The sequence below is a fragment of the Xiphias gladius genome, chromosome 6 (assembly GCF_016859285.1).
Source record: "Xiphias gladius isolate SHS-SW01 ecotype Sanya breed wild chromosome 6, ASM1685928v1, whole genome shotgun sequence".
Classification (NCBI taxonomy): Eukaryota; Metazoa; Chordata; class Actinopteri; order Istiophoriformes; family Xiphiidae; genus Xiphias; species Xiphias gladius.
Window position 1 is genome coordinate 23,714,352 of NC_053405.1, and position 126,357 is coordinate 23,840,708.

Below are 126,357 nucleotides of genomic sequence, written 5' to 3' on the forward strand. Positions count from 1 at the left end.
TGATGGTGAATGAGAGCTAATCTCTCTGTTCTCTTCTTGGATCCCTGTTTTTGAAAGTGTCCCATTAAAAGTAAATGGGGTATATCCAGTATGTTCAAAACAGAAGAAACATGAAGATCACCAAGAATCTAACTCCATTAAGGAAAACAATATAAAAATACGTTATGCCACACTTTCACTCACTGATATTTAAATAACGTCACACGAAGACCTTCAGATGAGCAGCTCTTGTCACAGCAGAACCTCCTGACACAGCTTACTCATCTCGAGCTGTTGTCTCCACCTCAGTCTGAGACAAAAGAAAAACTTCCATTCTCTGGTTTCTATGGAAACTACACACAGGAGCACTTTTTGGCTATTTATGGGTCTCTTGACAGTGCAGCGAATCTTATGAAAGAGAGTCATTCAGAATCCAGCCAGTGTCCAGTTCTGGGAGAGGGTGCGGTGATGAGGCTCAGGGCAGTGATGAAGTTAATGGACTATCACCTCCAAGAAATAGTTCAACATTCCCTTTTTTTTGCCAAAAGTTAGAGGACAAGATTAATGGCACTCTCTTGTCTGTGCACTAAATACAAGACTATAGCCAGTAGCCAGTTAACTTACTTTATCATATAGACTCTTATAAGGGGGAAGCAACTAGTCTGGCTTTGTCCAAAGGTAACAAAATCCACCTGTAAAGCAACTATACATCTCAGTAATCATTAAAAACTATTTCACGCAAAAGAAGAAGTCCTTCTTACATAACAGAACCTTTACTGTAGCATGGTATCGAATGCACCATTTTTGATGTCCCCAAGCAAAGCCATAATGTCAGAGAATCAGCTATGGCTAAAGTGTCGAATTCAACTAAAAACAAGTGTCAACCAGCAAACATTCAACTTGTGCATTATGTACCGAAGAAGCCTTTCAAATAATTATCTGGTTATATTTAAATCACTTTGGGTAATTTTGAGTCTAATGAGTCTATTATGTTATGGATTTACAGGATTTGTGTATTAGTATGATAAATTAATTTAATTTGTTAGGTACTAATTTCACTGACTAAAAGAGGCACTCCCATTTTGTTACATGTTGAACCAGAATGAATTTTTGCCTGACCACTTTCTGCATTGTTGTCAGGTACAGTTGGACCACTCTCCACTGAGCCAGCACCTGAATTCAATAAACAGAATCAAGTCGCTGGATTCAGAATCCATAAAATCTAAGTTATTCGCAGCCCCAGTGTCGTAAGCATCGTTTATCTATTCGACTGCGTCTTGTAAGGAAGGAGAGAGGCAATAAACCATTCAAGACCTTTACTCTATGACAACTCACTGTGCTCATTTGTTTCCCTGACTATATACCAAATGAGGTCCCACACATTAGTCTACAGGCACGAAAACACTCAGAGCAGTCTGGAGGCCAGATGGAAGCTTGGATCACATGTGAGAAGAACAGGAAGTTTTCAAAAGCCCTCTAAACCATCTTCCTGTTTCTCCTCGTGTTCTTCCATGTTCCTAGGTCAGAGAAGGCATCTCTCAGTTAGCCTAATACTTATGAGAGACTAATTTACTATGAGAGACAATGGGCCTTTCTCAAGCCAGACCCTCCCCACTCCCTCTCCGTGCAACTCTGTTTGTAGTCACACTCACAGCTGAATGAAGCACCCTTCATTAAAGATGTAGGGTATAAATACAGCAGCAAGCTTCGTGATGAACTTCCCTCCGGAACTGTTCTAAGTTTTCATAACCATGGTTACGAAAGTAACAGTAGGGAAGAAAATGTTTTTGTCAGAGACATCTTCTCTTACACATAGCGATAACAATGGGCTACATAAGTAACAGTGTGGGCAGTGAGGTGTCAGGCTCAATACATTCACTCTCCAGTTAGCCTCATATGGAGAAAAATAAAATATACTCCCAAGCTTCTTTGGTGGCATTTTTTCAAACATCTTCTCATTTTTAACCCTGATGTTTATAAGCTGCTTGGTTTTTCACACACTTTCAACAATCAAACAAACACGTCTACCGTTTTCTAGACTAGAGATGGGTTTATTTAATCCTAAACACAAAGTAAGCTTAAATTGTTAACCTCAGTATGACAATATTAAATTTCTATCTTAGTTGGAGCTGTTTACGAGTAAATGTTTGTACAGGTAGTCACACGGAACTAACATTTGTACAGAGCGTGTTCCATGACAAACAACACAGGCGTCGCACGTAGCCAGTAAGTCAGCATCAATGTAGACTCGATGTAGACTCAGGTTTTATAACCCACTTCCACTCCCCGCTAATTGGTTTGGGATGGCACTTAATGTGGCAGACCCTCCATGTGAACGTGCAAACAGAGTGGAAGTGGGTAGACAGAGGGTTCAGGGAGTGGTTTGAAAAAGGGCTAATCCCCTGAGAGCCAGTTACAAAACACATCTCAGGAGTAACCACTCACTGACCCCAGCAATGTACAGTTTTACTGCCAGTTCCTGACCTTGAGCTGTAGCCTGGGGACTCATGAGAATCTGGGTGCTAAACTATAATCAAAACCATCCTTCTTGGAGTTGTGGTACAGGCCCCCTAAGACTGCCATGTGCAAAACCAGGGACTGTATTGACATTTCTGTCTTAAAGGTGGTGGTGATGGTGGTGGGGTCTATAAAAACACATGGACATACAATGAGGACATTTCTGAGCTGAGTGCACTTAGTAAGCTATAGATTAGTCATCAGAAAGAAGTCATTTTAGCAGGAAGGGAGTATGGATTTGTGGGAGAGCAAATGCACACACTGTAGAGCTCTCACATACGGTTTTCATGAAGCTCTCATGTGTTTTGGGTGTATGGGTAGGCTCTACTGTGAAAATGCAATTAAACGAAACTGCTTACACATGAACTGGCACATCTTTTAGTCAAGCTTTTGTGTATGGGCTGGTTTTCCTTACCTGGCTCTTCTCAGATGAGGGCTGGTGCTGGGTGGCCCTGGGATCACCCAGTTTGCTTGTCTGACTAAAAACTGAAAGAACAGAACTCTTTAACTCTGTGCCAGTTCATACACTGGGCTTAACAATAGCTCTCACAGGAACCCACTCACATTTCAGGGCAGAGAGAGAGCAAGGATGCTAGATGCAAGTCAGAGAGAGAAGGGCAGAAAAAACAGTGTGAGATCAAAAGACCGAAAAGAAAATGAGGCCAGGAGAGGAAGCAAGGCTTGCCATCCTGAACCTACAATATGATTCTGTGACACAGACACACTGATAATGGGTTAGTAGCACTAGCTAATCTAGTAACGCAAGGACAACTGGGACAGGCAAATACTGACTGGCCACTGAATTAAATCAGACGATAAATCATTCAAAATTTTGTTTAGGTGTCTATTTAAAATGTTTAACAGATCAGGTCAAGGAATTAGTCAAACCAGTGTTTCCCCCTATATGAACCTAACAGCGGCATTACCACTGCTGAAATATGACCATCGCTGCTAAAAAAAAAATTTTAATTAGAAGAGAGGGAAGAGGAGAGCATAGAAGAACAGAGCAGAGGAGAGCAGAGGAGAGGAGGAGAGGGCAGTGTATTATCTCTTTAGAAACTAATCTTATATTATTTTGCGCTATGGACGCATCATATCCAGATTGATTCTCACACCTGCGAGTAAAGCATATAAACGAGAACTTTGCGCTTATCTGACAAATGACAGCAGAACAATTATAACAACAAGCACCAGGTAGATGTTAACAATGAAGAAAGCAATACTGATCATGTTTCAGGGTTATTGTTTTCCAAACGGAAAACAGTCCGGCAACTTCACGTGAGCATTGCACAGCAGCATTACATTAAACAAGGAAAAACTCATGGAAACATATCAGTGAAGTAAACAACATTTGGAAGATCCATCTTTATACAAAGATAGTAGGTATTCCACATGCACCGATTGTTTTCTTCTTCCTGGAGGCAGGCCTTGCTATGCGCTAGGGCCACCGTGACACGCGAAAGCTGTCAACCTCAAAAACAACTGACAGATTCTCTCACAGAGATATTAAGATTACATATTATTTGGATAGGAATCCCTTGTCAAATTTTCCTTGTCAAGAAACATTGTAAATCTATGTTATTTTATCACTGAAAATATCATTACATTTAAGTAAATTTAAACAGTTTGATAATACAACAGTGTGGTGATGATAGGACAGTTAAGAATGAATAATTGGACAGCTAGCTAGCTGCTAGCCAACACCCAGTGGGTGATATGCGTCAAACATAAGCTAATAGCTTGTTTGTCAAATCACGTTTGAACTTTCAGATAAGTTTAAAAGACTGGCTGATCGAAAGAACAAAGAGGAGCGATGCGAGTGGTGATGAGGAGGTATTTACTTTGGTACAGTCAGGGGGGAAGGGAGGTGGCAAAAATGTTTTGAAAGGGGAGCAAATGGATGCACACTGTATGTACTTAGTCCTCAAGAGCCCTTCTGGTGCCAGCAGATACATAGAAACCTCCCGGTGGGGCGTGCTTCGCGAGTGCACAAAAAAGTTTTTGCTTCACCTTTGCTTCTACAACTCCCTCGTAGGAGAAACACTGCAAAAAAAATGTCAAAATTCATGAGCATGTTGTCCATCGGGTATTTACTTATTCATTTATTTTATCTGTAACACTCTTTGAATTACACAACCTTTGATCATACTAACAAACTATTTAAATAAACTGGACTGGAGGTGAGTTAATAATGCCTCCTGCATTTGCCCTGAAAAAGTTTACATGTACTGCTAGTGAATAGCTAAGTAAGCACCTCAATAATCTATAGAATATTTAGGTTAAAAGGTTTATTTCAATCTGCAATGATATTGTAAAACCAGAGGCATATTTATTTGGCAGGTATTTAATAACCTGGATTAGCACCAAGAGAGGTGTTGCACAGAGGAGCTTAGCTTGTATCTAAGATACAGAGGGTTTCGTTCACAAATGTCACAGTATCTGTGTACTGAGTAACAGTCAATATGAGCTGAATACTAAGCATTTCCTAACATTACTCTCCACTGTGCTGGTGAAAGCGTGCAGTGTCTGTGGCCTTTTGTTTTTCCTAGTCATTCAGGGTGAGCCACCTGCTCTGCTCAGGCTGACTTCGATTTATAAAGGGTGCTGCAAGTTGAGGAGAAATTTGACAAGGAACTGGATGACTACCTACTCTGTAGGTTGCAGAATCTTAAATAAAACCTGCTAAAGCAACTGCTATGTTGTCCGTCAGTTATCTTTGTTAAGTGTCTGTCTGTTTCTCATGTGCTTATGCTTTTCTTTCAATTGTCCACTGTTGCATGTCAGACTGGTGGGCAAATGAAGAACATTTGCTTGTATTGGCTGGTATTTGTACGCCTCAACAGTGGACAAACAAAGCCAGGATATTGACACAGACCTGGAAAAGGTCCAAGGCACAAACATGGCATCTGTTCTCTGACTCAAGAAGCAGCACGGCAATGGCAATTTTTCACTTTCTTAAGAAAAGTGTGTGAGTGTGTTTGTCCATTCCAACCTCGACTAAACCCAGATGTAACATGTAGCTGCTAGCTTTCCTTTATCTCCACTCAATGCTAAGTCAGGCATCATGTACTGGAGCGACAGGGTCAAGGAGAAAATCTGAGGAACTCTGAGTTTGGGGCCCTCACTAGTTACTAGGTCTTCTGCAAAGGTATGCTGTGTGATTAGCTCTTAACAGAACTGTGCTACATTATTACAGCATTTACTCCATCAAACTAGTTTGTGCCTGTCCTGTTCTGGTGGAGGCTTCAGGCTTCTGCTTTGCAAGAGTTTATTTCAGCTTGTACTACAGTAAGAAATGTTAAGCATCAAAAACATGCCATATTATATTGTCAACACTGCGAGTCTAAAAGAAATGAGTATTTGTAGGGAATCTATGCTTTTCATACCAATCTTGGTATTGGGTGGTCATGGCCACATTGGCCATTAAAAAGAAACACATGGGCAGGGCTCTTAAGTCCAGAGACATTTGACAAGCAGATAATTTTGCTGGCACAGACTTACATTACAAAATCCCAGGCTGCTGTGGTTACTCGGCCCACAGTAATACCTTTATGCACTGGGGAGAAAGGAGACACAGATACTAGTGCCTCTAAATCTAAACAGGATCTCCACATACATGAAAGCTAATGGGCCTCTCCTTGACATGATCAACATGAATATCCCACTTTTCTACCATGGAAAATACAAATACTAGCTGATTGGTTCAAACCTACGCTGACATTTCAACACAGTGCTGTCACAGGTCTGTTTGTGTACTGACTACACACCTGTGTCTTTGTGGGTGAGTACAGAATAATGTGCCCTCATGGATATAAAATCAGTTACTGACTCATTTAAACAAACACTGTCCTGGATTCATCAGGCCAAACTCACGGAGGCCTGGGTGCGTGTTCATGCAAACAACCTTGCTCAAAGTACATTTTTCTCTAATCAAAACAGTTATGATTTAGATATAAGTGTGAATGTAATTCTCTAGTAAGTGCTAGTGGTGGGATGTGAGCGTAGAAAGCATATTATGGCAGACACCCCCCCAACCAACCAAACCCATGTCATTGTCAGGGCTCTCTCCTATTCAAGTCCACTGCAATAATTAATCACATACTGTCAGCAGAAGAGACCCCACAAATGTGGAGTAACTGAGAAAACTGGCTTTCCGTAGCTGTGGTCTTCAAGATCTTTTTGCACTTTTTTGCAAAATAAAATACAGATTATTCCTTTTCTAACCACTGGAAAAAAGACTGTATTGGAAAAGAAACATCTCGTTAGAGCTGAAAGGATTTATCAATTAATCTATCAAGAGATGATTAATCTGCAACTATTTTGTTAATCAAACAATCCATTAAGTCATTTTTTCCATTTTCCCTCAAATGTAAAGATATTCTACTTGTCTGTGATTTCTGATATTGTAAACTCAATAGCTTTGGATTTCTGACAGATGGTCTGACAAAAAACCCAACACAGAAAAACGTTTGAACACATCAACTGGGGTTTTAAAAAATTGTGACAGGTCGTGGTTTTTTCTTTTTAACTTTTTCCTGTCATTTTATAGACTGAATGACTGATCAATTGATTAAAAAAAATTATGGGCAGAGGGATCAAATAAAAATGAAGATATTTCTTAGCTGCAGCCCTACATCTCTTGCAGGGTCTGAATGATAAAAAAATTTGACACATCAAGATATTAGGACTAGATAAGATGTGGCTGGACAGTAACATTCATACCTTCCGTATTACAGCAGGTATACAAAAAAAATACACATTTGCTTCGAATTAAAGTGTGCAACACTTCATCCTCTGGACTCCATACCGGTTACCCAGTGTCTTTTCACAGCTTTGACAAAGATGCCATTCAGGGGACAAATGCAGATTAACTGCACATCTGGGCCTCAAAGAAAAACAGGAAACTTTTCAGCACATAGCAGAACAACAAATACATGCGGCTTACAGAAGAAAGGCCCAAGAGCTGAAGAAAATGTTCAAAATATTTGATAGAAACAGTTTTTTCAACATCTCAGGAGGAGGTCTGGGACCACACATCTCTCATGTAGCAGCAAGGTGAGCCAGAGTCAGCCATTGGTGCTTGAAGATGTATGAAGAGCCAATAATAGCTCTTGGGTCAGAGGTCAAACAACTGAAAAGGAAACCCCTGGCACATCATGATTCTGCCTTAGGGATGGGAACTGAACACTTAACATGCCAACAGTCAAACAGCCCAAGGATGACCAACCCTGTCCCACCAATCACAACATAGGGTGAGAGGTCAAACTCTTCTGTTAAGGTCAGGCAGGTATTAGGGGAACCTTGGGAATAGGGGAGAGACAAAATGGGACACATGTTAACAAACAGCTGACAAAACAGTCAAAAGAACAAATTCCACTGAAAAGACTTAAAACAATGTGGTGTAAACACATAACACCCAAGCCAGGAGACTAGTTGACATAAATTATTTTGTAATACTTGTATAAATTGCATGATTATATAAGGACAAGCATGCTCAAAGTGGTCTGTAAAACAAATGGCTGATAAGAGTTGGTCCACAAAACATTTTTCCCAAGGAACTTGGCCACTGGACCACACACATAAAACAAGCACTATAGAGAGCCTGTCACTTGCTCCCACAGGTGTGATAGCACTGTGGTAAAGAAGGTCATGGCAGCTTCCTTTACTATTGTCATGCTGACAGACTCAGCAGGAGATGAGTTATGGACGGAAGAGTTTGGGCATTTTTGATTGGTGGACCACCCAGAATATAGTGGTAAAACAACTGGAAATAACAAACGTTAACACACCTTCATTAACAAAACTTATACAACGAGGTTAAATGTAAATCACCAGTTCACATAAATATCTAGACAGTCCAAACTGTCCAGGAAATTATGGCCAGAGGTCTAACACTTTGTATGAACATAAAAAGATGTCTTGCAACAAGATACAACTGCTACAGCTGAGTCCGCCCTGGGGCTTTTAAATGCAAGGCACGTCACTACATGCATGAATATCAACAAAAGAACAGACCTTATTTATATATATGAAAGACACAGACCTCTACTGTCCTTTAAAATCAACACATTTACCTATGAGTCAACGAACAACAATGAACGTCTAACTGTAAAGAACAGACAGTAAGTAAACATAAATACGTGTTGATACTTTAAGTAGGTTTAGTGGAGAGGATGAACGTGAGCTGGCAAGTGGGACGAGACTAGACAAGCCCAGTGTTTTGAAAAGAAACAGTGACCTGAAACTACTCACACACACACAAACACAAAACACCCTACTCTGTCCAGAGAAAAGAGGTTAAAAAGAGACTAAACAAAAAAAAAAGACAAGGCTTTCCTCCATGTTCCTGGAAAATCTTGAAAGCCCAAATCTTGAACGGTTGCTTGGGAATTATGCAGACTCGTAATTGGAGGACAGTCATTTCCTACAGTATCACAGACCACCTGCTCAATCGCTGTATGTTTTCCAAAACATGGTAAGAACAGTCAGGAATGTGAGAATTGCAAATAGGTGTGAAAGCGACGATGAATGCATTTGTCTATGCAAGCTAGCAGTGCAATAGATTGCAAACCCATCCAGCTACCCCTCCTTGCCCAGTGCATGATGGGAAAGGCTCCACTCCACTGTGAGCTTGTAGAGGATTGGCGGTATAAGAAATAAACTGATGTATGGACTTCCAACCTTCTGGGTTCCACAGTTTTATGTTCTATTTACCAGTTGGTAGTGTGAAAATCCCTTTTTATCTGCGTGCTTTCTCAATACTTTAGTTAACAAAACAGTGAGGAGCCATGCATTTAAAAATATCATTTACAATCTGACACTAAAAAACTGCACTTGTCAACAAGAAACAAACTGACTTAAGGTATATTAGATAAGTGTGTAAAAATACATAGTGGCAACCAGAGACATAGACACAGGTTGCTGCATGAAATAAAAAGTGTTCTATTTCCACAGAATGAGAGTCAGCAGTGAGAGGAGAAGGGGGAGCAGTGCCGACTCATCGTCTAATAAACTCTAATCTCATTAGACCTTTAACAGGCTCCAGCCTGGATTTAAACTGCGAGGAGGGAGGAGGCACATGGCAGAAATATGGGGAAAAAATACAGCTTGTGTCAGTGTCTCATATGAGAAAATTACAGGTGGCTCCAAAATCCCTGACACGCACTGTCCAGAAGGTCAAGACTACTTGTAAACATCCGTGGGAAATACAGAGGAGGCAAGAGAAAAGTGTGAGCATGTTGAGAGAGCAGGAATGAGCAGACCAAAGCCCTCTTGAAAAAAATTCCCAGTGGAAAGCAGTTAGTATGAGTTTGCCAATATGTGGGCAGTGTGAGGGTGTAATGATGGGGTTCCGTTGCGCAGGCAGAGGTCAGCCAGCCGGCCAAGAGGAAAGGCTTCAACAACAATATGATGTCATCAAAGAGGGCCAGTGTGACTCATCGACCTCAGACAAGGGAGGTGCACAGGAATTTTAATGAGATACCTCTACATAAGGAACCCATACACAACATTCTTTTTCTACATCAACTACAAATGACAGGACAAAACACAGCAATTTTATTTTAAAAATATCTGAGGAACAAAAAACCTTGCAATGTCTTGTGGTTAACAAGACATGAGACAGCTTCCCTCAATCAGTAGCAACTAATACCAGATTGAAAGGATGTTTTTTCTTCCTCTTTGTTTAGAATCAATTCAGTGGATTCGAAGCTACTGAGAAATAACAGGAGGAGGATGTGGCTATCAAACACGAGAGGCCTTATAAAAGGTATTTATAAAAAATCAAAAAAAACTTTCCTTGTAAAAAATGCTCATTACCAAAGATGAGACGATGACCTAATTACATCCCCAAGAGCTTAGGAAAAGATAGTGACTCATTTCCCAACAACTAAATACACAAAGACTAACACACATACACATACCAACATGCTCACATCCAACAGGTAGTGGAGTGAAATTATTGTTAATTAAAACCTTATCTTACCTTAGTATTATTGTACATGTTAGAGCTCTAAATGTAACCTAAACTCTAAACTGTGGCTAATGTAAGACACTATTAATATGACCATTAAAGATTTTGTGACAAATGCAGAAATTATCATAAAAGAAGATCTATTTTAATACTGTGGGACAAAAGGCTCAACTCTCCAGGGGACCATCATGATAACTGAAGACATCCACAGAAATCTCTCTCTAATACCTCTTTCCTCTCCCTCGTTGGCTCCGACCCCTGACTGACATGACTCCTGAACCCTGACCTTTGACTTCCAGACAGCTCCAATGGCTTTACTCGCTCTCACGAGAAAATACCACTGAGCTATCTGTTCTCAATCTGTGTGAACAAAATACTGTGTTATATGAGTCAACAAGGGCGAGAGGAAGACAAAACATCAGCGTAACGGAGCACCATGGAGGTGAGTCATCAACCTGACTGTGAAGGGCCAGACAACCACAGTGCTGCATTCAAGACAAGCCTTTTCATTTGCCTCATCAAAGAAATGCCAGGGCAGAGTGTCAAACAACTGCTGCAACCCTGGAGATGGTAAGAGGAGGGGCAGAAAGCTGACTGTGCAAGGTTACTCACTAAACATTTGACCCTTTTGGTCCTGACGCCTTCACTTAACACTCATCAGCTTCTGTTACTGGTGGCCTTCCATACACACACAATCTCTCTTGGCCACTCTACAAGTGTCGGTCAGTCAGTAAGATCAGAGGGGACCCGAGACAAAACCCTGTTGTGCATCTGTCAGGCAGTCCTTGCTGCTCTCCCCTCCCAGCCATTCTCTGGCCATATAAGAACTGAAGGCGGAACTCAGCTTGAACAAGGGCACAGCACTGGAGGAGCTGCTTCAAGCCTTGATATACCACAAAAATCAGGGGACAGACAACCGACAATAAAGAAGTGGGCCTGAGTGTGTCACCCAGGGGCAGTGAAGCGCTCAGTCCCCATGGAGCACTGGCCAGAGATCTGGCTGGGCAATCACCAAGAGCTTTGATCTCTGCCTTTTATCTTCTGAAAATGTTACACCTGCACAACCATGTCTGTTCTTGTTCTCTGTCATCAGCAGAATGCATTAGGATGGCAGAACAGACTCGAGAGATGCTATTAGTCAGTAACATGACATCCTACAAAATAGCTGGAATTGCAAGGAAAATAGGAAACAGCCTTTGAATGCAATTCACGGTTAAACACACTGTCAAACAACACTTTGAGATCATGTGTGCATGTCGGAGCATTGTACCCTCCATGCCTACACCAAGGAATTGTAATCAACTGTCAATCTTAAAAACAGAGCGCTGAAATAATTTGGTAGTTTCAAGCATCCACCTTTTTATCACCAACAAGCAGGCTTTTCAGAATCGAGGGAAATTCCACAATGCACCCACAGCTTTGAAACGAGCATGAATCCTCTGCAGTGATACAACGGCAAATGAGGCGGGTCCCCCAGCAGCGATTTACAGCAAGGTCTCTGATCTTCGTACCTGCACAGCTACGCAGATACATTATCTGTGCTTTGACATTCCAGTGATTCTACACGGGACCTTGACCTTTTCATCTACCCTATCCTCCCTACGTGGAGACTAGAAATGATCAATGAGTCCGGTTTTTAAACGTCATTAATGTTAAAGCAATACCATCAAAAATACTATCCTAAGTCTGATTTGAGTATATTTACAGCAAGAAATGTTAAAAATCTTGACAATTTTAGTGTAAAGATAATATTATTTACTGGATTTTCCCCCTAATGTTAACGTTATTTTTCTCTAGTGTGTGCCGTATTATATTTCCATACGAAATAGTCTGGGCAGCTCAGAGAAAATAGTACATTCACACACATATGTGACTTTGAGTTTTATAACCAATACATAAAGTAGAAGCAATAATATACTGAGCACTGATTTTCCCATGGATTAAGGTAAATAATACAGAAAAATATCACTTTTGTTAAAGATAACGGTTCAATAAATTAGATTAAAATAGCATTAAAACATGCCATGAAATCTGTTGGCTTCAGCCTCTGCTTTTATCTTGAAAGTGTTTCAACATAACCATGAAGGACAAACATATTGATGTATTGATATCAACATGTTTCCTTGGACTTACAGAAGCTTACAGAAAAAGTCATCTAAGGTCCCTATTTCCCTGTGCTTAAATGCTCATTTCTCTCTCATCTGTATGCGTAATACTGATGAAAAAGAGGCTCCTAGTATTTCACAATCTTCTCCTGCTTCTCTAACTATACTTTATAACTCCTCTCAGTAGTGCAGATACAACAACCACTCTTTAGTCCCACCCTACATTTCTCACGCACATTCACAAGCAACACCAAAGCAGGATCTCAAGTGTAAGACAGACTTTGGCATATGGCACTGTCAGCAGCTAGGAAAAAACTGCAAGCCCTTCTTACGGGAAAAAGCCCAGCTGCAGTCGGCGCACAGAACAGAATAATTTGTCGGCTCAACTATTAACTTCTCTCAATCACTGCAATTAGTAATGTTGGGCTGCTAGTCAACTGGCTGGCCTTCGGATCACCATGATAACAGTTAATCCACAGCAAAGATTAGAGAGCCAGTAATGCAACATGCTGCTTTTAATCCACACAGATTTTCCCTGTTTTGTTTCAGTTTGACCCTAACAATGGGAAACAAAGATTCATGCTCACTGATCCATGTTTAGTCACTGTGAGTATACTAACCCGGACAAGGGTGCTCTTAGCCTGAGCTCGCTGGGGTTGTGCTCCTGGGGTGCCCTGGTCCCTGCTGCCCTGGTCCCTGCTGTGTGCTCTGGCCACGGCTCCAGACGTACCATTTGTGCAGACTCCAGCCCCAGGAACAGCCCTTCGAGGCCTCTGTTTGATGCCATCTAACAGGCGCACAAGGAGGATGTTGCTGGGGAGTTCATCCACGGTACACTCCACCAACGTCCGGCACTCTGGGCAGCGCAGCTCTCCACGTGAGCCTAGGATGCCTTGGAGGCATCGGCGGCAGAAGGTGTGCTGACAGGGAAGAACCTTTGCCGAGGCATCCAGCCGCTCCAGGCAAACAGGGCACTCAAGCAAATCCAACAATACTGACTCATCCATTCTCTGTGTGTTCCGCCTTGACTTCAGCAGAAATACATGATGTGGATAAGGTTTCTGTTTGGAAGCAGGACCAGTACTCTCACGTCACTCCCATACCTCGGCTATGGCCATGGCATCTGCATCAGCTACAAAAGAGGGTCAAGACATGCATATTAATCAACTTTACACACAAGAAATAGGTCATGGTATGCATCCAACAGACATCACATATGGGTGAAACTTAGTAGTGTTGCTTTATTTGTTGAGCGTCACACAGAAAAACTGACACAATCACTTCACATTTACTTATATTATTCATATTTCATACTGTAGTTAAGTGATGAGCCGACAGCACCTGCAAAACTACTGCCCCATTGCCTGCCATTAGATTAACGAATGAGGGATTAGAGGCGCAGTCTAATCTAATATACTCCAAAGTGGATAACTACACCTGGTAACTCTGATCTTAGATCCGTCGACCATGGCAACTTTCGCACGCTCAACACACCATAGGCGCGACCAAAAAAAAAAAAAAAAAAAAAGAGAAACCCACAGCAATAGTACAGGAGTGAGAGACTCTGATTTCTCCTTCAAGAGGCAGTCACACACACTTGGTGAATAATAAAAAAAATAAATAAATGAAAAAAAACCCCACTGTGACATAATCGGCTCGATGTAGCCCATCTTGTAACTGCTGAGATCACAGCACAAGACATTTAAATGATAAAATCCAAATGTTTCGAGCTTGTGCGGCAGTAGTGTAACGTTACTCCGGAAAAAATGTCAATATTACGTAACACTTAACAGCGCAAATAAAGTGTACTGATGCTTTTGTGACTTTTTACGACATTGGTACTCTGCGCAGTAGTGTTTTCCCAGACACACGTGAAATTAAAACTACCAATGTGCATATTAAAGTAAGTTTACTAGCAATGATCACCCGCTAGCGAGGGAGCTACTTTAATGTTGTAACCTTATAAGAAAATAACAATCAGAAGTTTTTACAGCATTCGTATTCGAAAAAAATGATTGTACAACTTATCGGACAGAAAGCAATTTATTTGTAACACTTGAAAGTAATTTGCCCACTAAATGCAATTCAGCTTACCTCTTCCAAAACAGGACTCCTCCTCTTGTTGTCCCGTATCTCCCAATTTTTGCCTCCTTGCTAACGTTACTAGTTAGCAAGCTACCTGGAATCTACTAGCCACTTATCTGGAGTATTCAACGGACAGATTCTATTGTTTGTCTTTAGGGGCGTACAGCGTATAATATGAACGTACCTCTGTCAGATACGTAAGTAAAACCTAACATGAAAACGACACGGGTGAGACAAGGGAACTCCGACTACACCGAGCGCCATGCTAGTACGCTACTTCTGTTCTGCTGGACTGTGTTGCTGGAAACAAGCAGAGGGAGGGAGGGGGTATGTGGACTTCCAGTGCGGTCGGGAAAGTGGTAAATTATAGGGAATAAGTACACATGAACGAGACAACAAATTACCTGAGCTGTAACAATTGGAAATACAAAGTTGCTTTGATTACAAACATTTCTTTGTAACTGAAGGTAACACATACTACGAAACAATTACTTTATGTCAGTATGCCAATATTTGTATCATCTTTCCAACCAAAAATACTTGAAAGCCAAATCGTACTGAGTACAGAGGACTACCACTGTGGAAAGCTGATATTTCCCAGGCGCACCAAAAGGCGGCGTCCAAAGGGCGTGAACTGAATCGTCTAATGATATGTAATGAATGATGTGTCAAAAAGCGGCATCTTTTCCCAGAGTGGAAAATAACTTGTTGTTCATCTCATGTTTTGGCCACTCCTATGGACATGCCATCCAGCTGACTGAAAGCCAGCACACCTGGGGCTCTACATAAATGGCATAGCAGCTCAAATTAAGAACAAAATGTATTTTTTTTTTCTTTCTGTTGTATTTCGGCAGCATTCACTGTTCACTTACGATTTCCTTTCCCTCAGATACAACAAAGACACTAGCGGACGTACTGTTCTGTTGTGTGGACATGATAGATACCGATAAGTGGTCTTCTTACTGTCTGATTTTGACTTTTACTCTTATTTTTTTTGCAACATACTATAGCTAAATGGGTACCGAAGAGTGAATAGGGACCTCTGGTGGTCACATTTTCCTTTATTTTTTCTTGAAAGCAAGCAGATTTCCCATACCTTTCACTTCTACTTCTACTTAGTTCTTCAACAATGTGCAGCTACTTCTTAAGCCTTGGCCAGAAAACTAATGCTAAGTCACACATAAAGGATGCTGATGCCATAGTAGTTCCAGTCCTGCTTGATGAAATGTCATGGTATTGTGGCAGCTATAAATAAACTGTTTTAAGAAAATTGTAGATGGCTTTGTCTGTTTAATTGGATCTTTGCACAGCAAAAACTTTATTATTCTAGTATAAATTGCAACAAACAAGTACCCTTCTTTCTAGTATAACATCCTGTATCTATTCCTTGCGCAAAAGCAAACGGATGGACCTGTCATTGGCTAATATATAATAGAGAACAAGCCCACAGGGCGAGTGAGAGCACTTTTCCAAAGGCACTGCTTTTATTACAAAAAATACATTTGGAGTGGACCTTTGACACCTAATAACCTTCACAGCAAAGGCACAAGCAAAAATGTACTTGAGGGAGAGGAGAGCAAGTGAGATACAGCCTGACAATAAACATGGTGATTTATCTTTATCTCATTCAGAGGACGCTGCATATTGAGCAAGGGGAAGAGATGAAGGAAAGGAAGAAAAGAGCAATAAAGAAGGAGATTTATATGGAGGTGGCTCTCTTCTGTCACATGTGATCCCATGGGAGCTGGCAGGAGCCCTCAGGTCATATTTCCTCACTATGAAGAGGGAGCGCTCCGCCCCTCCACCTCGACTGAGACAATGGCCCCTGCCCTCTTTTTTCTGTTTGACCCCTATGTATTAACACACACTCAGATTCTGCACATATTTAGTGCTGTTTTGTGAAGAGGCATCAGCAGAGATTGTTTAATGTTATTCAGAAAAGCAACAGGAATGATTTGTAGACTTGGAAAGGCAATCGCTTTTTTCATAATGACTGCACCTGAGGGCAAAAACAACATCACTGCTCAAACACACACACACACATACACATAAACATACACACTCAGAAACACACACACCCTCATATGATGTAGGTGACAGCTGTGTTACTGCCTATAAATGGGGACGAGGAAAGCAGGAAAGCACATGACAAGACATATGTCCCAATTTCCACGAAGGGATGAACCTTGACAGATATACTGTTCTTGCTTGTACAGCACATCGCTATAAATAGATGTTCAGGACAAAGTATTGAAATGCAGCAAATACCAAAATGAAAGACCATTTTTAAAAAGCAAAGTGCAGATAACAGAACTATCATTTATAGTGTTGTTCACAAGTTGACAATGCTAAACAATTCACCTTTTAAAACAATTAGGTCTTAATTTGAAATCATTCCAAAATCCCACAGGCTCAATATGCTATTAAGATCAGGACACTTACATCCAGTAATCTACATTTGTATTACTTTGATAAGGCTTTCAAACTTACTAACTCAGCCTGAGGCATCTGGCTTTTAAATTAGATTAGGGACCATAGCTGAATGTCAATGAATGCTGCCTGATAACGCCAGCTGTGTATATATTTCTCTATGGAGTGATTTTTTCCCTTTGAGAGCTGGGATCAAGCCAAACACAGGCCTTATGGAAAATTCAAACCAAGAATTGAATTAATTTCATGCCAAGTACAATGTCAAACAGACAAATCGTGTGGGATTGTATAAGGCTGTAGTCTAGGTCATATTCGGATCTGTCTTTTTGTTTTCCTCAGAGCCCAGTCTAATTTTAGTACATTTATCATGTTTAACATAATTCATGAACAAAGAACTGAGAAGATCTGTCACATTCTGTTAAATATAAAGATGAAATTAAGCTTATCTCTACTAGGTCTCTCTTATGGATGTGACTAGTAAATCGCTGTAGGCCTGAGAACCAAGTAGATATATTTTGGTAATTCAAAAACTAATCTCTCTGTCAGCCAGTTTAAAAGTGAATAAACTGATCTTCTGATTAAACAGATATTAACAAAACCAACTTTGGTGCTATACCATCACTCCAAACTGAGCCAATACAGCACTTTCCTTATTAAATACTTGAAAGAAAGCCATAAGCATTTTGTCAAAACCTCTCATGCTCTTATCATGGTATTTGTAGTTCAGACAGTTGCCTGCCTACATGCAGTGTATACGCAGTTTAACAAGTAAAATGCAAATCAACACTGAGATAAAACCCACACCCATGCATAATAAAAGTCGCACAGCAGGACATAAAACAGAATTACTAAGTCCAAAATGGAACAACAAACAAACACAGCGCAACCATGCAGCATAAATACTGAACGAACTGTATTGTTGTGTACAGCATGTAACAGCCTCAAACCTTTGACTAATAGCCTGTATAAAGTCAGAGTGGATAGTATGGAAGGCCAGATCTGGCTAGAACCCATTTATGTTTATTAGTTTATGAACGTATCCAAATTCTAATTAATTTCTGCAACTGAACATGTCAAATTTAAATAAAAATGTTGTTATAAATATTAAGTTATAATTATGTTTTGACATGCAAATGAAATTGAAGTGTGAAATTGACATTCCATTTGTATATTCAATTTGGGACATAATGTGCAACTTCAACTTGAGATGTATGAATTATGGAAGGACTTTAGCAGAGATAGCAAAATGCATTTGCATTCATTTAAATAATGGCAGTTTCATGCCAGGCTTGGTGTCTGAAATCAGTCAATGTCATCCATTAGCACAGTGCCAGGATCTCAATTGGTCGTTTGTCATTGGGAGAATAGCAGCACAGGGACCTCAAAAATCTTATCCCTTTTTCCAATCTAATATACCTCCTCTAACTATACCCTATGCTCCTCATTACCTCCTACTCCAGCATCACTAAATCTAAAAGTTGTAATTAATATGATTTCCACCGTTTTTTAGTAATTGCTTTCTAAGGAAGGGGCCGACAGATTCACATATGATGTATGTGATTGTTTAACAAAAAAAAACAAATGTGAGAATAAAAACAAAATTTGGATGATGAAATTAGCATTTTGTCATACACCATGACTATACATATGGGAAATGAATTACAAACTGACCAAATGATTTCAATTGAGTAATGGCGGTTCTTTTGTAGAATAGAGGGTTACAATTACATCTGTTTAATGTACTACAACATTGAAATCATGAAAGGCTACAAAGTTCCATCGTCAAATTGGTTTGTTTGTTCTTACTGGGAGGATGCTACAGACGGTTACTTGGTTATGCTCCAGCTCAGAGGATACGCACCCCCGTCTGCTGTCACACTAAATTAGACGTGGTGTGGTGTTAGAACACCGGGGGCTTGCGTGACATTATTCCACAGGGATTGCATCTACAAATAAATCTTGCTAGCTGACATAGGATGAGGGGTCTGTTGAAGGGCTGTGGATGAAAATAGTCTTGTGTAGTCACCAGTCTGATGACCTGTGAAAAGCAGAGTGATTTTCTTTTAAACCTTTAGAATCATTTTCAATATAGGAATTTTAATAAAACATCTTTTACAATGTAAGACAGCTAATTTGCAAACATTGGTGTGTCCATGCTTAACCCTACCTTTTACTCTACAGGCAGTGAGGCAGAAAGAAATGGAAAATGTCAGTCCTCAGGTTCTCAAAAAAGTTTTTATTACTTCATATAAAGATTTACAATATTTAATGTGGAATCACAGAATAATTATTGTCAGTATCTGTACCATTGTTTACATCATCAGTACAACTCTCCTCACTGAACATAAATCTGATCTGGCTCACTACATAACAGCCAGCACTTCAACGCCACAGTCTTGCTTCAGTACCTTGGCAACGTACAACAGTCTCACAATAATCTTTTAATTAAGTTGGGTTAACTGAAACGGTAAGAAATGTGGAAAAAAAACGTATTAGATAATATTCAACTTCTTGTTTGGTGAAAAGAGTTTTAAGAAAAGGAGGTTCAACTGGTTCTGAGTAAATCATGGTACATTTGCTTTGAGGGTGACATGGTTTACGTCTTGAAGCTATGGTTGAGCATGTGACAATTAGAAAGAGAGAGCACCTGAGAGGACCAGATTTTCGCCCACCAAAATAAAATGCCGCGATGCCCGCAGAAATAAAATGCCACAATGGCAACAACAAAGTGACACATAAAAGTGTTTAGACTATTGATGAGTGTGACAATACATGTGTGTCATTCATTCACAGACATACACTTTAATAAACATCTGACAGAACCTTGAAGTGAACTTTGGTTGTTAAGAACACGTATCTGATAATGCACTTTTGAATGAACACTGGTTAGAAAGTAGTGTCAGGTGCTGATAGTCAAAGTATGAAATACAGCCTTGAGTGTACTAGTTATTCCTCATGCAGGTGTTCCTGAAACACTGTTGGATGCATGGCTGTGACACTTCATGCATAGATCCTTCTTCCCATGACGTGCGTCATCGGAAGACATCAGATAGCTAGCAGATTGTCAAAGCTGCCAGCAGCTCCATTGCAGAAAACATTATTCATCATTATCTACAAGAGAGAGAGAGAGAGGAGAAAGAGAATCAAGCTGAGAAAGATCGCTCATTAGAGAGGCAAAGGTCACTGGTTAGGCTAGCTCAACTAAAGGTTTGGCAAATCAATGACGCAACCAGACATTTAATGGGGCATCAGGCATCAGAATTTGAGCGAAAACCTAGAGCCGCGTCCTCTGAAACGTAGGGCTTGGATGTGATTGATAATTTTGACCGTAACCAATATCCCAAATTACTACAGTACATTGGTTTGTTCTCTGATAGCTGCCTCAATTATATGTCAAAATATACGCATTGTTATTGCTGTATGAATTTGAGACGTAAGATACATCTTTCATAGATCTTGAGATAGATCCTCGAGGGAGATGTTTGACGTTTGCATCCTCCATCCACTTCTTCTACTGAAGACAGTAAAAGCAGAAAACAAAAGAACTGTCAAATAGAGATGTTTAGTGAGAAAATGTATCTGAAGGTGCTCCCATCCTGAGGGCAACTTGTCAAACTCAAAACTTTAAGTCTGACAACTGTCTTGGCACAGAGCCAGACAAAGCAGACAGACAGCATTAAGGGCGTTTTTTTCCCTTCACAACTTGGTGAAGCTGCAGTGCGGTAGGAAAAGAGGATGGGATTTTAGAGATGATATTAAACACTTGCTGTACTCTGACACAGCTCTTTGCTGTGGGAAAACTACTGAGGACAATTCAACACGGCTTCTGACGAGGACAACTGAACACAGTCGCCGACCAGAATGATGAAAAGAGATGAACGTGTACTTTAGCGGTTTACACAAGTGACGTAGAAACTCAGGAGGAAAGAGTGTTGTGGAAAATGGGGATGAAAAGAATAAAAGGAGGAGTAAAAATAACCAAACAGGAAAAAAAAAACCAAAACTAACCAGTTGTTGTGGTTAGATTCAAATTAAATAGAAAAATAGAAAATCTCCTTTTCAAAGACCCAATGGAAATGGTAGAAAAGATAAAAGTATATACAATCATCTACTACTACTGACCTTCTTGGTATGCACCATCTGCCATCACTAGATGCAGGATGTTAGAATACAGATGCTGGTGCTCAGTTCCCAAAATGCTGAGGACCAAACTGGAGCCCAGGTCAATATTCTCATCTTCATCTTCATGTATAGCCTTGAGCACCAAGACAACCAAACATCTGTTCAATCAGTCTTATGCTCTAAAACTAAACCATGAGCTTGCACAGATGACCTCAAAATTTAGAGAGAAATAATAAATATTTCATACCTTAATCTTATTATAGGCCTCAATGAACTTCTCAAAGCCCATCTGCTGCTCCAGGTTGAAGCGAAGCTCTTCCAGCCGACTGAAGATGCTGTCATGATGCTCAGCCTCCCCGCCCTGGTCCTCCCCACTGCCGTCTATAGTGCAGCGGGATTTATCAGTTCTCATAATACTGTTACACTTTCATCACTCTGGAGATGCTTTGATGGCAAATGGACCTATCTTTTACATGATAACTTATTAAAAGGAATCAATCATCTGACATAAAATATTAATTCAAGATGATTTTCTTACAAGCCCCTACCTGAATGCCACTCTTCATTGAGATGGCTCTTGTTACTGTGGTTCTCTTCTCCCACGCCATTGGTAAGCAACTCCCCTGCCTCCTCATCACCAGGACTCCCATTGGAGCATTCCTCGTCCTCATCCTCATCCTCATCCTCATCCTCCTCCTCCTCCTCCTCCTCCTCCTCGGCTTCTTCCTCCTCATCCTCTTCTTCATCATCCTCGTCGTCGTCGTCATCTACAGCCATCTGATTGTTGTCCTGATCGATCTCAGCTGCTATCCTATTAAAAAACTCCTGGTCTTCGCTCTCTGGAGGGTTTCCATTAAAGTCGCCCGCTCCAACCTCTGGAGAGCTCCTCATTAAGTCACCCTCTTCTTGCAGCAGTCTCTCCATGGAGGCCCTGATGTCCCGCAGGTCTTCATCCTCATATGCACTAGGGAAGAGAGCATATTCTTATCACACACAGTATGCCATTACCTTGCTGTATTGATAGAGTTTCTTTGCAAAAAAGAGACCCAAACCATTTTACGATGTTGTCTCTCCCACTTTGAAAATGATTGACAGAATGAGAGTAAGCCGAGATACCCATCACTATTAAATTACCTGCGACCTTAAGAGTGCACTAACATATTTAGAAGTAACTAATTTTACAGTGAAACCCTGCATTTACCAACAAAAGCACCCATTCCGTGCAAAATAGAACATATAGCCTCCTCTGTGTAAGTACTGTATTTATGGTTTGACAAAAATCACAGAATAGGGCCTGAGAATGTCTTTGTTTTTGAGATTTCATTTGTTCCTGTTTGTCTTACTCTTCAGTCTCTGACTGGTCATCATCTTTGGCTCCCTCATCCAGGTCCTCGATTTCCAGGTTGTTGTCTGGGGCAACATTAGCATCACTAGCCACCGCAGAGTCCTGTTGAGCACTGAAGAGACGACTGAGATCTGGAAGAGAGCAGGTCCGCAGCATCTGACAGCACAAAGCAAACACAGCGATAAATTTAGATGGGCTTACAACTGAAAATTAGGTAACGGGTAATGGTGAAGGGTGGTGGGATCTGGTATTGTGACGCAATTCCTAATAGTAAGTAATAGTAGAAATAAAGAACAAACAAAACTTAAAAGCGTACACCGACAAAACCTGCCACATTATTATTCTGTGTAGCTCTTTATGTGGATATAAAAAAAGGTTGAGCTAGGTTCTGCAGATCTCAATGTCCCTGATGAAGGTTATGAAAGATATAGGTTGATGGATGCTCTTTCTGTCCTATCAGACCCACTGCAGGTTCAGACTATGTGATTAACGGCGCTGGCTCCACTCCAGAGCACCTCATTAATAAAGAAGACTGAAATCCTACCTAAAAATACCACACAAGCCTCGACATCACACCAGGAACGAGGCCGCGATCCCATACTGTCACATGGTACTTAGATAATTACCATTATTCCTTTCATCACTAACAAAGTAATTGCCAGGCAGAAATCAAAAGTGTAATGTTCAGCCACCTTGGGGTTGTTTGCGTCAAACATGCCCGTAGAGAGACCAATGAGGAGGGAGTTGTGGTGTTTGGAGCGCAGAGGTGAGACGGAGCGTGAGCGAGAGGCCATAGAGGAGGATGAATCATCCATAGAGGACTGGGCTGAGAGGATTGCAAGGGCAGCAGTGCGTCGGTGGGCCGGGGAGCATAACTTCATAAACAGAGGCTCCTCGCACTGTGCTAAACCTGGGAAGGGGGAGGAAGGGGGCAGATTTAATTAAGATAATAATCACTCTGAAATATAGAACTGCTTTGATTCACTAAGCATTAAATCTCACCAGAAGATTCTGCTCGTTTGTCTGTGCTTTTCTCACTCTCCTTGGTGCCTGTTGGTCTTTTAATGCCCTCTGGTGGCCTGTAAGTGAAATATACTTTATCTCCACAAACGTGTGTGCTATCTTTAAATGTATTTAAGAAATTGTTCACTGCAAAATAAAACATTTTATGAGATGTAACACACTGGCCACATCCAGTTTTAACACATACTGGGGTGAGTAAACAATGACTGAATTTTCAATTTGGTGTGAAAGGACAAAGTTCTCTGTTAATTCTTTGTTAATATAAATAATAATAATAATAAAGATGAACAGTTACAATGGCTGTTGGGCTTCCTTCTCCCATGCTTGCTGCACACCAGCTTGGAGATGTGAGGCCTGTTTAGGTGTCTCTTCCAAAACCACAGACTCCAAGTCTGCTGGATCTGAAAGAATTCAGGACAGATAAGGACTGCTTGTATTGAAAATATGCTATGAAATGAGGAATATTTGATCATTATCAGACTGAGTGACATACACACCCTGAGTTTCAGTAAGGTTGGGTGGCAGTGTCATTCTTTCTGCTGTGCCGGCCACATCCTGATGTGAGGCCTCTGTTGGAGCTGCACACTCTCTCTGAAACTCAGGGCTCTGAAGCACAGCAGATGGTGTTGGCTTAGAGGTCAACGCTTCTTTAGGTGTCCTGAAAATGTCAGGTACTGCGGCCTGGTTTGGCTTATCTGTGGAAAACAAAGCATCATCAGGGAGGGAAAATACTCCTGGTACATCAGAACTTTTAATGCATTCTCTGAAACAGCACACTAAAAGTAAAAAATTGTCCTTTGTTTCCACATAATGATATAAAATATTTTATAACGTTAAGACTGCAGAGTACCTAAACTCTTTTCGAGCAACATCCTGCTGCGCACATAGTTACTGTATACACAGTAACTGTTTAGCTTCATACATACATACATACACATACTTACTACAAACAGTACATTAATTTGCCATTTGCAGCTGAAATCAAGAGGCTTTCAAGAGGTATCAGACTCAAAACCACCAGCGTTTTCTATGTGAAACCAGCACATTTCAATGCAGTTAAAATTTTCTACTAAATGAAGCGGAAAACTGCTCCTGTGTAGAGCTTGGTTGAGCTGCTAGAGCTTGACCAATAAGGCACAATGACTGAGTTTATACATGAATTTTATTCCAAAGTGCTTTTGATCTCTAAAAACTTCTTATGTTTATGAAATATCATTATTACTGGTTTTTTCCCAAAAAAATTGAATAATTTTTTATATATAATTTTCTCTGTAAGGTCTCAGGATAGTCAATGTGACCAAATGATGAGCTAAGTTGGGCTACACAAAACAGCTGGCATATTTTTTATTCAATCTTGGCTTTGACCGACAGAATTTGCATCAAAGGGAAACAGTCTCTTCCGAGGGTGATCAAACAGTGACAAAACTCTCAACACATATAATCATAAATTCAAAAACAGTAAAAAATAATGCCCAGGTTGAAAATACTCGAATCATGCTTTAAGGCTCACACTGCTTGTATTTTTGAGTTGATTAAAAAAAAAAAAAAAAAAAAAAAAGAATTAGCCTCATTTGGATGGTAAGAGGATAAAGAGGAAATGAAGACTAACCGGGACTGGGAACCTCTTTCCCACAGATGGTGACATTCTCCAGCTGCTGGGTGAGAGGCTGAAGCTCTGCCTCCTGAAGGACTCTCAAAACCTGAGAGTCTGGATTCACTCCCCACACCTTCCTAGGATTTTCTTCCTGTAGCAAACCCATCTGTATAACCTCACCCGCTGTTTGCTCTGAGAGATTACACATACATACACAGAAAGAAAGACTCATATTTTATATGTCCCCACTGTTTTAATTTTCAGGAGATGTGCATGTCACTTAGGGGGAAGACAACTCACCAATGGTTGCGATGCCCGTCTCCTCTAGAGTTTGTTGGGCTACAGAGAGGACAAGAGGAATTCCTGCCTCCCACTTCTTCCTATCTCCAGCAGAAGACGGTCTGTCTTCCGGTGGAGACACTGAGGTGGCTGGTGAGAGAATGTCGGGGGTTGGAAAACTGAGCAAAACTGCTTGCAAAACCTTTTCAGATGCACTAATATGTATGAATTCCATCTTGAATTTGGAAAGTGGCTGTTAAAAATTTAATTTCCACAAACACTAAAAAAAGACTACAACTTAAATTCACCAGGATAGCAACTTTGTCAGCATATAGCACAAGAATAATCTTGTTTCTGTTAATGCATGGGGCATAAGAGGTTTGCATGCAAAGGTTCAACTCACTAGTTGTCGTGGCACAGGTTTCCCCTAGTGTTTGCTGAACCACAGGAAGTACAGGCAGTTCTGCTGCATCCCACTTCTTTCGGTCTCCGTTCAAAGAGTGATGATTCTCTGTGTCAGGCTGGTTCTGCTGGGGAGCAGGACTCTGTTCTGCAGGGGGTGGAAGCGACACCTCAGCCTCCTCCACTGGACTCTGGACTTTTAGGTTCTGGTTAAGTCTGCGCAGTATCTGCTTTTTCTCACTCTGTTAAATGAAAAGCATTAAGTAAAATTAGCTTTCTAAATATTGAAGCACGGAAGATTCAGAATCAGGGCAATTTTAGCTCACTGTTACCTTAAAAAGTGATTACTGACAGCTCAAACACTCACTTGGGTGACTGTAGCAGTCTCTGGCTCAGGCAATTTTTCTTTTAGTGGAGTAATCTGACAAGCACAAAATGCAAAATTGATAACACCAATCAATACACACTAACAAATACATGATGTAGGACATGAAAGCCTTTAGTAAATGTATACTGACTGCTCCAACATTCTTCAGGGCAGCAGTCATGGATATAGCTGGGGTGGAGGGTTTGGATGCAGGCAGGGCAGGAGCTTTGGCAGCTGGTTCTGGCTGAGAAGGACTGGGCTGTGGAAGAGGACTTTCAGAGGTAGTTGATACTGCTACTGCTACCACCGCCGCCGCCGCTGCCACGTTTCCTGATTCCATTCCAGCCTTTACCCCCCGTGCTGCCAGCTTCCAAAATACACAATACCCACGATTAGACTATACTTAAACTAAATACACCAGTAAGGCCAAGTAATAGTACTGACAAAGGAATGTTGGGGTGAAACAAGGAATGAAAGAGCTTACATGGTCCTCCCAGGCTCTCTTTTCTCTCTCATATGCTTCTCTCCTCTTCTTCTCTAGTTGCTCTTTCAGTACGGCAGCACGGGCATTTGCTTGGGCCTGGCAGGTACAAATACACATATAGATGAAGAACAATGAAGCTTTGGCCAAATCGGTTTTGATGATCAAAGCTAGAATTACGGCCTTGCGGTCAACCAGTCAAGTTGCAGTTTACATCCATGTCTGTCCAGACTCATGATATATGTCGTGAAGACTTTGAAGGAATATAATAAAAGATATGAAGTGTATTATCATAATCATAATTAGCATATTAATTCTTGAGTTATGGCAAAAAACATGTTTTGTGAGGTCACAAATCTCTGACCACCAAATTCTAATCAGTTAACCCTTGAGTCCAATTTACATTTGTGCCAGATGTAGACATTCCCTCCGGGTGTTCCTGATGTATCGTATTCACAAGACTGGTACGGATGGATGGACATACAGACAGACAACCCGAAAACACAATGCCTCTGGCCACGGCTCTCGCTGGCGTGGAGCCATAAGAAGAGTTTTCCAGTCCTGTTTCCTCCAGTTGAAAATGCCATCCACCCAGCTACTGTTTTATCTCAAAGATTACAGGCTGTTTTTACTCCCATTCTCGATTACAATTCACACAATGACCTGCAGTTAGAGGTGAATGAAGCAGCACGACGTGGAACTCTTAGAGGTTGGACAATAACAGCCTTGTATTATTTTATCTACACTGACTGCCAGGTAGTTGTAGCATTGATTCTAGGATTGTACTGCTCACCTACAGAGCTCATGTTGGTCGAGCGTCTAGCTCCATCTCTGACATTCTAATCCCCATTAAAACAACCAAGGAAACGACTCAAAGGCTGAGGTAGTCAGGAAGGGTGCAGCTTAGACTGACTGAAATCATCATACATTTGAAACATGTTTTGAGAAGAACTGTATAAATGTAATTGTGAATTAAAAGTTGCATATTGGAAAATGTAAATACTTTATGTTCCTTGCAGACTCACTTTTAAAGCCTCTATCTTCTTCCTCCTGAGCTCTGCCTCCTCATTAGACTCCTGGCTGTCTGAACCATCACTGTCATACTGAAACAAACACCAACAACAGCCACGAGACAAAATAGCAAAGACAACTGAAACCTCTTTCATGAAAGTTACTCCCAGAATCTAAGAGCGGAGGATTGTACCTTCTCTCCTCTGAGTCGGGCTTTGATCTGCTGGCGCTCATTGAAGTTCAGCAAGCGGATCTGCCTCAGTTTCTTCAAGTACTCCTGAGAACAAATAGAGAAAGGTTGCGTGCTGTATGGTAGACACAGCTACACAGATACACAGACACAGACACAGACACACACACAGAGCAAGATGCAGCATTGATATCTGAAGTCACATTCAAACAAAAAAACATGGCATACACAGGTAGCACTTGAAGCAAACGCTTCATTCAAAACATAATATAATGTTAGCATCTGCAAATTAAAACATCATCCATCCAGCCAGAATAATATAACATATTTTGCAGTTAACAGTGCAATAAAGATGTATACATTTATGTATTCCATTCAAAGCAAAAAAGCTGTAATACACACTGCAAAACTGAGGAGGTGAAGTTATTCAAAATGGGACAATACACACAATACACAAACAAAAACAATGGTATTTATTATCGGGAATAGTAACAGCCATTATTGAGATACATAATAGTGAAACAGCTCACATTTGACAATGGAACACCAGACATTATGCAAGGAGTAGGCAGGGGTTTGAGCTGCTGGGTTGAATTATGGGTGTGTCAAAGGGAGTTTTGTGCAGACATATGAGACGTGCCAAGCCAGACGTGCCATGAGTGAGGGGGAGTGTGAGGCTGGGCATTTGAGCCTGGGCTCCTACCTCCTCCTCTTTGTTGGCTCTGGATCTCCTGCACTGAACCGAACCAGCCCGGCTTCCATAGACTGCAGCAAGGTTTTGTCGAGTGCCCTGTTTACCATTCAATTTGACCACATTTTAGAAGGACGCAGGCCTCACATCTAACTGTCACAACAGTCATGAGTGGGGGCCAGGAGATATTTAAAGCTGCGTTAATCATTATTTTTTATAATAATACTGAATCAAATGACCACATGTAACAGGTACATGTAGGGCCACTCATAGTCGTGAAGCCAAAGAATAATCTCTAATGCTTTTTAGCCTATTTAGCTCATTGTTTTGATTTTACAGCCAACAAATTTGCTGTTTGGTTCAGTTTCAACATTTTCATCAACACTGTTTTTCAGCAGCAGCTGTTTTCAAGAAAACAAACTGATAAACACCTGCCAAGCACCCAACAGCAGAAAATACAAAATAACTGGTGAAGAGGGTTGACCACTTAACAAGCTAAAAACCCAGAAATATTCCTCAGGGATTGGTTGAGACCAAATTAGGCCAGTAAATATTGGACTTACATTCATCAGGTGACCAGAGACACAACTTAGAGAATGCCGCTTTGAGCCTACTGGATGTTCAAGTAAGCAAATGTCAACTAACACGTTGACTATTAACAGCTTTACAAAATGATAATAAGTCAGGCAGGTGTGTCAGAGTTTTTCTGCCCCATATTGGCTGCAAACAGATTAATGCAATGTTAAAATCAGTTTTATTAAAAGGCCTTGCACACCCTCAGGTTGAGTTTTCACATTGAAGGTGAGCAAAACTGTGATCTGGTATACAGTATGTGCGGTCATCAGATTCACTGAACTAACTAGTTATACGGTATATTTAAACTTTCTTTACCAGCCACGCCTTTATATTGGCTCATTGCCATTATGTACTAGGCAGGTGGCTTACAATAGGCTTGCGTGAGCTCGAGCTGATAGTGGACTTCATGGCTTTAAATGGGGTTTGTAGTGAGACCCGTTGGGTCTCAACCAGCAAATCAAAACATGAGATGAAAGTGGCTGAAAGCTTGCTGATTCTCAGTGGGTTTGGAAGTACTAGCAACAATTTAACAATGCATAGCATTGTTTGATTCAGTGTCTTAATATCAGAATTTTTGCTTAATGGAGCTCTAACATTCCTAATATTTGAAAGAGATACATCAGTGTCTGGTTTCAAGACCACAACCAATGTGAAAGGTCATAATCACTATGATGGAAAAGGTTTGGTATTTCAGTAACAGGGCTAAATACTCAATAAGGTTATCCTTAAAATTCCAGGATATGTCACACTACATACCAGTTGCCCCTCAGCACGGACTTTGTTGAGCATAGCTTCTCTCTTACGTTGTAAAAACTCCTCAACCTGATCAGCCCGGTCAGCAGCCATGTGACCACGCTGCCTGAAAACAGAATTGGACACTGAATACAACTCATGGCTCTGCTGTGAAAAGAGATGTGTAATGTCATTTACTGATTAGAGCCAGGCAGCTTGACTGACCTAGTGATACGAGCTTGCATAGAAACGAGTTGCAGCCTCTGAAGTTCTCTCTTGATTGTATCCCGGTTTAGTAGTTGGGCGGGACCATTGGGCAGCACTGGACCAGCAGCAGCCTGTACACTTCTTACACACAGAGACAATGCCGTCAAAACAATTATTTAACACACCTAACCTGCCTAAAACAGAAGACATCTGAACTTACCGAATGGGACTGCCTGGTCCTGCTGAGGATCCCTTCCTGCTGATGTCCTTAGGGTGTGGTTGAGACATTTGGTCCAGAGCAGGGACAGGGGCTGGAGTAGGCCCCTGAACAAAGCCTGGGACAGAGGGGCCAAAACCTGAAGCCCTATTTCGACCACCTACAAAACACTGAGATTACAGGACAAAAGTTTGATGTGAGACAGAGGGAGGAGCTGTATGTATGCTGGATTTAAATGTAAAAGACGGCTTGAGTAGCTCTTTGTATCATAAAAAGGAAATGGGCAACCAGTACCTTCCTCTCTGGGCTGCTACCTCCACTAGAACTCAAGACATGCTTCCAGCCTTGTTCTCTGGCTTGGTTTATACGATTGATCTGTTTAAAAAAAAAAAAAAAAAAAAAAAAAAAAAATCACAGGTTAATGGATTTTTTTCAGTTTTAGATAGAGCCATATAGTACATTGACCCTTTCAAAGGCTTTAACCAACTTATTACAGTAATGACCCGATACGTAAAAGAAAAAAAAATAATTATCTCCACTTGGCACATATTTACCACTGACCTTTTCCTTTTCATATCTCTTCATTTGCTCTGCTTTCAACAGGAACATCTGAGGACAACACAGATAAGGAAATGACTAAAAGTGTCAAAACAATAAGAAACTTTACATAAGGACTTACTATGCTCACCTGCTCTCTCTGTTTCCTTTCTTTCTCAATCAGCTCCATCCTTTTCTTTCTGATGCCATTCTGCAGCACGAGGCAAAAGCATGTCAATCAAACAAGCATCTTAAACAAACCCGCTTTAAGGCAAGAGGCAGCAGGACTGCTCTGCCACTGGGCAGGCAAGAGAGGAGGGAAAGGTTGGTTGAAAGAGAAATCAGGCAGAACACTCCAAATAGAGCCTGGAGCGGAAAAACGAGTGGAGATAGGGATCAAGTGTAATGAGAGGGAGAAAAACTAAAAATGCTGGTAGGAAAACACACACCTTCATGTGTGTGTAAAAAAAAGAAAAGGGAGGGGAATCCAATAGTGAATACAAGTTATGTGGGGCTCTCAGCTGTACCTCATGTTTTTTCCTCTCTTCCTCGTCCTCTCTTCTCTGGGGTGCTGGGAGAGGGGCCTGAGCAACATATGACACTGGGGTTCAGAGTTTGCCAACACACTATGAGGTAAAAACAGATACTCACACACACAGATGGGAGAGGCCTCCAACATGCTAGGAGCTAAACATCAAACAGAGCGTTTTTTTACACTCAGGAAAAAAAAAAAATCATGAGTGAAGCTCAAAAAAAAAAAAAATCAGAGCATCTTGTCATCAACTTCAACAGCCTACTAACCGGTTTATGTTTTACAGCGGGTTTCCTCTCTGCAGGCTTTTTGGCAACATCTGACACCTTCCTCACAGATAAAGGCACTCCGTATTTGGTAGCTGGTTTGGTTATCTTCTGGGCAGGGGCAAGTGGTATGGAGCCAGGGGCAGGACGCTTGGCTAGTCACACAAGTAAAAAACAGTGAAAGCGTCTGGTGACTACGCAGGCCAACATTAATGAGTTGGATCAATACTGCAAATAATTACACAAAACATGAAAATTACTGTAAATGGTCAAATAGGTCTATTCACTGGTCCCCAAAACCCAACGGCATTTTAGTTCCCCTTAATTTTATCCACGCTATAGGTGAAATGCTTCTAACTTCATTAAATTAGGAGCACTGGTTGAAGCAAATGAGGCAATTTATTTATCTCTCAGTATTTAGGATTTAGCAACAGTAACACTACCTAAAAATGTTAATCATCTATGTCACCTGCGTTGGTCACCCTGGTACCTAAGGTTAAGGCACTGATCATGAACCGCAAATCCCTGGTTCAAGTCTGCGTGGCTCACATATTCCATTTTACTCAGAAATAAGCCACACTGTCAAAGCTAACTGTCATTTTACTGTGACTTCAAAGCTCCTATGTGTAAGATTTAAAAAAAGTCTTATGTTGTGATCTGTAGTGGCAGTATCTAAAAAGACAACACACACACTTTTTCTTTCCGAAACAAAATTTAATGCCATAAGAATCATTTGAAATATGTTATAATCACATAAAAATTGTATTGCTGCTTTAAGTTTAAATGGTGAATGGGATGCACTTATACAGCACTTTCCTAGTCTTATCGACCACTCAAAGCTCTTTACACTACTGCCACATTTGTTCAGTATATTGCCCACGGACACTTCGACAAGTGGACTGGAGGACCCGGGGATCGAACCACCTATCTTCCAGTTAGTGGAAGACCCGCTCTACGTCCTCAGCCACAGCTGCCCTAAAAGGTACTCTCACATTTTAAATTCACCAGCAGTGTTTGCTTACCTGGTGGCCCCTGCAAGACACCCACTTTAGGCTGCTTGTGAAGAAAAGTATGGCGGAATTCCTGAGCGATGAGCTGGAATCAGTAGAGAATATATATATTTTTCTTGTCCATATACAGTGTGGATTAGGTAAATTTAGGCTGTATCAAAGACTTCTTATTGTACCTGCGGTGTGAGGAACCTCTCTATCCTACAGGACAGGAAAGGTTTGTCCAGAATGCTGCTAACTGAGGGCCTTTCCCGGGGGTTGCGTTTAAACAGCAGTGCCAGGAGAGAGCGGAGTTCTTGAGAGTAGTGAACAGACACAGGAGGGTAAGAGCCACGAATGATCTTCAGAACTAGGTTCTTCATGTTGCCAGCCTCAAACTGAGAAGAAACACATGCAGTACACGATTATAACCAGGGCAGAGAAATGACTGAGGGAAATCATATATGATCATGGTCAATAACGGCGTGATTGGTTAGGTTTGATAATGACGCACTCAAGAATAATGACCCTTTCTTTGAAACTTAGCTTGACAACCGCTTTACATACAGAAGTCTTAGGGAAGAAATCAAAACCAGTATGTGAGAAACCACTGCAATGCTGCATAAGATGTATTAACTTGACATTAGTAAACCGCTCACACACTGAATACTTACTGCATGCTTAAGAGTGCACATTTCATACAGGACACACCCTAGGGCCCAAATATCACTGCAGAAGGAGGGAAATTAGGGAAAGTGAGAGGAGAGAGCATACAAATGGATTGGCAAGGATAAGTTCTGGGGAAGGTTTACACTCATTCAATAATGTATCAACAGCCATTTCCAATGCTTTTCCCTTTTTTGTATTTTAAACAGGAGGAAAAAAAGGAATTCACTGCTGAGTGAACTCCAGATTGAACATTGAGATACTGCTTAACTTACTTCATTGGTTGTAACTTAAATGGATTAGATTACATGCATTTGTAAAATAGTCCAAAAGATAATCAATACTGGCTTCCTGATGTGGATAAACACAAGCAGGCTCACTCAATAAAGAGGAGACATTATACCTTTACATCATCCGGAAGCCACCGACTAATCCTGCATGACTCACAGTTCAATGGGGGAAAGTGCTTGTCCCTTGGATTACAATTAAATATTCATCTACAACACAAATGAGACAAACACAACAGGGTGTACCAGAGCATAATGTTATTACCTTTTGTTGTTGTATGGTTTATTTTCGCAGATTTCTGGTGATAGGTAATATGGTGTTCCTATACACGTTCTCGCCAGTTCTACAGTGCTGAAAATCACAAGAGAATGGAAAGCAAATTGTATTATGCTTTACTATTCCCAAATCATAGCTTTATAGAGATCTGCAGATCTACTCAGATGACATTGTATGTACCTGTTCAGCACCCTTGCAATTCCAAAGTCCCCAAGTTGCACAGTCCCATCTTTTGTCAAAAATATGTTCTGTGCAGGCATTATGAAAAACATTTTTTCACAATAATGACAAATAAGCAACTTATAATCACTGAGGAAAGATCATGTGGTGACTGAGGAAGACATCAAACCTGGGATTTGATGTCCCTGTGGAGAATTTTCCTATCATGTACATGCTTCAGTGCCAAGCAAATCTGCACAAACCAAGCCAGGATCTAGGCAAGGGAGAAGATGGTAAACTCATATTATACTGTACCAGCTTCCACTATCTACATATGAGTCTAATGACTGAACAACCCAAGGAGAAATACAGAAAGATTTAAACCATCTAAATACATATCAAAGACGAATACAAAGATATGGAATAGCACCAGTCAATATGTGGTATCAATGCGGCCTAAAGATTGAACACTGTTCCAGTCTGTCAACAAGTATATCTTGAATAGTCATGATTGTCTCAAAGTCAGTGGCTTACTTGCTCTTCTGAGAACAGTATTCCTTTCTGAGAGTTGATCTTCTTGAAGAGGTCTCCACCCTCACAGTAGTCCATCACAATATACAGACAGCCCCCCTCTGAAAAGAAGTTGTGACATATTCAGACTCATGTTATGCACGTTACATTGTGTGCATCAGGATATAATTGCAGTAGATTATGTGGTTCTTTTTGATTATTGCTAAGATATTTATGTCATGCGAATACCTTCAAAAGACTCCTTATACTGGACAATGTTGGGATGACTCATTTTGGCAAGAACAGCAACTTCTTTTCGAGATTCCTGCCTCTCTCTACTTGACATCTGTCAAAGTAAAAGGGAAAGACAATGTGAAAAAGCCAGGTAGTAAAAGGAAGCTCACATATATTGTGTCATGTGAAGCTTGTGGAATATTAGCTTACTCCAGATATGCCAATCTCCTTGATGACATACTGGCGTCCATCCTCTTTTGATTTGACAAGGATGGCCTTTCCAAATGAGCCTTCCCCAATTTTCTTCACCTTTTCGTACTTGTCCATGTTAATGGAATGACTGGCTCCTCATGCTGGGTCTGCAAAGGGATCAAGGAAAATGCTGCAAGGCTTTGCTCGAATTGATTAAGCTATATCATAAAGCTGCGGGTTTCATCCATTATTGTTAACTTCCGTGTGTCATCCTGTAAATATACAGTAATGTTAGCTGCATCAAGCTGTGCTGTCGGACAGAAAATTAATTTTTGCCTCAAACAGGGTGTGATGCTGAGACAACACACAATACACTTGGTAGCAAGATTGCTAAAGATACCGTTATATAGCAGCTAGAAGAAGACTGAAGACCAACTTACATAAAATATACATATACCCCGTGAACACACGTAACACATAGTAATATGATTAACGTAGCTCACTGTGTAGCGGTGTGCAAACGAAATTAGGTGGCTAGTACTTACCATTAGTCATTTTTGCTGCCGTCTCACATAGGTTGGGTCCTGCTACTGCTCCTAGCGCTCTCTATCTAACTACAGCTCTCTTTTGCTGGATTTTCATTGGCCACCTTCATATTTCTCCAACGCGAATTGGTTCATAAAGCTGTCAGTCATCTTCCATGGTGATTGGTGGACACAGTCTCCACCCCCAATGAGACAGTTGCGGTGGAAGTTTTTCTTTCCATAGCAACCACAAACTGACCGTGGACGTGTAGTGACGGTGTAATTGGCCTTCCGAAATACTTCATTCGCAATATGGGTAGAGCGGTTTGGACTTTCTTCTGCCGAAGTGTTGTTATTAAATTTGCCGTGAAACACGGAACCTTCCTTTACTTGAATGAGTGTCAAACCAATGGCTAATAACAGGCAAAGAGGATCTTGTGAAAACATATTCAGTGTTAAGCTTCTCTTGAAATTTAATTCACAGGACAACCAACTATTTTATCTGCAAGTTTTATACAAGAAAACAAATAAGAAACAAACTAAAATTGAACTGTATTTTAATACAAAAAAGAGATCAATAGAGTATAGTAGAAATTTAAATAACAGGTTATATCTATAAAAAGTTTAATAGGGTTAAAGTACGCATGAAAAGTGTGAGACAATGACTAGCCTTTAAGAAACACCATAAATGTAGTTGTGCAAAAATATGAAATAAACAGAGAAAAAGTAAAAAGCATTGCAATATCATTATACTGTGTGTATAGTAAACGACAAACGTGTAAAAATTAATTCACGTCATGCGTGCAGTGCTTCTACAGCTGGCCCAGTAGCTATACACAATTGCCGTATCAGTATTCAAGTACACAACTGCCGTACAAATCCAGGTGTACATTTCGCATCACTCGCTTCTCACCTAGTATTAAGTTAAAATACAAAGATCTATGTAACTTATGTAACTATAGAAAATCTAACTATGTCAATTGGTGTGTTTTATAAAGCGTTTCAAAACATGTTTGCTCAGGTGGGAGCGTATGTCCCCTCCAGTTACGGTGAAATTTCGATCATTTTTATTCCAACACTTATCCCAGATTAGTGCTTGTTCTGTTGGCCCTTGGATAAACAAGCCCCTTATTTATAACGTGTGGTCACATGAGTCGCTCGCACACGCCTCGCCGTCTGAGTGTGTCGCAGACTGTGTTCAGATGACGCACTGAGGCTCTGTGTGAAGATGGCTCCCTTTCCGGACGAGGTGGACGTTTTCACTGGCCCGCACTGGCGAATGAAGCAGCTCGTGGGCTTATACTGCGAGAAGGTGTGTACAAATAATTTGCGGTTGTTCATTTGGAGTTTTACGAATGAAATATATTACGGGGTATGGCCAACGGACGAGTGAACGCCAGCTAACACACGAGCTAGCTTGTGTCTGTAGCATTCAGGATTGAGTCAGCCGGAGCAGATACAACTATTGGATGATTGTCTCACGACTACATTCGGGCCGTTTGGTAGCTCCATGGTTAGACTTATGAACGTGAAGTTAGCGTTACATAGAGGTGTTTACTCAGCCAGCACTTTCGGGCATGTATTGGGTTGTTAAACTTTAAATAACCCATCCTCTACCCAGCCAAAGCTTGCTAAGTGCTTTAGCTAGCTTAAATAACTTACAGGATAGCTTGTTATGCAATATGCTTTAAGTATCACAACGCAGGTTCTAATCTACCCACAAGCGGTGTTACAGCTAAAATATTGAGAATTTCCAGGCTGCCTGTAAAAATGATGGTCTTTAGGCTTAAAGTTGCATGCCAGATAACCCCATTTAGCTACACCAGATAATGCACGCACTGCTGTATTGTTAGTTTACGTTCCCTGCTATAAAGTTACGGCAGCTGTCGTTTATGGGTTTACTCAGGAACTACCATTTATTGTGATCTAACGCCACCAGCAGAAGTGTTAATGATTATATTTATCACCCGAACCTTGATATAAACACAAATGACATAACAATTTGTTATAAATGGCTGACAGTTTGTTTGTTTTTTCACAGCTGTCGAAAACCAACTTCTCCAACAACAATGATTTTCGCTCATTTCTTCAGTCCCTGTGCGCCACCTTTAAGGAGTTCAAGATGCATGAACAAATTGAGAACGAGTACATTATCGGCCTGTTGCAACAGCGCTGCTGCACTGTGTACAATGTGCACTCTGACAACAAACTTTCCGAGATGTTGTCCCTCTTTGAGAAAGGACTGCACAGCGTTAAGGTAGATATGCATTTTTATTTTTAAAAAATAGTGTATTGCCATGGCCCTAGATTGCACCTGTTGCACCTTCTGAAATAAATGGCTCAGCAGAAAAACTACTAGGCTTTACTTAAGGTGAAATCATATGAGTTCTGCGGAGCTCAGCTGATACTAGTTGCTAAATGGTGGGGTAACACACAGTCATTAGAAGAACTGTTACGTTAGTCACACAAAGATTGCAGTAACAACAATGTCATCAGAAGTGTTATTTTTCATGTATACATCATAATTTTAAGACAGTAAATTATACTGTCTCTGTAAAATTTAATTTTTATCAAAGGTATTTGAAAAATTGTAGCATCCAATTACATAAAATTAGATAAAACAAAGTTTTTGTCACAGTTCTATGGGGTTACAATTTGAGATTTTATTTAGTAAGAAAGTGGCCAAATGTGGAAAGAAGTAGGCTGAACTGTATAATAGAGGGAGGGTGGTTTTTGTGATCTGCGTAATAGGAGACAAGAGTTATTGTTCTCTCTCAAGCGACGGACAAACCAAAAAATGGGCACTCCAGAATGATGCAATTGTATAAATCTCAACTTCCGCTCTGCCCCAGTCAGTTTATCAGACAGAAAGGAGCATTCTTCTGCTTTGGACTGGGATCTTGCATTCTGTCTAAAGGAAAATATATTTCTCCTAATAAATAATACTGTGCTGAAATTATTTTAATAACTGGGTGACTTTATATTGAATTTTTCCTTAGTTGTTAAAGAGACAGTTAAGAATATTAGGTCTGAAAAGGTTATACAACATAATTTCCATGTTTAATAATCCAGCTACTGCAAAATGTGGGTGAGCACACATTTGGTAATTAAGTTGCGAAAAGAGTGAAATACTAGATTTTGTAAAAGGGATTTTAAAAAAGTCTGCACCGCCCTGTTCTGTAAGGGATTGCATATGTCAATAATTGTTATGTGTTTTTAGAGTGAATATGAGCAGCTTAACTATGCCCAGCAGCTGAAGGAGAGACTAGATGCTTTCACACAGGACTTTCTGCCCCACATGAAGGAAGAAGAAGAGGTATAAGATGTTCAAATTTCTTTAAGTTTTTTAATATAAACATCTTTTATTTAACTAATTTCTCAATGAATGGGTAAGACTAAATTGTTTACATAAACAACAAAGGTAAAAACAGAAAATACATGTATGGAAACTTATTTTAAAAGTTTTCTTCCATACCCAGAAAAAATGCACTGTTTCAGGCTGGTTGTAAACTAAGAAGATTCTTTGCAGGTGTTTCAGCCTATGCTTATGAAGTACTTCACCTATGAGGAGCTCAAGGACATCAAGAAACAGGTGATAGCACAACACTGCAGCCAGCAGCAATGGGACTGTGCCGCGGAGGTGCTGAAGGGCTTCACTTTGTGGAGCCAGGCAGAGGAGCTGCAAAAAGCCTTTAAATATGCTGATCACGAGAAGACAGATTATGGTTAGTGATTATATTCTCAAATGTTAACATTTTTTTGTCAAACTGGTAGTCATCAGGATCATGAAGAAATGCTTAAAAATTACTCATACCTGATTTGAGGTTCTTGCATATACAATCCTTAAGTGGAGCACTATCTCCAGTTGTCAGTATCATCAGTGTTCATTGCCATTGCTGTGTCAAGTTTAGTTCAAGTATTCCATGCACTGGTCTCAGCTGGTAAATGAATGACTCGTTCTCCCAGTTTGTCTGTGTATAGATGGCCCCGAAGAGGAAAGCCACAAGTCTGTACATTTTTCAAATGTAGGTACATAGAAAAGTTTGTCTAACCAATGCAAACAGTTTTGTGGCATGGACAATTAATGACATTTTTGACGCTCAATCAATATTTTATCAAGTAAAAATACCAAAAGTGCTGCTTTTCAAAATGGGAAGATCTGTTGTCTTTTTTTTCTTAATCCCTTGGAGTTTTTTTATTGGAGTTAGTCTAAATTTGAAGATATCACTTTGGGCTCTTGTTATTTGTGATGGGCATTTGTAATATTTTGGTCATTTTAAAAAAATAGCCCAACTTATTAAAAATGGCTCTTTATAAAAATGAAAATGAAAGCAGTCCACCAGTATCGTCTAGAACATGCAGTGAAATAATCTCTTTCCCAGTATACATTGTAAACTTTGCGTAAAAACACAGGTCTTACTAATGACATTAACCATGATTCGTTCTATTCAAGTATCCAGTAGGCCATGACAGTGAGCCAGCATGCATAGTACTAAGAACCTGAAACTGAGGCCGCTCAATGGAATTTAGTCACTTCATTTTTATTATTTATTCCTGTGCTTTTCATACTGTAAAATGTATTCCTTGAAAAAGTCCTATGTGTAAGCAGTAAAATATTGAACTATTTTATGTCATTAGACTCATGAAAGGATAAATTGTCTTGAAAGTGGATTACATTTGTAAAAGGTGCATTTCATAATTGTGGTATTTTAGTTACAAGCCGAAGACCTTTTTGCTCTTCCTCAGAACTGGAAAAGAAAAAGGATTCTTCAACCCACATCTCCCAGCTCCCTACAGAAATTATGCTGAGGCTGTTCCATTATTTGGGCCCTGAAGATCTGTGTCGCTGTAGCCAAGTGTGCAGCTCTTGGTCAGAGCTAGCTAAGACCGGCTCTTTGTGGAGGCACCTCTACCCTGTGCACTGGGCCAGAGGTAGGCTGCTGAAAGATGGTGAATACCGAAAGGACCAAAGTATTGTTTAATTAACTTAATTTTCCCTGCAATTTAGAATCTCATTTGTTTGGCAATTGCCTTACATGAGCAAATACTTAATTGCATTCATTGAAGTATCAATGAATGGTGATGATGGTGCACTGCTAATAAATGTTTGTGTTTCTCTAATGTAGGTGATTATTACAGCGGCCCTCCTGGGGATCTTGACCAGGAACCAGATGACGAGTGGGTGAAGAGTCGACAGAATGAGGGTCGGGCCTATCAGGAATGGGATGAGGATGCTGATGTTGATGAGTCTGGTGAGGTTTTGTCTTCAGACCTCTGTTAATGGCTAAAACAGTATTTTAAAATATGTTGTACAACTAGTTTTAATGTAGCACTTGCAGTATATAATGACCTTTTCAGACAGAAGCTGCCAAAAAGGTGTAATTTGGGATGTGCTATTGATAGTTTCGAACCCATTTATCTTGCCTTTGGCAAACTATTAAATGATCAGTGTGTGCCATTTTAAAAACACAGAGCACTGTTTTTAATACTCTGCAATATAACACAGTTAAGTATTTGTTTACACTGGTAACTGTAAAAGAGGTCAGTGTTACAAAATCTAATGCAGAGTGGGAGTCTAAAATAGTCTGCGAAGTCTTCCTCTGGTTTTGACATTTCTAGTTCAAAAAGAGTGCACAATAGTTCTGATTGGCTATCCTATTGATACAGGGTAATAAAACCATAGCTTAATAAAATCTAAATGTGTTTGCCCAAGATCCTCAAACAAGGCATTCCATATATGCCCACATGCTCTTCCAGGCTCTTTATTTGTCATTTATGAGTTTGCACTAAAGTCACAAAGGTGCTGCCCCTATCCCATAAAGACCGGACGCAACACATGCGTGTATATCTGTGTATGTATAGCTTCTCCCTTGAGAGCTGGATGCACCATAAGCGTGTTTTTTTTTTGTTTTGTTTTGTTTTTTGTTTTTTAAATGTTGATGAACATTAGGGCAAAAGTAATAATTTAGAATTTACAAGTTTTAAGCCCTCAAATGTTTTTATTTCATGTTTCTATCTGCTTCAGAGGCTGAGAAATAAAGGTTTTAGTAAACATCGACAATTCTGTCGAGTTTCTTAGAAAACCCTCAGGTTGTAGGAGGTTGTTTTCAAACATTGCTTTGGTTTAAGAATGCTTTTTTAGGGGGCGCCTCAGGTTGCATGTCCATGTAGTCATCCATGTTATTGTTCATTGTCTTGTCAGATGTGTCGGGCCATACAGTGGGCTTCCTGGCAATTAGCACTGCTCAGCGAGAAAAGAGGCTTCTGAATGGGATTATCCAGAACCTTCTGCCAGCTGTGGGTCCATCTGTCAAGTCAATTGTTCTGGCATACAGTTCTACAGTCTCGAGTAAAATGGTACGTAGTGCAAAATCTTTATTTTTACGATGTAATTGGCCAGCACCAAATTATGAAGCTTGTTAGACAGATTTATCTTGTGAAAATTAATGTTGACTATATTTTTGTCCTTTTCCAGGTCCGTCAAATCCTCAGTCTCTGCCCCAATATTACTCATCTGGATCTGACCCAGACTAATGTTACAGATTTTGCATTTGACAGGTAAATATTAAAAAACAATTACAGAAGTAACATTACAGATTTCTGATTATGCACAATGGCTACCATTGAAAAGATTAAGTTGCTTAGTTTAAAATTTGCGTAGGGGCTAGTCCTGGTCAAAAAAAATTTTTTTACGAACTCAGTATTCACCACCATATTCCTTCTATCCTCCCTCTCACAGCTGGTCATCTCTTGGAGCTTGTCTCTCTCTAGAGCACCTGGATTTGTCGGGGTGTGAGAAGATCACTGATCACACCCTGAAGAAACTGTCTGTTGGGCTCGGCGACCTCATGTCCTCCACCTGCTTCGACAAGCGTTTAGACCGGCGAGCCAAACTTCTTAAAAGCTCCCCAGTACCCATCACAATCATGGATGAGAGAAACCTACATCCAGTGGGACGGAAGCGGCAGGCCATCATTTTCAAGCAGGGGACTGGCCATTGGGGCGCTGCCTGCACGCCCACACAAGTGTGGGTACTGGACTCCTCAGACCTTGCTGATATTGAAGATGCTGCAGAGTGGAGCCGTCATGGTGGGATGTCTCTTCCTGATGGGGAAAGCTTTGTTGAGACACAGCTTGCGGGAGGCTCGTGTTGCTGCAGGAGGCGCAGGAGGCGCGGGCACAGGACTGGCTCAAATGCCTCCTATTTACATCAGCAGTTTGCCATGTCTGGCGACATGTTCTGTGGTCACTCCACCTGCTGCAATAGTGACATGGCCCTCAGGACTTTTGGTGGGCCCCAGTGCAAGTCAGGCACCACCAGAAACCTCACTGCAGAATTTCGGACTAAATGCTCCTCATTTGGGGGCCTGCAGTGTCTGGAGCCTGAAAACAGGACTTACAAGTCAGAGGCAAAACGCTCACTGAGATTTCTCAGTCTCTCTGGATGTTATCAAGTCACTGATTTGGGCTTGAGGTAAAGATCATGCGATGCTGTTTTTCAATCAAGCTAAAGAACATACTCCCTTTATACTTGAAATGGCATGATTTCCTGAACTAATGTGGGTGTACATTAGCTTATTTGGAGGTTACTATCTTCAGAAACAGATGTGTTGCAGTGAGATAAATGAGTCATATGTGATCAGCTGTAAAATTTGACATGGTCAGCCAGCACTGATGCAGTTTGAAAGCACCATTTTAGTGGCAAGTGTAGTTAATGTCAGTGCCAGCCGAAAACAGAAGATGGTGTAATAACTTGTGTGAGTGTTGTCATTTGCGCAAGCACCATTCTCACTAACAGTTTGATCGAGATCCAGTGTGACTGTCATTCAAAAGGCTACATAAAAAGGAGAAGTATAAATGCTCATCAAGTTATGTTTACATCAGTTATTACCTTAATTCAGATTATTAGGGAGAGAGGCTTTGTACATTAGATTAGGTATAGTCAACAGTACTGCCCTCCTTCATCTAGTTGTTCCCACTGTTGGTATGCACGTTGTTGTACCTGTAATGAGGTTGCATTGCACTGCGTTTGTTTCAGGGCTCTGTCTCAGCGTGGAGGGCTTCCTGTCCTGGAGCATCTCAACTTGTCTGGCTGCCTCTTCATCACTGAGGTGGGGCTGCAGGAGTTGGTGTCAGCCTGTCCTTCCCTCAATGATGAACACTTCTATTACTGCGACAACATCAACGGTAACACAAGTGAAATTGTCAGGGGTCTTTTTTTCGTCCGAAACACAAAATCGTACATGCTCATGATCTAGTAAGGGGTTTAGACAAAGGCCTGTGTTGATTTTTAACTGTATATGAAAATGTCGTAGTGAATAGAAATTATTTGTGAGTAGACCTGTTACACTATGTGGCAACTGTAACAAATATTACTAACCCCACTCGCATAGCATGTGTCCTAGTGTAAGTAACCGAAGCTGCTGAGGTGGAAGGTAAGTAGGCATTACAGTAGCCAGTATGAAGCCTTCAGTTTTCACTGTCAAAACTTTATGCAACCAGCTGTGTAGCGTACAGTCTATTTATTTAATATATGATCATTTAAAATTAATTTGAATGTTGTAGATGAGGGTGTGGAAAGGCTTTTTCACTTGTGCTATGGCATGCAGTTCAGTAGATGACCACCAACTGTGTGGTTTGTCTCTCCAGGTCCTCACGCAGACACGGCCAGCGGCTGCCAGAACCTGCAGTGTGGCTTCAGAGCCTGCTGTCGCTCTGGAGAGTGACCCTGCCAAGCAACACTCTCCTAAAATGTCACGTCTCCTTTTTATTGCACTTTATCCTGGGAATACCATTTGCTGTATTTTGTGTCACTTAAAAATGTTTCTGGATGAAACTGTAACCTTGCTCCTTTTATTTCCATTTCCATCTGTAATAAATGGAAACAATCCTTTAGAAAAAGAAAACATTAAGGGGTGATAAAAGATTTGAAGCATCTGCAAATGTACATCCTGGTTCATTTTTTGCTTTTGAAACAGTAAAAACTAGAGAAACAAACACCAAGAACTTAGTGTTTTCTGTAGTTAAAGTATTTTACTTTTTTTCACTAAAACTATACTGATTTATGTGAGTCTGCTTCTCCTTGTTTAATTACAATCAGCATAGTGTTAACTGGCCAACTGTAGCGTCAAAGTGTTTTAATCTTGTTTTTACCTTAAACAAGCTTTGTCATTCAATGGAAAGGGTGATGTGGAAAATTAAACGGGAGTGAACAAATCACTGCCTCGTCTTAGATGGATGCTGACTTTTGTGAACAGGTGTCATGTTGATCTACATATACACCCATGAGCCAAAACATGAAGCAATCAGCACTGATTATCTTGTAACAACAGCGTACGTGGGATAATTATCTAGGATAATTAACACATTTACCATGTTAAGAGGCTGACGTTTTACTGTGTTAAAGAAAAACAGGTTTCTACAAAAGGTTTTCCACCAAGCATTTCGGGAGTTTATGGGCCTTTGTCTCGAACAGTCTTTGCCAGTATTGTCATAAACACATCGTCATACTTTGATAAGATGTCTGGCATTCAATGTAATGGTAACGCTCTGGATTGCTGCATAATTTCTAACAGAGGAATTAAGCCAGGTCAATGGTTGCCATCGATGAGTATTACTGTAATAATTCTACATAGTTTTTTATTTTTTTTTTCAACAGATTGGAATTTAAAGCCCTGGCACCATTTGTCTTAGTCCTTTGCATTCACGAGCAAACCATGTTTCACAGGCTGCCTGTCTCTTGGTATAGTGCATTCAGAAAGTATGACTCCATCACGTTTTAAAAAAAAAAATACATATCAGTCTTATGCTAAAATTTTTCAAATTAATTTTCCCTCATCAATCTACACTCAATACCCCATACTGACAAAGTGAAAGCAGAATTTTAGAATTTTTTGCAAATTTATTAAAGACAAATTGAAATATCACACGCACCCTTTGCTCAGTACTTATTTGAAGCACCTTTGGGAGCGATTACAGCCTTGAGTCTTCTTGGGTATGATGCGACAAGCTTTGCACACCTGGGGATCTGGGGATTTTCTGCCATTCTTCTCTGCAGATCCTATCAAGCTCTGTCAGGTTGGATGGGGACCGTCGGTGGAGAGTCGTTTTCAGGTCTCTCCAGAGATGTTCGTTTGGGTTCAAATCAGAACTCTGACTGGGCCACTCTGGGACATTCACAGAGTTGTCCCTAAGACGCTCCTGCTTTGTCTTGGCTGTGTGCTTAGCTCATGCACTTTTGCATGTGCTTGTAAGTGCTTTGCCCTTTGTCGGGGCCACGGTAACAAGCAGCCAGTCAGAGGCAACACAATAGAGAAGACGTGGGCAAGGCAGAAAAGTCACTGTTCCCTGACCTCTACTTGTTAAGTGTCCACGCTGTGTCATTGCCGACTGCACTTAACCTCACAGAGCCAGTCCAACCTGTTGCACTGCACAGGACCAGCTCAGCGGAAAGGATCATTTGAAGTCCCATCTGCAGATACATATTTGTCAGTCTCGGTCACTTCTTGAAGTTCTTTTACTTCTGCTCAATGTTTTTGTGTCCTTGATAAACGACCACACAAAAAGACAGGGAAATGGTTTAAACAGGAGGCAGGATTAGATGGCACTCAGCAATATTACATCAATGCCAATACTAGGTGGCAGCAAACACGCCATTTTCAGCCTGACTTTCATCCCCCATTTCATAAGGGATGCCATTAAACTATTCTCGGTGGGTAAAGCTGTTAACTTCAAACACACCTACATGACACATCAATAAAAACTGTCTGAGGTACACAATCGACAAAAACAACAGACTTCATTATTGTGATTTGTAAATATGCTGCTCACAATTTTTATATCTTAGATTGTTACTGTAAAATTTGGGTAAAGAAAGGAATCAATGGCGGTAGGGTTTCTTAAACTGCAGATATTGAAAACGTTTCAGTTAATGTATAAGTCAATGATTATTGATGTTGATGTTATGGTGCAGTGGACCTGCAGTGGTTTTTATTGATACAGCACAGTGTTGTCACACACCGAGACTGCAAAAAAGGTTTTCTCTTCACTCAGTTGACCGTCTGTGATGTTGGGAAATAGATGTGATCCACTGCATCGGCCACTCGATGAACACTCTGGGGTCTTCAAAATACACACTTAACCTCCAAGATCAGTCGCTGGTATTAACAAGCATTCGGGTCAGTAGTGCAGCCACGATGTTCAACACCGGTTAGAATTCAGTCATAATCTGGACACTGTTACCTAAACTTAGCCTCATTTAACTATACCAGTTGAAACATTCTGCTTTACTGGTTTTTCTAAGGTTTTTTGAGATTTAAGTTAGTTTTTGCCCCTAAAAAAATTATTGAAAACTATTCGATGGACTGCTATGAAATGTTGTACAAACAATCATGGTCCCCAGAGGATTCATTATAATCATTCTGGTGATCCTGACCTTTCATCCAGCGCCATCATCAGGTCAAAATTAGAATTTGTCCTATACTTTGGTTTATAACCAAATACCTGGCCATTCCCATCAGCCTCAGCTGTTCTTTGTGTTTAGTGCTAATGAGCAAATGTCAGAATGCTAAGAGGCTCGCTAACATGACTCTTTGTTTGGTTTATGATACCTTGTGGTCAGAGTTTTCCCAGACACCCTCCTCCTCTTTGTCAGTCAGCCCAATCCAAACTCTTTTGGTGAATTCAATAACAAACTGCAATTTAAAAGAAAAATGACGATAAATGAGATATGATAATCAAGTGTAATATGTGTCACTGATGCCATCTGTGCTGCTCTAACACAGGAAAAAAAAACACTAGGTGTGCTTTTCTCAGGGATGAGTATGTGTTATTGATCGTCTATACGCCATTGATAAGAACAACTTTTGAATTGCCAGGTTGTGGAACATTTTCCTCCAGCGTGACGCTTAAGTATTTAATTCATCAGGAAGACTCCTCCAACCGACTATCTACGACTTACCTTCTGGAGAGGAGCTGCAGAACATCTGTATCACAATCCATTTATAAACAACTTATTAACATTTACAACGGTAAAATTAATGGATTACTATAAGAATCTGTGATTAATGATTTTAACAGTTATGATTGCAGTTGATGAATTTTTGCTGATGGATTATTAGAAATTACTGATTTACTGACATTTATATCTGCAGACTTGATGGTTTACTAGAAAGTGAGAAGGTTGTGTTAATAATGACTTACTAACATTTCTAACTGCAAACATAATGACTTATCAGAAATTGAGAGGAAATTTGTATTTCTAATCCATTAAATAATGCCTATAAACCCTTTATAAAGGGTGACCTATTACAAAGTTGTACCGGACTATAAAGTAAAGACATCTGCTGGCAAACCGAAATAAAAAGGACAAAAGATTAGAAGAGTAGTATTCAAAATGACACAAATCCACCAAGATCTTAGATATTAAGATACCTATTTTATGTTAATTCCTGTGGATTATAATGATTGATCTGATGTAGCAGCGATTGATGGACTTTATTCAACAGTGCAAAGGTACTACAGGCTCAGGTGGAGCATCTCTGGATCTTTCAGACCTCCTTCAGTCTGCTTGGGCAGAAACTGGTGGAACTGAGATGGACGGACGTCTTTTGTCTTCCAGAGACTCCCAGAAAGCTTGTTGATTGGTTCATAACCACCCTCACAGTTGTAATATGCACAATCAAGAGAGCAGACATCATTCAATCACTTCAGTTATTTCCATAAAAAGTGTGATTCCCTTGGGGCATAACAGACAGGGCACAGTTAAAGGCTGGGCTTGCTGGCATGGGCTTCTTCTCAGATAGGGTTTAGGTGTGAGGACAGGAACATGAAGAAGCCTCCAGTATTAAGGAAATGAGGGTAAACTTTCTGAACTGTTGTCACGGTTGATCATCTCTTGATAGATTTTGATCTCAGTGAAGTCCAGTAGGGTCTTACAAATCCGCAAAGAAAGTGTGTTGTAATAAAATATCATAAATTAAAAATTAAAAAAAAAAAAACCTTACTGCACCCAGGGTCAGTTGAAGGGTTATTTACATTCAAAATGGTTCCAGACTTTCTGACATATGAGGTCTGTCCTTTCCTTAAAAGAGTTTCCATCATTTCCATCGTCAGACATCATTCTAAAATGTTCTGTTACATGGATGTATAACATTCCTGTCTTCAAGTGATGACTTCTACTGGCTTGATCATTTATAACATGCATAAGACACCTCAGATCAACTGAAAATGCTTGTCTAGACACTGAGACACCTTTCACGTCCTGCTTTACATCAGCCGGATCCATGCTACCTGGAGTGCAAAGCCTGGTGGGAGGAAGAAGAGTAAGATGGTAGATGAGGCTCAGCATCACAGTTCAGTTTTCCCAGTGATGTAGGTTCATGTTGAAGGCTTTGCGCTCTTCCTTCACGCAACATACAGAAATGCCTGTGAGAAGAATAAGACGTTGCACATTTTAAACAGTAAGGTAGCTTGCATGTTATCTGAAAGGTTATATTCACCATGCTGAGTGTATCCCTGAGCCGTGCTCTTCAACCTACGTTTTCACATGGCATCAAGATCTGCCTGAAGTGATGCGAAACATAACAAGTTAAAGACTGTAACTGTGTTATTATTCCTCTCACATGTAGTTTAGTTCCTTTTCAGTATTTCTTAAGTTCTGTACCACTTCAATCCAACTCCAATCGAAGCAAAGATAAGTAAAACAAGACAAGGTCAAAATCTAGTATATGGCTGTTTGCTTCTATCGTACTCTCTGTTCTCACATATACAGTAATTTATAACAGCCAAATTTCCAATAAAGCTGTTCTCATTTACATGTCTTTCTGTTTCTGTTGTCAGACAATGGAACAAGAATGAGATAGTGACTGAAAGTTAACCAGCAGTCACTTCCAAGCCCTTTCCAAGCTCTGGACTGCTCAAATCCTGATCTTATAACAACGTCTGATAAAAATCACCATACACATCAGTTAATGACAATGGCAGTCCCGTGATTTCAGCTGTATTTACTTGTAAAATGATCACTCAGAGAAAGTTAGAAGCTCATTCACATCTGTGTCAGCTGCTGTGCGGTCTACTGAATAAGACACATAGAGGTTTGCCTGCGGAGGGAAAGCCTGACCTCACATTCGCAGGGCAATACTGGCGACTCTCTTCTACAGAAAGTAGCTAAGGTTTGTCCAGAAAGTCGCTAGTTTTGTCACTAGGAGCTTTTGTGAAGAAAAGTCACTAAAAGGGTCTGAAAAGTCGGTGAATCTAGCAACAATGGCTCTAAATTGGCAACTCTGCCCTTTAAATGCCCCCCAGATGATACAATAGAAAATGCTTGCGCAAATTAATTTTGAAAGAGCAACGGCCAATGGGGAAACTCCAAGACTTGGCTGGCCGACCAATGGTGTGATGTAAGAACTCAGTCACACTGCATTCGGCTGTCCAATGGTGTAACTTTATCATCCAATCACTCACCCAGTCAGTAAGTCATTGACATTCATGTTTCAAGTGCTGGCCCCGTTGTTGGCGCCCAGCCAAAAAGGGTTCTATCCTTCTGGCTGACAGGGAAAAAGTCATTTGTACATGAATCTCAGTCTTACCACCAATCTTCTTCCCTGGCACACAGCTGAAAACACTCTCATTCCGCTGGAGGTAATCCGTCGGTGAGCACTGGGTTGTAGATGGTGTCTTTTACAAAACACGACGCTGATCCTCTCATTTTTGAATGTGAACGCCAACGAGGAGATTACCTGAGAAAGACGAGTCACATCACAATACACCGAGTGAAAATCTTTATTTAGAAGTAGGTGAAAGGATGTTGCCCAAAAGAACAAGGTGACCTGAAGTTAAAAAAACAACAGGGGTAAAGTGTGAGAAAAGTAAAGCTACCTGGTGCTGGTCTTCGTTGAATATTGCACCACGAGGTTGGATGCCAAAGACCGGAGTGGCATCTGGTTGCCATCTGTTTGAAGTCTACAGGAACACTGGCATATCGTGGCTACCGAAGGCTTTAGATGGAGGATGAGTCTGCATCTGACTGTCAGAGGAAGATGGAGGGTGGGGCTGCAGGTGCCAGCTTTTGCAGGTAGAGCCTGGGGATGGGCTAGGACCACAGAATCTGCAGGTGGAGGCGGCAGCTACAGGTTGCTAGCAGAGGCTGTAGATGGAGGTTTTTCAGACGTTACAAATGGAAAAAGGTTGTTTTCGGACTTTGAAGCAATAGCGCCGGTGGAATTTGGCTGGAAGAGGCTGTAGGTGGGGCATGTGTGTGCAGCAGTCTGCAGGTGGAGGCTAGGGCAGCAAATGGTTGCTGTAGCATGGAGGCAGAGTTTACATTTGAAGGCGACTGTAAAAAGCGCCTTCAAATGGAGGATCGAGCAAGGCGCTGAAACTGTGCCGCAGGAGGGTCCGGCTTCAGCTCACTGCCAGAATCTGCAAGTGGAGGCGGCACACGATGGTTGCTGGCAGAGGCTGTAGGTGGAGGTTATGGTTCCTGTAGTACAGAGACAAAGTTTAAATCTGAAGAAGCCACTGGTGTAGGATGGCTCTTTGGAGGCTGTCGGTGGAGACGTGTGAAGATGTCTTCCAGTATCTGCGGGTGGAGCATGGGGCAGCAGTGACTCCTTGAGATGAATTGCCATCGTCGAGGGAAACTTGAGAAAAACTTTTCTTAAGCGTTTGAGGTTTTGTTCGTGTTTAAATGATGATATGAAAATTATGCACCGGGAGACAAACATAGCAACCATGGACTCATTGACCTCCATCTTGTGCACATCTGTTTTTATAGTCACGTCTCACCTCTGTGATCTAATGTTTTATCCAGTCAGCCTGCAAAAGTACTGAGATCAAACCCACGTTTCACTATGAAGAAATGTCCCCATCTGACAGACTCCGCAGTCACACTTGTCTGCTATAACTATGGTTTTAGTCCTAATATTATGAGGCTATCTGGAATAATTTATTAAAGGTGTTCTTCTTTAATGTGTCTGCAATAATTATGTAGAATATAAACTTAAATGTCTGTTTATTTAAATGTGTCTGAAAAATTATCTAGAAAAATAATTTGCCACTATAATAATATGCCTACATTCCTGGCCAGACCAGCCAGAACACTCCTCTATACGAATGATGTGTGCAGGATGTGGGAGCTGTTGGTTCGGAGTACCGAGATCTTTTTTATTCGAGTTCAACCATCACTGTAGTTAATAACATCGCAAAGATACAGTGGGACCGCCGAGCGTTTTAAAAAATATGAGCTAAAACAACAAAGTAGAGTAATTTACTGTATGTCCCTTAGCACATAATTTACTGGATGCCTGTTTCAAGTCCCTCAGCACTATATGAATTCAAGTGGGAGGGAGCTAGTAACCTTAATTCTTTAATTATCTACAAATTGAGTTATACAATTGTACTTGAAATCATTACAATTCAGCTGTGTATTGCTAATCAAAGGTTTAAAGTATTATAGTATTATTTTGTTGTGCAGGCCAGGCTGGATTACCAAGTGGGAAAAACAGCCAGTTGCTCCTCCTGAGCCATCCCCCTGAGTGGGCCCTGCATTTATACCTAATGCTGTGGCCTTTATTGTCTTTAACAGAAGCCCTGTGCCAAAGTCTAGTTTTAATATCTTTATTATTTTAGTTTGTGTAGGGATACTTAGTGCATACATAATAAATAAATAAAGTCGTGTTTGATCAATTTATCACAGTCAAACTAACACACAGGAAACCTGGAGCCTGACAGTGTTGGTCCAGTATCGGAGCACTGTTTGGTTTGAGTGTGAGGGAGAAGAACGACCTGCTATGTGTAGTCTGCTGCATGCTCTGTTCTTGATGAGAACTTGGAGGCACCAGGTATGTGAACATGCACAGAGGGCAGGGTGTGGACAGGATGTTGGGGTGATCAGTTTGGGTCCATCAGTAAACCTTGGGCCTTGGGGCCCCCAAAAGGTTAATATATACCATGACATGCTTTATACAGATCTCATGACAAGGACAAAATGTATCTGTAAATTGTCCTATTTCTTACAGATGTGGAGCAAAGTGGATATTCAGCCCAAATCTTTTCTCAATTTAACAACAGTTAAATTCAAATTCACTTTCCCTTAAACAATTCTGGCCCGTATTTGGAGGCTCTACTCCCTCAGGATGTCGTAGCAGTCCTCCACCACCTGATGCCGCTGTAGGACAAAACATTTCAGTAGAGTAAAAACTTGGGATAATTATGGACTTCCATGAGAGCAGACGCATACCTAACTTGATGAATAACTATAGCGGAAGAACGCTTAAATGACTTTTATAGCTGCACACCAGTAGGTTCATTGTAAATTGAGAGACTTGTGACCTTTTTAATGAGCCACTTCCTTCCTGATTTGTCATAGTAGGAAAAGCACAGGTATTACTGATGACATTAACAATGGCTGTGTTGTATTCAAGTGTCCCAGTAAGGTGTCCTCAGATTGGGAGAAGCCTACTGTGTACTTGGCCAACTGCAGTACAGCATCTTTCTGATCGTTCCGCAGCAGGATTTACTGGCTTGTTCAAAAGACTGTTCTATTGGAAATGTTTAGTTCATTAACACAACAATAAGACAACCATAACAATATAACTCTGCAGTTAGCCATTTTAATTCCTGTGTAAACACAAATTGTAAAGTTTGCAAATGTGACATAATTCAAGAGCCCAGCATATTGAGTTATTAGTTAATTACATATTTCCAATGCAACAGCTCTGCAATATTTTCTGAAAAGGTTGCAGTCCTGTTTGTGTTGAGATGGTCAGTGGAAACTATATGGTAAGTTTTTGAGGCTGCTTTTAGCAGTGGTGTTGGACTAAACTGTAAGGTGTTCCCATATATTTGTATTATTCTTTTCCTCCATGTATGTTAAATGTTTGAAACATAAGAAACAGCTCTTGGACAAGGTGACTGGATTGGATTTGATGTATAGATATCAAACTCATTACTAAATATTGTCAAGTTTTACCTGATATACATTTTATACATATGATATACTGTACAACAGTGTGCAAACATAATGGGAGTAATGTAATCATCTTTATCAAGGTGAAAGTTCATTTACCTACAAAAGCAGCAAAGCACAGTGATACACAGTGAGATGAGTGTCTCTTGTATCATGTGCGGACGAGTGAGGCCAGGTACACCCACACAGACAGGACGTTATTAGGGTAGGGGTGCACGTATACAGCCAGGGCAAACTCCACATTTGATGCCTGAACATTGTGAACTCCAGTGCTGTACACTGCCTCTATGATGGGCCGAATCTCGGAGAACGGCAGATGCAGGGGGAATCCTGAAATCTAAAGAGGAACACACATCTGTTGTAGTAATTTAGGATATGAATTTGTCCAAGTTTGATCATATGCTTTCCACCAGCTCTACAGCTCTACATAGATTGATGACTGATCATATCGTACGGTGACTCAGCATAGTAGCTGTTTTGGAGTCACACCCATTCCAGACTTACCCTGTTGTCTCCCAGCAGGCTTTGCAACTCGTGGCGGTGCCCCTCAGCCACGTCCTGCCCCCCGCTCAGCTCCAGTTTGGGCAGGAACTGTTTCAGGGTGGTGGTGCAGTAGCGGTTCCAGCGGGTTGGGTGACGAGGGCGCCACTCCATGATCTTCTCCTTCAGGATCTTCTCAATTCTGTGGGGAGTGATATGCGTTTTGTCTCATGTGTAACTGTAGTCAAAAAAATCAACGCGACACAGTGTTAGAAGTAACTACGTCTACTGCCATAACTTGCCTGTCCTGAAGCTCTGCTGCAGCTGCTTTGTCTACGCGTCGATACACCAACTCCTCTGGCTAAAGAGAATTACATTCAGTAGAAACATGGATGACATTGCTAGAAAACCTACTATGAGACTATACAGTGTTGAGCACTCACCTGTACACTAGACAGCCCAGGGTGGGAGAATGATCGGGAGAAAAAGGGCTTCCACAAATTGCCTTTTGTATTGTCAAAACTCATCCTCATTGGTGAAGTGTACTCTTGAATGTTTAACCACACCTAAATACAGTCAGTCACAGCACATGAAGTTATTTGCCGCAAACAATTGAAAATTATTAAAGAAGAAGAGTGAAACGTCACATTCTCAACAGTTAATTATGTATCTCTGCGCACTCCTCACTCACATTGTCAGCATTGACCAGGCAACCGACTGCCTGCAGTGGGCAGAAAGTGTCATACTGGCCATAGTACTGACCACTGCTAGGATTCCAGATCAGGTAGCGGCTCTGCTCAAGGGTCAGGACATATGCTGTGGGTCCCTAAGAAAGAAAAATATCAGAAAGCTTAGTGTTGCTACTGAAGACCTCAAAGCTCCTCGTTTTTTTTATATACATGTCCATACCAGAGAAACACCTTTGATCTCATTCATTTATTAAAAAGGTGAAAAAGATTTTTAAAGCTCTAAAATGACAAATTAAAGTTACCCACCTCCGGTATAGCAGTGCCAATTATAAGCCAGGCTTTCTTGCCCATAGACAGAAAGTAGTTGCACAACAGTACAGCATGTTCCTCTTCATCTCCTGCTAGGAGGGTGAGGAATTGCTATAAAGAAGAAGAGGAAACACAAGGTACTATAAGATGGGTATTTCCCTCCTCTTACAATCACAATATCTGAAAAAGAGATCACTCACATCACAGGTGCTCCACAGGTCACAAACACCAGAAAAAGAAACTCTGTCTGGCAGAGAAGGGATGAGCGAGACAAATCGGGCAACCAGGGCCTGTGTAGGGAAAAGAGTAAGTGAATCCGAATAAATGAGAAATGTGGGCTGACTGAGCAGCCTCTTTCTATATTCAGTTCAATCCCACTGACCGTGGCTTCCTGGGGGTTATTAGGGAATGCATCCAGTAACTCTTGTGGAGGGTTGAGGGGTCGAATATAACGTGTGATGAAGACCGTCTTCCCGTTGAGGTCTATGACGGTGGTAAAGCAGGGTCGGTCCGGATATGCCTGTGCTGCTTCTCTCTCAAATGTCTCTGAAGCCTGCAGTAAACGCTCATCCTCCTGGCTGTCAAACTGCACAAGAAGGTCAAAACTTAACTGCAGCTGAATACAGGTCAGCACTATGTAAATGAAGGAATATGCCCTTAGGATGATGTAGTCATGAATGGGTGAATTAGACGAATAAAAGAGGATGAGTGTTCTAATGGACTTTTACCTTCACTTCCTTCATCTAGTACATGCAGCAAGCCAAATCAAGTAAGTGACACAAAAGGATGATGAACATAAGAGAAAATGAATACACTGATGTAAAAACCTATCTGGTCAGATATATGCACTTATATGAAAGTAACTGGATGTGAACATATATATTAAAAGATGAAAAAACAGACACATATGGGACATGACTGACCTTCTCCCTAATAGACTCCCCAGGCACCAGCTGAGGTTCGATGGTAATGAACAATGTGATAAATGCTCCCTCGCTCAGGCTCCGCAAAGTATCATAACCACCATTATTGCCATGGCTCCGCTCCTTACTGTACCCCAACAGCACTGCTGGGGTGTTCACCTTGAATGTTCCATCAATCTGCCAGATGGAATTGGAAAAAGAAAAAGAAAAAAAAAAAAATCAGTCAGAAGTTCAGGCAGATTTCTGTAAATAAGGTCACAATGGCTGTTAATAAATGCCCAATATGGCCTCTCACCCTGGACTGAGAATAAATGGTGCTAAAGGGAATCCTGACAGAGCCTAACCAGTGCTTCTCTGCTCGGGTGTGTACTGATTTCCCACTGCCTCTGTCGTTCTGAGAAGCAAAATACTGCAGTTAAAAGAAACATGTACCCGCATAAATTCTGCGAGGGAGATGAGAGAAACTGAAATTCACAGTGTTCTACTCACCACTCCAGTTTCATAAACCACCTCATCAAATATGTTGATGAAGACATCATCTTTGACTGACTGCAAGCTCACAGTGCTGTAGTCACCATTTGGGGCACTGTAAAGGAGAAGAAGGCCAGCTTACGAATTAAGCTAGTTTATCGGAATTCATGAACGGAACTAAATGCACATAACTAGTGTGTGGAAATGTGTCCACATTGTAATTTTGTTAAAGAAAAACTGGTGTAAAATTGAAGAGCTGTATAGAATAGAGGAAGTAGGTCCATAAAAACTGACTTGGAATTAGCACATAGTGCCCATTAAACACTGACAACTCTGGACATCTGTAAATGATTTTTTTCTGGCATCATTTTCAGTGAAATATTTTAAAGTGTGGTAACACTTCCTGAGTGTTGTCTCCAGAGAATATTTATGATGTAGTAACTAAGAACATTGAGCTATTAAATAAGTCAACTTTCATTCAATATTTCTGATACTGTCTCAGCTAGGTGTACACTTTACAAGCCACTGGAAGTACTGGTGCTATCCTAAACCTACATGTCACAAGACAAAGGTCAAGCCATGAAATACACTGTTGTTCACCTAAATGGCAGCTGCAGCTCCTCGTTCCAGCAGGGGTTTGGTCCATCTGCTGTGGTTGTTTGAAGTACTGTGCGCTGGAAGGAAACCTCCACAAATGGCCTCACTTGCACCTACATCACACAAGACACACACACACACACACACACACACACACACACACACACACACACACACACACACACACACACACACACACACACACACACACACACACACACACACACACACACACACACACACACACACACACAAGACATAGATAATATAGATCGTACAGATCACGCTGCTGCCTGCTCTGCAGTAGGCTTGAGGTGTATTGTACCTGGTTGGTGAGCCAATCACTGCCATGGATGGCGGTCTGAGGCGACTGTGCTGGTTTGCTGAGATAAAAATACATTGAAACAAAGTTCAACATTGTCTCTGGTGCCAAAAATCCGAAAAAATGTGAACATTTCTGAGGGCGAATGAGGATTGCACTCTACTCTAAAGTATTCGGAATTTGACTGGGTGCGCTGAACACTCACTTGCTCTGGGGTCTGCGGATGGGAATGTCATAGGCACGGATGATATTGATCAGCAGTTTGATGTCTCCATCTGACAGATTCTGAGCTGTCACCTTCTTTCTTTCCTTTCTCTGAGGTCTCAGTGGCCGTTTGGGTTCAGCCAGCTTGAAAAGGTTGATTCCCAGAATCCTGAATGTCACAACAAACATCTTGTATGAATCGCTGATTTACACTGACATAATTTATTGACCAATCGAAAATTATACAAGCAAGAAAAATTCAATTAATCTTCTGCAAATTCCTAGAGGGACTGAATACTACACAAAGTTGACTGTCTCTACTGTACTGGTACTCAGGGTTCAAACCAAATGGAGAAACAGTGACACAGAGGGTGGGAGAAAAAGAAAGAAACTCTAAGCACATACCCAGGACCTGCACCACTGTTAAAAATACATAGCAGAAGAATAGCAGAAAAATGGGAAAGAAAAAAATACTTTCAGTAATAAAAAAATGTGCAAAGTAACACCCAACGGCGTGATTGGCATTGACATACAGTGCATCATTATGTATAAATCTGCACAAGTGCCATCTAAGACTGAAATAAAAATCTGATTTTGTTATCATGTCCACATGTTTGTGGGACCTGCTCTAAAACACCGCCTTGAACAGTTCCAGAGAGCAGTATTACTCAGCCTGGGGAAAGCAGTGATGAGCTCATGATCAAATACACCGAAGCAGCATCAGGCCAAGAAACATACTCACATCAGCCTGTAATTTATATAGGCCCTGTCACTCTTGCTGATAGGTTGATTTGGCTGTTGATCCCACAGTTCAAGGTAATCCAAGTTATCTAACCTCTTCCTTTGCAACTGGAGCAGGAAGTTCAGGCACTCTTTGTAATTTTTCAATTCTTTTTTGACGGTAGTAATAAGCGTGGAATATACATAAATGACAAATTATAATACAGAAAGTAATAATATTTGGACTAGTGTTTAGTGACTGGCAAGAAAGACATACAGTATTCTTACTGTAACACATAACGTGCAACACAAAAACATAAAAGAATGCCAGCTATGGGAGTTAAAAGTGAGACAGACTATTTAGTCAGTTAATAATGTCCCCGGGAGTATTTACCCAATGCTTGGTATCTCCTCTTCAATCACTAAGTCAGACAGGAGGTAGTGATGCTTGGCAAGAAGAAATCTGTTGATGACCGATTCTCGGATCTTTGGGAAAATGCCAAAATATAATACACTTAGTCTTATCATGAGCTTAATACTGGGGTAAAAAGATGTTAACATCAGATGTGTCTGCTCACCTTCTGAAGATATTTGGCAACTAAAGCTCTGTGTGAATCCAGATGTTCTTTGGTGTCAATTATCTCTCCTTCTTTCAGCCTCTTCTCATAATCCTGAAATAATTTTAACCAAGGAAAAAAAAAAAGAATTAGCCTCATATAGAGCTAATAAATCCACATGTTACCATATCCATAATATTCTACAACATGTGAATATTTTGAAAGCTGACCTGGAACATCTTATCAGTGACCTCCCTCTCCAGAGCAGGAACATATTTGTAATTTCGAAACTCTGCAACTTCTTGGTTCCTGAGCCTGAGCAGGCGAAATCTTCTGGAACTCTCAAACTCTTCTTCAGTCACAAAGTTAAACTCCTCCTGCAGCTGTTCTAGACGGAAGTACCCTGGAGCTGTCACCTCTCCACTACTGGCCACCTGGTGAACAAAGAAAGAATGTTTTCGTTACAAAAATGAGAAACATCAAGTCTCCTGGCTTGTCGAGACTTCCACCTTATGCACAGTAATGTGTTCTGGTACCCACTTTTAGCAGCTGCATGATGGAGACATTTGTTGGATCGTTGGGGTCCAGTCGTGACTGTGTGGCCCACTCCCCAATCTTTTTCATATCATAGAGTCCAGATGCCCCAATATATGTGACAGCATCAAGACGGCCCAAGCCACTAAAATGCAGACAGAAAGTGATTAATATTACTAGAAGCTATAGTGTCCTTTGGTAGTTAAGTACATAAACAAGGTAGAATGTTTAGTGACACACTTAAAGAACCAAACAGGTGTTTTGACACGTTTTAGCTAAACTACACACTGCACACACAATACACGACTGAGGACTATTTTCCTAAGCATACTATGAGTTACTTATTTGCATCAACAATTAATGAGCCTTGATATTCATTTATGAGCTATGTTATCAGAAAATATAGCTGAAAATACAAACAATAAGCAAACATGGGAATGTTTGCCGTATGGCAATTTGAATATGTTGATCCTTGCAATAACATTAATGTCCCTGTTCAGCATTTCCCATAAGCCCTTGAAGGGATCAATACAGACGACCTTTCACAAACTCCCCTTGCTGCATGCCCTTTGATGCAGAAATAATGCTAAAAGTTTAACCTGATTTACTACCTATACTGAACAAGTTTCAAGTCTAAGCAAGATGCCAAGTTTATATCATGCTGACATTAACTGAAACTACTGGCTGGCTAGAGAGTAGGAAAACGTCTTCATGAATATAAACACCCGAGGTATGCTTTGGAAAATGGTCAGCAGGGATGTAAATCATACAGGATTTGTAGGTCATGGGTTCAAGCATGCAAAACCACCAACACTGTCCTCTAAGTGTTACTACCTGTGTATGCCGCCAGGTTGTTGAGACACAGGAGGGGCGAGTGGTACATCATCCTCCCCAATTCCCCAAGAAACACAGCACGACACCTTACCAGAGGTCAACAGGGTCTGTTTGTTACTGCCATCAGCCGCGAAGGAGAGGGGGACATCTGACGAGGCATACAGAGAGCACGAGAGACAGATGAGAGACAGGAAGACAGGGATTGAGATAAGTGAAATGACAAGTTGAGGTTTTACTAAAATATAAATTATTCTTGGAGTGGGACTATATTTGTGAGCGACAATGTTTCAGATCTGGGCTGGTGTCAAATGAAGACATTTACCACTTCCAACTCCCTCATGGTCGAACATAACTCTCTGATTGCTGCTAAACTCAAATTCCTCAAGAGGGACGCTACCCGTCAGGACTGAGGGTTCTGGCACTGGGATGAACACTTGAGCAAGGAGGGAACATGATGATCCTATCTCCTCAAACACCTGCCCATAAACAATACACAACCACACAGATGCAGAAATGGTGGGAAAAGAATACATCTGCTGTAGACATCTATCAATGTCAGCTCACTTAATATTTCTGTACTGTACCTGCAAATTGATGCTTTGGGGACAGTTAACTATCTTGAGATTGAAAATCTGACCAAAGTGCACTCTGAAATCAGTGTTCAGGGAGCGGCTGTCAGTTCGGGAAACTTCTTTGTCATTGTATAGGATCTTGATGAAAAGAGAGCGCCTCGCAACATCCTCTCTTCGAGCTATTTCTGCCCTAGAACAAGCAGAAAACAAAAGTGATGAAAATCATCCACAGTACCACAATGAAAGTCCAGTCCATCTTCATAAATCTGAGTGTTATCATCTTACTTTTTTCAAAACGAGTGAAACAAAATCTGCAAGGGGGTGAGATCATTACACTAGTTTCAAATACAAATGATGCTGTTTCACAACAGCCTTAATTCAAGTTGCGTTACCCTGACTAAAGTGGATTTATTTGCCGTATTTCAGAATACTTTGATTTGTTTACTAAAAATTTTTTAAAGTTGGTTGAAATTCAAATCTTCTCTAAAATCTGTTGTAAGAAACCGGAACTTTCTCCATGTGTCTGCTCATACCTGGGGCAGAGTTCACTGGCAGTGATGTTTCCAGATGCCGACAGCTCAGGGATCAGGATGGATTCTCCTGGTTTCCTGCGTATCCTAAAGGCTTTCTCTCTGACTCGCTGCTCTATAGAGTCAAAGTCCGGCTTGTTAGGTGGCTCTGGCTTTGGGGGGCCTTCATCAACGGGCCCTTCTGATTCGCTTAACTCCTGGTCTTTATCCTCTTCTTCTGTGTCGTCCTGTACCTGACCCTTCTTTTTTTTTCTCTTCTTCTTTTTGGATTTCTGAAAACAGTGATGTGTAGGTATCAGTATATGTTTACATATGCACACAATATAAAAGGCTATCATGATTTTAAACCAGAATTTTAACTTCATTTATTTTTTCTCATAAGCTAATGATGCTAATTAACATATTTTATTTGTACAGTAGCATTCAATATGTTCAGGTGTAAGAAACCGACTAAGCTAGGCTAAATAAATAGTACATATGTAGGCACCTGTTTTCTTCTCGAGAGCTTCCACTCCTCCAGCTGTTTCTTGTACTCAGCCAGCTTTCTCTGGTAGTCCTCCTCGCTCTCAGCCTCCAATTCTAAAACTTCTGCCAAGATTTCATCTTCATACTCCCGCTCATCTGTCGCCCGGTTTATATTCTCTCTGGAGCAAATGCGGACAACACAGCACATAAGTGACAGGGATACGAAAATCTGTACAACACTTTAACAAGGAAATAGACTCTTTATTCAGTAAACATTCATTAGGGGTTGCTAATACAGCAACCAGATTAATTTGGGAACAATTACAGAGATTTACTTTCTGAGGTAGAGCTTGTAAGGTGTGTTGGTGAACTTCTGAAAGTCTCTCAGTGCCTTGATTTCCTTCCATACTTTAACTATGTTCTTCAGAAGAGTCCGGTCTTTCTCCTGCTCAGTGTCTCGCAGCTGCCGGGTATTTCTATGATATTCACGGGGAAAAACATACAGCAGGAATATTGATTGTCATAGTGCCAAGGATACTGCACATGCTTTTAGCCTGAAGAAGAATTGGATGGGAGACAATATCGGGAACTCACCGAACCTCCAGACTGTACTCAGATATCCTCTGCTGCATGGCCTCAGTGAGGCTCTGGCCGCCATGGATCTCAAGCATATTCCGCAGTGCACTCCTCAATCCATTCAACTGCAGCAGAAGAAAACACAAAACACACAGGATACTATATTCATGTGGCTTTCTTTTTAAAGTATTCAAGAACGTAAAGACGTTTTACAGTGATGATGCCTTTACAATGCAGATGCAATCAGCTGTTGGAGTTTACCTTGTCAGTAAGGTGTCCTGTGAGGTTATTGTGCTGCCTGGTGAGGTACTGATCATACAACTGAGCTAGACGAGCCCCCAGGACATGCTCACGACTGAAGAGTGGGTGATGGGAAAAGATCAGCCCAGAGACATCAACATCCAGTTGGTAGTCTCCTTCAGGATCCGCTGTACCGGTGATGTACAGATTTGCATACTTGGACTTCAGTGCCTGGGGGATTGAATAACATCATCCATCATGCACTGTTCTGAAAAATACTGATCACCACGAAATATACTCATCGCCTATGCTTTTCTTGCATGTGTCCAAGTATGTGTGCAAGCTTAAAAGGAAGCATGAAATAGTTGGCACAATTACTAGCATAATCAGGGAGTGCTCTAATGAAAAGTGATGCATGACAACAATCTACCAGAAACGCCCAACTAAACCACAATGAATGCTCTGTTTTCTCCATGATCAAACTGCCCTTTTGCCCTTTATCAAAATGGCAAAGGGGTTAGAGAACACTTTGTGTGTATGAATGGGCACGATGCTTTAGCTGTGGCAAATGAATAGGGAGAGTCACAGTGAGCATGTGTCTGACCTTCCTGTATACAGTTTGCAGTGCAGGGTCCAGGACCTCCTCCATGTGGAAGAGAGGTGGTCTTGTGGATGATTCCTTTATGGGGTCAGGCAGAGCCATGATCCTGCCGTCATCTCCAAACCACTCCTTTCCCTTAACAAATAATAATAATTAAAAAAGACATATTTTAGAGAATTCCTGGAAGGCTCAGAGCCAGTGACATTGTTGAGCAGTCTGGCATGTTTGTTGAGATTACCTCTTCCATTTTCAAGATGCGGTTCTCCAGAATGTTCTCATTAGTCAGGGACACAGGTGGCCTCTCCCCTACATACAGACCCTCGTCCTCTAGATAACGGGGCTCCATGTTTTCAGGCAGTTTTATGGAGGTTGGCACTATGATGATAAATAAAGGTACTTAAAACATTTAAAAGATAGTTATTAACCTGCACAGAATCCTAAAGCTGATATTACAGTATTTAAAAGTTGTGGGTGTGAATCAGGTTGTTTAGTACATTACAGAATACCTTTTCGGAAACTTGGAGTAAAGAGAAGCTCACTTTCTCTCTCCCTCTGAATACGTTTTCGGTACCCAACATATTCTGCTTTTCTCACTTCCAGGAAGTCTTGGGACGATTGTTCAATGATGAATAAATCTTCCTCTTCATCTCGTACAAGAGGAGCTTCTTCACTCTAAGGTAGGACAAAGAATATCAAGCACGTGGAACTTACTCGTGTCTTATGCAACTGCAGCTACGAAACAAGTGGAAATAATCATGACGCACACATACTGTCGATGTGCTTTATGTTAATGTGGCAGATCAAAGAGGGAGAGATGAAACCTGCAATAAATATGGTCCAAACTCATATGCTAAGCATCAGAATGTTTTTTTCCAATTAAATTCTCAGTATCCTCACATTCAAACACGTGTACAAGCATAGAAAATGTATGACCCGAATGGACACTATAAATAGAGGCCCTGAGTTTTACTGGTATTTCTCACTTAATTGTGCTGAGCCTCAACATAATTTATATAGTTGCAGTTTTTGTGTTGTTCACACAATATATTAGAAATAGTCACATAATTGGAAAAGTCTACCCCACAAGTGAATCATTTCTTACAATATTGGTGGTGTCTTACCTGGTCTTCATTTTCATCTTGATTATCATCATCTACTTCACCATCTTCTTGCTCTTCAGCTTCATTTTCTCCCTCTTCATCTCTGACCCCTCCAGCTGTTTTTTTCTGTTTTTGTCTTTTCCGGCTAATCCTCTCGGTCCCACCTTGTGGATCTGGCTCAAAGTTCAACGTAAAGAAATTGTATGCTTCTTCAGCAGTCGGCAGGCCCTTTTCTGTCTGTATTTGAAGAGAATAAATACATAAATACAATGATACAAATTATTTTTGCACAGGCGTTTGTATTCTTTTCTTAAGCCTTACCTGTCTTGCTGCTTCTCTGAACTTGACCTTGGCACCGAGGTCCAGAGGGACATCATGTCTTCCAGCTCTGTCAGGATCAACCTGTAAAACACTGGGAGTTAAACCTCCACTTCTGGATTTCATTACAGGGGTATAATCGTAGTTAGATTGAGATAGATGCTCACCTCTCTGTCAAACCTTGTTACAGTGTCTCTGTCTCTGAGGCTCTGTAGGCGACTGCCTGGCTCACGAGAGGCCTCCTCCTGCTGAAGGCTCTCACCTTTAGACTGGAATACAAGAGGCCATTCATATGCATCAACGCTTTTTAATCAAGGATTGGCAATTAGACATTTTTATCAAACAAGTGGATTATGGAAATGATATCTTTCAAATTCTTAGTCAAACACAAAAGCTGGTTTGTATGTAAAAAAAAAAGAAAAAAGGAAATTGGGCTTACTCGGGCTGCTCTCAGCTTCTCTTCCAAATGTCGTGTCACAGAGTCATCTAAATGCTGAGAGCCAGCAGTATGCTGAAGTCTTGAGGAGAGGCCTAAAAGACACAAGCACATCATGAAACAACAATTAAACGTATTACATAGTATTGTTATGTAATACATTACATAACGGTTATCGAACCTCAGTACTTACGGACTACATCGTCTCTACATTATACCCAATGTTGGCACGGAGTACTTGTTCATCTTCTAAGATTTGTTTGCTTATTATTTAATAAGATATTTCCAGATTTACAAAATCATTTTGTTATTTTTAACTCTTCTTTATTCGGGCAAAGTTGTTCTGTGGCTGTATTTCGTGAAAGTTTGGCTCACTATGTTGAAATGAAACTGAAACATCTCCATGCATTTGAAATAAAAGATCAACAAGGTCCAAAAAGTATAAAAGGTGGGGCAGATTTAGTGAGGACATGGACACCGACCTCTCTGAGAACCAGTTGGAAGTCTGGACAAAACCTCTGGGTCAGCTGCCTTTTCAGCTGATGCCTCATCTTCACTGTGGGGCTGAATGGTGGATATCTCATCCACATCGTCTTGGGACTCTTGGGCTGAAGACTGTTCAAGCAGCTAATATAAAGCAAGAAATGGTGCAGTTATTTATACGTTTACTCTTAAGAGCTGATAAGTGAGTGCAATTAAAGAATCAGGCAATGAGAATTGAGAGGGTGCCAGAGGAAGATGTACCCTTTTCTTCCGCCTCTGTCTCTGAGCCCTAAAAGTGCGTCTCAGATTCTCTCCTGGATCTTCCACGCTGCCTGGAGGTTCCTGTTGTAGCACAAGCACACAGTTAAGGCAAACAGCAACAGCAAAACTGCATGCACAAACTGCAAATGCATCCACATGGCTACTTAGCACACTACAGCTGAAAGGGGGTTCGTTGGCAGGAGGAAGACAGCAGAGAGGTTGTGTCGGGCAGCCAGCAGCACACACAGGAGGGCAACTACAGCCTACAGGCTACAGTAACAAGCACACACCAACCTTCATCGTAGTTTGACGTTTCTCCTCATTCAACTTGGTCGACGGAACCAGAGCCTATTGAGTATAATTACATTTGCTACAGGGTTAGCAGCTCTCCTATCTGTGTTCCTATGTGTTTCTGACTTTGAGTGTGTATAAAGGGAGCCGCTCCCCCAGGTCATGTTGAGTCTCGTCAAGGAGGGCTCTTGTTCATTTGTTGCTGGGTGAACTGTCAGTCTACCGTAACAAAGCAAGGCTTAATGTTTGTCTTTAAAAGCATTTATTTGGGTGAACAATTATAACTTTACCTGAACGTCGTCCTCATTTTTGTTTTTTACCAAACTTTCTTGCAAAGCACGCCCTTTCTTTCGCAGTTTTTCTCGAATCTCACTAGAGCAGAAAGAGGCAGTCATTTTGTGGCAGTAGTTAGCGTTAGGTTAACTTGGATAGCTAAAAGTGGCATTTCAGAGAGCTACGGCTACATTAGAGTCGTGTATGGAAAACCAGTACCTTGAGGAGGCCAGGGTGACGATGATAGTTCTTTTTACAATAATAAGCTAGTGGTTAAAGCAACCTGACTATGTCGACTGTTGCTGTGGTCTAGTCTGTATTATAACCGGCTAACTCTCTGCAATGTATACATCCCTGCGCTGTTATCGTTGGTGCCCGCTGTAGAAATTTTTCCGAGCAATATATTTTCTCCCGGTACCACCGCCGTTATCGCTGCCTAGTAACGACATAAACTACTTCTCGACCTACCTTAGAAATGAGCGCCGGTGCAGTCAAACCCGCGATCAGCTTTCCTGGATTTCCATTCGTCCGACGGACTGTCAATCAAGCAACTTAGTGACGTAATGAACTCTTCACTACGGGGTCCGAGAAGCCACAAATGCGCATTGCACAGCACCAGCCTGAGATTTCGCCTCTCCGTTGTTTTTGGCACTATTGCCAATACCAACAATTCAGCTGCGTTGTTTTAACTTATGATATATTTTGCAACATCTTTGTCTCTTACACGTTTCAGTTTTGCCAATCTTTCTAAAGAAAACCCCCCAAACCAAGCTCTCCCTGTAGACAATATTTATTTAAGTTATTATGGACCCCCACCCGAAACAAATAAATCAGACACTCGTTCAAGCTTTATCAAATGATATAATCAGTAGATAAGTCTCTATGGTAATAAAATAACCAGCAGTACAAACATTTGAATAAAAAAATAGTTTGACCATACCATATGTGTAACAAAACTATCAAAACAACAGTGCTAGCAGTTTTTGTTTTTGTTTTAGTTGTGTGTTTTCCAGGTTCTATACATAGTCCTCTGCCAGTGCATCAAAGTAGTTTGTGTCAGCATATAGAAGGAAGCCAGAGAACAAGCTGTCAGCCCAGCCAGGGTCTGCAAATAAACCATTCTGGTCATGGTAGAAGATTTCCAGCCACACCTCATCTTCTGGGTTCAGGTATATCACAGTGGACCCAGACGCCACATCATGATTTCCTGTGTTGGCATCAAAGGTTTTGATGCGATACTGGCCATTCTGCACCAGACCAATAGCCAGGTGTTTGTTGGCCAGTGTAATGTCATATGAGAAATAATAAATGCCTGGGTATGCACAGATAAACTTGCCCGTCTGTGGGTTGTAGTGTCCGCCCTCATTAAAGAGGACCTTATTGAACTTGATGGGGGTGTTCTCTGTAGGGTAGCTGCTGGTGATTCCCACAGAGAAGGCAGACTTAGGCAGCAGGCTGCCACATCTGCAGATTCCCGCAGCGCCACGCGGCCCCCGTTTGCCCTTTTCCCCTTTCTCTCCTTCACGGCCTGGAGGACCAGGTGGGCCCACATCTCCGTTCTCTCCTGTAGGGCCCCGTTTCCCCGCCGGGCCACGATCACCTCGGTCTCCAATCTTACCTGTTGGGCCAACCCTGCCCTTCAACCCTGTAACAGAAAAATCATGTCGGGATAGTAATTTCTACATCATCGTAGTTTTATGGCTTTTTTGTCAGTCCCCTATCATATGAAATTCTCTACTGCACTCGTTGAAAGATATTTCTTTCATAGGCTGTCAATGGAAATACAGCTCCCCATCCAGTGCAACGTATTAAGTCACCCTTGGAACACAGTCACCTTGACAATGAAACAGTACAGTTTTGGCTTGATTCGTCTAAACTGTCTTATATCCAGTTAACTACATCTGCAGAGTAAATACCCTGGAGCTAAGAAACAGTGCCAGTTACATACTGTATGTCTGTGCAAGAACAGTGGGCTATGCTGAATTTGTAGTTTCATGTTCAGATGGAGGTGTGTGTCTTAATTCCTGGCTCCACACACAATGGAAAACACAGGGGCATGACGTTTACTTATCACTGACAGATTTATTGCAGGTCATACTGCATAGATGATATCAGTACAGTATTTCTGCTGGATGAGACAGACGCAAGTCCTTCCAATAAATGAGACCTTATGCCAGCTTTACCTACATTAAATATTTACCTGCTGAGCGATCTAAAAAAGAAAAGATACTGCGCAGTGAAAAACTATGATAAATTGTTTGTGTTGTGGGCTTACACTTGGGTGAGGGACCAGTTATATAAAACCTCCTGATTTGGTAGGATTGCTGCAATGCCAAACCTAAAGGCACGTTAGGGGAACATTAACTGCAGGTCATCCGCGCACACACACCCAAACCCTCATAGATGAGACCCTTATAAAAATGTAAGCTCAGCAAGCACTGCCTCCCCTATAATAATGACTATAAAATATAAACTATGTTGGAGCAACAGCCAGATGGAAAGAAACCCTGTATGCCTTAAAAAATTGCCCTGAAACAGCAAAGTAAAGCAAGAACCAAAACTGATATTTTTCTTAGTTAAGCCTAAATGAGCAAATGTCCCTTTGCAGTTTTCTCCTCTGCAGCACAGTCTCATTTATGTTATCTGTCATTTTTTACGTATTGAAAGCTACTTCTGTCCACTACTACCTAGATCTTATACTTAAATGTCTGACCAGGGCAAAAGCCTGTCAGCTTCTGTTTATGTATAATATTAAAAAAAAATTTTCACATTATACAGTATAAATGCTGGGAATTATGAATCATAGAGCTAGAATGGTTTGTTTTCCATTCCTAGTTAGGAAAATATAGAGTATGTACTGATGGTGCTTTCAAGCACAGTACCTGTTCGCTCCGTGCTGATCATGGCCTTTTGGGGTAGTTGGAGGCCTGGGGCCTGTTTACATAGAATTGTTATTCATCTTTAAGGCTGCAGTTGGTGTTATTCTAAACAGCTCTGACAGCTTATCTGACACTTCATCTCATAACTATGCTATTAATGGATTTTCTAAGGAACTCATCAGTACATCATCTCTTTGCCAGCTCTTGCTTATACCAGCTGTCAGATGAAAATATGTTTAAATGTTCTGTGCCAGCTTTTCTCTTGCACAGGTGGGTAGTATTTATTTATTGGCGCACATAAGCTGATGCTGTATATGTTTAGGTTTCATATTATACCTGTGTCTCCCTTTTCTCCCTTTTCACCCTTCCTGCCATCTCTGCCATCTCTTCCTGGGATACCCACATTCCCATCTGCGCCTGTGGGCCCGCTGGGACCAGGTTTGCCAGGCAGGCCCGGTGGCCCGGGTACACTGCAGAGCAGACGTGGCGCTCCTTTCAGCTTGGTCTCAAACAGCTGTCCAAAGACACAGTGGCACAGACAGACTACCCCCATCAACGCCCACATCTTCAAATCTGTAAATACAAACAACAGTTGTAAGAGAACATTGCTCACCTCTAATATGTCCTTAGGAAAATCTCTGGTATGTTTCCAAATTGACCTGAAAAATTAGCCTCCTTTCTAAAAAAAAAAAAAAAAAAAAAAGTATTATTTATTATTTTGTTATTATTTTTATTTTGTTTGCAGATAGTAAGAGCTAAGGGGAAACAGCACATTGTCTTGCAAGACTCTTAAACAGGTTGTGACCAGAAATAAGAACCTGTTATCAGTTTTCACAATGCTATAAAACACGTAACAGTGATGTTGTAATGGTCGTAGACAGAATGAAAGCATATCTGTGAATCAAATTAGTGATTAAGTACAGCATGTTGCCAGATGTGATTCTTGCAATGAAAAATTGCTGTTTGACTAAGTCACACACACACCGATGTTCTCATCCACCACTGCATTGCATATGAAAGATCTCAAATGAAACTTTTGTCCCGCTTCCAAGTCCTTTTTTTTTTTTGCCCAACATTCCCAAGTTATGACATAACATCCAGCACAACTCCTGTCAGGGGAACCTAATCATGAAGAAATGGCACTTGAGGAGACAGAGACATTATTTATGTTATGAGACACGATCTCATCATGTATAACTGTGTTTCACTAAAAGAAAATAACCATGAGATCAAAAATAATAACAATGATGATGATCCAGCAGTGGTGAATGACTGATTACACACTTCAATCCAATCTGGCAACCTTTCAAATGCAGGTCATCAAACACTCCATAATAACACAATCATATGGACACATACTGACCAAATTTTTTTAAAAGAAAATCTTTTAAGGGACTTTGACCATTTGAACCTGGTAAGATTTGTTGATCTGATTTATGCACACGCCTGTTCTTTGCATTTTTGCCCATGTGGGTGTGAGAATTTCGAGTTTTGCATCTGCTCTTTGGACGGCTGTATTTAAAAATAAGGGCCTTTTTATTGCAACATGTTCTACTGGCCATTACAGATTTGGTTTGTCTGTCTCTGCCAGATGCAAGCACATCAGACAAAGTATGTTTGTACACACACACACACACACACACATACGAACAAGCTGAGCCGATAGCGTAGCATGTTTTTGATTTTGAGGGTAAAGAACAGGTCACTGAGCCAGTGTGAAGTCCTGTGAGAGAGAAACCCCGCCCGCCAATCCCACTCTGCAGCAGTGATGTCAGCATTAGTAAAGTGGCTATCATTAAAAAAAAAAAAGTGGGTACTTTGCGTAAGCATGAGGACATCCAGTGGATGCATTTACACAAAAATCATTACAAGTTATACTAGCTCTGACTGGAGTTCTCCCTTTGTCATAATTCCAATATAAAGACATGTATGTCCCCTTGAGAACTCTGCTAAAAAAAACTCATGGTTCTCATTGCATTATTTTACCAGTGAACCACTGGAGCAAGGCAGATTCTTTAGACAACATTAAAAGTCTGTGTTTGTGTATACTACAATGAAAGTGTCTGTGTCCACTTTCAGACAGGGGAAAGTCTCTATGATGGCCTCTGAGGTGTTTCTTATTGATGTTGGATACAAGTCTCACAGTGATTCCTGTATCAACTCAGGTCATGTTAAAGAAAAAAAGTGTTTTTTTTATCTAAAACCTTTCAGGGAGATCATGTACCACTTAAAATATGGGGATATTTCTGGATAAATGCAGCTACACACACTAAGAAGCCATGCATGCATACAGGGCATGTGAGTGCAACTGTACACACAAACACTGACACACACTGACAGGTATTTGCAAAGTTATCCAAGGTATTCGCTCAGCAAGTCCTACTGAAAAACTTAAAATCTTAAAGCTAACAGTGTGTCTATTGTTTTTGTTAACATTCTGAATGAAGGACATTCTGTGATAGTCAACCAACAGCGCAGACAGAAGTATAGTATGTGACCAATGTTCTTACCCCACAGCGGGCAGCTTTTCATCTCCAGAGCTGATCAGAATTCTCAGTTTCGGGTGTTGTCCTGTCGTCCTATCTGCTCACATCCTGGTCCTCTTGATGATTTGAGTCCTCTCCTTTCCCTGCTGTGCCCTCAGTCATCTGCGTGCAGGGCTCAGCTGCTCTTTGCTGCTGACAGCGTCTTGTGGTGCAGCAGCAACAGCAGCAGCAGCAGGAGCAGGCTGGATTCACTCCATCCAGCCCTCCCTTTATCCACTCCCTTCTCTCTGCCTCATAAGCCTCCCAAGGCAAACAGCTATCCTCCGGGCAAGCACTGTTCGTGCATTCAGAATCGGCTCCATTATGTCATGGATGAAGACTCTTCAAATACGACACATCCAGCGTAGAAGTCAGCAACTTGGATCTGGAAGAATAAAGCTGCTGTTTTAAGAAAAGTCAGATTAATAAATGCCAGAAGTCGTTTGAGTCATGTTGACCTCGGAGTCGACCTCAGTTGTATTTCTGACAATTACGCCTAGGTGGCGCCGATAGTGATGTGAGTGACGTTTCTTGTCATGGATTATTTCCTTTTCTCATGTGGTTAGGTTGAGGTCACCTTTATAGTTACTGTATGAAAAATGTATCACCAAAATCAAGATGATATATTAACGTGTCTGTTTTTATTGAATTATGTTATTATTTAAGCAATTCAATGTGTTGATCAGCCTTTGTATATTTGCACTTTTCAATATAAAACAGCCACAGGTATTATCATAAGGGATTAAATAATTATACCAGTGGTGGAAGAAGTATTCAGATCCTGTACTTAAGTAGAAGTAGGAATACCAGAGTGTAAAAAATTCTCTGTTATGTTATGCATGGATGTGCAAGTAGGATTTTACTGTGGCAGCTGGTCAAGGTGGAGCTAGTTTGAAAGACTTTATATACAATTAGGTTGTTTAGTCTGCTGGTTCCCGAGGGGTCAGGTCCCTCCAGAGAGTCACAACACAAATTTGGGGGGTTGATTATGATTAGATGATTAATGGGGTAGGAAAGACGAAAAAATAAAGCTCTGCTACACATGCTCCTTTTTTGATGTTTCCTTTTATCTTTTGTGAAATATTGGATAATTTGATCTTTGTAGGCCTCAAAGTTACGCAAATGAAATGATCAAGGCGGTTCAGAAGGTTAATGTGTCTTTGTTGGAGCTGCTGCTCTTTTTACAAAAAAAAACAAAAAACTGTCCATTGTGAGAGTGACAATGTTATATTGGAGAGCAATACTAAATCATTGTACTCTTAACAATACTTTGTATTTTACAAGCTTATATATTTGCTTATGTAAAAACTTTATCTGCAAAGTAACTAGTAACTGCTCTTGTAGTTGATTAGAAGAGTAAAGTAGCAGAAAATGGAAATACTAATGCGAAGTACGAGTACTTCAAAATCATTATAAATGTCATTAGATACATTCCACCACTGATTTGCAAAGTTAAGTGCTCAAAATCCAGCCAGACTTCTTTGAGTATGGGGGATTTCTTGAGTTAAATATCTAGTTTTTATCTAATGCTTTTTTTGGCATGTGTTCACAACACTATGCGCATATATGATGACTGATATGAAACAGTGGAATCTAATGGTCTTCCATGTTAAAGTGTAAATTAGTACAGACGCTCGTCTGTTTATCTTTAAAACACATGTAGCAATCCTGGACATGCTACAATCTATTAATCAGGACTAGTCGGATTATACAAAACACGGTATTTTCCTTACTCGCCATGCAGTGAAGGTATACTGTATAGCTCATTTAAAGTCTCCCTCCTCAGCACACGAGGAGGCCACAGCCCAGTCAAGAACAGGAGAAAACATGCAGCAACAGTAGCCATGTTGTGTCCAAACAGAATGGGTCTTTATTCAGGAAGTGAAAGAAAAAAAAAAACAGAGATTGTAATCAACACCCCATTTAAATACAAAACCAACAAAAATAAAAATAAACATGATATTCATTTTGCATATCAAAGAACCATTCAGTAATAATTACAATCCAAACACCTCATAAACCACTTCTTTGAATCTATACACAAACTCTGATTTAGAAATTAGTCACTTTAACAAGAAAATTACAAATATTTAGCTTTAAAAATAATTAAACTCAAAATAATATCTTAGCAATTAGCATCTTAAAATTATATATAGTGTATTTTCACATAAAAATACAAAATAATACCAATGACATTTAAATATGAAAAATTATTCCAAGAATTCTGCTATTATTAAACGAAATAAAAACGTGGGATAAAACAAGATGAAATGAAATAGAAATATGCATGAAAAGTCTCTCCTTTTGTTAGCAAAACACTATCCAAAATAACTACAATCATTTACATCAGTACAAAGATATCTGGATTTAAAAATAGTTGCAATGAAAAAACGGGGTTTCTTTTTTCTGACAGTAAAAAATGACACTGTGGATCAGAAATCTGCAAAATATGCAATGAAAAAAATAAATCTGCATTAAAAAGGTTTACACTGTAGTTCTTACTTTTATACAAACATTAGAAACAGTATTGCACATCACAACACAGATTCGAGGTTAGTCAGCCTTTCAAAATGTGTTATATTCAAGTTTCAGAGCATCTACGAGGACAGGCAGCTGGGGCCTCGATGCAACAGGGGAGAATCTCAAGTGTCTTCCAAGAATATAATAAAACCTTCATGATTCCTTCCTTCAAACGAAATGTGTCATGTGTATCAAAATAAGAATCAACTGTATATCAAAAACTTTGATGTTGTTACTAATGACATGATTCTTTGTTTTCAAACAGAACTTTTGGACATAATTATGACTGGGGGGAAATAAATTGTATAATAGTCCTATTTAAATAGAAAAATACAATCAAAATCAAATAGTTTTTTTTGTCTACAAAAATAGTGAAATAAATATGATTTTTACAAAAAGAAAGACACATACAGAACAAAGTAACAGTGTTCAACATAGAAAAGAGAACCTCACAAGAACAGCACGAGTCAAGTGTTACAGGTGACGATATTCAAACATGTTCACGTCGGACACCATGAGAACTAAAGCCACGGGGGACAACGGGAGCTCATTCTTCGACTTTCATCTCGATCGCGCCACAGCCTGCGACGCCGTCCTGACTCCCGCTCCTCACAACATCCAGACTACTTTAGTTAATATATTAGAAAATATTGGATTCCTGCTCTACTCATACAGAACACGGATAACTTAAGACCACTGCTTCACGCTACATCTTAAATAAGCAATCATGAAAAAATAAAAATTTAATAAATCATCTGTAGAATTATAAATAGATGGAGGTTTCAGAGAATCCACATCTGCACTGAAATCACTTCAAGGGGTGAATAAGAAGAAAAATGAGGGGGATATAGAAAAGTAGTGCATAATATATATTACAAAAAACATACTGAAGGGCCAGTGATGGGTAAGTGGGTGACACAAAAAAATTAAATTATATGACTCAATTATAAGTAATCAGCTTCATAAAGGTTTTGTAACAGTACACACTTTATGCCTGAACACCGATACCGAGGAGCACACACCAGAGCATGGTACACAAAAACCACGACGACACGAGAGCAACACACTTGTACAGTACCGAACGGACGGCTGAGCCACCGTCCTCACAGAAAGATTGTCCCTAAATAGTTTTTAAGAGTATTTCAAGGGTCACGGTGGCAAATCAGACAGACAAACAATACGAACAAAGAGAAGAGAGATTCATCTTTAGCACGCCAAGAGACCAAGTGTCCTCCTCCTCATTATAAAGCTTGGCTAGGAGATGTGGAGATACTTCGTGGTGCAGAAAATGGGCCAGAGTTTCGTGAAACTGCAGCCACACAGCATGACTGTTTCAACTAGTCGTTACAAAATAAGCAGTTTAGTGATGTGAATATGTTCTAAAGATGCTTATTAACACGACCTTCAGCCAAGGCCCTCGTCTCCAAGTTAGATCCTCTGAGCTGACCAAGTCTTTTGTTTTGCATTTGGTCTGCCTGGGGCGATGCTATATCAGATTAACCTTTGGAACCATACAAAGATACAGGATAGGAAGGGTGAAGGCAGAGTCTTTTTGATGTTTTAATTCTCCTCTACGTAGTCTGTTGGAAACTAAACTAGAGCCTCAGTCTACACTAACAACAGTCACACAGCACAGGGAACGACACACAAACACAAACCACTGAACACAACTCGGCTTCTCAACAGGTTTTTTTTTTTTGTTTTTTTGCCATATAAGCCACCATATCACAAAATGATGGCGTCCACTAAGTCTACAGTAGAACCAGTATCACTTTTTGTATCGTTAAGTATGTAAACGGATCAAACAACAGATAAACATCAATGCATGCAAGTTTAAATATGTTTTTTTTTTTTAGTTATTTAGCTTTGTCTGAATTTTTTCCCTCTTAGGCATCTGTAATAGATGGTCATGCTACTGACTATAGAATTTTATGTCTTGTCTTTAATTATGACTTTAGTGGTTTGTTTTTTTCTCAGTGTTTTTTTCTCACATCTACCCTGCATGCTAGTTTTGTAGCTTAGCCTATTGTCATAACATGCAATTTAACTCTTTCCATGGCAATGGGGGCCATTAGTGGTCGAGTGCATACTGCATTTTATTTTACATGATTCTGGTTTATAAATGGCATTAAATATAATACCTACACATCTATTCATATATATGTATATATAGCAGCAAAGCTTCTAAAATAGCTTAAGTATAAATGTTGAATACAGTTAGAAGAAACCAGATTTTGTATCTTGAGGTATCACTCTATGGGTCAGTATGAGCGCAGAAATAACCTACCTTTTTTATTTTTAATAAACTCTATAACAAGAAGGAAGAGCCCATGGCAACATTAAAAAACAACCGTTTGTTTTGCGGCAGAAATGTGTCAATTTTAAGCTTCCTATCATTTTGCTACCTTTGGTTAATGACCTGGGGCAGGCGTCAACATTAGAGAATCGAGGTTTTCCCAGAAACAAGTGTGCACTACACGCACTGTGGGGTGGCTAGCAGCAGACAAACAGACAGACAAGCTGCCCCCATGCAAAAACATTCCCGTATCTACTTTAAATCTCACATACAAAAATAATAATGATAAAAAAACCTACAAAAATCAATCTCTTTTTAAATCTCCTCTTAGAAAAGATGAAAGTACCACAAAAAGAGTTGTAGAGTTGTCAGAGCCTGAGATGTGAGGGGAGTTTTGGTGAAAAACTGAGGCTTGTGGTGTTTGGCTGCTACAAAAGATATATAGATATAGTATATACTGTATAGTGTTATGTATTTGATTATACTAATAGCTTAGGAGAGCAGGAGAGGCAGAGCGATGCTCTTTTTTTCCTGTTAGCCAGTGTTTCATTTCCCTTCCCTCTGACTGTGTCACCATGGCTGCGGGCGCATCTCTAGTTCCAGCGGAAGTGAATCTGGCGGGGGCGGTCGGCTCCTTCTTTGACCAGGGGCTTGTGAAACTCTCGTCCGGCGCGGGAGTGGATGTTGGCCCAGCAGAACTCGCAGTAGTACTGCAGACAGGTGACATTAGCACAGAAGAAGGGAGCAAATTTCCCTCCACAGCGTGCACCCTGACACTCATCACATAGCTGATCATCCAACACGTAGGGCTTCACCTCCACCTGCATACACACATTTTGAGGAACACATGGAAAGTGCATAAGGAAATACAGTAAAAATATAATATGTTCACGAAAGGCCAAAGCTTATAGAAGCAGAGACGGGGAAGAGAGTCATTTCAGTCGGCCCTAATAAGCTTTTGATCACCGTAGCAACAAGCTGCTGCTTGTCTGTGGTGATGCCGATAGCACACGCACACGTACACGCACACACACAGACATGCGCTCACAAATTGAGTGAATGACACATCATAATGATGACTGAGTCATATACACTTTGGGAATTTGGGAATTGTTGATGAATGGGCGGCTGTACCCGCTTGTCAATGTCGCCATGCTGCAGTTGGACAAATCTCGCGCTGATGGCAGCGATGTAACTCTGCTGATTGGAGAAGGCCACTCGGCCGGCACCCTTAGGGTATTTGAGCTCTGGATCCGTGTCAATTCCTGCGTAACAGACTCCACCGTAGAGACGATCCATAATCATGGCCAGCTCAACTTGTCAGACAACGAAAGAAGAAAAGCAGAATAGATTTAGATGAGTGAAAGGACAGAGAAAAGATATTAGAGGAGATGAGGAAGTTACACAACAGGATGTGAGACAGAGTGGGGGAGAAGCTGTCAGACTGTGATTGCAGATGGGATTTCTAGTCTCAGATGCTCATGTCACGCAATGTAAACATACAGCTGATCATCTACTGCAATATGTTCCTGACAAAGGCAGCAAAAGTCTGAATCTAAATTACTTCCTAAACAAATACAGAGAGGAAACTGTGTGAGAATAAAAAAATGGGCGCAATTACTTGCTCTCAGGGGACGAGGGACGCCTCCCACAAAGATGGTCTTGCGGGGATCGAGGGGCTGAGATCCGTCCATCACAAAATCACTGTCGCTCAGGTTCCACGGACGAATTTGCACCTGAAGTAAAAGTCAAACATTAAATCAACCCTCTGATTATTCTGGAAATTTTTCTGTGACAGCACTTTGGCCTTTTCAGTGTGAGCTGGTGCCGTTAAACTCACAGGTTTGTCCTTAATGGTGGGACTGGAGACGCACAGGTAGAGCTTTCCATCCTCCTCCATGCAGGCTTCAATCAGAGCCTGCACTGAGCTCTCCTCCTGAAACAGCAGGAATGCGTATCCTAGGAAACACACACGGACATGCACAGCCTCAGTGTGGGCACATAACACGTTCTTACCCTCATTCATCCAATACTGTTCATCAGCCATAAACGTATGTTTAATATTGAGGCTAGCAGCTTTGGGCAATACCTTTCGGTGGAAAGTAAGATTTGCTCTCTGCTTTGTGTGGCCAGTCCACCACCAGGTGACCAAAGCGGCGGAAGCTTGAGGTTATTTCATCTGAGGGAAAGTGGAAAAAGGAACAATAGACGGGTGAAGAGAGAGAAATATGGTTGATAGAAGAGCTGGACCAACTGGTAGCAGTATAATGCAATCACGAGAGATAGTTTTATGACTCACCTTCATCTATGTCAGGGGGCAAACCTCCAACAAACACCTTGCGGGAGAAGCGCTCAATGCGTTCCCCGTTTTGGTGGGGGTAACAGTTGGGGGAGCCAAGCACTCCTGGGACACCCTGGTTGCCGTGGCCATCATCAAGGAGATTGTCATCAATAGGGAAGAGGGAGGAGCGACCTGGTGAAAAAATGTTTTAAAAAGCAGGTAAGGCTACAGCAAATGTCAAGTATTCTATTAAACACTCACAAGCAGAAACACACACAAACATATATTCAAACCCAGTCTAATTACAGTATCTGCCTCTCCTTTATGGAATTTTATATCTCTGCTATGACATGGACAAATCCAGAGAGGCCATCTATAAAATAATGCGTCAGCTTTTATTGCAGCTTTATACTGAGTGGTTTTAGGACAAAGCACAAGCTTAAAGTGAGGATTATACAATTTGATTTTTGCAGATCTGAGACCGGGACACGCGAACATGTGTGCTCCACTCTGAGCAGTGTGGTAGATAAAGCGGGTGTGGAAAGGCAGGCTTTGTGGAGCAAAGCTGTTAAAAACACAGCTGAACAGTATGGAGCCCCAAAATGTTCACTATTAGTTGCATAAATAAATAAATAATTTTAAAACAAATATTTGCATGAATAAATTCTGTGAAATATATAAATGACACAATAATCTGAAACAATTTAAGAAGCTAAACACATTATCATGAAATGTTCTTTCACCATTCTTATTTTCATAATAAAGACCTTTGTAGGGGTTATTTTTTTATTGTATATGATAATTTTTATATTTTTTTATTTTATATTCAAAATTATTTTTTTATTTTATAATGACATGTTCTCCATAGACACTTTTATTTCAGGCCTCTATTTATTTTCTAATGTCACACTTCATAATGTCACTTTAGATGGCTATGGAGTTCCCACGGCCCGCTCACCTTTCAGCCAGTCACACTTCCCCTGCCTCTTCAGCAATAACTGCTGCTAGTGTTAGCCAGCTAGCCTCTGTTAGCTAGAGAAACATGTCAAAGTTAGTCTGAAGGAACTACCTGCTGATGCTGTAAATGGACACCGGGCACACACAGAAACTAGCATTTCCTCTTATTTATTTAGCTTAACCAGGCTATGTTGGTTTGTGAGCTTGGTTTATTACCCACTGTTAGGGACTAAAGTGAAGACACGGCGTTAACGGCGGCAGCTAATGTTAGCTTGGTAATTCAGAGTTACTGGTTGTGTTTTGATTCTAATGCCTCTGTCACAGTTCATTCTTGCCTATCAAGGTTTAGATACCGTGCCTGTGTGCTTTGTTTATTTACTGCAGCAGCCTCTAGTGGGCTGATTCGGTATAACTTTAGCAGTGTTATTGATCTAGCTAACAGAAGCTAACTGGCTACATTTGCAGTTGTTGAGCTTGCTAGCTTGAGAGAAGCAGGGGTTACGTGATTGGCTGAAAGGTGAGAGGGGAAGTGAAAACACCACTGTCATTATGAAAAATACCATTATGAAATAAAAACTGACATTTGGAATTAAAATGTCTATAATGAAATATATTATATATTATATTATATCCAATAAAACTATCACTATGAAAATGAATGATGAAATAAAATTTCATAAAACGCTTTGATAGTTTCTTCAATATTTTCACAAATACTTGGTTCATTTATATATTTTACACAAGCTATTCATATGACTATTTAGTTAATTGTCTTTTTTATTCATTTAATATTGAACACTTTAGAGCAGGGGCACAACTGCCATAGTGCTTCAAATAAATATTACCAAACCTGAAACCCTTCACGATGTGCATGTCTGGATACTAGAACAATACATTCCTATCGTGATCTATAGTATCACGTAGCAAATATTTTTGCTATTTAGAATCATTTGATAGCCAATAATGATTTACTGGAAAAAACTTAAACTCAATGATTGTAAAACAACACTCCAAAAAAGTCTCTGTGTTCCTGAATTTAAAAAGGTGAAGACTGACTCCAGACTGAAGGCCTCAGCAGTTGCGTATCAATTCAAGCAATAAAGCATGCCATAAAAGAATAAGCCACAAAGAAAAGGGTATGTTGTAGAAAGCTGAGTTTACCTCGACGTCTCCCATAGCTCCTGGCTGCATGTAGAAAAGTACAGAGTGCAAGTTTCAGCTGTGCAGATATTTCTCAAAGAGTATTTGTGACTTCTATAAACTTAATTCCAATTACTTAAGAGGTAATTTAGTCATATAAGCTGTCACTCAGAAAAAAATAAACTAAATTGACTTGTTAATACTTAAAACAGCTAAGCTTACGTCCTCCTGAGACCCAGAACAAAATTTATATTTGTTTTCTACATTACATCTTTGGATAAAATAAACGTGATAGAAAGAAAAGAAAGAAAAGAAAAGAAATGAAAAGAAAAAGAAGGAAAAGAAAAGAAAAACAGCATAAATATTTTCTTGAGGATATTGAGACATTGAGTAAATGTCAACATTGTGTAGTAAAACACATGAAATAAATACATTTCGTAATGTCTCTATAGATGACAAATACAGTGACATGTCCTTGGTGAATAAAACTATTTCACTGTTCTGAAAAAAAAAAAAATTCACTGCTCGGAAAACGTATCGTCTTTTTTCCATAAAATTTGCCAGATATGAGGGGAGCCATTCGGGGAACTAGAAAAATAAACCTGTCAAGGTCCAACTCCACATATGTTACAGCACTGACAAGCCCTGTCCTCTGTCAGTAAAAACAAGGCTCATCACAGCTACAAAAACCAACAGAAGACACAAATGAATTGCTGATTCCTGAGTCTCAGGAGGAAACGGCAAACAGACAATACCAGAAATAACGATTTAAAAAAACATGTAATTATTTGCAAACGCTGTCTGACCCAGATTTGTGTCCTGTCAAGACTGTTATGAAACAAGATTTTATTTTTGACACCACCATGACGTGTGTCCACATGTGAGGCTAAACAAGAGTCTGCAGGGCTACAATTACTGTGTGTGGCACTGAAAATTTACATTTTAATGAAAGGATGTGACAAAGTACTGTTTGTGGTGTATTCAAAGTCCCCACGTGACTTAGTGCAGAAACACTTCTCATCATGTGAGAACCATCAGATAATATTAGTGTGGTAGATCTCGGGTTTGAATTAAGAAAACGAATGAAAAAGCAAATGCAGTAAGTATGCGAATATTCTGTATGCATTTGTTCAAAAAATAGAACAAATGATGAACAAATACTGCTAGATATTCTCATCTCTACACCAGATCTAGCACCTCACCATAGTGTGACCCTATTGTGCCAGTGTGAGTGTGCTGAGTGTGTCTAATGAGGCTATAGAGTAACAGTGAAAGCATCATGAGAGCTGGAGACACATAGGGAGATGGTGCTAAGAGATAATTACCATTGAGCATGAGTAGGCCGTCAGCCCCGGGGTTAGGGCATCCCACACGGCCTGACATGAGAAACAGACAAACACACGCGTCGCACGCACACACACGCACGCACACACACACACACACACACACACACACACACACACACACACACACACACACACACACACACACACACACACACACACACACACACACACACACAAATAAGGATGAGACACAGAGCAGATGGAGAAGACAGGGCAAGGCCAATGCGTTTACATGGGAGTGAAAACACACACATACAACTACAGTGCCTGTCTGAGAATGTGTTCGAAACAGCCTTGTCACATGTCTGCAGTAGGTGCAATATGATGTGATCTTGTTACTGACTAGAGCCAGGGATGCCACTAGTAATGAATCACATATTTATAACATACGGGTTGAGTTAATTCAGGTTGTCAGTGAAATATCACATACCGTCCAACACAATATTCTATGTAAACATTTGTATTTCAATTATGGCTTTTGTCGATTAAACAATTAGTTGATCAACAGAACACTGATCTGAAATAAACTGGATAACTGACTAATTATTTAAGTCATTTTTAAGCAAAATGCCAGAAACCAACTTGTTCAAGCCTCTTACAATTTGATTATTTACCGTTTTCTTAGATTTATAAACAATGTCTTTGTGTTTCGGTTCTATAGGCCGGACAAAACAAGCAATATCAATATGTCATCTTGGGCTCTGGGGAATTATGATGGATATTTTTCACTTTTTTCTGATGTTTTATAGATAAATAGAGAAAATAATCTGCAGATTAATGAGTAATGAAAATGCTCATTTCAATCAAATTTCAGTTGGATTGTTTTTTTTTGTTTGGCTATTTTTGTTCATTTGATCTCTTTATAATCTCTAAGTCTAGTTTTTTCCTTTATATACAAATATTGAAGCTACAATGTGTAGGATTTTTAAAAATGTTTTTATAACATCTTTTAAAAAACACTGGTGGCATAAGATTTTTTTTATAGAAAAATTAGACAATACCACTGTCTACCACAGTGTCTTCCCTGATACTACCACTGGGTGGCACCAGAGTCAGAAATGTTCAAATTCTACATAGTGGCTTTAAATGCTACAAAAACACGAGCAAGTGCTGTCCCAAAGAAGATACACAAATCAATTTAAAAATACTGTTTCAGCGTACAAACTTCATTGGCTTATTTTTTTTTTAAACTTTTTTTTTCATTGCCATTTAATTAAATTTACACTTCCAGCTTTACCTTTATGCCAGACTACACTGTTGTGTTAGCCATGGCAATGCTATAAATGGCAGAGCCCATCCTTGCAAGCCCTCCTTCGCTTTTGTCTGCTCTCTTGGCTGTCATACGCAGTGTGTGAAAGTGTGATCACATCTAAAATTAGTCTAGATCCCCCTCTCTCTGCTGTGCACATTGGCCCATGTCCTCTCCATCTGCTCCGGCAGGAAAAACAAGAAACTCGCCCAAGAAAGGAGGGCACAGGACGAGTCCTGAATTTAGCAGGGTCTTAAGGAAGACTACAAAATTTGTTTCTACACATATACAAACAAATACCGACTGTATGCATGGTTCTGTTTTACCAGTGTTGTTATATTTTAAATCGAGAGTATAACTGGCATGTAAGGCTGTAAATGAGCTACCAGCAGCAGTCGCTGGAAGAGGAGGGTAAGAACGGTGCAGTTATTTGACACCGCTCCTCTGATGTCCAGCAGCTGAGCCCAGGAGGCCAGGACAGTGTAAAACCACAGCACATTCTCACATGAGGCCAAGAGGAATAATTCAAAAGAAACCAAGGACTACTTATACATCTTTTAGTTAAAAAATTCCAAGTAATGTGTAATACGCTTGTGCCTGATTTGTCAGAAAACATCTGTAATTAATTAGAGATATTCACAGCAAAGAAAATCCTCCCCTCTCTCTCCTCCCCTCCTTACTCTGCTCTGTGTGCTGCCCAGGTTAAGTCGCAACAGGATCAGAGCTGGAAGGTCATGTAAATGTGCAGCTGGTGGCAGAAGTATTAAGCTCTCAGCAGGGAGAAAATAAGCTGGTGTGTGGAAAAGCGACACAGCTCTGGGAGCAATGGACTGTTTCACTTTGCACGACCTTGGGTTGCCTATCCGAACACGACCACCTCCCTCTGACCCCCCCACACGTAGATAGAAAGGGAAAGAGAACCTTACCTTTCATCGGATCCTGCTCAGCTCGCATGATGTCAATCAGAGAGCTCTCCAGGGAGTGCATGTTCAGACTGTCGTACATTCTGGAGCGCTCCTATAAAAACAGGTTTTATATCATCCACAGGCGGAACTGACAAAACAGACACACGTCATGATGCATGTCTAATTCCTCACGTTTCTAACACACTTTTGTGATTTGGCTTATGAATAATAAAGCCTCAGAAGTGTGGGTATTTGGCTTAACATGTAAGAATTTAAGAGTGTGAGTAGCTCACGCTTGGATTAACATTCTTTCCGTATTTATTCTCTTAAGGAGTCTGAAGGTATGTTTGTGAGCAGTCTATACGACAGATTCCCCAGGATCTCTGGATTCGTTCCCAGAGGCAGACAGAGAGAGAATGGAAACCAAAACCGGGAGTGGCATTTAGGCGGTGAGCTGAGATGGAGGTTATGAGCTCATCAGCTCTTCCAGTGAGATAGTTATCCTTGACAAACAACTATGACCGACTCATATGGTTATATTCTGGTGACCGACATGCTAAAGAGCACCAGATCTACCTTACCGAACCAAACATAATAACAGGGTAAAGGTCAATTCAATGCACTTTGACAGTGAAGGGTTGTAGGCTGTGTCTGTGTTGTTGTCACATTTATTTTTAATGCAACGGTAAAAGTAATTCAGAAAATGAAGGGGGAGGATTTGAAATAGATGGCATGGCATAATAATAGCTAAAAGATCCTTTTAATGGAGATTGTGTTAGGAAAAATAATACAATTCAGCAAATCAAAAAAGGCAACTGACATCTACAGTACTCCATCACTACGTTACCTGTAGGCTTCACTTCTACTGCTAACCTGTGGTACAGAATTGCCATCTTTAAAGCGTCAGTTTAACTAAATTACAGGAAGATTTATTTTCTCATTTACCTATAATAGCATTTAGCTATGCAGATCCTTTTAGTTGAATTATTCCAGATTTGGAAATATCTGTGTCTGATATTTCTGCCATCACATCAATACAATGGAGGTGACTGGAATTTCATTTGTCCGAATCAGCTGCAACATCTCTTTCCAGTGACAGTGTGCCTTTTTTTCTAGGTAAACACACTGTCAACCTTGTCAGCAGGGACAATTTCTTTGGTAGATGTTTTTCCAATAAAAACTCAGAGGTCTGTGGAATATCCAGAGTAATGTGGACATTGTTATTAGAAAATCACAGCTTTTTTAAATAGGATTTTTCAACACTGTAGTCGGTTAACAGCAGAAAACTCAAATTGGACACCTTGACAATTGTGCACGCAAATCCAGAACGATCTGTATGGCTTGATACAGCTGAAAGTAGCTGAGTTTTTTTGTAGTAATTTTAATGAAATGAACCTTTAAACCAATGATGTTGATCAGTGCTCTATTTGTCTATGAGAACGTCTCATGACAGTCCAAGCTTCCCAGAAGGACATAAAAGAGTACTCTACCGGTTTAGGATGGCACAACTCCACACCCCCAGTTTTTTTTTTTTCATTTTCAACCCCAAACTTAAAAACTGATCAGGTCTCACACAGCTCCCTCTGAAGTCACTAAAGACCATATACAACTTTTTTCACATATGCAGTAGTATCCGAAACCTGTAAAGAGACTTTTAATGCGTAAAACCAGACTTTACTTGTCTGGCATGGCGGATTGGTTAGAAACTGTAACACACATGAAAATTAACATACGGCTGTGAGAATCATGATGTTAGATGAATATTCTCTTCTACTTTAAGAGTATAGTTCATTAGGGTGATAGTAAGCATTAGTGGTAGTAAGTTGCAGCAGAATTTTAAGAAATATCAAGTCACCAGCTTTACTACAGGTACAGTACCGTTGCTGAAAGTCAAAGTGACTCTCTCCTATCTTCCTCAGTCCACCTCCTAGTGATGTTAAGACATGACACAGCAGAGATATAGTATGTAACTTACTGCCAAGCATTAAACAGAAAGGAAGGAAGGAAAAGACTTGGAATCTGAAAAATTCTGGGTCCGACACTGTTTATGGAAATTAACAATCCATGGAGTCAGGCCTGTTTCCTGGAATAGGAAGCGTTGTACTTCTTGGCACTGATACCACTAATAATTTGAGCTCATAGCAACAGTAAAACCACTTGCTGACACCATTATTTAGGTGATATCATTATTTTAGTTTGATGAGTCACAGTAATGAATACCTTTCTATTATGTTCTATTAAGTTTTTCAACTGTGCTATTATTCTACCATCTATTACAAGCAGACACTATGCCGGCGTTCAAAGTAAAGTAAATGATAAACTAAGTTTGCAGTTTCATTTTACTGGGTGTTTACCGAGTGTTGAATATGTATAGAGGTTCTTAAGAGACACATTGCATTATAAACTGTACTCTGTGGTGCAATGTCTTTTTATAAAAAGATACACGGATCAGTACAGCTTAAAATGTTTTTTTGTAAGACAGCCTCTTACATACAGCCTCCTCAGCCTGACACCTTATCTCACCAACACTGTAAAAAGTAGTATTAGAAATTTGAAAGCTTCTGAGAAATTTATTAGACAGTGACACTGTGGGCTTTCAGGAAATAATGCAGCATTATAAATGAAAGCGATTCCAGTTAGATGACTATAAAATTAGTAAAATACTGTTCCTTGCCGAAATTATCGTAATTACCAGTATATAGTTGATGTATTATGTTGACACGTTTTGAAATGCATCTGGGTAAAGGTAGTTCTGTTTGCATGCCATACACATGTCAAAACAATAATTGAGTTATATGTTTATTTTTTAAATCTAGCATCTAACAAACTGTATTCAATACGTCGATTAAATGCACAAATACCAAATAAACCACAAAGAGATAAGAAGACGATGTCAGCCATGGTTACAAGTCAGATGTAATTTAAATTAGGAATGAAGACACCGAGCTTTAGTATTTTCTTGTCCAAGAAAAATGATTAATTTAATCTGGAGAACTAGTGGGGATTTTGCTGGTGGTGGGGTAGGAGAAAACAAAAAGAATCATGAGATATGATCAAAGCATGACCAAATGGTGACCATCTAGATCCTATTGCAGCCTTGATACAATTATATCATTCGGAATACAGCTCAGCAGCATGTGATGGCCACCGCTAGACCTCTCTGATAGACCTGACTGCAAATGTAACGTGGCGTAAGATACCGGTTCCTTCAGATGCACACACAAAGAGCTTTAGCAGCCTTTGGTACCTGAAGTAGATCTCACCTAAAAGATGTTAGTATCCTGACAATGAATTCAGCCCAGCCCCCACTTTGTTACACCTTTAGTCAAATCTGCAGAGCAAATCAGTTCAAACTCCTCCCCTCTGGTTGAAATGCTAACCATGCTGTCTTTCTGATGGTAATTTACATGGACTCACTATCTAAAGAAGCCTTTGCTCTAAGTTTCTCTGTTGATAGAAATAATTCTCTTTCACTTTTTGTTTCCATCAAGGGATCTTAAATGACACTCTTTCTCACTCACACACACATACCAACCAACACACACCGTCATCATTCCCGTTGTCTAGTCTTGAGGTTGCCTTTGTTACTAGTTCTTTCCCACCTTTAAAGCCACTGATTCTCACACTGTCCCACAAAATCAAAACCCTCCCAGTCACAAACATACACGCATACACACACACACGCACACACACACACACCATACTAATTATCCTACAAAACCACTGACACCAGCCCATGCAGGATCCACCCCAAACACATACCTGCAGGGGCAACAAGGTGTTGCTGTTGCTGTCTGTGCGAAACATGTTCTCCTCTATCCAGGACTTAGGCCCCAGTGATCCCCCAGAGCGTGGGAACTTGGGAGGAGCGATGACGTTGCTCGAGAAGGGCTTCTTGAGGGGCGAGGCGTGACTGACCGAGCCAGGGCCGCCCATGCCACTGCCTCTGCGGTGGTCCCGGGCCCAGGACATCCCCCCGGAGCCCCAGCCGTTCCCCTGGTGGCTGCCCCAGGGAGACTGCTTCATCATGGGCTGCGCACAAATCAATGAGAGGACATGGAGGGGGTGGAAAGATGGGAGGTTAGAAAGAGCACGTCCATTTTTTATTTATTTATCTGTATTCCCACGTCATCCCATCCTGTCGTCATATCCTTCCTTTTCTCCCTGATAGCCACAGCCTAGCTTGATCTACTCCTGTAACGGGTGGGTAGATAAGAAGATTTAGGGCTTTAAGACTAATACTAAGTATCCCGTGCGCTGCGACACCGCCAGTGTAAGTTACGCACACTCTCCCTCTACCTGGACCATGTGTCCACTCTTAATTATACATCGAATTGCATAATGCTTAATCTTGCGTGCTTTCACTTGAAAATCCTACACAGGAGAACAATCACCATTCTGTTTGTCACACACTCAATACATAATATAAACTGAAGTCCTCTTCACTTTAGATCTACTGCTAACAGCTCTGTGGAAAATCAGACAGTGTTTAGAGTGCTTGATAATAGTTCTAAAAACAGGATCATTCAAGTTAAAGAAAATGGGAATTCCTAGAGTTGAAAAAAACCCATTAAAACCACCACCCCCATTTTTTACTTCTCCATTCTGTAATTCCTTCTGGTTTTCTCCTACTAATGTGTTGGCCATTTGGATGTGCGTATGAAAATATATTTTATTTTACCTCGTAATCAAAGCAAGGGATTAAAGGTCAGTGAAACAGCAACACCACAGATGCTCTTTAAGCGCACCCAGTCACACACATGCTTGCACACACGCCCAATGAGCAAATCACATCAGAAACGTGAAGCTGGAGGCTACTAACACATACGCCCCAAGACTAATGCATAACCTGAGCCTTCATGTAAACTGCTGCTGCCAGTGGTCTAACTTCAGTGCCACTTAGCTGTCTGCCACTACACACACACACACACACACACACACACGCACACACCAACAAGATACTAGATGTCTTCATTTGACCCAAATAAGCACCCATTTAGAACACCAAACCCTGCGAGCCTTTGTATTCCTACTGAGTGAACCACAAGACAGGGATGGTCCAATGCCATGTGACCGTCTCCCACTGCCAGCTTCCAGGAGAGAACAACAGCTAGATTCAGTGATGCGCCCTTGTTCCCGTTCTACCCTTCCACCCCTTGCCTCAAGAGTAGTGACTTCAGCCCTTGCAGAGGACATGACAAATGCATTATGAAGAAAAAAAAAAAGACTATTTATCCTGCAGAGCGTACAGCTGCATGATGTACACACACACACACACACACACACACACACACACACACACACACACACACACACACACACACACACACACACACACACAAAGCTATAATTTATCTCTGCAGTGTCACAGGATGGTCCCTAACCTAAGGACATCCAACCCTTCAATTAAAATGATGGGAACCTAAGATCTTGATTCTAACAGGCTATAGAGAATTGAGTTTTCATTGGGGCTTGAGACCTATTTTTTGTCATCAAAGGGAGGGATACACACTATAGGAGGGCTACCCACCATCCTGTGTCACCTCCGTGTGATTTCTGCCCTGTAGCAGCTCACCTGATGTTGGTTGTAGTTGTTCCTCTGCTGCAGGAAGGCGCCCTGCTGCGGATGCATCTGGGGACTGACCGGGGACCTGCGACTCTGCGGCTGCTGAGGGACGTTTATCTGGGGCGAGAAAGGACCGCTGAAGCCCTGCACATTAATCCCGGCGCACGGATTAGCTGACACCGGCGAAAAACTCTGGAAGAAGGCCGGGTTGATGGAGGAGGGGATACCTGGGTAGAAGCTGTTGTCAGAGTCCGCGCTGGGCATCTGGTTAATGGCGTTCGCGTGGATGGGGTTGATGGAGTTGGGCGCGGGTGGGGGCGAGGAGCTGGTCTGGACGGACCAAGGGGTGCCGAACCCGGGGAGGGAAGGTGAAGACGAGCCCCCGCTGGCGCTCTGCATCTCCTGGGTGGGGAGGTTTGGGAAAGCGGCGCCGAGGGCCCCGGACAACATGTTGCCGGTGCTGCTGCTGCCATTGCCGTTATTTATATGGTGGGCGATGGGGGAGTCCATTTGGATCTTGTTTGGGTTTACGGATGTGGGCGAAGGCGACGCAGCATCGGCTTCTGCCGCTTCCACCGGAGAGCCGCAGGGGTCAGCAGCGCTGGGGTCGGGCTTGGAGAAGGGCTGCCTCTGCGGCAGGTGACTGAAATGTCCCTGGGGCGGGGGCGACTCTGTGGGGCTAAACTCAGTGTGCTGACTTAACTGCTGATGTATTTTGCGGCCGTGCTGAAGGTCACGGAGAGACTGGGTCGGGCGAAAATGGTCTCGATCGAAGTCGGGGAAAGCGATCTTCTGGTTTAGATGGTTGTAATCCGGCGTGAGGGAGCTCGGCTGGCTGTCGCGCTGGTCGGCTCGGCTCGGTTGCGTCCCTGCTTTGCTGACCGTGCTGCTGTCGCTGTCCTTTTCCTCGGCTGGCGGGGGCTGTTGCGTGGCTGTCACCCCCACAGGCTCATCCTGCATGTTTTGCTGATGCGCAGCAGCTGACAGGAACTGCGAGGACGCGGCGACGCTGCTGAAGGGCGAACCGGGAACTGGCCCGAGGAAACCGGCAGGGACGAGGCGTAGTATCCGTCCGCCGGCTTGAAGATACCAAGGGTCGGCTTTCGAAGTGAGGCGAATGAATGCGTCTGATAATATATCGGAACTAAACAAGGTCTCTTTAACAGGATAGTGTCTGTGAATAGGCTGTAGGCTAGAGGCAGAGGCAGAGAGGAGGGGGTCTGGCCTGTGCAAATAGTCGACTCGTTCTGGTCGTAAACTCTGTTATACTCGGTGATATTATCATCTATCTAAAGACCGGGCTGTTTCGGCCTTGCAATAGGCTAGCCTAGCCTGCGAGGTCCATTCCCGTCCGACCGCGCTACCCCCTCCTCCGGTTACCGGCAGTGCTGCTGCGGCAGAGGATTAAAGATCCCCGACTGGATCTACGTCACGAGCGCATCACGCCTCGGTGCGCCCGCCTCGAGCCCGGAGCGCGAGCCGCAGAGAGGACCGCATTGTTTACGTCACCGTTTCATTATTCATAAAGTGCAGCAGGCCTCCGCCCTCCGCGGGACCCGGAAGGCGGCCGGCGGTGGGGTGAGTTACGCCGCGGGCCGAGCCGCAGCCCAGAGCACAGTCACGAGCATGTCCGTGCGGACCGGTGGCGTGTCGGTCACTCTGTGACGAGTTTGAACTGACGCGATAGCAGCTTTATGGTGTCATGCGCACAGCACTAGCCTCTAGCTTAGTATGTGGGCTGAAATTCTACGGTAGTTTTGCCGTATTCACGTCACAGCCTGATGGCATTGTTCATGTCAAATGTTTCATTTCACGTGGACTCAAATGACGCTGCCTTTTGACAGTCCTAATTCCAGGGCCAAGTCTCGGATGTTATTTCCCAGGAACCTAGATGAACAGACGCAGGCACTTACTTACTCGCGGCCGACCGAAGACCCTACGAGATCGGAGCGAATGAAATTTCAGACCCTGGCGGGCCAAGGCTGTCGTTTGAGCTAGAACATTAGCAGACTACGTAGCGTGTCACGGTTTGCTGCCCATCGGTATTCAGTCCACAACTTGCCGCGCGTGCGTCTGCTCCGGCGTCACTTTACGCACGGACGCCAGCAGCTAAATATAGTTTTCTATGTCAGCTCCTGTCAGGGGAGACGAATCCTCATCGCCCGTTCCGAACTCAAAGCTGACAAGCAACCCTACCAAACGACCTGGCTCATAGATGGCCCTATGTGGCTGCTGGCAAATTATACTGAGGTGTGGAGGGGACAGGGTGGTCTCTGTGTGTGTGAGTCCTGAGTAGGTCACCATATGACTCTTCATTCGTGCTTGAGGACTAAAGAGAAAAACAAGAGAGGGTTTTAGGCCAGCTCGTCTCTCAGCACATGATAGCAGGCTACGTGTCTTTTATTCACAAGTATCAGCTCGGAACTGGGGAGATGCAAATGAGGACCACTTCAGTTTCCGTTTCTTGTTTTTTTTCCACAAAAGGCCCCGGGAAAGCTGCAGCTATAGATAATTTTTGTGTTGGTCCACTGCATTTGTCGGCTGCACATAGGGACTTATTTGTTGTCTAAAATAAACAGACGTGCTTCGCTTCTCTTTATCAAGTCTCAAACTGAATAAATCATTGCATTCTGTGCGTGCGAATGTGGTTTCTAATGAGGAAGACAGATAGCGGAGCAGCAAAGCAATGTGCGCGATCAGTCTACCATCTGGTCTCTGCTAATGATGATGGCTTATCTCAGCACAAACTACACACAGCTTTCCGTCCTGCATTGTCACCTATACAATGCTTTTTTAATCAAAAGCACCTGGTTGCAAAAGGAATGGCAATGTCACCACCTCGCCCAAAACTCAGGGATTAATTTTAGAGTAAATGTTCTAAATTTCGTTGTTCTGACTGCTGGGAGTCGGCCAAGTGTGTACACAGGAAGGGTTCAGATCACATACATTATCAATACCGTTGTTACACAGTTATTCAACAGTGCTACACAGCAATTCCTGCTTAAGACTTAGAACCTTACATTCCCACAGTTTTAACAATACATGAATCTCATCAATGACACGATTCGACTCCAATCCCTGATGTCTCAATTTCCTTTTCCCCTTTCCCAGCACCTTGAGCTGCTTTGGGAAGTAAGAGGACACCCCCCAGAAATTCCCCATCATAAGATCCCAGATGGGACAGTCCCACCAGTGAGGGGGCAGGTGTGGTGGCGATGGTTGGTGCTGAAGCACCAGTGATTAGCCAGGCCCAGTAAGTGCTGGAGGGAGTTAAATGGGGCAGGCTGCCAGCTGCTGGTGTCTGATGATGATGGGCTGGGGGAGGGGGTCAGCCGGGGTGGGTGGGGTGGAGGCGGGGGTGGTGTTAAGGGGAGAGAGGAGGGGAGGGGCGGGGGAAAAATTCTGACTCCCCAGCTGCCCCAGCACATACAGAATGTGACACATCAATCCAAATGGCTAGTCGGAGCGTAGTTCTGCATATTGGCGTTCACATTTGGATTTTGCTGTATTCTCTGTCGGTGCACTCGGGAGCACGTAGTGCACATGGGGACCAAATAGAAACACAAGAATATCAATATGTGCATGAACATATGATCTGTCTGTGCATGTGGATGCATCGTATTAAAAGGAGTGTGCGAAATCAAGCAGCTACACCCTTCATTTTAAACAGGTTATAATTATGTTGCAACTGTTTCTTTTTAAGGCGCACCTGGCCCTGCCAAGGCCATATCAAATTTCACTGTGTTTGTAAAGCTACCTCTATTTAGAACTCTGTCCGAGTGGATGGCTGTCACACTGCAGCTGCAGTCGTCATAGCAACAGGTAATCTGCATTTCCTTTTGTGTGGTTGATTACTCTGTTTCTCCCTCAGTCTCACTCTGTATGTTTGAAGGGTTGGACGGAGGGCATTGATCAGCTCATCCTGTTCGACAGACCTATCCATCAACGCTGATGACTCTATTCTGGGATTGATGGGGTGTGTTCCCTTCTCTTATAATCCTATCTCAGCATACAGGAAGTATGCCTCCTGTGTGCAACTCAGCACTGGGGTCAGGTTTCAAAGATCTCATCGGGCGGAGGTGCCATTGACCTACTTTCTCATTGGTGACCAACTCAGATGGTGATAATAAAATCAGATTTATATCATCTATACCATTTAGTTTTTTTCCACCTCATAATTAAAGAGTCAGTTCAACCAAGTAACAAAAAGCATTGACACTTATCTCTACTGGTATTACGCAGATAGTTTTGATTTAATTCATCCAAGTTTTAAAATGTCTGTCTTTGAAATTTCTGCCTCCACTGCAATACACTAAAGGTTAATTGAATTTAGTTTGTGTTGTTCCCAGGAATTGAAACTGACATAAACAACTGAACAGCAACACGTCCTTCCAGAATAAGTGTTAGTCAACAGACCTTGCTGTGAGAGGTTTCATTGGAACTACCGGAAAGCTGTTCACAGTGAGGATGGTGAATTATCCAGGATACACAGGGTGCACTGATCCTGGGAAATGATATTGCTTAATTCTTAAGTTTAGTTTGTCAGTTGATGTCTCCAAACCAGGGCAAGTGCAAAACCATCTGCATGTCTGGATACCACTTGAGATAAATGGAAAAATATAAATAAAATTTTATACATCATTTGAGTAAAGTGAACCTTTAACTTATCATGTTTTTCTATTTATCGAGGCTTCTGGACACCAAGGCTTGTTCTACCTGAGGTTATCCTAATTTTGCATGGTAGTCTGCAGTTTTAATGCCAGCTCATGGAAGGGTTTTTCGTTCTGATTTGCACCCAGCATGGCCTCCAGGACGGAGGTTTCTTTGTTGCACTAAATTGTCCCTTTGTTATGTCTCTCTGCGCACTGAATAGCTCTTTGTGTTGCTGACTGATAAAGCTTCTGCAAACAGTCATCCCGCTCACACACATGCGCACACACAAACACAGACAGGGCCAGAGGTGTCGGTAATGATGTTACGTCCACTTTAGATCACAAACCTACAGGTTGACTTACATTGTGAGAGTAGAAGCCTGGATAAGCTTATCTCTTATCCAAACTGGGGCTTGTCGTCAGCGGCCACACCTACCCTTCCCACTTTAAGCCACCATTGCCTAAGAATCAATCAAAAGGGCCCTCCCTATGATTGGTGTTATTCTGTGAGATTGAAGGAGCAGTAGGTTGGTATCAGAGTGGCACGTATTTGCATTTTATGGCCAACTGCAGAAGGTGTGCGGGACTGATTAGATAGTTGGTTTTTCCAAGACCAGGCAGGCACATCTGTTATGCTTTACACGTATTAGAAGTGTGGAAGAGTGTAATTCTTCTCATTATACTGGGCTGTGTATGACCTGCAACTCAAAAGATCCATCTTCCGCTCAATTTCTGATAGCTTTCATCATCTTTGATCAACTTTATCCCCTTTTCTTTGTTTTAGCACGCTCCGGATTAGTGCTCTTTTCGCTAATCCTATTCTCGATATTCCCACGAGTGCTCTCCAGTGACTGTGTCCACGTCACATCTGTCTACTCTCTTGGCTTTGGAGATGGCATTATCTTAATGTCAGAGTAAATTTCCTCTGGTTGTTGCACAGAAGCCAGAGCTCTGTTGTAACAGCAAACATTCACATGAACAGATAACTGCCTCCAGCCTTCTGCTTTCCATAGGCCCTTTATTTGCACACAAATATATGGATGGTCACACACACACACACACACAAACACACACACAGAGCGTACTGTCAGACATCAACAGGGGTCTCAGATATATGTGGATGCCTGTAACGCTGTTTAAAGGAGAAAGAAAGAGGAAACCCACCTAGCCACACACACATGCGCAAACGCAGGCAGTATGTTGTCTGATTCAATCTATGAATGCACCTGTCCATGAGTGTATTGCATTATGGCAGGTAATGCAATTAGGTGTGTGTCTGTGTGTGTGTGTCTGCGTGCATCTATGTGTGTCTTCCATACATTGTCAGAGGGCATCTCAAGTGTCCCCAGAACAGATTTGCAGCTGGGGGTCAGAGGTCAACAGTGACAGGTGTCTCTGGCGTCAAGATGCCTTGTTGGAAGCTGGCAGGTGGAGGAAGAGCATGGATGTTAATGAAAACAGGATGACCGTTTCTATTTCTATTTTTCTTCCTTCACTGAAATTGATCATTAGCTGAAAGATTAAAGTGCTTGTTTTTGGCCGGTGTCTTGTTCCTTTTGTAATTGCAGTCCATTTTCACCGTAAAATCATTTGCATCAGATGCTCTGATGCACTCGGATGTATTGACGATAAAAACTCCAAATGCCAATTTACATAATCAAGTGTAGATCACAATATGCACACAGAATTATTATTATACTTTCTGACAGGTTTTGTGTTTTTGTTACGAAAAAGTGTTTCTACATGCTTCTAATCAAAAATCTAAGAACATTCTAGATAAAAAAGGTAAAACACTGCACAAATTCTTGCAGTGTATCTTTAAATTGGTATCATGAAGGACAAAAACGGTAGCAGCTGTGGTCCCCCCATACTTACTTTACTGTGGCGCTAAAATGACAACCACTCTTTATCAGAATCCGTGATCATTATTAAAATGTTTTTGTGTTTATTTCAGGCTTAAGCTGTTTATGCTTTATAGAAACATTCTTGTCTGAATGTGTTCTCTGGTGCTTTCTTCTGAGCCGGTTGTGTGGGGTTTGTTGATGTACTTTGTTGACATGGATGAAACTGCATTCCTCCTCCACACCTCTTTCCCACCCAGAGCACAGCACTGCATCTTCTTCGTTTGAGCTGCAGTGGTGGTTGGGACCGTATACTTTACACATTACTGCCACTCAGTGGTAAGAGCTGAGATCTAGAGACATGAACTAAGTCTTGAGCTGCCATTTAAAAAATTTTTTTTTTTTAACGAGTGCAGTCGTGATACAGGCTCAAGCACACACATATAATTCTCTGCTGCAAAGTGTCATGATTGCCCTCCAGTGTTTTTCAGGGTAGTCACTGGGCCATTGATATCAACAATAATGTCAAACACCTGTCACTAACACACAAGAAAGTGGTTGTACTATGCAGCTTTTCGTGGAGCAGTACATTCCTGCACAGGAGCAATCGTGCTAAGCGAAAAAACACTGGATAAAAAGTTATAAATATTCTATTGCAAGTTCAATTTTGTGCAGAATAACAAAACCTAGTAAAGTTAAGTTGCTGTGGTAATGAGACTATTAGGCAAACACACTGGTAAAATCATGCATGGAAATCCATTTTCTTTATCAGGTGCAATTATCAGGTCCAATTAAAAAGTGCAGTTATAATGTAGTACAACTTAATTATTCCCTCATTATTAAAGTGTTGAGAAAGTTTAAATTCGGATCAATTGTCTTCTTTTCCATCATCTTCTGTAGAACAGGTAAACGGTCAGACCAGTAAGACTGATCCTGACCAACCTGCTCTTTACTGACCTCCAACCGTCCCGATCCTAATTGCTGTCACTCAAACCTCATAGAATACTGATAACTAATTGAAATTTAGAAATAAAAGGTCTATTTTATTGCCCTGCAGGGTTACTCAGGTTAGATGTCTTTGTCCAGGAGATATTGTTTGCAAACACAAGAATGTCATCCAGACTCCCTTAAATGTAATATTTTTAAATGGTCTAAAATGTCCAGAGTGACTTGCACGACCATGAATATCCTCAGTCCAGGTGACAGTCATGGAAGATCAAACAAAAGAAACAGGCTTTATCTGATGTATAGTAAACAGTCCCTTCCCCCGACAGACCCTCCTCGGGCTATTGTTGACTCGTCTACAGCTCAGCTTGACAGTTTGTCCATTGAGGCCTCGGAGAAGGTGAATGGGCACAGGCAGCTGGTCCAGATGGTCTCCTGAGCAGGTTTACGGAGGAGTTTGTTTAAGATGCTTTGATAAAGTAACTGAGAATTAGCTTTGCGTTTCAGTAATTAAATACTTTTCAGGTGAACATGTCTTGGGTAATTATGTAATGTTTATATTTGTCCATCACTGTCTTCGTAACAAGCAGCACTTCTCATTTTTAGCAGCTATTATTACTAAGATAAAAGAGATTTGTTTAGAAATGGTGTCTCAAAACTACTTCACAACTTACCTGATATCTGTTGAGAAAGGAGATTACATTTTCACCCTTGCTTTATTCCTACTGATGTGGTTTTGTTTCAGTTATATACTGAAGTGGACAAGAGGGTGATGGGATACGTTTAAACCTCAATGCTGCTTCACAGTTTTTAACGCAAAGATTACAAGACAGGAGTACACCATTCAAACATGATACAGTCCTTGAAAAACAGTTGCATTGACAACACTGAAGGAGTTTGTGGTTGCTATCATCATTCCTCCTGTCTACACTGGCTGTGAAGAGATCCCCTCCAAATATAATTGAATTAATTGGGAATAAATCCACAGTTCTCGTTCTGTGCAAATATGCATTCTGAAATTCTGCCAAATCTAACACAAAGCTTCCGCAGTCTGAATTAGTCAAATCCAGTGGGTGTCTACCAAATGTTACAACATTTTTGGTATGAAATTCCCTCATCTTGTTACCATCCCTCCATCAATGCTAGGCAAATGAATGGTCCAGGAAAATGAATGAGGACTGTAGATTTATCCACGCATCTCTTCTAGTAAAATTGTATTAAGAGGGAATCTCTTCACAGACAGGAGGAATAATTATAGCCACCAAGAACTTTTAATGTACATATGGGCATTTGCATATTGTGCTACAACCAGTATCTGCACATTAGTATCCCAACGCTATCAATGTGAATCATGTACTGAAAAAGGGAAATAAAAACATTCACTGTACTGAATATCTCTGGTGTGTGATCCTACCTCTAAAGTTTCAAACTCATGAAGCGGTATGGTCACATGACATTTAGCGGCAGTAACTTAAAATACAAGGCTAGTTACTTTCTGGCAAACAAACAATAATAAAAAAATAAAAACAGAACACCAACAACCAAAAAAATTCACAGGTTAAGTAAATATCATTATACTGCATTTTGCATGTGGGCTATTTATGCACATTTTGTAGGGTCAAGTCAAGCTCTCCAGCTTCTAAAGTACCCGTCATGGTTTCACAATGTTAAATAGTCTGTCACTGAGGTGTGCTGGTTTGCCAGACGCCAGAATGAAAGCTTTAACCCCGCGACTTGCTGTTCAACTTGTCTCCAGCTGAACAGTGTCCCAGTTCCACTGTCCTGCTTTGGGACAATCCCTGTGCCCACACATGGGTCAGAGAGCTTCCTCAGATCATTAGAAACTCCTCTTCAACATGCTCCCTCAAATTAAGCAAAAGAGAGTAACCGATTAAAATGAACGGATAAAAGTAGGTATCGCGAACAAATGTCACAGCCAACTATAACAATGAAAGAAACTGAAAAATGGGGAGAAGAGGTCTTGTAAAAGCTAAAACTGAGAACTTATTGGTTATTTAAGAAAAGACTATAAATGTGAAAATCTGTCACGTATAATTCAGAATAATTTGTTTCCAAGTAAGAGATGACTCTGTGCACAATCAAGATGTGGTATACTGCCACTGCCAACTGAAACAGGAAGATGCAGAGGGGGGTGGATGAAGGCGAGAGGATCCGTGAATAGGTGGAAGCTCCTTTTCTCCTCTGCTGTCCTTTATATCGTGCTTTACGACAAACACTGTTTAAAAAAAAAAATTCAAGTCTCAGGTTTAGATTTGATTAGAATTGAACATGGCGCTTTAATTGAGTACTTATTTTCACAATGTCTTTTGGGAAGTCCCAGGCAGGCTGTTCAAATTTTTACTAGGTCAGTACACGGTGTTGTTAGATGCTAGTGGGTATACATATCTGAATATTGGTTTGTTGATTAATGTGTCTGCATGACCCCATCAGCTCGATATTTGACACTGAAGCCTGTTTTTATGCGACGCATCAGAGAGGGCTGCAGTCTGCCTCTCTGGCCAGGAGGGAGCAGTGTTTGCATTCCTAACGCTTCACACATCTGAAAGAGGAGACGCTTGGGAGCAAGGGTCTGAATTCTCGAAACCTCTCTAATACGACTTTGACTCAGTGAAACATCTTTTTCTAATTCATTTAATTTATATGTTTTTCAGTCCAGTAAACTGGATTTTAATGTCCATGAATATTCCTCCAGGGCTGTGGGTGTGTGTGCTGGGTAATTTAGTTGATCTCTAACACTTCATATCAGAGCCATAAACTTGGCTTGCTCCAGCAGACTGTGATATAGTTGCTGGAATGTTCTTTAAAAGGATTTTATGGTCCCTTCCTATAAAGTCTCTTTCGGGACCGACTGAAAATCCTCCTCAACAGACGGTCAGGACATCCAGTCTTTTTGTCGAAATTCCCCCCTGACAACCACAGAACAAATCTAATAAAGTCCAAGCACCTCGTGGGCTTTCTCAGGTCTCTGCGATGATTGCAACACTCTCTCCCCACATTCACAGAAACTAAATCTGTGAGAAACTGTGGTTCCTGCGTTAATAAAGCTTTTGTTTCATCATTATTTGCTCAACATTATAATGTGTTAAAAAGTTCAACTTGACGTCCCAGCATTGAATTATAATACAGCTGTTAGGCTACGATTGTATCCACTTTTGCAGTGCATGATTTGTATTTGATGTAAGTTTCCAGTTTGCTCTACCATAAAATATCACAGTAAATCCTTTCTTTCAAACTGTGGCAGAGGAATGAGACACGCGGGCTTTGCCGAGCAATGCCATGGAGAGGATCATCACTTTGTTTATCAGAGAAAGTTGGAGAGGGAAACCTTGCATTTAGAACTCTTCTGTCTATGTCATTCCGAACCAAACTTTTGCACCTGCATTTGTATGTAAATAGTGTAATAACTAACTTTATATGTGCTTGAGTGGAGGAGGATCAATACGTTTGTACAGGTGAGTATTTTGAGCCAATGATTGTTCTTGCACATACCCCATGTCTGCAGTCAATTAGCTGTAGTCGTAGTCTCAGGTTTTTTTGTGTGAAATAAGGCACACCCAAGACAAAATCTGTACGGGAAAAGATATTGAATTACCTGGAAGAGGGTCTGGGAATTTGTATAGTTTATTGTGTGATTTGTCAAAAATACCTGGGTTGACTCAAATATCAAATAGAGAATGGAAGAGTCCAAATGTGGCATCACTTAAAAAATGATCAGATTTGGTGCTCAGAACAATGTCATATGAGACAAGTTATTACTGTAAATAGAACCAAGAATGTGACATCTGAAGGGAGGGCATTTCATTTCATTAATCTGTGAAGTTACTCCAATTTTTTTTTGTGTTGGCCTTATGGCTGTGTTTGTCTGTTTAAAGACAGATATAGTACAGTTAAAAGGCCAAATTATATACAATAACTAAATTAGACCAAATAAAATATAAAAATGTAAGATAGAATAATTTTTAAAAAAGCAAATAGAGGTGAACGATAGGACTATAACATTAACTCTAATATGTCTTGAATAATCTTTGTAGAATGATAATGATATACTGCAGTACTGTACATTAGTACAAATCAAGTGGGTATTACTAAAAGCTGTACACTGAGATGCAGAATTGACCTTGAATATGAAACAGAATTAACTACACTGAATATATGTATGATGTATGAATATGAATAATTGACACTATGTATATACAGACGGTCATTTTGAGGCTCTGAAGTGCAAAAGAAAAACAAACGGTATGAGCCAGTTATATAGGAGACGTGGTGAATAAATGTAAAGCGAGCCGTCTTTCCCTGTAACATGAGGAAGTGAGGTGAGGCTGCATGTATATGTGTAATATTATGGAATTATATGATATATGGTCTAAAATAAAGATGAGATTTGGTTTGAAATAAAATAAAACCTACAAACATAATGTTGATCAAAAATGGAATAAGGCATATTTATGTCTTCAATTATAATCATAGATGTAACTGTAATCTATAACTGTGTGTTGTGGCTCAACCATTCACATTACACAACTTGAGTGCTGGCTAAAATGAATGATAGGATGCAGTGGGGCACCTTTTTAAATTCGAAATTATTGCCTGTTGTCTCCGCACCCCAAAAGCAACCATTCAGTTATTATAACAAAAATATGGATAGTTTCTGTAGTCTTTTGAAAACACACTTGGTTTATTCTAGTGATGTATTGAGCAAGGTGCAGAACATAAAGGCTTTTCAAAATTACACACTGCACACCTCTCCATTTTCATTAAAATTTGAACTTTGTCATCGAACCCTTCCCCTATAAAATGATGTACTCAGTGTTTGTTGTCCGGGAAACCAAATCCCATCCATATATTTCTTTTCTTTGTGTGTGTATGTGTGTGTGTGTGTGTGTGTCTTCTCTGCAATATCCACATCTCAGATTACAAAGCGCGTCTTTTTTTTTCTCTTGGCACAGCTCAGGGTTTAACATGACATAGCTATGCTGCATCTGTCAAATCATATAAGCATATTCCTAAGAGTCCGAGGTGGATAAGCATGTGTTGGGACCATTTGTTACACTGTCAAATACTGTATGAACTGGGTGCAGCTGTTATATCCTGGAGCACACCTCATTGTCTCACAATAGCACAAATCTCTAAGACACAGTTACATTATAAAACCACTTGGCCTCTTTAGTACACTATCCCTCTATGTAGCCGTTAGCGCTGACTGCCAATACAACAATAAATCATGTAGACAGAAATTAGTTTCAAGCTGTAGTCATTAAAACTTCAGTGCTGGTTGATTTAGCAACACCTTTGGTTGCCATAGTAACAGCAAGTGCAAGTTAATGCAACAACCAACATCCCGTGAGCAGCTACTTTGCCGAAAACACAACAGAGAAGAGCAGCTGGCGTGTCTGTTTACAGTGCAACCAAACAAACTCCTTTTACAGGTGTGTGTGTGTGTTGGCAAGGTGAGAACGACGGGCCCTGCCACTAACAACGAATACTGCTGCATAGAAAGCTAAATACAGAACGTGAAGATATTGAATGGCTTATGCAGAAAAAATGAAAGGGGGTTTGATTTTATGAAAATCTCTAAAATGATCACTTAAAACTTCTGTTTGGGTAACGTTTGTGTGAGTGTCAGTTGTGTAATATGTTGCGCATGATGTAATGCTCCTTCCAGTTTGTCCTCCTCCGGCCTGTAGACGGAGAGCAGAGTGGGAAGAGTGGATCCTCCTCCACTTGTCTCTGCCTCCTCACGGCTGTGTTTACAATCGACATACCACGCCTGGAGCTGCTGCGCTCTAGAGTTTCACTAAAAAGGCCGGCCACAGACTCCTGTTTGAATCTGCCTCTGTGTGTGTGTGCGTGTGTGTGTGTCTAAACTTTGCTCTTTGTTTATGTCTCCCTGTCCCCTGAGAATTTCAGGCACCGCTGACATGCTGCTCCCTCGCTGGATAATAGGATGAAGTTGGACGCTGACAACTACTACTCTCTTATTGGATAATGAGAGGAAGTTAGACGCTGACACGACATGCACTCTTCGCTTGTGTCCTTTTTCATCTGGTTTCAATTGTGGCTTCTAGTCTTTTTTTTTTTTTTCCTATCAAGAGCCAAGAGAGCTTTTGAAGAAAAAGAGAAGATGAGTGAATGTGTGAGTTAAAAGATGGCCTAAAGACTAATTTTAGAAATGCTCAACCACTCACTCACCCAAATGCCCTTTATATTTATCTGTATTGATCTTGAAAACGTAATGGATCTCTATAGCACACAAACTCAACAAAACAGCAAGAGCCTCTCTCCAGTAACAAACCCTTCAGGCCTGCCTTATCTCCACTCCCAGGTTCATTTTGTATGAGCTGTCAGAGATATCTGTTGAAGGCCAGGTGGGTACACGACCGAGTAAAACTTGAACAGGATGTCCTTAACACAGCCTCATTTCCCGCTGCCATCCATCCCTCCCTCATTCCTTCCCTTGAACTGTAACCTCCTGTCTCTCCTCCCACTCCATCTTGCTCTCCTCTTCAGAGACGATGCCTTCAGTGTCCCTCAGTGTGCAAACGGCATATTTGGACCGGTTTATCTATCAGAAACGATGGTGAGAGTAGACCATCTTTAGCTTGGTCAGAGTTCACGCATTCCTCCTCCGCCCTGCCCCCCTCAGGAGGAGACAAAAGGAAAAAAAATGATGGGGAGAGATGTTTACAGAGTGGATGTTTGCCTGGAGAAGGCTCTTAGCTCTGCTGAGTTAATGATGAACTCAGTTTTAGGTAGCTGGACCGCTAAAAGGCAGACCTCATCCTCCTTTTCTGCAGCTGTGACGAAAAGCCTCTCAGACGAAGTTAAATGGACGCGAGGTGAGTGATACAGATTACACCCTCCAGGCCCCGCTCGGCGTCTTATGAATGCATCTCAGTCCAACAAGATTTTACTCTCCATCCTCCCTGCATTAATGCATTGCCCGAGCCATTGGGGAAGTGTAAGGAGATCAGTTAGGTGAGGCCTCAGTCAGAGACAGAGAGCAAACGGACGGGGGCCAGTCAGCATGTATCTGTTGTTCTGGACTGATCATGAAACTCTGCAAATTTTCTCAGAAATCATAAACTCACAAAGATAGTTAGTCATTTTTCATCACAAGTCACTAATCAGACACGTTAGCTGGGAGATGCCAGAGAACACCAACGCTGCTGACATTTTGATCTGAGCTGACGGTACAAGCGGACAATCAGGACGGAAAACGAGGCTGGCGAACTGGCTGACTTGATCTCCAAAAGGCAAACAAGTCAGCCACTCCATCTCCACGTTTCACCCCGATAATAAACCATTAATCATTGCAGAAGTTCACTGGGTTAAATCCCCTTAAGCTCACCTAGGTAGAGGGTTGGCCAAGCTAAATGAAAAGCGTTTTCTCACTTACCGTTAGAGCTGAGAATGAAAAGTGTTCTGTCTTATCTGGGGGTAACTAAAAGTTTGGTCTTATTTGTCCAGGTTTCGAGCTGTCTGTCTTCTACATTTTTCCACAGCCACCTAGATACAACAGGCGTGGATGGCTTTATTCATGATTAAGTAACGATGGACACTTCATGTCAAGTTTTTTGGGTGCTTCTGCTACACTTCAACAATTCTACCCATTCTCCCCTGATTTGATACTTTTGGTTTTAGTGCACCAGTCTTTTCCACGCTCCATTTCTTTCAACAAAAGCAAACAAACATAATGAAACAATACTCTGAAACCCATCTTCCCCCCTTGCCTCCACCAACCTTGCTTCCAATTTGCCCACTAAGTCATGCAGAAACATCTAGATGAGGATAATTAAATGCATGTGTCTGCAATGTCCACTTGTACCTGGAATTCAGCTAATTTTGGAGACATATAAATTAAGCAGCATGGACGCTCTCCTCAGCAGAACGTGGTTCTAGTGAAAACGTATGCAGACAAAATTTCGTGTTAAAGTTTTGTTTTATTAGAATATTCCAGATTCTCTAAAGAAAAAAAAAGGGGGGTTAACCTAACATGACATTTGACAACCATCAAGATGCCACTGAGCAGGGCAGTTCACTCCACCAGCGATCCAGTGGAGCTGCTCACTGACCAACATTAGAAAGTGCCAGATGTGAGTGTTTCACTGTGTGAAACAGGGCGTTGCTGGAAAAGAGAATGTGTGGCTCAGTTGACTTTCTCAAAAAGAGAAAATGTGCGTTTTGTGCAAATTTTCCTCAACAGATCTGTTAACTTGAGATTTTCTTTTTGTCTCTGCAGTGGAGCTGAAACAGTGCAGAGGGATTAGCATTACAGGAGCATTTTCCACCTCCTTATTCCCCTCCTCCTTCCATCTGTACTAAACTGTCCCTGGTGCGGATACATTTTCAAGATTCTGGCATGTAGCTGGGTCAGTGCATGTGTGTGTGTGTGTGTATGTGTGTGTGTGTGTGTGTGTGTGTGTGTGTGAGTGTGTGTGTGTGTGTGTGTGTGTGTGTGTGTTTGTGTGTCTATGTCCCGGTTATTGTGAGTATACATGTCCCCAGAGTGGATTCGTTTTCACAGCTTGGTGGTGTGGCTAATAGCAGATTCAATCTGGCATCTATTTTAATCCCAAGGATGTGAAAGTCATAGCGGCACTAATCATGAGCCCAGGCATCAATAACCCCAACACACCTGTACATCAGTAGTCCCTGTCTCTATGTTATGACATTTTTTTTTAAAAATACAAAGTTCTAAAGGGTGTGTTATAAACTGACGTCCAGCCTGACTGATGCTGAGAAGAACATTTCTGTTATTTGCCATTTTTGATGCAAGTGCGCTCTCCAGAGTCATTGTCGACTGAATTCTTTTCAGTCATTCAACCTCTACATTTTCCAGTTTCTTGACAAAAAGTTAGATGTAGAGGTACGTAGAAATGTTCCTTTGAATGAATAAGGCCCTCTCTGTTCTCTGTGGGCTCCTCGTATCGGACACTAGATGACGCTGTTGTGCCAACACTTTGTCCAGCTTCTCCCTTCCAGCAGTCTGCTATCTGCTGCTTGCGACGGAGGAGCAACCTCGGCCTGGTAAATCGATAGATATTTTAGAATCACTTTTTGCGGGTAAAATATAAAAAACAAAAAACAAAAAAAAAAGGTCTGAAATCTTCTAATAATAGACCCTTATGTTTGCCTTTTTTTCTTAATTGATCTGAAACACTAGGCCATGTTCTGTAAGTGTGAGTGTCACATTGTTCAAATGTTTGATAGCTGTCTCGTTTTGAGTCCGTTTGAGTTCTCACCTGTGTAAATGTTAATATATCATATAGTTCATGACCTTTAGTGGGGGAAACTGAGTGATGAGAGGAAGTTGTCATCTGGAACCTGAATGCCCACGACATGACATGAAAGACGGTGCTCCTGGGGAGGAAACGGCAGCATCCTCTAGATCCCCCCCCACCCCCCACCCCAATCAAGCCATACATTTGGGGGCAATTCAGCCATTGGCTCTTATCTTGGATAAATATTTTCCTCCCTGGGCCCAGACAGGGGATTTCCACAGCTGATCATCAAATTCGCATCGGTGAAGTCCTTTGTCAACCCCCCCCCCCCCCCCCCCCTTTTTTTTTTTCTCCGTGCATTTCTTGCCATCGCGGAAGCCCTTGTGCAGAGGAGGTGGGTCGCGATCGCGATTTGCACGCCCCGCCGCCAGGGCCCGTGATAAAACTTGCCTACACACCGCAGCCCCGAGGGTTGCGTGACTTCGACAGGACACTGCTCCCCAAAGTAATAATTTCCAGGGAGCATCAGAGTGAGCAGCAAGCAAATGAAAAGTACGAGGGGGAAGCCCGCTCTCTAGACGCCGTCAAGCGTCAGATTTATGCTCTGGTGACATCTGACAGTCGGTTTTTTTTCTTTTTCTGCAGCACTAAACCAGCTCTTACTCCTAATGGGATTTAAAGTCAAGATGAATTCAGAAGCCATTTGACTTTTAACAGTATTACACACTATGGAGAATTCAAGCGATGTGTGGGCCAGATTTGTCCTCTGTAGTCTAGTCTAGTCTACTTCTAAGAGTTTGAGGGCCGGTCAAAACCTGGGAGTAAGTCTGTCTGGTCTCTGTATTTTTTTTTTATTTTTTTTTTATTGCGGTGCGCTGCTCCTGAAGGAGTGGGCTGGTTCTGCGTCTCGGAGTCTTCCTACAGAGGGAAGACGAAGTTTCGCACCAGTTTTGCCTCCAATCCAGTGGAGGTTTCAATAGCAGCGGCGCGGCAGGGGAGGGACGCACTGCCAGCACTCAGGATACCCACTCACACACATTCTCTCTCTCTCTCTCTCTCTCTCTCTCTCTCTCACACACACACACACACACACACACACACACACACACACACACACTCCTGCCCACCAGAGACCAGTTAAATCCTCAAGAAAACTGCAAACACGCACCAGAGCAGTCGCCTAATCCAATTGATAGGCACCAACAACAGAAGTGAAAACCGGAGGAACTACTGGACACTGCCGCGGACAACTTGTGTTTTGATTTGTCTTTGAAATCGCTTTAGTTGTGCGGCACTTTTTTTTAAATCTTGGTGATATCAGAGTGGTTTTAAGAACAAGAAGCGCCATCCTTCAGACAACTTCGCCGTTTGATATTCCGAAAGGTAAGACTGTCTCCTGTTCAAAATCCCTGCTTTTCGCATGAGCTTCCCTCTGGCGTGTAGCGGTGCGTCTGATCCGGAGCTGCTAGAAATGATCAGATCATAGGGGGGGGGGGGAACTTCTTTCCTCGCTTTCTTTCACTTCTCCGTGGCTATTATTAATATGATTTTATTTTAAGGTGCAGTAGAGCTCCATATAAACTCCGAGTCGGACTCCTCCAGTAAACTAGTGCCTTTGAAGCGTCTGCCAGAGAGAACGAGAGGGGAAGAGGTTTTGCGGTTTACAACTCCGGGAAGTTAAAAGTTTTCAAACACATTTCAATCGAGCCCGAACTCGCATTGCTCTTTTAATTTTGGCTTATTCTGGCCGGGGCTGTACATCACGAAGCACATGGCAGGGTGCTGACGAGGACCGTTAAACTGATGAACTTTAGCAAATCCTCCCGCTTTTGTGCCTGCCGAGGTTTCCCATGCTCCCGGGGGTGACACGGCACCCGAGAAAGGCGAGTTATCAATAGTGTTTCTAACGGCCCGTGAGCACGGGTACGTGCGGTGTCCTCTCCATGCACGCGTTTGGCTGCAAAGTGTAAAAAAACAGCAAAAAAAAAACAAAAACAAAAAACAAAAAAACAAAAAAACAACAACAACAAAAAAACAACAAAACAAACAAAAAAGAAGGACTCTGCCCAGTTTTTTGCTATTTTGTTAAATGTCTGGCTCGCTGAGTCACCCGTGGGCGCTTTTACGCACCTGTAAGACCCGGGCGGGTAGAAGTGGAGCGCTTAATGGGGGACACTTTTTTTCTTTTCTTTTTTTTCCACATAATTGAAATCTGAATATGTTTGAGTCACCACCGCCTCATTTGTTTTCATTAAACTGATTCAAGGCAGATTAATGACAGCCTAGCTCATGTTGGCGGTTGTCTTCCCTCATCCGGTCCATGTGAGAGCCGTGTTTTTCCTCTCGGTCGGTGTTTAATGAGAGACATACCCGGAGTGGGGATTTGAATAACTGTATTTAGTAGCAGGGTGAAACCACACTGCCTCCCCTCTACTTTCTCAGGAGAATGAATCATGAAGAAAGAAAAAAAAAAGTCTTAAAATGGGAAGGTCTGCGTCGCGTACCGTAACTAAACCGTGATTTGCATATGAAAACTCTCGGGGTAAAAGAATTCCGCCAGTGTTGCTGTAGCCGTTTGCGTCCAGAGAAGTGACAGCTTTCAGCGGCGTATGGACGGTCTCCTCCGCGCTGCCTTTCGTCAAGCATCCAGAGTCACTGCTGGAAGATTAAGGACGCACGTTTTTTTTGTGTTTTTGTTTATTATTTTTTTAATTTCCGTGTGAAATTACTCATCAGACCCGCACCCCATGCGCTCCCAGTCCCCGGGCACATTCATTTTTCGCACAGCCCCTCATTATGCTCCCTCAGAAGGACACAAGCAGAGGCAGAGCCCGGTCACACTGGCTGCTAAACAGGCTTTCTGTGCTTCCCTCCTCTGCTTTATCCCGAGCACAACATAACGGGGTCGTGATTGACTCGTTTCCTCGACGCAGCCAGGTCATGTGCATGCGTTTGCCCGGGATGATGGGCGACTGTGTGGACGACTTTCCCATGGGGCATTTGCTGTTGTAATCTATAATCAACCTTACAGCTACAATGCCAGCACATCATTCAGAGCCCCCCCCCCCAACTCTATTTGAAAGCGTCCCTGCGACCTGACCCTCCTCACAGAGACATTCCAGGATGCAGTGCTAAATGCAAGCTCCAGAGATGGACTGCACAGACGCAGGCGGAGAGGGGAGGGCGAGAAGGAAAGGAAACTGGGCTCCCCTTTCCATCGGGCTGCTGTGCCAGCTTTCGTGGTTCTGATGATGTGGAGAGTTCAGAAATTTAAACTGTGAGTGATGTTGTGGATGGCGAGGAGACAGGTCCTGAGTGATGATTTATACTTCTACACAGAGTGAAGTGGAGGAATGTGATGGTTTAGACACACACACACACACACACACACACACACACACACACACACACACACACACACACACACACACACACACACATATGGACATACCCACACCAGATAAAAATCTCCATTTTTGGACCAGAGCCCTCACCACAGTCTCTACCAATTCATTAATGAGCGGTTTAGCTGTCCAAGAGCACCAGACCTGCTTTGATTTGGCCCGCCTATAGAACAGGTCCAGGTCCTGTGTGGTTCCATCCTTGGCTCGCCGCCCCCCCATATACTCCACTCACCCCAATCCCCACATTGGCCCTGAAGTGACAGCAGTGATGGAGCTCGCTACTGATGACCCTCCATAAATCTGCCTTCAGACTTCCTTAAAGAAAACACACAGAGGCTTCGGGTCCTGCGAGCCCCTGCCAGGCGTCTTGTTGGGTGGAATCCGAAATGTCTCTTTATTTGTGTTGAAATTAAACTGTCTTTTATTCCCTCCCGTTCTGTTAATGAGCTCCATGTGGCAGCAGGCAGGAGGCTTATCCGTCTTGACAAGGAGCTGGAGGGAAGGAGAGGGAGACCGGTTAAACAAAGTGAGGGGAGAGAGAGAGGAGGTCGGGGGCAGTTTGGTGCACACATGCACGAACATATAGGCGCACCCACACATGACGGTGCTGGGGATACATGCATGATCAGGTGGATGAAAATTGTGGCTGAACTGTTGCAAGTAATTGATCATTTTTGCTTTAATCATCAGTGGATTGTGAATGATTTCATTTTGCAGTTGATTGATGTTGCTGAAAAGATTGCGTCCATCTGGGAGAAGTAAAGACAATAGTGTGAACCTTTTGTTTTTCCTTTGCACGTGATTTGCTTGTAATGACCCCAGATTAGAGCAGGGTCAAAGCTGTTATTAGTAGAAATTCAAATGAAGGGATGCCATTCCTCAGATCAAACAAGAATGGAAAAGAGGCGGGGGGCAATTTCTTGTTTTTTTTTTTCCCCTGTTTAAGATTGATACTGTAGATGTGTCAAAGACAGCCGTGGAAAAGAAGATAATCACTATTTCCTGCCATTCTAAAGTGCTGCATTTACCCATTCCGCAGCTTTCCAGTTAGAATATACAGGATGTTTTCCAACCAGAACGCTTAGTTAATTCCACAAAAAGTGAAACAAAAAACTATAAATGTATAAATAAACAGATAAAAAGCAACAGTAAAACAGAGTTGACAAGATTGCGGGTGACCTTGCCTTAAAATTATCCGTTCCTCAAATTGCAATCATACATTCTTTCCCGTTCTAATTAAACATCAGACTTTATTTGTTCCAGATGCAGCTTTTTTTGATGTGTTATTTTGGTAAGGGAACTCTGTGGCATGAAAACGGCGCAGGCCCGCATGTAAAAGCAGATCCAGTGCAGGCCGCGTGACCATGTTGACTCCGCGCTGGTCCATGCAACTGCAGTGACCCCTCACAACTGCTCTAAAATTCAGATGTCATCTCTCTGCAGTGTCCAGTATATATCGTGAGCACAGCCTGAGTGCTTCAGTGCATGTGGGAGAAGTAGAGGGTTCAGTCATAGGGTGTAAATCAGTAGTGTCACATGTGAGGAGCACATTGAAAGCACACATCATATGTGCTAATGACAGTGGTGATAAAACCCATTTCTGTATGAGTGATAGCAGACATTATGTGTAATGTCATCAGTGTGGTGGACAGAGCTGGCCGGGGGGACAGGGCCCTCGCTGTTCCTGTGTGGTGTTTGGGGATGTTGGAATGAAAGACAGCTCCGAACAGCTCTGTACATACCACCTCAGCGCTGTCTTGAGTATTAATAGACATGTCTTTGATCCGACTGACATGTTTCTGAAGTGGAATGAGACAAGCTGAGGCGATAAGGATTTCCACTCTCTGTGTGAGTCGAACCTCTTAGGCGACTGGCAGTAAAACGGGCTTAGAGAGCAGTAGGGATGGATACACTGACAGGAGCTGTCAGGAGCTTTTTTCTCTGCTTGTGTTTTTAAAGGACCATAATATAGAAATTAAGCCATGTTTGTAGCGTGGAGGTTCATCCAGGCCTGAGCCCTCTGGTTTTACTTATATAACTCTGCTTATGAAGGCAAACAGGGGAAGAAATTGTAATGCAGGGCTGAAAGGGAAGACTATAATGTGTACAAGTGTTAAAGTGAAAGGGATTATTTGCTGATGAAAAAACCGTGATCAAGGGAAAGAGACAGACAAGGGAGGGTGAGCAGAGAAAGGGAGAGGGGTCATTAAAAGGACACCATCTCGCTTGCAGTAAATGGCAGTAAAGTATCTGGCTAATCTGCCATCATTACACTGATTAAATCACCGGGGATTTGGCGTTCCCATCAGCTGCAATCAATGGGGCAAAATCAATAGACGGGATACGTGAGAGGCTCTCAGCCAGGGTCAGTTGCAACTCGTCCTGAGCCACAGATCCATCTGTGGACTGAACCACCGAACACTTTCATATTAGCGTCAATAAAAGTTAAACGACATGGATTTGGGGATTTTTATGTTAAGCATTTTATGAAATTGTATGGTTCCCTGGAGCTCCGAGCAATGTCTTTTCCTTCACACGTCTGTGTTTAAATCTAATCCCTCCCTTCCTCCCTGTGGCCTGGATTACTCATTCACTCTCCTTTTACTTTTTGTCTCACTCATTGATTCACTCACAGATGGTGCGTGGGTTGTCATCCATGCCTAATGTTAAATGTTAATTAAGCCTAGAACAAACATGGCAAGAAAACACATTTCATTATGAAATAAAATATATAGTGCAAAAAAAAAAAAAAAAATTCTGAATGCCTCTAAAAACACTGTAATGTCTGGTTCCAAATATAACTCATTAAGAACAATTTGTGTTTTTAGTCAATGCCAGAATGAAAGGCAAGATAGGAAAAAGCCATTCAGAACTTCAAATAAAAAAATAGACATTTTGGACACATTGTAACTCATATGAGCCATCAGTATTGACTGATAATATGCATTAAAGTAATAGTTGAACATTTTGAGAAATACGCGTGTTTGTTTTCTTGCTGAGAGTTATATGAGACAACTGATATCAATTGCCCGGTGGTCAATAAGCTTAGCTTAGCATAGCATTATATTTGGTTTTTCTGTAAAGAATTAGTTAGACATTTTGGGGAGTATACTTTCTGGATTTCTTGCTGAGAGTGAAAGTCGATACCCATCTTATGTCTCCGCAGTAAATAGGCTATATCCAGCATTAGAATAGGTTTACATAGTCTAAAGACTAGCAGCAGGGGTAGCAGCTGGCTTGGCACCGGCATACCATCACCTCTGAAGTCATTTCTTTTATAACAGAGTAATGTTTGGTTTTAAAGGAATAGTTTGACATTTTTAGAAAGACGGTTATTCGCTTTCTTGCCGAGAGTTGGATCAGAATATTGATACCGTGCTCATATCTGCAAACAAAATACACTAAATATTAAGCTGGAGCCTGGAGTTGATCAGCTTAACATAAAGACTTGAACCAGGGGGAAACAGCTAGCCTTTCCGAAGGTAAAAAAAACGTTTGTTTAATCTGTACAAAAACTAAAGTGTAAAAATGCCAAGCTATGGTGTTGGGGGTGGGTTATGTGCTGAACTATTTCTGGGCCAGTAGCAGTGTTTTTACCCCAAAACATTTAACTCCCTGTAAAAACTACTTCTTGTCATTTTTACAAAGTTTTTCTGTACAAATCGAACACACATGATATAACATATTAATTTCTGAGCTCTAGAGGTGCCGGTAGACAGATTTTGTCAACTTTGGACAGAGCCAGGCTAACTGTTTCCCCTTGTTTCCAGTCTTTATGCTAAGCTAAGCTAACCAACTGACTACTGTAGCTTCATAGTTAGAGTGGTATTGATCTTCTTATCTAACTCTTGGCAAGAAAGCAAATAAGCGAATTTAATAAAATGTGGGACTATTCCTGTAAAATCAAACATAACTCTATGATAAAAGAAAATAGTATTTCAGTAATGGGACCTGAAATCTTATGACAAATATTCTAAAAACAAATTAACAGCCAGTACGGCGGCTGCTTCTGTTTCTAGGAAGTATACTATGCTTTAAATGAAACTGAATTTATTTTTCTTTACCTTTCAGAATGAGGCAGTGTAAAGGTTGGAGTGCAGTGCTACTGGTGCTTTTGGGGCTGGGAGCCGTGGCCCAGAAGCTGCCCACGAGAGACGAAGGGCTCTTCCAGATGCAGATCAGAGACAAGACGCTGTTCCACGACTCCTCCGTCATCCCGGATGGAGCTGAGATCAGTGGCTACCTCTTCAGGGACACACCTAAAAGGTAAGTGCTCTTCAAATCTGAAGAGTATCAATTCCCTAAGCCTAGTCATTATATACTGTTTACATGTTGTTATGAGTGCAAAAAGGGGCCAATTCCGCCTTTTCAATGTGCAAAAATCCCAATTACAATGGGGGGGGGGCATCACCTCTGTCGTCTCCCTAAGAGGAGCTCCCAGTGACTAAGCGGGATACGAGCCCCCAACTCACCTGTGCACGTGCTAGCTGCAGAGGCCCCAGCGTTAGCTCTGGCTGTCTCCAATACGTTTTCGTTGTTACTCTGATTCAGCTTTTTAGAAGTGAATCCAAAGTTAGCAAGGAATGAACTTTGCTTTCTCTTCGACATATTTTCCCGAATTGATGTATACTGTTCCGTTTTATTTTTTAACCGAATGTAACCATAATGTCTAAGCAGGAAAATAAATCCACTGCTTCTCAGGTATTAAAGCAGGTATGTGAGGTTTTTTTAAGCTACACAACATTTGAATTGCGGACCATTTGCAACAGCGCCGCCAATGGAAGGCAGCCTTACTAGAAACAACCGCATATTCAATTCCGTATTCATATTCGTGAATAAATGTATTGCAATTTGAATAATGAATACTGGACATAGTAAACTTTTAAAAGACATTTTTACCGCCAATTGCATTTTTTAAAAGATTTTTCCAGAGACCCCCCAAGAGTTTGCTGTTGAGGCTTGCGGGGGGTCTCAAATGTCAATCAAGGGGTCACAGACCCCCGAGACTCCCTGCATTTTGCATCCAGCACCTTCCAATGCTGAGTGATCCATAAGAATCACTGAGGAAAACATTAAACTTGTTGATGGCCACTTACTGAAAGCGGATAGGAAACATCAGCTGTTGCTCTATAACATGGTCTATTATGTTGATGCAAAACTAAATAATAGATGAGAAAGTCGTGTTCACATAATTGAGTTTCTCTCAGCTCAGAGGGGGAGAGACCAAGGTTGATGGAACAATAATATCAGAGGGCTACACAGTCTCAAACAGTCTGCTCATGCATTTACCCAACACATTATTTAGGATAAAATCAAACTATGATGAAACATGAATGTTGGTGCTCATATCAGGCCTGTCATTTTCACAGGTACTACTTTGTGGTGGAAGAAGACAACACACCCCTGTCTGTGACCGTGACACCTTGTGATGCTCCTCTGGAGTGGAAACTCACTCTGCAGGAGCTGCCAGAAGAGGCCAGCGGAGAGGGATCAGGTATAATTGACATCAGGCAGCAGTGGAAGAGGTTAATGACACGTTATGTGGAAATATCACTATCCCCCACACACAATTAACTGACGCAGTGATGTTAGGCTTTGTGTTTTGGTGGGTTTTAATTAAGTCACAGTCGTAGTGTCTAGTCTGACCACTTATGATGTCTGACTCGGCCCAAGCTGACGTCTATAATTTTAGAGAAGGGCTCTACTCTAGTCAACCGACTGAATCAAAGCCATTACATCCCTTTACTTAAGCTGTCTTGGTCTTCTTAAGGTAAAGCCGGCCGCACTGTCTGTCCTTCTTCCTCTTTTCCTTTCCTTCTTTCTGTCTTTTTTTCTTTTTCTGCCTCACATTCAAACTTTCTCCATCTGGACGGCGTCCTTCAGCATAGGAGATCTTGCCAGATGACTAAAGCGATGGTTTCGAGTGTAGATGTGTGATGTGAGCATATATTTGAATGTCAATACACGAGCAGCTGCGTGTGTTTCTGTGATCTTGTCAAATTAAATATTACAAAATGATTTATTGAGCAGTTATACTGTTGAAGACATGTACCTTGCCTCAAGAGAAAATAATCCATCCTGAACTGGAAGAATAATGATAATAATTTGGACCCAACACACGTAGTGCCATTAGTAGAAGTGTGACTTCACAAGATGTGTTAGAGCAATACTTCAGCCAGTGAACGTCTTCCTGTCTTTGCAGGTGTTTTTGCTAAATGTCTCTGGTGGGAGTAGATCTTTGAGCATTAATTTTTAGTACACCGCGGAGCACACTCTCTGGTTGACAAACATAATATTATGGTTTCTTGCTAGAGCCGGAGTAAGAGCTCAGACTGTCTCTCTCACGTAGAGGCTACAAGGCGCCTCTTTCTAGCACAGCTTCCCCAGAAAGGCCGAGTGAATGCTGGCCTGTGATCTGTGGGGATGTTTGGAGTGAAAACATGACTGCCATGTGAGGGGCTAATCGACCATGAGACTTGCAGAGCTTCATCATGACCTCACTGCAACAACACATTCAAGATTTTTATTATGGGTGGAAATTACTTTTCATCAAAGTCAAAAATTAAAAATAAGAAAAATATTGTAAAGGTCATCATCAAACATCTCCGTCAAAATTGTTCCAACATTCTGATATAAATGGTGGCCCGTTTGGATGCAATGTCAAGCAAAGAGCTCATGTTGTGTGTATTTGTTTCTGTTTTCCAGGAGAGCCTGAACCTCTGGACCAGCAGAAACAGCAGGTGACCGTAGACGAAGGGACGGAGCTCTTCGCCTACAAGGGTAACGATGTGGAGTCCTACATAGCCACCAGCACGTCCTCTGGCCTCTACCAACTGGAGCTTCTGTCCACAGAGAAAGACAGCAACTTTAAGGTGTACGCCACCACAACTCCAGAGTCTGACCAGCCATACCCGGAGCTGCCCTACGACCCTCGTGTGGATGTGACCGCCCTGGGCCGTACCACTGTCACCCTGGCCTGGAAGCCTACGCCTACAGGCTCGCTGATGGGCCAGCCTGTCCAGTATTGCGTAGTAATCAACAAGGAGCACAATTTCAAGAGCATGTGTGCTGCCGAAGCTAAGATCGGCGCTGATGATGTCTTCATGCTGGCTCCAAAGCCCGGCAGAGACTTTAGCCCGTTTGACTTTATGCACTTTGGCTTTGTTCCCTCTGACAATGGTTTTGGCAAGGATCGAGGCCTCACAAGTAACAAGATCTCACGGGCATACACGGCCAAGCCCAGAGCATCAGACATTCAGAAAGTGTGTATTGGCAATAAAAATATTTTCACCGTGTCAGAGCTTAAACCAGACACACAGTACTACTTTGATGTGTTTGCTGTGAATTCTGCCACCAACACCAGCACAGCATATGTGGGAACTTTCGCCCGCACTAAGGAGGAAGCTCGTCAGAAGACAGTAGAACTGAAAGACGGCAAAGTATCGGATGTTTTCATCAAGAGAAAAGGCAGCAAGTTTCTGCGTTTCGCTCCCGTGTCTTCCCATCAGAGGTTCACTCTGTTTGTTCACACTTGCCTGGACGCCGTGCAGGTACAGGTGAGGCGCGATGGTAAGCTGCTGCTCTCTCAGAATGTTGAGGGCGTTCGGCAGTTCCAATTGCGGGGAAAGCCAAAAGCCAAGTACCTGATCCGCTTGCGGGGTAGCAGGAAAGGAGCCTCCACTTTGAAGGTGCTAGCCACCACACGACCCAGCAGCAAGCAGCCTTTTCCTTCACTTCCAGAGGATACACGCATCAAGGCCTTTGACAAGCTGCGCACCTGCTCCTCCGTCACCGTGGCCTGGCTTGGCACACAGGACCGCAACAAATACTGCATTTACCGTAAGGAGGTGGCTGATAATTATGGCGAGGAGCAGAGACGTCGGGAACAAAACCAGTGTGCTGGGCCAGAGACCCGCAGAAAGTCAGAAAAGGTCATGTGCAAGTACTTCCACAGCCCAAACCTGCAGAAAGCTGTGACCACAGAGACCGTCACAGGTCTGGAGCCAGGCAAGACCTACCTGCTGGACGTTTACGTGGTGGGACACAGTGGTCACTCAGTGAAATACCAGAGCAAACTGGTGAAAACAAGGAAATACTGCTAAATGACTCTGTAAAGAATAAATCTATTATAAATATATATATTAAATAAGTTTATTTAACTCTAAGTGATATTCTACTAAGGAGTGTATACAGACTGACTACTCACACAGCTGATGGGCCTGTGGCAGTGACTGAACTGTTTGTAGAGAGAGATATCAACCTGTATATTTATGTTTACATTTCATTGTGGCGCGTCTGGGTGGCCCATAGCGGCCCACGAGCTGCTTTGTTACCAGGCTTGTCGTCTTGATCTTATGTTGCCACTGGGGAGGCAGAACTTCAAGGAGGATCATCTTTCATATTTCATGTTTGTTTCTTTGTTGCTGCATGACATTTGCTTTTGTCTGTCATTTGTCTGTTCCTTCAGTTTTAAAATCACGTTGACTGGAGGAGATACAGTAGCCGCCTGTATTGTATAAATCTCTCACTGCATATTCACTACATGTTTTAGGAAGAATTTAAATTATTTTATACTTTTCGTCTCTCTTTTTGGTTGTCTGTTTTTATTGATGACAATAATAACTGTTATGAGAAAATTCCAGTTTTATGAGGAAGCTGTCGTAGTTCAGACATTCCCTTACGTATCTCAGCCAGTGTTTGCTCTAGAGCCCATCTTGTATATGTGTTCTGTGCTGGAGATCTGTGTTATTATCACTATATCGCTGTGTGTGTGTGTGTGTGTGTGTGTCACATGTACAGAGTTGTCCTGCCAATATTCATGTACATAAACACTAAATATAGAACGAGTAATCCCTGTGTCACCCCGGGTGTCATGTTCTTTTGCCAAACAGTTAACATCACAGTCATGGCGCCGTGATGAAAGAGCACACTGCGTATTGTGTTTATAGACTCAGACACCTATATTAGGGTTGCATATAAGCAGGACTTGATACTAGAAGTGATTTGAAATGATAACTTAAATGATTTATGACAAGAAAAGATCAACAGAGGATGAGTTATTCACTGGAAATAACCTTTAAGACTTCTTTTTCCAGATCACATAAGTGGTGACTATAGCTCCACTAGAAAAATATTACCTCTTGGCACCATCGTTTGCTGTCAAATCAGTGTCTCATACATGTACAGTAATAAATCAGTGCATTCTTTTGAGTGCATTTCTTTATCTCTGCTTGAGAACAATTATGATTTTTATGGTGAGGATTTATTTTTTTAAGTGGCCTACTTAGAACTGCTCTTGCACAAGAAACTTAGAATACGTATGTTTTAGCTCTGTACAGCTCTGAGAGTGTAGACCATCTGTTTCACATGGTCCCCTTGTAATCTTTGTTTCTGTATTAAAACAGTCACTAGTAGTTATATGATGTTGCTGCTCTGTACATGATGATGAAATACAAATTTTGCTACACAGGATGTTATCGATTTGGAAATGTGCTTGTCATACATGAAATGATGTATGATCTCAGTATCATAATGGGCAGAGGAACAGGTCTGATAAAAGTCAGATCTCTGATTTAAGATTCACGGTCCACAATATTGAAATAACTCTTACTGTGATTGGCTGATATAATTTGTGTCAAACATAACAAATATTTTTTTTGTGTTTAGCTTCTTTTTATGAAAGTTAAAGTCATATAGTTTAATTTTTGAGAAAAGAAATAAGATAATCTGACTTTTACAAATTAAAAGTTGAATTTCTAAGCAATAAAACACAGCCTTGCTCATGTCAGTATACTCAAGGGTTTTGCTGCTACAGCCTTACTTAGTCTGATTATGACTAGTAGCCTATGGTAGCTAATGAAATTGATGCTGCTGAACCAGTTTGCTGACTAATAAGTCTTTAATTGTGCTAATGCCAAACAATGCTATAGCCTTTTACGGACAAACATTTTAAAAAACACAGTATATTTACTCATTGTTTTACTTTTGCGATGAAACCACTGGAATTGGTATTTCAAGAATGTTAGCTCAAGAGTAACAAAGTCAGCAAACTAATTCATCAGCTACAGTAATATCAATATAATTTTTGCTTACATTAGCTAACATTAGCAACCATAAGTTACTGGTCATACCAGACCAAGTGAGACTGTAGCAGTAAAACCCTTGAATGTATTGAGATAAGTAATGGTGTGTTTTATTTCTTATGAATTCAACTTTTCATATGTAAGAGTAAGACTTAGTTATTTCATAGTAAACTTACATAGTCTTGCTTTAAAGCAAATAAGCTAGAATAATACACTAATCAAAATAGCACATTTATTGCATGAGTTTTGGATAACTTGAAATGACACCATTTCAAAAATAAAAAAAAAGGTGATATTGAACAGGCCACAATCTCTACAGCAATCTTTCTGTTCACCTACCCTTATGTTGTTTTAAGTGCATACACTTAAAAAAACAGGCACCAAATTTGGGAGAATTGGGTGACTTGCAATACTATTTAACCATTAGACACAGTTAACCACAAATAAGCAAAGAGAAAAGCCAGACACACATCAGTGCACATATCCACACGTTCCAATTAAGAGTAGTCTCAGGTGAATGGAAATGCTCTCTCTGTTGTGGCTGGGAAAAGCAGCTGTTGCTCGTGAATTGCAATGTTTCCATCCCAACCTTGATTCTGGCTACCTGCACTCCCATTCATCGCCACAACTCACTGTCAATCAAGTGCAGGGAGGCTCCACCTGGCTTCCATTAACCTGCCATTGCCCTGGAATAATATGGAGAAGCTTCCAGAGAATTGTGGGAGTGTCATGGATATCCCAATAAACTGCCTCTAATAAAGCTGGCCAGCTCTGCCTAAAATGTTATCCCTCCATGTGTGAATAAGATTTGCCGTGAAGTCATTGGCTTCTTTAAAGAATGTCCTACTCCCTGGTCAACTCAAGAGGTCTAGAAAGGAAAAAACACTTCTATTTTGCCAGCATACTTTAGGAGATCCTCTCACAAACACTCACGCAAACATACATATACAGAGAAACCTCTATCCGAGAGCTAACCATCTGCAGGGCTCTCCATGTTTATCTTTTGCGTGGTAATGAGTGCAGGGTTTTGATGTATGAGTTTTGTATATATGTGTGTTCAGGGAGTAGTGTAAGGAGTGGAGACAGACATGTAGTGCTCGGGTAAGTTGTGGAGTGTTCACAGCAGCGCACGCAAGACCTGGTTCAGCTTCTTGGTTTGGTGAGTTTGACTTGCCACTAGATTTGATTCAGGCAGATCTGAGCCACCATTTAAGACCAGCCTAAGCAAATGAAACAAATCTATGCTTTTTAATACACGTAAATAAACAAATTAAATTAAACTGAGGTAGTAAATGCTTACAGCATCAGAAATGGATGCTGATTGAAGAAGTTGACTTTTATATACATTACGCTGTGGATTATAGAAAGACAGATTTTACTGGTCTCAGAGTGCCAGAGATCTCATGAAGTGCTTTAAAGGAACAGTTTGACATTTAAGGAAATGCACTAATTGAATCTTGTGGAGAGTTAGGTGAGAAGATTGTTACTACTCTCATATCGATTCATTAAGTACGAGGCTAGAGAAAGGGAGGCACTTAACTTAGCTTAGCATAATGACTGGAAACAGAGGGAAACAACTAGCTTTGCTCTGTCCAAAGGTGAAAAAAAAAGAAATCCTTCAAGCAACTTTAAAGTCCACTACGTAAATCGTTGTATCTCCTTTGTTTAAATCATTCAAAAACTGAGGTAAACAAATGACACATTGTGGTTTTTAATGGTAAAGTTATGTAGCAGACCTTTTCTTGGTCAGGCACTGTAATTTCAGTAATGTTGTTTTTCTACAGATTAATCAAACAAGATATAACATTTTAACTAATGAGGTTTAGATCAGCTGGAGTGTTTCAAAACCTTTGGACAAGGCCTAGGCATTATCCCCAATTTCCAGTCTTTGTGCTAAGATAAACTAACTGGCTGTTAGCAGTAGCATATTTAGCATGTAGACATGAGAGTTGTAACAGTCAAATAACTCTTTCCGTAATATCATACTATTTCTTTGAAAATTGATTTGCGGTTTCACTAATTTTGTAATTTGAACAAGTCATCCAGAAACGCTCTTTAACAGGATTGGGATGCCAGTTAATCAGAATAGTGGCTTATAATGCCATTATTAAAGGAATAGAGTGAGACCAAAAGTCTCTCATGTCAACTCTGGATGTTAGGAGTCAATTAGCTTGGATAGCTTAAAGACTTGAAGCAGTGGGGAACAGCTAGCCTGGCTCTGTCCAAAGGTAAAAAATCTGCCTACCAGCACCCTGCAGAACTCAGTAATTAATATGTTATATATTGTTTGTTTAACCTTGTCATTTTATACTTACTGAGCTTTACAGGTGCGGGCAGAGAGATATTTTTTTATTGTTTGGACAAAGGCACGCTAGCTATTTCCCATCTTCCAGTCCTTATGTTAAGCTAAGCTAACCATCTGCTGGCTGTAGCTTCATATTTAATGTACAGATATGAGAGTGATATCAGTCTTCTCATATAATTCTCAGCAAGAAAGCAAATAAGTGTATTTCCCAAAACATCAAAATATTCCCGGAAGTTAATGACGTTACACAGCCACTTTCATAGAAGTAGATGTTTTGGTGAAAGTGAGCTGTTGTATTTTCTTGCAAAGGTAGGACTTCAACCACCACCCTCCCTTTACGAAGGGCTTTAGGAGTTGGCATTCGTCAGCATGCTTTGTGCTTGTGTGCATAAATTCACTTGCTGATCAACTTAGAGCTGAGTGACACTTTTGAACAGAGATCGTGAAAAGGAAGCAGAGGCTCGAACAAAAACCAAACAGAGACGGACAGCAAACAGATGGATGCGATTGGAGGGCTTTGAGTGTAACTGCTGTGGCAGAGAAAAGCAGTGAAACATTGTTGTGTGTAAAAAGTCCAGAGCTGAATAAAGGGCTCCTGCAATCTACGGAGTTGGTACTTTAATTGAGGGCGGTTAAATTAAATGATTTAGCCTTACGCTGGTGGCAATGTCTCAGAAGTCTCTAAAATGAAAAGCATATAATGAAATTATGACACTTTGAAATCTCACACATCCACACAGAGAGGGAGCTCCTTCACGAAGTATAGAGGAGTAGACCACAATGAAAACGATTCCACTTCAGTGGCTCCAAGGATAGATCATTGTTGATGCTTAGGTCCATCCAAACCAGCTCTTCATAACTCTGATTTAGCGGAGGGCCAGGCAGAAATCAGAGGATTCCTTCCAAACCCATCCTGACCAAGAGCCTGTTCCCAGGAAGGGTGGAGAGGGACCAGTGGCCCTCAGGCATTGCCTCCATCTCCATTTGGATAACTCAAGCAGTGAAAAAACACAATGTCTGGCTCCTGAATTTGGCTTTCATGTAATCCTGCTGTATATTTAACTCTAAGGTCAGATTTATTATCATACACAGATACAAACAATCCTGTACACATCATATGCATTTGAGGATCCCTGGATGAAGATCCTTTTATAGCACTGATACTGTATGTCTGCACTTGAATGTGATTCTGTGTGTGAGTATGTGTCTGGGTGTGGATGTCGATGTGATTATGTATTAGCTGTGTGCACATGTAAAGCCTTTGTGTACTCACTGCCATCAGTCCCTCTCGCTCGAGCTGCATAGGGGTGGTCCCCCAGCTTTCTTGTGCTCATGAAATCACTTCTAAGTGCCTGTAATTTCTCACGCTTCGTTGGTACTGTAATTTCAAAAGGCTGCCTCTGAAGACCCTCCTTTAGTGGCGACCTGGGGTTGTCAAATGAAAACATCATTTATCCAGTGACCTCGGAGCTTCAGGAAATGGTTTGCTGGCCATTCAACGACAGCCTTGAAATAGGGAGCTGTGGTGAGGGACTGCGGGGGTTTGTGAAACATGAAACAAAAGGTGGTCTGGCCCCTCAATCTACAGTATCAGGTTTGGGAGATTTGAGAAAAATGCACACATCCATTTGGAAAATCTTGTATGGAACCATTTGTATGTTTGCCAAACTGAGGTTTTCCTCCAGTGAAAATATTTACTTAGAAAAAAAGAAACTCTGAAAGTATTTATTTCAATGCAATCCATTCCTTCACCATGTCCTAAATGTGGTTTCTGTAGTTTTTGGCCCACAGAGACTTAACTTGCAGTCCAGCCACTCAGTGGCTCAGTTCTGTGACTGGGTACTTTCAGGTTCAAAATCATGGTCCTGTGGGGATGTTGATCCAAATGTCTTTATTTAGTTTAAAAAAAAAATCTTTATCGTGGTAGATTTTTAAATCCTCAGTGCATTATTGCCTGCTTGTACTGGTTTGTGCATGTGGAGGCTTTGTTGTCAGTTTGTAAGGCTAGTCATGGAAAGCTTCTTTCACTCATACATGTCTGTATTAGTCAGAAATGGTGAAAGACTTTACAATAAAAGAGCAGGAGATGCTTTCCAGTAGCGTTTGTGGTTTTTATATCTAGAAGAGACTAAAAGATTTTTAGCCATGCTAGCTGCATGGCTCTATGGATGAATTTTTGCACTGACATTTATGGTCCCCAGAGGATGAATCCTACTGACTTTGGTGATCGTCTGATTTTTCTTCTAGCGCCACCCTGAGGTTCACATCTGTAGTTTTGAATGAAATATCTCTACAACTGTTGGATGGATTCCAATGAACTTTGGTAAAAACATTCATTTCCACCTCAGGATGAACTGTAGTCACTTTTTTTCCCTTAACTTTTTATCCAGTGCCATCATAAGGTCAATATTTGTCCAATATTTTGGTTTATGACCAAATTTCTGCAGAACTATGGCCTCAGTTGTAATTTGTGTTTAAAGCTAATTAGAAAGGATTAACATGCTGACACACTAAACTAAAGTAGTAATTATTTTCAACATTATACCTGCTTTGGATCAGTATGTTAGAACTGTCATTGCGAACATGTTGCCATGCTGAACTTAGCATTTAGTTCAAAGCACCCCTGTGCCTACAGGTATGGCCTCACAGAGCCACAAGTTCAAACTACAGAACCATGTTCAGATTGTCCCAAATCGAACATGTGATATCCCAATTTCCCAGAGTCACAAACATGAGAAAAGTCATGTTGAGTGAAAAGTCCTAAACCCCCACAAACCATCAAAGACATTGAGTTATCTGTGCAGACCAGCACAGACTCTCCATGATCTTAAAATAGCCAAATCTTGATTATCATCTTGCCTTGTATTGGGTTCCCTGTTTTAGGAGATGAGTCCCGTGTGTGTTTCTGTGTGTCTTTTGTGCAGGTGTTGGAGATCAGAGCTGGTCTGGATAACCCAGGGATCTTAGTGAAAGCTGAGTGAAAGTTAATGGGTTGGAGGGTCCTCAGAGGGCACGGAGGAAAAAAGGGGTCATGACATTTAATCGTCTTGCACCGACAGGCCAGGGCACTGACAGAGAGGTCAGGAGAGACAGAAATGGACCGAGGAGGACATGGGTGGGGCGCACACAAAGGCCCTCTCAGTGCAGTGATCAGGCTTGTCACCCAGTAAGTCTCCCTGTAACCCTCTTTCATGGCTTAACTCAAATACACCTGGAATATGATTCCAGGCCACTGATGACACCATCTCAACTACAACAGTGATCTGGGGGATGGGGTGTGTGTGTGTGTGTGTGTGTGTGTGTGTGTGTGTTAGTGTGTGTGTGTATTTGTGTTTGTGTGTGTGTGTGTGTGTGTGTGTGTGTGTGTGTGTGTGTGTGTGTGTGTGTCCCTATTGAAGTACATGTCTACTCTGGTTTTGAAGTGTAAACCCTTTAACAACAGCAGTCTGACAAAAACACTTAAACACACCAGCTCATTGACTTTAAGGTAAACATGCAGATCATGATTCAGTCTTTGCCATAATTGTCAACCAACGCTGGCCATCTGGACCAATCATGAAACAGTTTGGCGTAGAGCCACAGCACAACAGGAAGCCAGCAGCATAAACATGAGCTATAAACACTGTAAAAAAAAACCCAACATAACACTGACACACTGCTGATTAAAGAGGGAACATGTTTGCTGAAGAGGTGTTCAAAAGCAGAATATACAAAAACAGTCAGTGATTAGAGTTGACGCAAATCTCTCTGTGCAGGGTGAAAGTCAACAAATCAAGGTGAGTGGAGATGCAGAAGAAGACAGTCTAGACAATGTGAGGTCTGCTTGTGGCCTGATGCTGTAGGTTCAGCATTGTCACACAAATATATGCAGAAGTTCTGTTCTTCAGTGCAGTTGAAACCACATCCACTGCTTAAACATTTAGTATAAACGGTTATAAGGCTAAGAAAGAAAAGAGTCATCTGGCTT

The 126,357-nt window shown here is 41.4% G+C and overlaps 7 protein-coding genes across 16 annotated transcripts in view; 2 read left to right on the plus strand and 5 right to left on the minus strand.

Annotated features, from left to right (window-relative positions):
* Positions 1-14,941, minus strand: part of sh3rf1 (SH3 domain containing ring finger 1) — a 32,267-nt gene extending 17,326 nt beyond the window's left edge. Inside the window, exons 1-2 of the mRNA XM_040129436.1 lie at positions 14,668-14,941; positions 13,194-13,705 (exon numbers count right to left, since the gene is read on the minus strand). Coding sequence (XP_039985370.1) covers positions 13,194-13,580 — 387 coding nt within the window. The 5' untranslated portion in view covers positions 13,581-13,705; positions 14,668-14,941. The remainder of the gene's footprint in view (positions 1-13,193; positions 13,706-14,667) is intronic.
* Positions 14,942-19,312: 4,371 nt separating this feature from the next.
* On the minus strand, positions 19,313-35,749 carry nek1 (NIMA-related kinase 1). Of its 3 annotated transcripts, none has more exons than XM_040128893.1 (36): positions 35,520-35,749; positions 34,993-35,141; positions 34,798-34,894; positions 34,573-34,670; positions 34,229-34,312; positions 34,060-34,127; positions 33,868-33,954; positions 33,324-33,378; positions 32,847-33,047; positions 32,683-32,755; positions 31,664-31,815; positions 31,390-31,446; positions 31,014-31,073; positions 30,887-30,934; positions 30,620-30,700; positions 30,329-30,495; positions 30,127-30,246; positions 29,926-30,028; positions 28,606-28,692; positions 27,906-27,989; positions 27,727-27,804; positions 26,705-26,800; positions 26,372-26,587; positions 26,221-26,274; positions 25,855-26,095; positions 25,473-25,601; positions 25,188-25,364; positions 24,076-24,273; positions 23,874-23,979; positions 23,558-23,634; positions 23,248-23,465; positions 22,554-22,711; positions 21,759-22,174; positions 21,458-21,591; positions 21,211-21,343; positions 19,313-20,199 (listed from the first exon to the last, which is right to left on the minus strand). In XM_040128893.1, exons 2-36 carry the CDS (start codon positions 35,107-35,109, stop codon positions 20,186-20,188), a joined length of 4,284 nt encoding a protein of 1,427 aa, XP_039984827.1. In that variant the 5' UTR covers positions 35,110-35,141; positions 35,520-35,749; the 3' UTR covers positions 19,313-20,185. The 3 variants fall into 3 exon arrangements, with proteins under 3 accessions (XP_039984827.1, XP_039984826.1, XP_039984829.1); XM_040128892.1 differs by having other exon boundaries at positions 30,127-30,249; XM_040128895.1 differs by lacking the exon at positions 28,606-28,692 and having other exon boundaries at positions 30,127-30,249; positions 35,520-35,748.
* An 895-nt stretch (positions 35,750-36,644) lies between these two features.
* Positions 36,645-44,445, plus strand: fbxl5 (F-box and leucine-rich repeat protein 5). Of its 2 annotated transcripts, none has more exons than XM_040129325.1 (11): positions 36,645-36,810; positions 37,540-37,755; positions 38,719-38,814; positions 39,028-39,223; positions 40,245-40,448; positions 40,625-40,750; positions 41,701-41,855; positions 41,974-42,056; positions 42,238-42,972; positions 43,537-43,685; positions 44,148-44,445. In XM_040129325.1, exons 1-11 carry the CDS (start codon positions 36,727-36,729, stop codon positions 44,222-44,224), a joined length of 2,121 nt encoding a protein of 706 aa, XP_039985259.1. In that variant the 5' UTR covers positions 36,645-36,726; the 3' UTR covers positions 44,225-44,445. The 2 variants fall into 2 exon arrangements, with proteins under 2 accessions (XP_039985259.1, XP_039985260.1); XM_040129326.1 differs by having other exon boundaries at positions 40,245-40,430.
* An 8,024-nt stretch (positions 44,446-52,469) lies between these two features.
* Positions 52,470-66,689, minus strand: cc2d2a (coiled-coil and C2 domain containing 2A). Of its 4 annotated transcripts, XR_005707620.1 has the most exons (40): positions 66,472-66,689; positions 66,270-66,351; positions 65,983-66,036; positions 65,689-65,769; positions 65,427-65,571; positions 64,948-65,039; positions 64,676-64,777; positions 64,512-64,592; positions 64,212-64,427; positions 63,597-63,762; positions 63,329-63,465; positions 63,094-63,225; positions 62,511-62,720; positions 62,268-62,374; positions 62,009-62,149; positions 61,696-61,852; positions 61,212-61,480; positions 60,691-60,868; positions 60,429-60,582; positions 60,107-60,254; positions 59,279-59,417; positions 58,969-59,172; positions 58,760-58,852; positions 58,576-58,667; positions 57,463-57,630; positions 57,261-57,318; positions 56,939-57,048; positions 56,357-56,453; positions 56,163-56,261; positions 55,868-56,044; positions 55,673-55,687; positions 55,327-55,530; positions 55,145-55,234; positions 54,942-55,055; positions 54,638-54,772; positions 54,390-54,512; positions 54,249-54,307; positions 53,971-54,148; positions 53,566-53,803; positions 52,470-52,665 (listed from the first exon to the last, which is right to left on the minus strand). XR_005707620.1 is itself a non-coding variant. In XM_040129679.1 (39 exons), exons 3-39 carry the CDS (start codon positions 65,986-65,988, stop codon positions 53,618-53,620), a joined length of 4,830 nt encoding a protein of 1,609 aa, XP_039985613.1. In that variant the 5' UTR covers positions 65,989-66,036; positions 66,270-66,351; positions 66,472-66,689; the 3' UTR covers positions 53,114-53,617. The 4 variants fall into 4 exon arrangements, 3 of the variants coding, with proteins under 3 accessions (XP_039985613.1, XP_039985611.1, XP_039985612.1); XM_040129679.1 differs by lacking the exon at positions 52,470-52,665 and having other exon boundaries at positions 53,114-53,803; positions 63,630-63,762; XM_040129677.1 differs by lacking the exon at positions 52,470-52,665 and having other exon boundaries at positions 53,114-53,803.
* A 378-nt stretch (positions 66,690-67,067) lies between these two features.
* On the minus strand, positions 67,068-71,820 carry LOC120790899 (complement C1q tumor necrosis factor-related protein 7). Its single transcript, XM_040128872.1, has 3 exons — positions 71,642-71,820; positions 69,468-69,704; positions 67,068-67,897 (listed from the first exon to the last, which is right to left on the minus strand). The coding sequence occupies exons 1-3, from the start codon at positions 71,661-71,663 to the stop codon at positions 67,269-67,271; spliced, it is 888 nt and encodes a 295-aa protein (XP_039984806.1). The 5' UTR covers positions 71,664-71,820; the 3' UTR covers positions 67,068-67,268.
* A 1,736-nt stretch (positions 71,821-73,556) lies between these two features.
* On the minus strand, positions 73,557-91,294 carry cpeb2 (cytoplasmic polyadenylation element binding protein 2). 3 transcript variants are annotated; one of them, XM_040129038.1, is made up of 11 exons: positions 89,926-91,294; positions 88,113-88,382; positions 84,372-84,462; positions 82,176-82,226; positions 80,872-80,895; positions 78,772-78,945; positions 78,562-78,651; positions 78,313-78,431; positions 78,094-78,208; positions 77,607-77,788; positions 73,557-77,293 (listed from the first exon to the last, which is right to left on the minus strand). In XM_040129038.1, the coding sequence occupies exons 1-11, from the start codon at positions 90,874-90,876 to the stop codon at positions 77,066-77,068; spliced, it is 2,295 nt and encodes a 764-aa protein (XP_039984972.1). In that variant the 5' UTR covers positions 90,877-91,294; the 3' UTR covers positions 73,557-77,065. The 3 variants fall into 3 exon arrangements, with proteins under 3 accessions (XP_039984972.1, XP_039984973.1, XP_039984974.1); XM_040129039.1 differs by lacking the exon at positions 80,872-80,895; XM_040129040.1 differs by lacking the exons at positions 80,872-80,895; positions 82,176-82,226.
* Positions 91,295-104,116: 12,822 nt separating this feature from the next.
* On the plus strand, positions 104,117-120,662 carry ndnf (neuron-derived neurotrophic factor). Of its 2 annotated transcripts, none has more exons than XM_040127781.1 (4): positions 104,117-104,214; positions 114,075-114,269; positions 115,373-115,497; positions 116,709-120,662. In XM_040127781.1, the coding sequence occupies exons 1-4, from the start codon at positions 104,204-104,206 to the stop codon at positions 118,103-118,105; spliced, it is 1,728 nt and encodes a 575-aa protein (XP_039983715.1). In that variant the 5' UTR covers positions 104,117-104,203; the 3' UTR covers positions 118,106-120,662. The 2 variants fall into 2 exon arrangements, with proteins under 2 accessions (XP_039983715.1, XP_039983716.1); XM_040127782.1 differs by lacking the exon at positions 104,117-104,214 and adding an exon at positions 107,714-107,982.
* Positions 120,663-126,357: the final 5,695 nt, after the last annotated feature.

What these genes read in the sequence shown, in the direction of transcription:
- nek1 (XM_040128892.1), bottom strand. Translation starts at nt 35,109, where the DNA reads ATGGACAAGTACGAAAAGGTGAAGAAAATTGGGGAAGGCTCATTTGGA. An exon ending in GTAGCAGCCCAGAGAGGAAG is followed by an intron (nt 30,496 to 30,619) that starts GTACTGGTTGCC and finishes CTGTAATCTCAG; the next exon opens with TGTTTTGTAGGTGGTCGAAA. An exon ending in GACCAGTCAGAGACTGAAGA is followed by an intron (nt 22,175 to 22,553) that starts GTAAGACAAACA and finishes TCTCTTCCCTAG; the next exon opens with TGCATATGAGGATGAAGACC.
- fbxl5 (XM_040129325.1), top strand. Translation starts at nt 36,727, where the DNA reads ATGGCTCCCTTTCCGGACGAGGTGGACGTTTTCACTGGCCCGCACTGG. An exon ending in TGGGCTTATACTGCGAGAAG is followed by an intron (nt 36,811 to 37,539) that starts GTGTGTACAAAT and finishes GTTTTTTCACAG; the next exon opens with CTGTCGAAAACCAACTTCTC. An exon ending in AGGTAGGCTGCTGAAAGATG is followed by an intron (nt 40,449 to 40,624) that starts GTGAATACCGAA and finishes TCTCTAATGTAG; the next exon opens with GTGATTATTACAGCGGCCCT.
- cc2d2a (XM_040129677.1), bottom strand. An exon ending in GACAGAGGCGGAAGAAAAGG is followed by an intron (nt 65,572 to 65,688) that starts GTACATCTTCCT and finishes GCTTTATATTAG; the next exon opens with CTGCTTGAACAGTCTTCAGC. An exon ending in TACAAGCTCTACCTCAGAAA is followed by an intron (nt 61,853 to 62,008) that starts GTAAATCTCTGT and finishes CATTTGCTCCAG; the next exon opens with AGAGAATATAAACCGGGCGA.
- LOC120790899 (XM_040128872.1), bottom strand. Translation starts at nt 71,663, where the DNA reads ATGAAAAGCTGCCCGCTGTGGG. An exon ending in GAAAAGCTGCCCGCTGTGGG is followed by an intron (nt 69,705 to 71,641) that starts GTAAGAACATTG and finishes TTGTATTTACAG; the next exon opens with ATTTGAAGATGTGGGCGTTG. An exon ending in GGGAGAAAAGGGAGACACAG is followed by an intron (nt 67,898 to 69,467) that starts GTATAATATGAA and finishes TTTCTGTTACAG; the next exon opens with GGTTGAAGGGCAGGGTTGGC.
- cpeb2 (XM_040129038.1), bottom strand. Translation starts at nt 90,876, where the DNA reads ATGCAGGATGAGCCTGTGGGGGTGACAGCCACGCAACAGCCCCCGCCA. An exon ending in CGGCCTACTCATGCTCAATG is followed by an intron (nt 80,896 to 82,175) that starts GTAATTATCTCT and finishes TTCTACATGCAG; the next exon opens with CCAGGAGCTATGGGAGACGT. An exon ending in GAGCTATGGGAGACGTCGAG is followed by an intron (nt 78,946 to 80,871) that starts GTAAACTCAGCT and finishes TTTTTTCACCAG; the next exon opens with GTCGCTCCTCCCTCTTCCCT.
- ndnf (XM_040127781.1), top strand. An exon ending in TTCAGGGACACACCTAAAAG is followed by an intron (nt 114,270 to 115,372) that starts GTAAGTGCTCTT and finishes TCATTTTCACAG; the next exon opens with GTACTACTTTGTGGTGGAAG. An exon ending in GGCCAGCGGAGAGGGATCAG is followed by an intron (nt 115,498 to 116,708) that starts GTATAATTGACA and finishes TCTGTTTTCCAG; the next exon opens with GAGAGCCTGAACCTCTGGAC.